The 126054-nt window shown below is 36.5% G+C and overlaps 16 protein-coding genes, 2 long non-coding RNA genes and 2 pseudogenes across 25 annotated transcripts in view; 7 read left to right on the top strand and 13 right to left on the bottom strand.

The window, feature by feature from the left end:
• Positions 1-21593: 21593 nt before the first annotated feature.
• Positions 21594-24828, bottom strand: LOC131009278 (homeobox-DDT domain protein RLT2-like). Of its 3 annotated transcripts, XM_057936567.1 has the most exons (5): positions 24434-24828; positions 23070-24355; positions 22830-22934; positions 22429-22680; positions 21594-22325 (listed from the first exon to the last, which is right to left on the bottom strand). In XM_057936567.1, the coding sequence occupies exons 2-5, from the start codon at positions 23160-23162 to the stop codon at positions 21849-21851; spliced, it is 927 nt and encodes a 308-aa protein (XP_057792550.1). In that variant the 5' UTR covers positions 23163-24355; positions 24434-24828; the 3' UTR covers positions 21594-21848. The 3 variants fall into 3 exon arrangements, with proteins under 3 accessions (XP_057792550.1, XP_057792549.1, XP_057792551.1); XM_057936566.1 differs by having other exon boundaries at positions 23070-24828; XM_057936568.1 differs by having other exon boundaries at positions 22830-22918; positions 23070-24828.
• Positions 24829-25286: 458 nt separating this feature from the next.
• LOC131009345 (uncharacterized) lies at positions 25287-30195 on the bottom strand. Its single transcript, XR_009096436.1, has 2 exons — positions 30016-30195; positions 25287-29292 (listed from the first exon to the last, which is right to left on the bottom strand). It is a non-coding gene; the product is annotated as an uncharacterized LOC131009345 (long non-coding RNA).
• On the top strand, positions 29283-31296 carry LOC131009267 (cytochrome P450 736A117-like; annotated as a pseudogene).
• Positions 31297-34618: 3322 nt separating this feature from the next.
• LOC131009320 (60S ribosomal protein L23a) lies at positions 34619-36941 on the bottom strand. The gene is made up of 4 exons (XM_057936618.1): positions 36630-36941; positions 36208-36257; positions 35188-35554; positions 34619-34832 (listed from the first exon to the last, which is right to left on the bottom strand). The coding sequence occupies exons 2-4, from the start codon at positions 36221-36223 to the stop codon at positions 34748-34750; spliced, it is 468 nt and encodes a 155-aa protein (XP_057792601.1). The 5' UTR covers positions 36224-36257; positions 36630-36941; the 3' UTR covers positions 34619-34747.
• A 2404-nt stretch (positions 36942-39345) lies between these two features.
• Positions 39346-41086, bottom strand: LOC131009315 (60S ribosomal protein L23a-like). Its single transcript, XM_057936614.1, has 3 exons — positions 40978-41086; positions 39990-40356; positions 39346-39636 (listed from the first exon to the last, which is right to left on the bottom strand). Exons 1-3 carry the CDS (start codon positions 41036-41038, stop codon positions 39552-39554), a joined length of 513 nt encoding a protein of 170 aa, XP_057792597.1. The 5' UTR covers positions 41039-41086; the 3' UTR covers positions 39346-39551.
• Positions 41087-42838: 1752 nt separating this feature from the next.
• LOC131009971 (protein FAR1-RELATED SEQUENCE 5-like) lies at positions 42839-45351 on the top strand. Its single transcript, XM_057937367.1, has 4 exons — positions 42839-43113; positions 43210-44365; positions 44793-45186; positions 45257-45351. Exons 1-4 carry the CDS (start codon positions 42839-42841, stop codon positions 45349-45351), a joined length of 1920 nt encoding a protein of 639 aa, XP_057793350.1.
• A 989-nt stretch (positions 45352-46340) lies between these two features.
• On the bottom strand, positions 46341-47776 carry LOC131009344 (uncharacterized). Its single transcript, XR_009096435.1, has 4 exons — positions 47052-47776; positions 46877-46957; positions 46661-46764; positions 46341-46517 (listed from the first exon to the last, which is right to left on the bottom strand). It is a non-coding gene; the product is annotated as an uncharacterized LOC131009344 (long non-coding RNA).
• A 1446-nt stretch (positions 47777-49222) lies between these two features.
• Positions 49223-49975, top strand: LOC131009326 (uncharacterized). The gene is made up of 3 exons (XM_057936625.1): positions 49223-49508; positions 49626-49692; positions 49771-49975. Exons 1-3 carry the CDS (start codon positions 49243-49245, stop codon positions 49849-49851), a joined length of 414 nt encoding a protein of 137 aa, XP_057792608.1. The 5' UTR covers positions 49223-49242; the 3' UTR covers positions 49852-49975.
• A 5164-nt stretch (positions 49976-55139) lies between these two features.
• LOC131009970 (uncharacterized) lies at positions 55140-58002 on the bottom strand. The gene is made up of 2 exons (XM_057937366.1): positions 57967-58002; positions 55140-57233 (listed from the first exon to the last, which is right to left on the bottom strand). The coding sequence occupies exons 1-2, from the start codon at positions 58000-58002 to the stop codon at positions 55140-55142; spliced, it is 2130 nt and encodes a 709-aa protein (XP_057793349.1).
• Positions 58003-58155: 153 nt separating this feature from the next.
• Positions 58156-62366, bottom strand: LOC131009276 (homeobox-DDT domain protein RLT2-like). 3 transcript variants are annotated; one of them, XM_057936562.1, is made up of 5 exons: positions 61019-62366; positions 59656-60940; positions 59416-59520; positions 59015-59266; positions 58156-58911 (listed from the first exon to the last, which is right to left on the bottom strand). In XM_057936562.1, the coding sequence occupies exons 2-5, from the start codon at positions 59746-59748 to the stop codon at positions 58426-58428; spliced, it is 936 nt and encodes a 311-aa protein (XP_057792545.1). In that variant the 5' UTR covers positions 59749-60940; positions 61019-62366; the 3' UTR covers positions 58156-58425. The 3 variants fall into 3 exon arrangements, with proteins under 3 accessions (XP_057792545.1, XP_057792544.1, XP_057792546.1); XM_057936561.1 differs by having other exon boundaries at positions 59656-62366; XM_057936563.1 differs by having other exon boundaries at positions 59416-59504; positions 59656-62366.
• Positions 62367-67915: 5549 nt separating this feature from the next.
• Positions 67916-69461, top strand: LOC131009268 (cytochrome P450 736A117-like; annotated as a pseudogene).
• A 3312-nt stretch (positions 69462-72773) lies between these two features.
• Positions 72774-75194, bottom strand: LOC131009322 (60S ribosomal protein L23a). The gene is made up of 4 exons (XM_057936620.1): positions 74835-75194; positions 74413-74462; positions 73393-73759; positions 72774-73037 (listed from the first exon to the last, which is right to left on the bottom strand). The coding sequence occupies exons 2-4, from the start codon at positions 74426-74428 to the stop codon at positions 72953-72955; spliced, it is 468 nt and encodes a 155-aa protein (XP_057792603.1). The 5' UTR covers positions 74429-74462; positions 74835-75194; the 3' UTR covers positions 72774-72952.
• A 2368-nt stretch (positions 75195-77562) lies between these two features.
• LOC131009321 (60S ribosomal protein L23a-like) lies at positions 77563-79946 on the bottom strand. Its single transcript, XM_057936619.1, has 4 exons — positions 79649-79946; positions 79227-79276; positions 78207-78573; positions 77563-77853 (listed from the first exon to the last, which is right to left on the bottom strand). The coding sequence occupies exons 2-4, from the start codon at positions 79240-79242 to the stop codon at positions 77769-77771; spliced, it is 468 nt and encodes a 155-aa protein (XP_057792602.1). The 5' UTR covers positions 79243-79276; positions 79649-79946; the 3' UTR covers positions 77563-77768.
• A 2428-nt stretch (positions 79947-82374) lies between these two features.
• On the bottom strand, positions 82375-86216 carry LOC131009323 (60S ribosomal protein L23a-like). The gene is made up of 4 exons (XM_057936622.1): positions 86122-86216; positions 85252-85300; positions 83019-83385; positions 82375-82665 (listed from the first exon to the last, which is right to left on the bottom strand). The coding sequence occupies exons 2-4, from the start codon at positions 85265-85267 to the stop codon at positions 82581-82583; spliced, it is 468 nt and encodes a 155-aa protein (XP_057792605.1). The 5' UTR covers positions 85268-85300; positions 86122-86216; the 3' UTR covers positions 82375-82580.
• An 846-nt stretch (positions 86217-87062) lies between these two features.
• Positions 87063-89577, top strand: LOC131009969 (protein FAR1-RELATED SEQUENCE 5-like). Its single transcript, XM_057937365.1, has 4 exons — positions 87063-87337; positions 87434-88868; positions 89019-89412; positions 89483-89577. Exons 1-4 carry the CDS (start codon positions 87063-87065, stop codon positions 89575-89577), a joined length of 2199 nt encoding a protein of 732 aa, XP_057793348.1.
• Positions 89578-90560: 983 nt separating this feature from the next.
• LOC131009304 (uncharacterized) lies at positions 90561-93264 on the bottom strand. Of its 2 annotated transcripts, XR_009096420.1 has the most exons (6): positions 93131-93264; positions 91612-92031; positions 91278-91517; positions 91103-91183; positions 90887-90990; positions 90561-90743 (listed from the first exon to the last, which is right to left on the bottom strand). XR_009096420.1 is itself a non-coding variant. In XM_057936602.1 (3 exons), the coding sequence occupies exons 2-3, from the start codon at positions 92007-92009 to the stop codon at positions 91298-91300; spliced, it is 618 nt and encodes a 205-aa protein (XP_057792585.1). In that variant the 5' UTR covers positions 92010-92031; positions 93131-93264; the 3' UTR covers positions 91198-91297. The 2 variants fall into 2 exon arrangements, 1 of the variants encoding a protein (XP_057792585.1); XM_057936602.1 differs by lacking the exons at positions 90561-90743; positions 90887-90990; positions 91103-91183 and having other exon boundaries at positions 91198-91517.
• Positions 93265-93488: 224 nt separating this feature from the next.
• On the top strand, positions 93489-94290 carry LOC131009325 (uncharacterized). Its single transcript, XM_057936624.1, has 3 exons — positions 93489-93775; positions 93893-93959; positions 94038-94290. Exons 1-3 carry the CDS (start codon positions 93510-93512, stop codon positions 94116-94118), a joined length of 414 nt encoding a protein of 137 aa, XP_057792607.1. The 5' UTR covers positions 93489-93509; the 3' UTR covers positions 94119-94290.
• A 6273-nt stretch (positions 94291-100563) lies between these two features.
• Positions 100564-112767, bottom strand: LOC131009191 (homeobox-DDT domain protein RLT2). 3 transcript variants are annotated; one of them, XM_057936441.1, is made up of 18 exons: positions 111318-112767; positions 110655-111152; positions 108972-109051; positions 107941-108351; positions 107635-107730; positions 107333-107497; positions 107012-107234; positions 106670-106770; positions 105924-106010; positions 105693-105827; positions 105453-105608; positions 104920-105129; positions 104157-104843; positions 103550-104083; positions 102421-103026; positions 102181-102285; positions 101780-102031; positions 100564-101676 (listed from the first exon to the last, which is right to left on the bottom strand). In XM_057936441.1, exons 1-18 carry the CDS (start codon positions 111490-111492, stop codon positions 100834-100836), a joined length of 5364 nt encoding a protein of 1787 aa, XP_057792424.1. In that variant the 5' UTR covers positions 111493-112767; the 3' UTR covers positions 100564-100833. The 3 variants fall into 3 exon arrangements, with proteins under 3 accessions (XP_057792424.1, XP_057792425.1, XP_057792426.1); XM_057936442.1 differs by having other exon boundaries at positions 107635-107724; XM_057936443.1 differs by lacking the exons at positions 108972-109051; positions 111318-112767 and having other exon boundaries at positions 110655-110865.
• A 1975-nt stretch (positions 112768-114742) lies between these two features.
• LOC131009306 (protein DMP7) lies at positions 114743-115595 on the bottom strand. The gene has a single exon (XM_057936604.1). The coding sequence runs from the start codon at positions 115502-115504 to the stop codon at positions 114905-114907; it is 600 nt and encodes a 199-aa protein (XP_057792587.1). The 5' UTR covers positions 115505-115595; the 3' UTR covers positions 114743-114904.
• Positions 115596-122957: 7362 nt separating this feature from the next.
• LOC131009194 (receptor-like protein kinase HSL1) overlaps positions 122958-126054 on the top strand; it is a 3888-nt gene continuing 791 nt past the window's right edge. Inside the window, exons 1-2 of the mRNA XM_057936446.1 lie at positions 122958-123547; positions 124045-126054. The exon at positions 124045-126054 is cut by the window's right edge and continues 170 nt beyond it. Coding sequence (XP_057792429.1) covers positions 123093-123547; positions 124045-126054 — 2465 coding nt within the window. The 5' untranslated portion in view covers positions 122958-123092. The remainder of the gene's footprint in view (positions 123548-124044) is intronic.

The following is a 126054-nucleotide window of genomic DNA, read 5'->3' as shown; positions in this document are numbered from 1 at the left end:
TTAAACAGTTTATAAGCTGATTAAACGAGCTTATAAGCTAAGCCAAACATCCTCCAAGTCAAACGGGAGGGAATAATATTATGTTGTACGTGTGTGTGTGGATGGCCTTTTTTTGAAGTTTCAAAAAATATGTAAGACTGTAAAGTGTTTGCTCGTGAGGAGAGAGAGAGAGAGAGATACTGCTGCTGCTGAATTGAAATTTTATTAAAGAAACCGGAACCTAAAAAAACCCAAAGAGAAGACCAGGGCCGGGCCTCATTAAAACCTCAAAACGAGGATAAAGAGTACCCGTCTAGATACAAAATAACAGTAGGATGGGAAATAACAGTAGGATGGGAAATGGATTTTGATATGTATTAGCTAGTGTATATCTGTTGTACAGTAAAAAGAAGAGGATCTTATCAGCATCTCCAAGTAGTGCTTGTGGTAGACACGGTCACGTAAATTGTATCAACCGTACAAACAATACTACCTACATTTTTTATAAGAAACTTGACAACATTGCATTAATCTTGCACATTGTAATCGTCGTGAAATTAATTACTCATAAAATTTGAATTTAGGCGAATTTGATGTAAATAGCAACCACATCAGCTGACTCGATGGCTTAACTCGAGTCAATTGATGCAGCCCTTGCTGACTCGGGGATTGACTCGTTCTATATAATTCAAGGCTCGTGTACACGCGCTATTATTAATTAAAAATAATAAATAATAAAATTAGAAATTGAAATTGTCGATTTTTATTTTTTTTCCTTTTCTCCTTACATTTAGTAATTTAAATTAATGTAAATTCAATTCAAGGGAATTGTGTTATTTTAATTTATGTTATTTAAATTAGATTAAAACTGTAAAAATTAAAACTGATTCATATGAGTCAACAGGATGAGTCAAACTAATGCAACAGTTGACTCATAAGTGATCTCAAAGCATGGATGAATCAATGCTGGACTCAACTAATGTGGATGCTAGCTCTAATAATCGAAAGACTGAAAATGTGTCTTACGTTTTCGATTTAACTGAAATTTGAGCTCAATCTATTGTCATTTTGATTGAATTTTCATAAATCAATTATAAAAAGAAGATAAATATATGCCAATAATCACTACAAAAAAATGAAAATTACCGGCGGCTTTTTCCCGCCGGTAAATATAGGGCGGCCGCCGGTAATTTTGGCGTCGGTGATCTCCATTCCGGCGGCATATGGCGGCCGCCGGTGATTAGTGGCGGCGCCGACGCCGCCGGTAAAGTCCACCAGACGGCGGCCGCACGCTCGCCGGACTGCCGGAGGGTTACCGGCGGCTTTTTGCCGTCAGTAATATTTTTTAAATTTTTTTATTTATTTAATTTATTTATTTAATTTATTGTATGTCCACAATTTATTTTCGTATTTATACAGTATTGCATAACTTAGACGAACTTCCCACTCGGTCACCCATCTTACTTGTACTCTGAGCCAAGCACGCTTAACCTTTCTTTTCGAGTGGTCACCGGTACAGAACACTCGTATTATTGATATATCTAATGCCTATTAATTCATTTAAACTCTAGTTCAATATACAATATATAATATACATTCATAACCTTAGAATATGTCAAGATGATATCCAAGAGATATTGTTAATTATCGATCGGGCTCGTTTCCGTCCTTATTTTAATGTCGGAAAAATATTTATTTATTATTTTAATTTAATTTAATTTAATTTAATTTTTTTTTATCAATCTAGTAACAATCTTGAATTCTTACTATGAATATATCTTTAATTTCTTACTAAGAATCTTGAATTCTTAGTAATAATCTTGGATTAGTGATGATTGATGAGTGAATCACTAATCAAATTAGCATTCTTAAGTTATAATTATAAGATTTTTACTAAGAATCCAAGATTCTTAGTAATAATCTTGGATTATTGATGATTGATGAGTGAATCACTAATCAAATTAGCATTCTTAAGTTATAATTATAAGATTCTTACTAAGAATCTTGAATTCTTAGTAATAACCTTGAATTAGTGTTGATTGATGAGTGAATCACTAATCAAATTAACATTCTTAAGTTATAATTATAAGATTCTTACTAAGACTCTTGAATTCTTAGTAATAATCTTGGATTAGTGATGATTGATGAGTGAATCACTAATCAAATTAATATTCTTAAGTTATAATTACTCAATGCTGAAAACGAAAAAAATAACAAAAACAAAATGAACAGAAGGAAAAAAAAAAAGAATTTTTTTTAGCAGATTACCGGCGGCACACACCGCCGGTGATTAGCGGCGGCGGTAACGCCGCCGGTAACTGTGGCCGGACGACGGCGTTTCTATTGCCGGACCTCACCGGCGGCATCCGCCGCCGGTGATTAGCGGCGGCCACACGCCGCCGGTAAATAGCGGCGGCATCGCCGCCGGTAACCTGTTTACATATATAAATTAATTCATATTATTGCTACCGGCGGCGGCGGCAGTATTGCCGTCGGTAATGCCGCCGCTATTTCGACAAACACGGGTCGTCCACTCCGCCGTCGGTGAGCCGCCGGTAATCACCGGCGGCGGCGCTGCCGCCGGTAATTTTCGCCGCTAAATCGGCGTTTTTTTGTAGTGAATTTTTATTTTTATTTTTAAAAGGAAAAAAACGAATCGCGTTGATGAAATTTGTCCCAATGTTGTAAAGTGCAAGAGCCTAAAGGGAAGGATTCCTGTAAATGCCACCAACTTTTGCCCATACTTTTATGAGCAAAGTGATTGTATTTCTACAAATTAATCATATTCACATCTTGGAAATAAAATACAATATACTCTAGAAAAATTTGAAGTCGGATGAGCTCCACGTATAGTACGTATAAGTCTACGAATTTCATTTTTTTATTAATAATTTTTTTTATCATATTTTAATGTACCCATGCCATATTTGATTAGTATATATATAGGTTGTGGTACTATTAAAAATTTTATTTTTCATAAAAAATGAGAATAATGAATAAATTAATATAGTTTACGAATAAATTAACTAATAAAGTTGATGAATAGACGTATCTATTTAATATGGTGAAAATCTCGCCTTTTCCATAATTCAAACTCACACCAAAATATTTATTTATAAAAATTATTGACTTATTCGCAAGAGTTCACATGTTCTCAATTCTCAACACAATTAGCATTCTCAACCAAACCTCTCTAGATATATATTATGTAGGATATTGTGTGTGTATTATATAATGGATTAAAAAAGGCACATGATTAATATGAAGAAGAGAACCCAAACAATTTATTCTGAATTTGTATTGTATGACATAATAGTAGTCCACCCGTATAATACATGTAGATGATATATATTCTAAAAAAAAAATATAATAGTAATAATAGAGTGAATAAAACATGACTTACTACCTATAAAGATTAAAAAAATTAATTAAATATATTATCAAATTACAAACATCCCCTTAGAATATAGAGACACACTATGGTGCATCCGCTACATCCTAGTAATTGTGATTAATGAATGTTAATTGATAATTAATTAATTTTAAGTAGGATTAATCAATTCGTTTGAAATTAGTAAACTCTAATTGAATTTAATTAAATTGGATGCATTCTACATCCTGATATATACAATTTTTTGCTTTATATAATAATAAAAAATTTGTCCTTAATATGTTTGTCTTTAAATCGGGTTGTATATTTATTTTGGATAATATTGGGATATGATCGATTGTATATTAATAATTTTTAATGGTCTAATTTATAAGTTCTAGCAAGCAAGAAGCCTCTAATTAGTACGATGCTCTTTACCAAAATTTCTCAACAAATTAAATAAACTCCCACTAAAAATACAACATATATATTTTTAATATAATTAAAAGCGATCGAGCTAGGTGCCCACCAAAGCGAATAATCTTATTTGGTTTTCCGAAAGTTACTCATCTATATCTATATAATACTCCCTCCGTCCCACTAGACTTGGCACACTTGCCTTTTTTGTTTGTCCCACTAGAATTGGCACTTTCCTAAAATAGTATGTGGTCCCTACTTTCTCTACTCACATAAAATAAGTGGACCCTACCTACTTTACACTCTTAACCCTTTATTCTTAATCTCCGTGCCCAACTCAAAAGTGCCAAGTCTAGTGGGACGGAGGGAGTATATAAAAGATGAGTTTCTTTCCTACATTTATTCTCTCTTTCTCTGTCTTTTTTAATCTCTTCTCCCACTAATTTTTCTACTATTTTTTCTTTTACTTTTTTTTATATTTTAATTCCTTTCTAAATATTGTCAATTTTGATTAATGAAAAAAATATTCAATATGCATCTTAAATTTAATATAGTATAAAAAACATCAGAAATAAATTTAAAACGAATAAGTTACAATTTTTTATTCATGTTCGTGTATAAAATTTTATATATTTATTATGACACGTAATTCTCTATAATAATAATATGTCATTTAATTTTGATGTTCGTGCTAGTTATCCCATAATTATTGACTTCAAATAAAGCCATAATAATTAATAATGATGGGCCTCCCTTTTGTTATCTTTTTGGGATATTTGATTGTCCCATTTTTTTTTTCTTTTTTTAAAAATTTCTTCACTGTTGTCACACAAATGTTGTGAAAAAAATCATGAAAAGATTAAATGGTTAATACAATGTGACATGACATAAACCTTATTTGTAATTTGTGAAAATGTGGTTGAAATTAAATCAAATGGAAAAGCAAAAGCGACGTTAATCTTATCCTGTCTACCAAACGGCATTCTGTTACTTGTGACTGCCAAAACTTAGCCACTGCTACTTGAGGCCTACGGTCATAAGCAGACCTATTTTTTTTATTTTTTTCTTCTAAATTTTGGCTTTATTAGAGAAGAATATCTTTGCAATATCCAACCTACTCGTTTGATTATGGTGATACTTTAGATAAATAAATAAAATATAAGTTAATTAGTCGGTTATACTATATATACATTAATAGATTTAATCATTTTGAACTTGTTTCTTGGACAAGGAAGCCCTCAACCTAACTAATGTAACCGTCAAAGAAATCTGAGTTAAGACGATGTTCAGTTAATTTAGGGATTCAGATCGCCAATGAGACCTTGCTCTAGTGACAAAATTGAGACACTCAAAAACTCTTTTTTATTGGAGGTCTTGAGTTTAATCTCACATGCGTGTGATGTTTTTCCATTTTAGGTGGTGTTGCATTTCTGCCTGCGTGCGGTGATGTTTTTCCACCGTTTGGATGGTGATGAGGTGCATGTTTTTCCATTTTAGGTGGTGTTGTATTCCCACTTGCCTGCGGTGATGATTTTCCACCATTTGAGTGGTGATGACTCAGGTCCCGCTGCGTGCGAGTTGCATAATTGATTATATTCAGATATCTCTTGTAATTTCAACAAAAAATTCTGGATTCAGATAATTTCTTCTAAGATTTTTTTATGATAAGGTAACTATTTTAATAATATTTATTACAACGGTTATAATTAACATTTTATTATAAAATTTTGAAGTTAAAAAATAGGAATAACCAATCATGCATAACAAATTGATTCATATTTATTTGTGCTTATTTTTGTAACTTTTTTTATATAAAATAATGTGAATGTTTATTCAAATGATGTTAACAAAAAAATTTAAAATATGTTAAAATATAAAATTACAATAATAATAAAATTTATAATATTCAACAAAATATATTATTATGAATTGAATTAATTACAATAAACTTTATATATTAATAAATAAAAAATAGACCAATTAAAGAAGATAAAATATTACTTCCTTTGTCCCACCGAAAGTGAGTTGTATTTATTTTTGGGTCGTCCCAACGAAAGTGAGTCATTTTCTTTTTTGGTAAAAGTTAGGGAATCTAAGACTCTATTAATAAAATTAATTACACCCTTATTTTTCTTAATCGCCCTGATTAATACTCATTCCTTATTTTTAAAATTATCTTTAATTATTTTTTTAAAAAAAAATCTTTAATTACACATATAATTAAATACATTAAACAATAATTTTTTAAATCCCGTAGCTAAAGGAACTGCTTCACGATCAAAATTAAAATTAAAATTCTACATTAAAATTACTGTATAATAGCATCAAATTATTGTGTAAGTATACCAACCAACAAGATTAGTTTGCCTATGTCACGGGACCACCTTATAAGTATAGTCCCCATCCAATCAGCTTCTCCGGCAGTCTCCAAATTTGTATTTGCTCATTTTATTACACTATATATTGGAAAAACTCAATCACAATATTTTTATCAAAGTAAATATTCAAATTCACGTATACTTTTTATATCGTATCTGCGGCATATGAATTATCCAATACATAAGAAAAAGGTGAATTTTTACGATTTAAGAAAATTTCTACATTTTACATGGCTCACTATTCCATCACTGAATCATATTCTTATCATAATGCATTCTTCAAAATTGAGGAGTTTCGAAGTAAAGACATAAATTGGCGATATTTTTTAAATGTTTAAAGTTGGAAATACAAATTGCGATTAATCCAAAATTGAATTATTGTTGCATTTTGCAAGTCGTTGTGATTTCGAGTCAACTTTCGAAAAATTCAAAATGAAGCATTGACATGTGGTACCTTGACGTTTGAGCAATAAAATTATTTTTGGTCCACCTACACCCAACTTTCAGAACTGGGGTACATTTGTCTTTTCCGTATATGCCCAGTTTAAGAACTGTTCAGTCAGCGCACTCTCTCTCACTAAAAAAAAAAAAGAAAAAAAAAAAACTTCATAATATGTTGGTTTATGTTTTTTTCTTGAGAAATATATAAAGGTTTTAACATTTTGCATGTCAAAATATTAATATTAGATTGAGGTATCTCGATGCTACGCTTTAGAATTCAAAATAATAATTACATGGAGTTAATATATTAATATAATCATTTTCATCATATCGTAAAGATAAAAAATAGTTATAAGGATAAAAAAAATAGCTATATAGTTATAAGGATTAAAAAAAATAGCTATATATATTCTTTAGCTTAAAGTATAGTATTGCCTTTAATTAATAAATTTAAAACTAATTAATCACGAGTTTTGCAGTTGGTGGTTGTGAATTAAAATAAGTTTTAAGATGATTCACGATATATAATAAATTTGAGTGTGAAATGATACCTTGAAGCATTTGATACGTTTTAGTAAATTCTTGCGGTGATTATTATACTCTCCCCGTCCACGAAATGAGTACCCATTTGTGGACGGCACGGGTTTTAAGAAATGTATGAAGTGTAGTGTGAATAGTTTAAGGGTCCCACTTTTTTAGTGTATTAATTAAAGTGATGTGTGGGGTACACTTGCCAAAAAGGGAAATGAGTACTCATTTCGTGGACAGACGAAAAAGGAAATATGGGTACTCATTTCGTGGACGGAGGGAGTATATACTCAATTTTAGCAAAAGTGATACTCCCTCCGTGCCATGAAGCATGACCCAGTTCTTTTCGGCACGAAAATTAAGAAATTGGTATTTCGTGTGTTAAGTGTAGTAGCTGAAAAAGTGAAAAGGTGAATAAATGATAAATTTTTTACCATTTTTAGAAACAGATCAAACTTCGTGGGACAAACCAAAAAGGAAACTGGGTCATGCTTCGTGGGACGGGGGAGTATTTTTATGATATATAAACAATAATTGATATAAATAAAAATGATAATTCTTATTTAAAAATGGTGATAGGTTTTAGGGTTTAATTCTACCCCAAAAAAAGTTATTTTTTCTTAATATTTGTTTTCTTTATCAAGAAGACATGATTTCAATAAAAATAACTATATATTATTCTAAATAAAAATGAATGGGTCGGATTTGAGTCAGATTCGGCTATTTTTTTTTAAAAAAAAATCTAAATAATTGAATGCAAACCATGGTAAAACATTAATTTGGTGTGTGGTCATATCCATTTATGTAATTTGTAAACTATAATTAAATGCAAAGAGTCACAAAGTACTAAACATTAATTACTATATATATATTTTTTTTACTTGAAACATGAATTACTATTTATGCATAATATAACCTCCATTTAAATAGTTCCAACAAAATTGACAACTTAAGAAAGAGAGGCCGTCAAAATCTAAATAAAATCTAAAACATTAAAGAAAAGCCTCTAGCATTTCTATCACGAGTTAGATTTTATTGAAATAATATTTGTCTCATACTCAAACCGACATTTAAGTTTTTCTTTTTGTTTTGTTTCTTTTTTATTTTCCTTTTTCTCAAATCTAATCATTTTGATAAATCAATTTTCAGGAAATTTGGGTCCAGTTTTCTTCAGACGTTTAATTTTTTCATGGTAAGATGTGGAGTATATCATATTGAATTTATTGTACACTATTATTACAACATATATATATTTGTCTCATAGAATGCAGGTTGTTAATTAATTATTTATCTCTTGAAAAAATAAAAAATGAATTTGAGAAAATGTTGAATATTTTATTGAATTAATTTATGTTTAGATTTACTAAAACTAACATTAGAAATGTCATGTACTAAGAAAATATGCCATTTAGAAATGCAGTATTAGAGTTTAAATTTATTTAAGGCCATTATCTTAGGGCTATTTGTAAAAATAGGCCAATTATTTTAGTTTTTGGTATTTTTAGGCGACATGTGTACCCAATCAGATTATTTTGGGCTACATTTTGACCCCCAAAAGTGGCCTATAAAATGCTGAATTGAGCTCAAATATGGCCTAAAAATGCAAAAAACTAAAATAATTGACCTATTTTTGCAAGTCCGAAAAATAGTGGCCTATTTTTGCAAATAGCCCTAAGATAATAGCCTTAAATAATTTTAAACTCTGTAGTATTAATATTACTATAATGATATATGTGATGTTATTTAAACAAGTACTATCCAAATGTAATCACATCTAATGTTATTAAATACAGAATGCACATTGTTAGAAAAGAACACACGCGCAATCACAAAAATGAAAAGAACACACGAGAATTGATTACTCAATTCATTTGCATGAGACTACGTTTGGGGACGATATCAAACCTAAGAATTTTTCACTATGATTTCGAATGTACGGATAGCCCACTAAAATCATCATGATTAGATTCTCGCGTTCAGTACCTTCAAGCTCCGTACTTCAACATATATTTCCGAATCACTTCCATTATCACCATATTGCCATTGTTGGAAGGAGAATGTCACACATTCTTGGCTTTGCTAACAACCAACATCTTCATCGTCTATCATAAAAATCAAGAATATTAAGGAGATAAATGGGATCAGTTTGAAGAAAGAAAAAATTATCAAAATACCCCATAATCAAACTAAAAATATTGCCTAAAAAAGGAAAAGATATCATATATGCATCACTCAATTATTATTTAGAGAGAATAGATCATATAGATCTCCTAGCTTCACGTGGTATCATAAATTTCCTCATCAGTGTATAATGTTAAACACAAAAAATCATAATACTAAAAAAAGTGTATATATGAATTCAAACGCACGTAAAATGAATTAATTAACTCCAAAAGTACATACATAAATTATATAAAAAAAAAAATGATCTACAAACTTTACAAAATTAATTAAACATGATAATATATACTACCCCCTCCATCCCATTTATAATGACACACTTTCTTTTTTAGTTTGTCTCATTTATAATAACACTTTTTTAAAGTAATATGTGGTACGTCTATATATTCTCACTCTACACACATCAAATAAGTGATTCCTACCCTCTTTAGTCTTTATACTCGTAACACCTTATTCTTAATTTTCATGTCCAAAACAAATACCTTTCCGTCCATAATATCGTTGTCACCTTTGTCATTTTGATACGTCCACAACATCCTTGCCGCTTCCATTTATAGCAGTAGGGTCTACAAACTCAACGCACAATGATAGTAGGACCCAAATTTCACTCACAATAAATTAATACTTATTACTATTAACTGATATTCACTATTTTTTTAAAACTCGTATCGTTCACAAAATGACAATGACATTGTGAACAGAATCACGAAAAGAGTATGTCAAATGGGACAGAGGCAGTACAAATTAACAACTCATACGGAGCTAGCTTTTATCAAGATAAGAACATTTGGCCTCTTAATACCTAAATTGACATTTCTGGGCTAAGATTCATAAATTATATAATAATGAAAGAATCAACATCATTTAACTCAAAATCAGAATACATGTATGCTGAGCAAGACAAAAGTATAGTATGAACATAGAATTAAAAGCGAGTATATATAACCATCAGACATAGACTTGTCACCGTATAAAACATTTTTAGCATTGGAATACCAAAAGAAAAAAAAAATATCTTGAAAAGTTATAAATAAATTACAAATTTATTAGCATAAAAAGAAACATTAATTAATGTAGCATATAGATGGCATTATTAACGTAGAAGTAACATGATATAATATGTAAAAAACATTGACATAAAAGAATCAGTGATGTATGTATACAAAATATTACTATAAACATAAAGAAGCATAGTTCATACTGTATGTATGGATGAAGAAGTTTTTGTTGGAGTATATATTTAGGAAATTAAAAATTAGGTTGAAACTTCTCCCTATTTTAACTATAGGAGCAGTAATGCCAAAATACATGAACTTTCAAATATTTATAGTTTTACACATGAACTTAAAATTTTGTCTCTAAATACACGATTTTTTTTTTTGCCTTCTGATTTTGCACACGATCAATATTTTTGACGAATGAAAATTAAGGTAGAAGTCGGAATTGTCTACACAGCTTCCTAAATGAAGTAGTTGGATGTTAGATAAATTCCACTATAAGAATATAAAAATATATTATCGAATCATTCGTCGAAAATATTCATCGTGGATTAATGCTTCTATGAGACAATTCTTCTCTATATATAATACTATATCACAATATTGTCTAATGAACACTAGTAAATCAAACAAGATCAATGATACATTTTAAGTTTTAATTATTGTGAGAAAGAAAAAAGAAGAAAAGAGAAAGAAAGCTACATTCAATCCTCCATCTCTTTCTCTTTATCTCTTTCTCTTTCATCATGACATCAAACTAATTAATGAAGCAAACTAGCAAAGATTGTGCAACCTGAAAAAAAAAAATATAGAGTGCAGTTTTGTTTGTGAAAGGAGTGGTTTTCATGGACCAAGAAGGGGTTTATCTTAGAAAATGGTGGGGTGTGAGGGAGTGTGGATTTTGGGACCATGATTGAGCCATTCTATTTGGACATTTCAAAGTGACACATTTGTTTACATTTTTTTAGAAAAGACACCAATGTCTTAATTGTGGACATGATACTCTGTCAGCAAAAATGGGACCCATTCATAGTAAATTATCGTTGTTGTTTTTCTTGTATTATTAATTCTTTTTTAGTACTCCCAATTTTGTAATTATTTTATTAGGACTTGTTTCAAAGGGGTCCCCCCTATCAAGATTGCTTACTTAGACCCCACTTTTCTTCAATTATTGAATTTCAGACTATAACTATCAACTCACACACACATGTGTGTGTGTGAGTGTATATTTGTATGTGTATATATGAGCATGTTTATATATATATATATGCATCTTACTCAAGGCTACAAATAATTAAAATCCTTTGTGTTAAGAGTCCTAGAGATATACTATGCTTCTTGACAATCAATCACCCTCACAAATCTTCTGTGGGCCTTTAGAATTAAACAATAAAATAAAATTTGGTTTCATTTAGATTAGGGCCATATTGTTATGTCAAGATTATATAGCGAGCTTAGGATTTTTGAGACACTTAGAGAATTGAATAGTACTATTTATTCTTACTAATCGATAGATGATATATTTAGTCTAAGTGAATGCATCGTTATTAGGTGGAATTGAGTTGAATCGGATATTGTCATGCTCAAATTTAATTTGTTTATTGAGACAAGTTTCGAGTTTTATTTAATTACTAAGACTCAGGAGTTTATGCCGATGAGGCTTAGCTTAAATGGCAAAGTTGAGGAATTCAAAGACTCAGGAGTTTATTCAGGCTAGCTCATGAACTTTCAAAATTTTAGAATTACTTAAAATATTAATTATAGAGTTAGTTATGAGGTTTTCGCTTAATATAGAAATATAACTTGCATCTAGTTAATAATAGTAGTATTTTTTATTGTAAATCCCGAGATAAGCTTGGTTGATTTAACTAACGAGCTTAACTAAATGTGCTCGAACAAGTTTTTCACAAGTTAATGTTTAAATAACTCACGAGTAGCTTGGTTCATTTACAATCATAATCATTATCTGTTTGACTAATTAATTATACATAAGGACTCATGTGAGACCATCTTACGAGTTAAAATCTGTAAAATAAGTCAAGATCCGAACACAAGCTCATATCTCTAGATCTTATCCATCTTATAAATTTTAACCCGTTAAACGATACCACACAAGATTCTCCCTTTATACTATTCCGAATTATCTCATAAATTAATGCAAGCAGTTCTTACAAATTTTAACCCATTAAGTCTCCCCATTTATACATATTATTTGTAACAAAAATCTTATTTATAATTAAATAAATGTATGTTAGTATATAAAATTTATTGTTTTTCCTTCTTTATTCTTGTGGCTGCCATTAGTTTGTTTGTATGTATAAGCTTCACATTTCCGTTGGTATTTTGGGGTAATATGGTTTTAACTCTTCAATTGTAAAAATTAAAAAATCATATAGGTGAAAGGGACACATGCAATTTGATATCAAGAATTATGTATATATATATGGTTTTGATATCAAGAAATGTATATATATATGGTTGAGACAAAAAAATTGTTTAACTAATATCGATCGAGAAATGTGATGAGTTTGTCGTCAAGCTGCGAAATCATTTCGTTTATTCTCCACATCTCCAATTTGATTTTTTATTCTTTTTAATAGGAAATCTAACTTACAATACGGCTTTTCGATGTACAATATAATAATATTCAATGATTTACTGTCAATCTCAGCCGCAAATCTTGAAAAATAAATTAATCAAGATAGATCTTATATGGTGTTTATGCATGATACTTTCAATTAAAATCGAAGTAGGATCCATTATTAACCCTGTTGAATATATCATGATTTGACAAATAGTTCCACATACAATTTTTATTTTTATTTTTTTAAAAAAATCAATAATAATTCTCAATTTCCCCCTCTATCTTTATACTCCCTCCGTCCCACGAAGCATGACACAATTTCCTTTTTGGTCTGTCCCACGAAGCATGACACGTTTCTAAAAATGGCAAAAAATTTACACTTTATTCACATTTTCACTTTTTCACCTACCACATTTAACACACAAAATATCAATTTCTTAATTCTCGTGTCGAAAAGAAGTGTGTCATGTTTCATGGGACGAAGGGAGTACTTAAAATAGTGGATGAAAAATCACAATAATTAACTAGCTAAAGTTGAACTAAAATAATGCTCCATTCGTTTTGAATAAGTGTTCTAGGAAACAAAATTTGTCTCCTAACAACTGTCATGTTTTAGAATTTCATAAAAAATTAATGTCAAATTCCTCATTCTAATCTTATCGTCAATGAAAATGATTTGATAATTCGATATTATATGCAATTGTAGAAAACAAAAAGAATAAGTTCACACACTTTCTTAAATATATACGATTTTATACATTTTTTTTTTGAAATTACCAAAGGTATCTGAATACAATCAATTATGCAATTCGCACGCAGGCAGAACTTCAACACCACTCAATGGTGGGAAAACATCACTGCACGCAGGTGAGTCGCATGTAGGCGAGAACGCCCTACATGTGAGACCACATCACCAAATAATATAATACAACAACAATACATCACCATATAAAGTGGGAAAACATTGCCGTCAAGCGGGATTGAATCTAAGAACTCTCACAAAGAAAAGTCTTTGGGTGCCTCAACTTGGCAAAATCAATGACATCATGAGTTTTATTTTACTAAAATTATCCATATTTAAACAAATGGTTGAGAGAGAGAGAAGATTCTATCATCAATGAAAGAGAAAGTATAATATGAAACGTTCACAATTTCACATAAAGCATGCGTGTGACGGACAGACCGCACAGAAGTTTGTCTATTTTCTTTGCCTTTTATTCTTAGAAAAATTTATTGCAATTTGAATCTCAATCTTTACACTAGGTATTGATTATATTCAATTTATAAAATATATCAACAATGTTATAATTTTTAAATTTTTATGTATTTTAACACGAGTTTGGAGTTGAGATTCAAATATTCACCTAATATCGATATTCAAACTTGACGACCACTTATGAAACCACCATCACTGTTAGTCCTCTTTATTGTCAATTTCGTCTCGAATCGAAGACCGACATGCTGGAATTAGAGTTTTCAAACGGTTCAAATTACAATTTTAAAAGTTTGACGATAATATTGAGAATACAGAAAGACAATCTATATAATAAATTTAAAAGTATGGTCTTTAATCAAGTTTATTTTGAGTTCTAATGTCAAAAACGTGTGTCTAAATCTTTGTCGCAAACTCGTACAAAAATGTAGGAAAGATGAATCATTACAAATCAAAATATAGGAATACTACTAAAATATTTTTAAAATTAGACCTAATTTATAGTATCATTTAAATTTAAAAAGTGGAACGAAGATAACAATTTTCTCCAAAAAAGAAAGAAAGCATACGACATGATATATTGATATGTTACTTTCGAGGCATATGTGGCGAATCTTACGAATATGCTTCCAAATGCGCTTGTATTTTGTTTGTTTTACCGTTTATGACTCTTTTCCAAAAATGGTAATTTCTCTCTTCAATAAATTTGCGTCGGTTTGTTAAGTTTACAGTGGTGATGTGACATTATTATTACCTTTTATAGCTTTCATTACAACCGAACAAGTGTAAACCGATATCATTTGTAAAATTATATATAAATTTTTATTAGAATCTGCAATTTTATTAGTACTAGTAGAATTTATGGCAGGAAGATTATTTTTTATATCAATTAAGTGAAATGAATGATTAGCATATTTTTATATGACGATTTTTTGTTTCTTCTAAAATTTACTAGTCATGTTTACAACTCTGCAAGGTTCTTAAAGCAAAAAGTGTGAGAAATAATATCTCAAATAATGTGTTAGAAAATACTACTAAGAGTAAAGAATAACAAGAAAATTAGTATTTCAACTCAAGTGGTTACTTCATACTTCAGTTAAAAAAATAATACAAAATACCAAGTGGTTATTCCATTTTCACCTACCCACTTAACACACAAAATACCAATTTTTTAATTCTCGTGCCGAAAAGAACTGTGTCGTGCTTCATGGAACGGAGGGAGTACAAAAATATCATAAACACAACTCCGATGTTCACTTTATGGCCCATGTTAAAATTTTTGAATAATTGAAAATGACAATCCAAAGCTCGAATGGAAATATTAAATAAACAAAATTATACATATAACAGAATAATCAAATTTTTACATGTCATTTAGTTGACCCTTAATAATCTATATTACACAGTCAACGCACAACATTAAAGTGGACAACATAAATCAACCACATAAATAAAATTAAATCTCACACCCTAAACTTATATTTGAAAGTGAAGTGTCAATATCAATTTAGTGTTTGAGGGTGTTTGGCTGAGTTTATAAACTTTTTAGGGGTTATTGCCCCTAAATACATGAACTATGACTTCTTTCTAGTTTATAACACCACCTTTAGATTTTGCCCCATAATACATCACCTTTCAATTTTTTCTAGAATCTCCCATGGCCAAAGTTTGGAATATTCGAAAATAACCCCATTATAAAATTCTTTGCACTTTGACCCCTAAAACTTTTGGTTTTTGACTTAAAGACAATTTATACCTAAAACATGCATAAGATTGGGCTTAAATGGTATATCGGCTGGAAACTTTCCTCGTGCCCGATAGATTACTTTGTAATCTGGGTCTGGACTGTGAGACAATGCCATGTACTTTTAAGCAAAAAACAATTTAAAAGATCCTTGTTGAAAATGGTATCAGAGCGGGTTTTTATAGAGGAATTATATTATTTTTAATTTATTTTATTATTAACCCATGTGGGAGGAGACTCCATTAAAAAGTTATGGATCCGGACGAATGTCCGAGATGTGTACGATACAGGAATTCTCTCCAAAATTTGGAGGAAGAAACCAGTCACCTAATAGGCGATCTCAAATGGAACAATCGAGCCCTCGTTACCAACTTACGACGAGGATGAGATATCGAGCTTATTCGCGAAATTATCGCGAGTATCCAATTCTATCATGAGAACCTCATGAGATTCGCCGCAACCAGAACGGCGATTGAACAAGCTAGAGACGAGGCCCATCAGTCACACGATTGATGGAACCAAAAGACAAGGCGGGAGTAGCTTTTCCAGGCTACCACAAGATCGAGCCAGACTCTTCCGAAAATGTCAACTTGCGGGAGATCCAGAAGACGGTGGAGTATTACGGCAACAAGCTGTATGAGCTACCGATGGAGATGAGCAAAATATCACTCAAACAAGAGGAAATACTAACCCTCTTGCGTGATATCCAGAAAAGAGTGGAGGAGATCGAAAGGCGAAAACCATGTTCCGGAAAAATTCGGAATCAATGGTCTAAAGACCCGACGTATCTACCACTATTTGATGCAACACCCAAGGAGTTGCAGCCGAAGGACATAATCCGAATCATGAAAGGCAAATATCATGAATAGCCTTGACAGAATCGGATTAGAAGATCTACAAGAGTTAGCAGAATCTTTTGCTAACCTCAAGATGGTTGATCTAAAGATGAACCAAGGAGATGAGGTTCCCAAAACCGAGCCTCAAGAAGGAGAATCGTCAAAGAAAGGGTCAGCTCAAGACGATGCAAGCCAGTTCCAACGAACAAGACGACGGAGGCCTCAGATGCAGGATACTCCTGTAGGAAAGGTCACACTAGAACCAATCCATCCATATGGATTGATTCTCAACCTCGACGAAGCCAGTTTTAAAGAATGGGAAGGTCTCATCGACGAATGGCTTCATCATTAAAAGTCGTGATTGCCACAATAGATTACGACAAAAAAGAATTTGCCAGAGTCTTCGAAGCTAGCTTGGCAGGCATGGCAAAACAATACTGGGAAAAACTTGAAGTTATGACCAGGGAGGAATTGTTTAGTGGCACATCGATGTATGACATCATCAAGGAAACCACTAAACAGATTAAAATCCATTTCTTGGGAATGGGTTTTTTCGAAGGATCCGCAGAGGAGAAGCGCAAGAAATATCAACAGGCACTTTATAATCTAAGATTGATGGTGCTAGAGCCAAAAGCTCTCGATGAATTTCTGCGCTTATACACCCTATATACCCATATGGGGGAGGTTGAAGATCAGAAGGCCATGGACCTCTTTTTCCCAAAATTTCCAAGTCCATGGAGGGAGATGCTCATCAATGAGTATGTATCACCAGGAGGATATCCACTTGATAGTGCTTCAAGGAGGATGTCTTATGTCCACAAGAAGCTGTCCGAATGGTGCCAGAAGGCGGCGGACCAGAGGAATCTCAAAAGATTGAGGAGACTCAACAAGAAATCCCCATTGATGTGCGACGACATTGATCTTCCAACAGAGATTGGTGCTGAGTTGCTGTATCAAAGGAGAAGCAGAAAGAAACATAGGTATCAACCCTATGAAAGAAGGTCTAAGAGAAATTCTTGGAAGCCAAGAACTATGTGGACCAGGCAGAAGGCGCGCTCCTACAAATCAGGCCAGCGGAGCGGACCATCAAGGAACCGATTCTCAGGACAAAAGAGAATCCCGGCGAGAAAAACTTTTAGGCGAACTCAAGCCAAAACAAATGAAAGTTTTAAAGATTGCAACTGCTGGACGTGCGGTGCAAAGGGGCATATTTCCACAAATTGCCCAGACAACGAGAAAAAGATGATAAGAAGATTCGAATCCACATCGGATATCGAAGACGCCATCTACCACCAGGAATTGATACCCGTGTATCAGTTTGAAGATATATCCTCTGATGAGAGTATATACGAGCAGGAAGAAGTCTTTAGTTCTGAAGATTCGGAGATGACCGATGGATCAACCGGAGACGAGTCAGACTAAAGAAGAACACGAGGTCCACCACATCCAGAAGGAAGATCAGAATGGATTCACTAGCCATTTTCTGATTCCACAGGAAGAAGTGGTAAAGAAGCTCGTGAAAAAACTCAAGAAGAAAACCGAAGAGGTACAAACATACCAAGGGTTTTCCAATGGGAGATTGAATCGAGTTTTTCATAGCTTGATTCCAACTAAAAGGAAGCATCATGTCTATTTTGGCGTTACAAGCCAAGAAATGGCGCTTCCAATCAGGGACGGAGCCAGGAATTTAATTCGGGGGGGGCTGAACCTGTACGGGGGTTCGGGGGCGGTAGCCCCCGAGAATTTTTTTTTGGGCATTCAGTATATTTAAGGTATTTTTTTTATTAAAATACGAGCATAATACTAATAATAACGAACAATATTTTCATAGATTATATAGTTTCAATATATCACAAAACTTTTTTTGAAAATTCCGTATATTTAAGACATTTTTTATTAAAAGGCAAGCATAATAATAATAATAACAAACAACATGTCCATAGATTATATATTTTCTATATATTACAAATTAGTTTCAATACATTATAATTTTTTTTTAGCATTTCATACATATTAGACATTTTTTATTAAAAGACAAGTATAATAGTAATAATAAACAATATTTCATAGATCATATAGTTTTTAAAAACAAAATTATCCTTAAATTAAGTATATATGAGAGAATATAATAACCAAATACTCTTTTATAAAACAAAATTATTTTATAATAGGTATAAACATATATCTATATATATTTTAAAATTTAAAAAAAAAAAAAAACTCAAAATTTGGGAGGGGGCTCTAGCCCCCCTAGCCCCCCCTTGGCTCCGTCCCTGCTTCCAATTGAGATCACCAGCAATCAGGTGGAAATCCAACTGGTTCCTGCCGAAGATATTAAGCAGGACCTTAAGAAAATGAAGCCAGAAGTCGCAAATACGATGAAATGGATTCATATTGGAGCTATTCAATTGGTAATCAAATCTCCCCTCTTCCCAGGGACAGACCAACCAATTGACGTTGCACTTTGCGACAAAAGGATCAGAGATGCCAGAAATTCAATTCTTGGAGATGTCTATTTATATGACGATTTTTTGTTTCTTCTAAAATTTACTAGTCATGTTTACAACTCTGCAAGGTTCTTAAAGCAAAAAGTGTGAGAAATAATATCTCAAATAATGTGTTAGAAAATACTACTAAGAGTAAAGAATAACAAGAAAATTAGTATTTCAACTCAAGTGGTTACTTCATACTTCAGTTAAAAAAATAATACAAAATACCAAGTGGTTATTCACATTTTCACCTACCCACTTAACACACAAAATATCAATTTTTTAATTCTCGTGCCGAAAAGAACTGTGTCGTGCTTCATGGAACGGAGGGAGTACAAAAATATCATAAACACAACTCCGATGTTCACTTTATGGCCCATGTTAAAATTTTTGAATAATTGAAAATGACAATCCAAAGCTCGAATGGAAATATTAAATAAACAAAATTATACATATAACAGAATAATCAAATTTTTACATGTCATTTAGTTGACCCTTAATAATCTATATTACACAGTCAACGCACAACATTAAAGTGGACAACATAAATCAACCACATAAATAAAATTAAATCTCACACCCTAAACTTATATTTGAAAGTGAAGTGTCAATATCAATTTAGTGTTTGAGGGTGTTTGGCTGAGTTTATAAACTTTTTAGGGGTTATTGCCCCTAAATACATGAACTATGACTTCTTTCTAGTTTATAACACCACCTTTAGATTTTGCCCCATAATACATCACCTTTCAATTTTTTCTAGAATCTCCCATGGCCAAAGTTTGGAATATTCGAAAATAACCCCATTATAAAATTCTTTGCACTTTGACCCCTAAAACTTTTGGTTTTTGACTTAAAGACAATTTATACCTAAAACATGCATAAGATTGGGCTTAAATGGTATATCGGCTGGAAACTTTCCTCGTGCCCGATAGATTACTTTGTAATCTGGGTCTGGACTGTGAGACAATGCCATGTACTTTTAAGCAAAAAACAATTTAAAAGATCCTTGTTGAAAATGGTATCAGAGCGGGTTTTTATAGAGGAATTATATTATTTTTAATTTATTTTATTATTAACCCATGTGGGAGGAGACTCCATTAAAAAGTTATGGATCCGGACGAATGTCCGAGATGTGTACGATACAGGAATTCTCTCCAAAATTTGGAGGAAGAAACCAGTCGCCTAATAGGCGATCTCAAATGGAACAATCGAGCCCTCGTTACCAACTTACGACGAGGATGAGATATCGAGCTTATTCGCGAAATTATCGCGAGTATCCAATTCTATCATGAGAACCTCATGAGATTCGCCGCAACCAGAACGGCGATTGAACAAGCTAGAGACGAGGCCCATCAGTCACACGATTGATGGAACCAAAAGACAAGGCGGGAGTAGCTTTTCCAAGCTACCACAAGATCGAGCCAGACTCTTCCGAAAATGTCAACTTGCGGGAGATCCAGAAGTCAACTCACAACATTAAAGTGGACAACATAAATCAACCACATAAATAAAATTAAATCTCACACCCTAAACTTATATTTGAAAGTGAAGTGTCAATATCAATTTAGTGTTTGAGGGTGTTTGGCTGAATTTATAAACTTTTTAAAACAACTTATAAATTATTTAAGAGCTCATAAACTCCTTTAACGTGTTTGGTAAAATAAGATCCTAATGTATTTAAAAGTTGTAAATATAAGCTCTAAGAGCTTATAAGCTTTCCTAAAAATAAGTTCATCTATTCCAACTTATTTTCTCATTGTCTTATAATCAACACTTATTTTACAAAAGTAAATTAACTATGATTTTTTATTTTCATTATATATCATTATAATTTCATCTCTTTTTGATTTTCTATCTTTAATAATGATTTTCTCTATCTAGTTTAAGCTAAATTACCAAATACTTTGACAACTTATAAATTTTAAAAGCTTATAAACTCTTTAAAATAATGTGTTCCACGCGCTTGGGTTTTGAACCCTTGCCCTCTATTTGTGGTTTCAAACACCCTATCAATTAAACTAGTAAGCTCAGTTTGTCATTAAAATCTATTCTATTAGGGGACGTTTATTTTGGAGAATTAATCTTGATAGATAAAAATAGTTGGTTAATATCTTGTTTACTTTGATGGATTAATACTTTGGGATATCTCAAGGTCATTGATTATTTTTATCATTTAAATTAGTTTTGTAATTTACGGTATTAAATAAAGAAATTTAAAGACCGCTCCACATGGGACTTGAGCCCAAGATCTTTAGTCTTAGGCATTAATTCCTTATCATTTGACCAACACACATGCATAATTTTGTTTGAGAATTGAAGAATCCTACTCTTAAGAATAAAAATATTATGCCCAATTAATATAATTCGAAAGGCCTAACAAATTCCGTCACTTAAAATACTAAAAAATCAGCCCAAAGACATTGTGAATCATCAAATAATTTCATCTTTGGATCGACACACATTTCACTCATCCATTTAATTAAATATTTGAAACACAGAAAATACACTGGTGAAAATTATCCTTCAACTACGTTTTTCCTATAACAACAAAACGTCGCCGTTTGATGCCTAAAACTATCCAGTTTAAGTTAAAGTCAGCTATGGCTCCAAAAGAAAGATGAGACAGAATTATTGATTACAGCTACACTACTTCAATATAAGTATATCTCCCTTTCTTGAGGTGCCAAACGTTAGTAACTGTACTCGGAGGAAGACGGCGAGTCCCCATCAGAGCTCCCCGCCGCGTTCTGAACTCGCTCTCTGCCTGCGATCGGGTTTCCCTCTTCTTCTTGATAGTCACTGTTGACGTATCCTTCGGCAAAGTAGTCTTCGCGTTCATCCACGCCATCATCGTCTTCCTCATCATTGTATTCGTCGTCGTCATAATCAACATCTTCGCCATGCTCATCGCCTTTCCCGTAATCGACACTCTCGGTAAAATTCCGACTCCCGGCACCGGAAAATCCATCCGCATAAAGGGCGTTGGCCGCCCTACCCTGAAATTTTCCTCCACGAGTGCGGCTCGGACCTTTTGGGCGCCCCCGGCCTCGCTTGAGAACGGAGCGGCCATTACGGAGATCAACCCAGCAGTTATCCAGTCGAGACGATCCAGCTTGTGAAGGATTATCCACCGAACACCCGAATGCAGAATACAACGACGAGAAGTTCTGGACGAGCAGGAGTTCGACAAGAGAGTTCATTTAGCCGGAGGAGAACAGATAAATAACCTACTAAATAATTGGAGGAAATCTATTAAGCAGAAATTCTTACATTGAAATACCCATCTTCGCCGTTTTTCTCACAAGTTTCCTCATGCTCGTACGTATAGTAGATGGATGCATCGAGATCCATGAGCCTTAAAGCCACGGCAGGCGCAGTAAGAGGCATCCATGGAGGTATCGGAACCACTCCAGGTCTCGATGAACATCCTACGACTTTGGAGGAACTCAATATCTCAGAGGAGGTCTCGTAATTCACCGACAAAAATTCCCTCTTGATGCTATCTTCCAGCAACGTCAAGCACTGAACAGCAGCAACACGACATTTAGTAACAAAAAAGTGAAACATACATACCGAATGAATTATGTGGAGACATAGTTCTAGTAGAGTTCGGAACGGGATAACACGTGCAAAAGTGTCGGGTGACAGTAAAGAATCGGAACCGAAGAGACCTGAAGAAGCTCTTTAGCCGTCAATGACATATGCAACTTCCTGCCCCAAGATTTTCTGTATTCGTCTGACCAGAAGGATTCGAGAGCATCTGAGGGAATAGATGCCTGCAAAGGCAGGAACATGTAAGTTGAGAAAGCAGATTTTTACTGAACAATCAGCGATGGAAATGAATGGATGACGAAATGATTTAGCATTAATAATGGATTTCTAGGCTATAAAAGAAAGGGACAACAAACAACCTCAATTGTAGCTAATTGAACTTTCAGCAAAACGATTCTCGGGGGAAGAGAGATGTCAAGTACGATGTCGTCAAACTCTTCACTCTGGTTCATTCTGCATTTAGCAACATGCTCTGCAAAATTCAAAGTTTCCTTGGAAGTGCTGTAAGTTCTATGACAAAAAGGGCAGTGATTTTCCTCCCATGAGAACAAGACCACGCATTATAATTTATACTTTAGCACATATGCGAAATTCACCGCGGAATTCCTAAAACCACACATCCAATTTATACTTTAGCACATATGCGAAAGTTGTGCAGTTTCGTATCAAAAGTGAATTCCCGTTTCAAATCTAAGCACATATGCAGAAGTTGTGCAGCTTCCAAGATAGCATTATAATTTCATAAATCCCATCAAAGATCATATAAATCATGATTTTGCCCAAGTGATAAAATATAACATATCCCGATCATGCTCTTCCCATTGATAGAGTTCAGCGAAGTACCTGAATTACCACTTACTAGTAGGTTACCCTTTTTACATTATGGTATTTACCATATTTGTTCAAATCATTCCCCAAATTTGCTTATCCTGTGCTACAAAAAATCTTAAGCACATATATTAGTAATAATATGAGAGCCTCTTTAAGACAAGGCTGCAAAGAGAATTCGAACCCTAGATTATATAATCCATTGCCATAACTAGATTCCCACATTCATATCTCGATGAATTCATTCAAATTTTCAAATCCCATCAAAGATCATATAAATCGTGATTTTTTCCAAGTGACAAAGAATAATATATCCCAATCAGGTTCACATGTTTTGACAAGATCATGTAATGATAAAGTATAGTTCTGCGAAGTACCTGGATCACCACTAGTTAGTGGGTTACCTCTCTATGTTATGATGTTTATCATATTTGTACAAGTCTTTCCCAAAATCTGTGTTTCCTGTGCTACAAGAATTCTTAAACACGAATATTAGTAAAAACACGGTGAGAGCCCTTTGAGATAGGGTTGTAAACCCGCTAATAAGGAAAATATATATCTCATTTCTTCCTTTAATGGTATGTGAACGATCAAATAAACGTATCATGAAATTAGATTATCGGTATCCAAATGCACTACTTGTAAATATCAACGAATCTATTAATATGCAGAGTTAGCATAATACCAAGAATTGTATTAAATGTCTCATGCAGAACCAAAAATACTCGCTCAGAGCATCCCGATCAGAGCTGGGAAATACCCGTCAGAGCAGCCCGGTCAGAGCTGAGAAATACCCGTCAGAGCAACCCGGTCAGAGCTGAAAAATACCCGGCAGAGCAACCTGTCAGAGCAGAGAAATGCCCTTCAAATCAGCTCGGTCAGAGCAGAGGAATACCCGTCAGAGCAGCCCGATCAAAGCAGAGAAATGCCTGTCAGAGCAGAGAAATGCCCTTTAAATCAGCTCGGTCAGAGCAGCCCGGTCAGAGCTGAGAAATACCCGGCAAAGCAACCCGTCAGAGCAGAGAAATGCCCTTCAAATCAACTCGGTCAGAGTAGAGAAATGCCCGTCAGAGCAGAGAAATACCCGTCAGAGCAGAGAAATACCAGTCACATATTCATCAAAAATCTCGATTCAGCTCGAATTTTCCAAAAATATTGATTCACTTATAGCGACGCAGATAAAGGAATATAGTATGACGAAGGTTGAGTAGTTTGCCATAATCCATGATCCTTAAAGGGAAGCATAATAATTTAAACACAGGAGTTTCATCAGTGGGTGCGTCCCTTTAAATAATACTCCCTCCGTCCCTGAAATGGCTTCCTCTTTGGGGACGGCACGGGTTTTAATAAAAAGTTGTAAAGTGTATTGATAGTGGAGAAAAAGTGATATAATTATTATTGGAAGTTGTGAAAAGTGTTATAATTAGTATTGGGAGTGGTGAAAAGTGAAAAGTAAGAATAAATAAAGTATTATTAGTGGTGGGGTAGGTTTCCAAAAATGGAAAGAAAGAAAGAGGAAGTTATTTGGGGGACGTCCCAAAATAGAAAAAGAGGAAGTTATTTTAGGGACGGAGGGAGTAATTTTGAATATTCTTGTTTAAACATAAAACTGATCATGGCAACAATCCCATGTTCGAAGCGAGAGTTAGACCATTATCCCAATTTATCACCATTTCATCCCACATAAGCTAACACATAAATGTAGCATCATAAACGATGCACAAACTCATCCCAAGGTGAAAAATCAATTGGCAAAGTATCCCATCAGAATATATCATCCCAATAACGTCGGCTCATATACAAAGTAATGAATGAAATTAAATAACGAGAGTTCACAGGCTGCAATCATAATAGGCTTTCCAAGAATAATATCCACTGCTCCGCCCATTTTCCTTCCCTAACCTCATTCATGTCTCCGCATGAATTTAATCAACAATAGTTCAAATCAAATATCCCACATCAAGCAAAGGCAGAGAAAGTTAAAATCACAAGTGCAGTTCTACAACGGGATTTACAACCATAAATATTGTAGAAAATTTCAATCTCAATAAGAGATTTCGAGTCGTTACTCCCTGTTCCAGGTATTTTGGAAAGACGGATGAAGACGGTCATCCCCTAGCTTTCATGGCAGCATAAGAATCGCCAACGAGGATTTTGGATTTGGATCGGAAAAAAGCACTGCTCTCCCGCAGTTGCTACTGTTCTTTGTTAGCTAATTCATCAGCTTCTCTTAGCTCCACTGATTGCCTTGTCTATCTCAATATCCCATGCTATATAAGCTTGTCAAGCTTCCATCCTAGACCCACGTTTGCCAGAGCTGGTTGAAGTTAGGTCACGGCTGGCCGAGCATCCCTGCAATTTGGCGTAAGTATATGCATGTTTTCCCATAGAACCTCAAATTAAATACCAAAGCAAAGCAAAGCAAAAGATGGATATTCAAATTTCATCCTTTCCGAGTTAGTTCAAGACCATATTGACTTGAGAGGGAGAAAACCAAAGATAGCTTAGCTTCTTTTTCTTTATTAATCGAGAGGCAGAGACATTCTTCAGCGATGGGGTTATCCCCATTGGGATTTGGATTGGGAATTCCATTGCGTTCCCTCTTGGGAATTTCTGCAACGTTCGTAGTCGGCTAGAGGCTGGCTGAGGTAGCTGGAAGCGCCTACGGCGGTGGTCGGTTGTGGGTTTCTCAGTCGTAGCTGAGATTAAAGGAACGGTGTTTATTTTCCACATAGCATAGCTATTTTTCCAACCACATTTGCGACTCCTACCCTGTTCCCTTTCAGCATCTCAGACCACACATGCAACTCCTACTTCGAGAGCTCATGGGAAATATCCAGTAAAAGATCAGCCTCAAGATTGCAGCTCAGTTCCTCCCTAAGTCGGGAATAACAAGTAGAAGCAGAACACATAATCAGAGCTCATTTTTACTCACTAAAACTCAATAGAACCAGATTTTGTGGATATCAGATAGAAATTTCAGAGCAATTAACAAACCCTATGTAGCATACTATACATCAAATTAAATCTTAATCATCCAGAAATTTTAGTAGTGCTCCAATTTGCTCAATTTGCAGCTAAATAGCATAAACCCAATTTGCTCAAGTTTTGCAGCTAAAACCAGGTTCAAAGGTAAGTGTTAGTCTTATTGTAAACATGCTTATATGCTTCAAAAGTGGAAATCAGGACCCCAATTTGATGGAGGAAATCGTAAAAATGCACTTAGCCTTGCAAAATTGAGCACAGCTGGGGTTCGCCAGAAATTGCAATTCAGGATTGAGCTCCGCGCGGTTGCGGAGGGACGGCGATTCGCTGGCTGCTGAGGGGTGGCGTTCTCCCGACGGGGGCGGGGCGTCCTTTGGTCAGCGGTGAACCGCTTGAACAGGGAGGAAGCTAGGGTTCGAGCTACGTCGGAAGCAAGGTCGACCTTTTGCCGGTCTTTTTAGCAGGTTAGATTTCGCGGGTACTTGAAGAGGGAAAGCAGACGAGGAGCGTCTGGTGAGCGGTCTTCTGATTTTGAGAGAGAGAGACTAGTCTGACTGGAGAGGGTGAAAGATGGGTTGATTCCAAATGTTTGCGCGGCAGAAGGCTTTGGAGTTCAGGGAAATTTTCAGAGAGAACCACGATGTGGATTTGAGGGGAAATTTTTCTGGTGTTTTACGAGAGAGAGAAATAATGACGATGGTAGGCTGGATTTCATATTTGGGTGCCGGAGAACCTAGTGAGCAGCGATTTAGGCTGGAATAAAGGGAATTTGTGGAGATTGGGGCCTTTTCTTTGAGGATTTCAGATTTTCGCTTCTGGATCGAATTTTTTGGGGGATTTACTGAGGAAATCGAGAAGTGATCAGTTTTTGGGGAACTGAAATAGGTGAACCTCGATTTTTCGAAGGGGGTCATCGGTGATATTGGCAGGATGTTTTCATTTTTTGTGAAGGAGGTTTGCCTCTGTTTCAGTGGCTGATATTGCCGGAAAAGTGACAGAATAGATCGGAGAAGATGAATTGTATTTTTTTCGATGAACAGTAGCCGAAAAACACTCACGCCTTAGCTCAAATTCCCACATACGGCGCCAGTTGGTGAAACAAGAAATCAACACCTAAACTAGAAAGCAATACACGAGACAAGATTTACGTGGTTCGGTCATGAATACCTACGTCAACGGGAGGTTTTTTGTTGGTTTCACTATCTCAAGAGTATTTTACATATTACAAGTGGAGTGGTAGAATGAATTGATTCCCCTCATGCTAATGCTAAACCCTCTATTTATAGATACCTAATTATGCCTAACTTTAAAGCCCACAAAATCGAGAAATGAAGCCCAACTCGATGATAAAGTTAGCTCTGGCAAGGTCGTCTCTGGTAGCTCTGCTCTGGCAACGCACTCTGGCAGCAGCGCGATCCCTCTGCTAGGCTCCGCTGCTCTGCTCTGCTCCGCTACTCTGCTCTGCACATATTACTCCTTATCAGCTACTCCCCCTAGTCTAGTTGAACAGTGTTCTCTTTGCTCAACTAGTGGTGTTGTTGATGTTACTGTGACTTCTCTGATCCTCGTGGCTCTGACTTCTCCTTAGCATGCGTTTCTTCAACTCTTCCCTCATGATGGCTGGAACACTTTGCGCGGAGCATAGCTGGTCATAGGGACCCAACTAACTTCCGCGGCTTACGATTAGCAAAGAACACCCTGCACGGAGCATAGACGGTCAAAGGGGCCCGCTTAAATTTCGTGGCTTATGGTTAAACGAACCCTCTGCGCGGAGCAGGGATGACCCAAGGGGTGCATCCGACTTTTGCGGCTTACGATTAAGAGAACACCCTGCACGAAGCATGGATGATCCGGGGGATGCATCCGACTTTCGTGGCTTACGGTTAAGAGAACACCCTGCACGGAGCATGGATGATCCGGGGGATGCATCCAACTTTCGTGGCTTACGGTTAAGAGAACACCCTGCACGGAGCATGGATGATCCGGGGGATGCATCCAACTTTCGTGGCTTACGGTTAAGAGAACACCCTGCACGGTGCATGGATGATCCGGGGGATGCATCCAACTTTCGTGGCTTACGGTTAAGACGAACCCTCTACTTTTCCCTTTATGTAGATGTTGATCCTGGATATTTGTCTTCCCCTTGACTTGCTAAGCAGCAATTTGGATTGAAATTATGAATTATGGGTATATACCCTACTCCCCCTCTAGTGACATGTGCAATGCTCTGCATGAACATGTTAAGTAAAGTATGCAACGCAAAATGAAATAATTAAAGTGAACGAGACCACACCGCGAAATTCCTAAAATCACGCATCCAATTTATACTTTAGCACATATGCGAAAGTTGTGCAGTTTCGTATCAAAGTGAATTCCCGTTTCAAATCTAAGCACATATGCAGAAGTTGTGCAACTTCCAAGATAGCATTATAATTTCATAAATCCCATCAAAGATCATATAAATCATGATTTTGCCCAAGTGATAAAATATAACAAGTGGAGTGGTAGAATGAATTGATTCCCCTCATGCTAATGTTAAACCCTCTATATATAGATACCTAATTGAGCCTAACTTTAAAGCCCACAAAATAGAGAAATGAAGCCCAACTCGATGATAAAGTTAGCTCTGGCAATGTCGTCTCTGCTCTGGCAACACACTCTGGCAGCAACGCTGTCCCTCTGCTCTGGGCAGCAGCGCGATCCCTCTGCTCTGCTCTGCTAGGCTCCGCTGCTCTGCTCCGCTCCGCTGCTCTGCTCCGCTACTCTGCTCTGCACATATTACTCCTCATCACATTGTTACACACTTTTTCAAAAATCGTGTAATAATCGCAAAAATCGTGTAATAGTGTATTTTACGATGTTACACACTTTTTAACAAAAAGTGTGTAATAACGTTAAAGTGTGTGATTGCGAAAAAGTCGAAAAAATGTGTAATAGTGTATTTTACATTGTTACATACTAAAAAGATATTTTAGTCAAAATGCTATTATTTTTATATTTTTATTTGTATGGTTAAAATTTTATATGACTAAAATATTTTGGCTACACTAGGGTGATGTCTCTTTTGAAACACCGAATATAAAAAGGGGCTCTTAAGTGGGAAATAAACTTAATTATAGAGCTTTCAAATGGGCTCTTGTGGTGCGATTACTCTTAAGTACTAATAGCCCTAAATCCAAATTCCTAATTCGGTCGGTCAGTACTCAGTAGTATATTATATAGCCTCAATTTACTGAACATAAACAATAGAAAACAGAGCACATATAATCATAAACCCTTTCTCCCAAAACATGCTCATCAACTTCTCATGAAACTACGAAATGGATGAAACTCAAATCCAAATCCAACCCTTCATATTTCCATCTCTCATCTCTCTATTCTTGTTATGGATACTCAAGAAACTGTTTCCAAAATCAAACGGAAACAAGAATCCACCACCATCACCACCAAAGCTGCCTGTAATCGGAAATCTCTACCAAGTCGGCTACTTACCTCATCAAAATCTGGGATTGTTGGCCCGATTATGCTGCTCCACTTCGGCAGCGTCCCCGTTCTGGTGGCCTCGTCGGCCGATGCAGCGCGCGAGATCACGACCTCATCTTCGCCAGCCGCCCCCTCACCAAGGTAACCAGGAAGCTCTCCTACGACGGAAGAGATGTAGTTTTCGCACCTTACTGGCGGCGGGCGAAGAGCACGGTTGTGCTCCAGCTGCTGAACAGCAGAAGGGTTCAATCTTTACGATCGATCAGGGACGAAGAAACGGCCCTTCTGGTGAAGAAGATTCTAGAATGTGAATTTGAGTAAGATGTTCTGTGAGTTCACTAATGATGGTATTTGTAGAGCAGCTTTTGGCAGGAAATATAGTGAGTCGGAAAATGGGAAGAAATTCCTTGCTGTAGTGGGAGAGTTGGGGGAGGTGATCGGAGCCGTTCGTGTCGGAGAATTCGTCCCTTGGCTTAGTTGGATCGATCGAGTTAGTGGTTTTGATAAGAAAGTTGATAGGGTTGCTCAAGAACTTCTCGATGGCGTCATGCGCGAGCGTTTGGGAAATAAAGAGGGATTTTTGAAGGGGAAAGATGAAGACAATTTACTTGATATTTTGCTTGGGATTTACAGTGATGGCAGAGATGAAGTCTCCATTGCTTTTGGTAAGTTCTTACTTCTTAGAATTGTTAATAATTAGGTTATTGCAAAACAGAATCTTGTGTTCTTGCAATTGATTTTACCGGATGTATTTGCAGCTGGGACAGATACGACGTCAATACTTCTGGAATGGGCAATGACTGAACTCTTCCGACACCCTACAATTATGCAAAATTTGCAAAAAGAAGTAAGAGAGATAGTTGAAGACAACTCAAATATGAGTTAGAAAGAATGCATTATCTGAAAGAAAGACGTCAATATGAGTAAGAAAGATGTGAAGATCAAAGGGTACGACGTCGTAGCTGGAACCGTGCATGGTGATGATCAACGCGTGGGCTATAGGGAGGGACCTCTACTCATGGGAGAGATTCTTGAATTCTTCAATAGATTATAAGGGCTTGAATTTCGAGTTTCTCCCGTTTGGGGCAGGTAGAAGGGTCTGCCCTGGAGCTGCATTTGCTGTTGCTACGAGTGAGTTGGTGTTAGCAACTCTTGTGCAAAAATTCAACTGGAAATTGCCTGAGCCTCAAGGGGGAAATTTGGATATGCGTGAGAGGCCGGGAATTACAGTCCGTAAAGATATTCCTCTCATTGAGTAAATAAATAACTAGACTTATCACTTATGAGACACTGAGTTTTGATATGTCTGATTGCACTTAGGGCTGTAAATGAACAGAGCTACTCGCGAGCTATTCGAGATTCGGCTCGAAAAAAGCTCGTTCGGAGCTCGATTCGATAATAAACTAGCCGAGCTCGAGCCTTATTTCGAGCTCGAAATTTTTATCGAGCCGAGCTCGAGCCTGACAGTGCTCGGCTCGTTGAGCTCGCGAACATGTTTGAATTCGATTGTTCGTGAACATGTTCGCGAGCCTGTTCACGAACCTTCAGTCGAGCCTTCAATCGAGTTAGTACACGAGCCTTAAACGAGTCGAACTCGAACTCGAATAACATATTAATTAAGAAGATTTTCTTAAATTTATAACAAATTCGAGCTTGAACATCATATATACGAAAATCTAACGAGCCGAGCTCGAGCTCAAGCTCGAATTCGACATTATCGAGCATCACCCGAGCTGAACTCGAACCGAGCTCGAGCTTAGTATGTGGGTGACGAGCCGAGCTCGATCATCAAGATAAAAGCTCGAATCGAGCTCGAGCCGAGCTCGAACACCCGAATATTTAAACGAGCCAAGCTCGAGCTTGCTTGTATTCGGCTCGGCTCGGCTCGTTTACAGCCCTAATTGCACTATGTTTGTAATGTGTTGTTTATGTATGAGAACCATAGGTATGTAATTAGTTACCACTAAATTAATATTTTAGTTTCACAAAAGTATATATATCAACAATAATTGCTTTATTTAATTGTAAAAATATTTTATTAATATATATTTTAGTGTTATATCTTTATATAAAAGTAAAAATATTAATCATCAAGTTATGAAGACTATAAACAGATTTGTTGTAGAACAAAACTTTGCCTTAAATTAAAAAAAAATTAAAGTTATTTCCTAAAATGAAAGTTGAAAATAACTTGAACTATTATTTATTTATTTTTCTAGCTAGCTCAAAATAAATATTAGTGTATTAATTTTCAATAATATCATGTGCCTGCGTGATGATACCACTACGAAAGGATCTAAGTGTTTGAATCGAATTATAATAGAAATTAGCGGGAAATTGATCAAATTAAGAATAGAAGCCAATTATGTCGATTGATGGTGTAAAAAGACTTCCTGATGTTGAATTCCAAAAACTAGTGAGAGGTTCCCCACTCTTTTCTTTGATCCGTCTTAGGAATTGAAGTTATTTGCTAAAATGAAAGTTGAAAATAATTTTAAATAAATATTGGTACATTTATTTTCAAAAATATACTGTGTTTGTCTATTTAATCATTTAAGAGTTACACATTGACAACACGAACTTAATGAAAATTTTAAAAAATGAATGAATGTACGTACTTTTACATGATTAGGGTTATGAAATACATTCTACAAGTAATACAATGCAAATAAAAAAAATATTTTGGTTATAGTATAAATTGCATCATTTAACATGAAACTTGCTATTTTGAGTCACATGATCTTTTAAAATATTTGTTTCTCCTACAAAAAAAAAAAAAATTACTACTCTTATCATCGACGAAAAAATTATCACATTATGGACAACATGAATTTCAATAAAATGATTGGTAGTGTTAGATGGAGTAAAAGTACCACTATAAATGTAAAGTATTAAATTGAGTGATTATAAATTCAATGGTTATATATAAAGTGAAATAAGAGTCACATCAATGACAAATTTTGTAAATAATGAAAAATCGAAGGTTAATAGGACGGTGCGTTGTGTGGACCATATTACTATAAATGGGCGTGACTATTTTTTTTGTGAATGGATCAAAAATAAAATTATGACAAATTTTTCGTGGACGGATAGAGTATTATAAATGATCAAATTATTACAATGATGATGTAAGATTTAATAAATATGAGTCTTTGTTTAAATCAATAGTTATACTATTCACAAAATTTTATGTGTTTATTCATGAGTGTAGAAGATTGGAAGTAGCAAAATTATTTAATTTTTAAGACTTAACATTTTCAATTTATTTTTGTTTTAATCTTCAAGATGTTCAATGTATAGAAGCAGTATAAGACTCTCATGTCATTATAAAAGTAGTATAAGACTCATAAAATAATTATACTCATATAGCTTAATAAATTCAAGTCTTCAAACACAAAAACTTGTGCTAGATCATCTAATAAGTCCAAATTTGTTAGATAGGCCTAGATCCATCACATGACAGATCTAAGTCATTAATAATATCAAAGTGTTGTTATATTTTATATGATCAGACATTGTATTTTCACATTAATTATATATGGAATCAAGGCGATAGTGTATAATGGATCCGAATATATGGGTCATATGTAATAAGGTGGGAAAAACTTTTATTACTCCATCATTTTCACTTTCGTAGTCCTCTGTTCCTTCTTGAGATGTCCCAATATATAGTCCACTTTCTAAATAAAATTTGCCTTAATTTTTTTATTTTTTTTTACTAGAATAACTTTATTTAAAGTTTATAAAATTCACAATTTATAATTTTAATCTTTCAATTAATATAGTCAAACATAGAATAAATAAGGACAAAAGTGAATAATTGCATATAATTTATATTTTTCAAATAATACTAATTATATTTTCTTAATATGTGTGAAAAAGCATAGTAGACTATATGAAGGGAGGGAACATAATTTTAAATTGTACTGACTATATTCACAAATTGTATTGTTGCCAATACTAAACATTTACCATATAAAAACTAGGATTATTGACCGCTAAGTCACAAACATTGGATTTATTTTGATTTTTTTCACGAATTTTGAAGTTGTTAAAAAATACACAAATGTAAGGATTATTGCTGTTTTCCCACAAATAAAAACCAATCAAAATTAAAATTAACGTGGCACCAATCCTATCACAACAAATGTAAAAGATGAGTGATGTTTACTATATAAAGGTAAGCGATGCACATTTTTCGATTGATGAAGAATAGAATGCCCCAAACCGAGTCTGCTTAATCAAGTCGAGCAGTTTAAATGACGCTTTCAAGGTTATCAATGATCCGAACGTGTACACTTACGCCAACTTGAACTGTGGTTACACTCAAAGAAAGGAATTGTCTTAATTTTCACTCATATTCAATAAACAATGGATGTCTGTAATGATGGTAGTTCAGATACTCAAATAATGGATGATCTTTTCACAAATGGATGTATAATTGCAGTAAATTGGTGCTGATTAAACTACAAAACATGTTCAATGATAGGAAAAAGATAAGCAAAGGACCTTCTTTATAGAACTAGAGTGTATCTTGGAGAAGAGATTTAAAAGGATTTTAGAAAGGCAGAAACCATAGAAAAATAAATAAATCTAAATCAAAATCAAAATCTCAATGTAACTTAGGCAGTTTAATGCTCCCAGAGCTAAATCAAAAAGCAACATTGGAGTACAAAATTGAAAGTATTCTGGTCCAATTCCCAAACGAAAGGCTTAGATGCAAAAATTGATCGTCTACAATTTAGATGATTCCTATTTTGTTAGCAACATCCAGAGCATCATAATCAGGTGTCAACCTAACATATGCCTTCTTAGTTCCATCCGGCCTGAAACAGAGCAGATCATAAATCAGTTACCATGAAGCAAAAAATGAATTTGAAACCTTGTTTGTTACACAAAGGAGCATGAATGGATGATAGATAACTTCTAAACAAAGTCATCTTGCATGCTATATGACTGCATTACCCAGCTTCAAGCAATAGTTCAGATGCACACGATATTAAAATTTTCAAGCTAATGTTGTTTATCACTAAAAATTCTAGATGAAACTATTTCAGACAGTAACATTGAAAAACCTAAACATATTATGAGACAAAAGTTAAGACACAATCACAGGCCAACAGTTCAGATGCAATCATGCAACATGTAAATTGCAGAAAGATTGATGGAATCACTGTTCACCTGATAAGGGTGTTCACTTTCTTCGTCTGGATGTCATACATTTTCTTGACAGCGGCTTTGATCTTTTTCTTATCAGCACGAATGTCAACAATGAAAACTAGTGTGTTGTTGTCTTCAATTTTCTTCATTGCAGACTCTGTGGTGAGAGGGTATTTAAGAATCTGGTAGTGGTCAAGTTTGTTGCGAGGAACAGCACTAATGCGAGGATACTTGGGATTCCTCTCCTTTGTCAATGTCTTCGGCCGATAGAAGGTAACTTTAGTGCGTATTTTCTTGGCCTTCTTCTTAAAGGTTGTTGCACCTGCTTTTACAGCCTTGGCCGCCTTTAAGGCTTGAGCCTTGGCATCTGACTTCTTACCTGCATCACCTGTAGATATACAAGCAAAAGTGAAAATTAGCAAACAAACAAAAGAAGGGGCTAGATTTCCATAACAATAAAGCAACCTCGTACCCCAAATCAGAAGTGCCCATCAACAACGGTAAGTAATGGCTAAAACCAATTGGGAAATGAGAATATAATGATTACCAACCCAAATTGAATGAGAGAAAAGTTGGATGAGAGATAGTTACAGTTTTAATATCATGATAATTTCTAGTTTAGCAAGAAACACAATGATAAACCAGAAACAACCACGTAGATGGATACATATATGCCATGTTAAAGTGTGTTTTATATAAATATCATAAATAAATGATAACTCTAACCACTGTAGGACAGGGGTCTCACAATATTGTATCAAGGTTTAATCATGGATGAAAATGCAATTCTAAGTCAACCTCACAATGCAGCCAAACAAAATATTGATTTCGTTCTCACATATTATCGGACAAATTCCTGAAATATCTATTAATCTACTCTTCAAGCAACAGCTCATTCAAATAGCATTCACCCCAAATTTTGATTATTAGAATTGCAGTTTGTAGCTGTTTTCCCGAAATTGTAATAAGCAATTCAGAATTTCTACCACAAAGACAGCAATATTCTGAAAATCTGAAACCTAAATAGAAAAACTATCGTACCTTTAGCTGGAGCCATTTGAGACGGAAGTAACCCTAATGCAACTTTTTACCTGTACAAACATACAAATTAGATAACCCAATAGCTATAACTCAACCCTTTCCGGGGACATTTCACATCTAGGTAAATCCATTGAGCTAAACTCATATTCAAATTCGCAGGTCACAAGTAGAAATTTGTAACAAAGAAATTCACTTTCCCGTTTCAAGCGACTTCAATTGACACAACTTTAACAAAGAAAATCCAAAAGGCCAGCAAGCAGACATACAAGTTTGTGCATTTTCTCCAGAAAAATGGGGGGGAAAACTATTTAATACGATTCAATGACAAATTGAGGATATCGGCATTTAATAAACGGTGAAGAAGAACGCAATAGAGCGATGACTAAACTAAGAAACAACAAAAAAGTGGAGCAAGGGATTACCTTGACGGAGGCGGTTGAGAGATGCAGAGTGAAGAATGGAAAAGACGTTGCTTACTTTCTTCACCGCGGATGAGGGTGACGAGATGGTGTGCGGCGTGGGCTGAATGGGGGGACAAGTAGCTAATTAGGGTTAGAGTTTTCTTTTCCTCTTATATACTATTCACTGCCTGCACAAAGTGAAATCTTAATGAAAGTTGGCATGAATTATAAGTAAAGTTACTTGTTTATGGAGTGAGGAGATCAAAAGTTCCACAAATTAAAACGGATGGAGAAAATTAGGGAGAGAAATGATCCACATCTTTTATGGATTAATGAATTATAATATGTGTAAATATGTTGGAGAAAATTAGGGAGAGAAATGATCCACATCTTTTATGGATTAATGAATTATATAATATGTGTAAATATGTAACAATTTTAAAAGTAATAGTAGTGAGATTATATGCAAAAAAAAAATTATTCTCTCCGTACCACCGAACTTGAATCTTATTCCTATTCGGGTTGTCCCGCCGAACTTGAGTCATTTCCTTTTTTAGCAAAAAATAGGTAATTTAAAAGCATTCACAGCATATCTCTTAAAATTTTACTCCTAAAAATACTTCTAAAGTATTCTCTAAATTATTTTTAACCCCTTTTTTTGTACGGATTAAGAAACTTACTTATGAGGGGGAAAATGATATGGTTCACACCAATTAAGCATGTAATGAATATTGTTAATCTCTCAAAATAGAAAAAACGAGTCTATTCTAGTGGAGCATCCCAAAATAGAAAACGAGTCTATTCTAATAGAACATAAGGAATATTAAATTTAATATTATACATTTCTCTTTTGGCTATAAATTTATCATGAAAAAAAATTCATCCCTTAATTCTCTCATTTGATTTCTTCAATTTCTACCAAAAAAAAATATTAAGTACTATTTTACATTCCTCATTTTCAGTTCAATGAAGGATAATATTATCACATTAAAAAAAATAGTCATATTTTATATATTGTTATAATTGTGACTATTTTAATCTTCCTTGTATCAAAATAGTTGATTCTATATATTAACCCTTCAAAATGTATGGATCCTACACTTTTAAATAAACATTAATAAAGTTGTTTAATTAATGTTTCTTGTTTGTCTAAAATGGTGGCGAAGCGATGAGGGTGGAAGGGGGTGGAACGGGGGCAGCACGCGGAGCAAGAGACCTAGGTGAGGTCGCTGTCAGTCGGCATTAAGGAGGACGAGGTACTGGCCGAAGCCGAATGAGGTAGCTAAACTTGATGCTAATCGGACCAGAATCGATCGATTTTGTTGGTTCGAGGCGGTTTAGGTCCGCTTATTGATCCGATCCGATTCTTTTTTGATGGACCAATAGATTATCGGTACGGTTTCGGTTCTGGGGAGGCCAAACCCGATGAAAACTGAATCGAATATATATATTAAATATATATTTTATATTTTTATTAATATTAATAATATTTTAATTAATTTCTAAAATCAAATATTTTGAATTTTGAATTGAAATATTAATTTCTAAAATCAAATAGACTTGATTATGGACTTTGTAGCTTTTTATTGGAGTTAGTTTATAGATTTTATTTTATGGATTTTTGGTGTATTGAATTATTATTGTTAAATATGTTTAAAAATGTGTTTTTTTTTTTTGTTTTTTCGCAAATTACCAAAAATAGTCGGTTTTGGACCGAACCGGACCGAGATCCGATGGCGGTTTCGGTTCGGTCCTAGTGTTTCAGTTGGTTCGGTCCATAAAATATTGTTTCGTCAATCCTTGATTTCGTCAGTTCGGTCCGGTCCGGACCGACTACTTACCCCTACTTGATGCACCAAGGTCCTCCAAGTGGAAGCCCCTTATTAATGTGAGCAAATTTCAATTTGTTGGGCTTAATACAGCCAAATTCTTTTTATTTCAGATTTGAACCACTTTTATTGAGACGGATGAAATACATATTTTCAATCAACTTCGGCAAAGTCTTTCCAACAATAAATTTTCGATTTTTTTTCAAGCATGCTGCCATTTGTTGCAGCAAAGTTGGACGTCTTTCACCCTTTTTTCTTGGGTATAGTAAATGAAGGAACTTTTAATGAGGTTAATTTGAAGTTCAAAGTCTACCATTTATGCTCATCGGATGCCCCAATTGAAGATCTGGAATCGGGATTAGATTAAAAAATAACAGAAACTAGAACAGGAGTGAAGGAGAAGAAATGAGTGATGTTTACCCAGGAAAGGTAGGAGGTGCACATTTTTTGATTGACGAAGAATAGAATGCCCTAAACCGAGTCTACCTAATAAGTCTAGCAGTTTCAAGAATATCGATGAGCCAAACATTCTCTTATGCCTCGTTGATCCGTGGTTTCAAGGAAGGAAGATTTGATGAAGTTTTACGATCAATGCGCAAGGGAAATGTGGTTTATTGGAACACCATGATAAGCCAAACAGAAAAGAACGAAGAAACTGTGAATCTTTTGAGGGGACGTAGGAGGAGTTGTGGGAGATAGGGTAGAGGAAATGAACTGTAGATTACCAAACAATGAAAATATTCTTAGTAATGGCTAGACATTTGCAGTAAATTTATGTTGATTACACTACCCAACATGTTCTTTTTTTGAAGGGGCACTACCTAACATGTTCGATAATAGGAAAAAGATATGCAAATAATCTTTATAGTAATAGAACTAGTGTATCTTGGAGAGCAGATTTAAAAGGATTTGAAATGGCAGAAAGCCAGAAACCATGGAAAAATAAATAAACTAAGTCAATCTAATCAAAATCTCTACATAACTTGCGCCATTCAGTCTAAAGCTCCAACATCTAAATCAAATAACAAACTTTGGAGTACAAAATTGAATGAAGTTACCATGAAGCCAAATTCCCAAAAGAAAGGCTTAGATGCAAAAATTGATCTTCTACTATTTAGATTATTCCTATTTTGTTAGCAACATCCAGAGCATCATAATCAGGTGTCAACCTAACATATGCCTTCTTAGTTCCATCCGGCCTGAAACGGAGCAGATCATAAATCAGTTACCATGAAGCAAAAAATGAATTTGAAACCTTGTTTGTTACACAAAGTAGCATGAACGGATGATAGATTACTTCTAAACAAAGTCATCTTTCATGCTATGACTGCATTACCCAGCTTCAAGCAATAGTTCAGATGCACACGATATTAAAATTTTCAAGCTAATGTTGTTTATCACTAAAAATTCAAGATGAAACTATTTCAAACAGTAACATTGAAAAACCTAAACATATTATGAGAGTATGAGACAAAAGTTAAGACACAATCACAGGCCAACAGTTCAGATGCAACATGTAAATTGCAGAAAGATTGATGGAATCATTGTTCACCTGATAAGGGTGTTCACTTTCTTCGTCTGGATGTCATACATTTTCTTGACAGCGGCTTTGATCTTTTTCTTATCAGCACGAATGTCAACAATGAAAACTAGTGTGTTGTTGTCTTCAATTTTCTTCATTGCAGACTCTGTGGTGAGAGGGTATTTAAGAATCTGGTAGTGGTCAAGTTTGTTGCGAGGAACAACACTAATGCGAGGATACTTGGGATTCCTTTCCTTTGTCAATGTCTTCGGCCGATAGAAGGTAACTTTAGTGCGTATTTTCTTGGCCTTTTTCTTAAAGGTTGTTGCACCTGCTTTTACAGCCTTGGCCGCCTTTAAGGCTTGAGCCTTGGCGTCTGACTTCTTACCTGCATCACCTGTGGATATTCAAACAAAAGCAAAAATTAGCTAACAAACAAAAGAAGGGGCTAGATTTCCATAACAATAATACAACCATTTACCCCAAATCAGTAGTTCCCATTAAAAGAACGGTAAGTATTGGCTAAACAAAACATTTGTAGTACAACAAGCAACACAATGATAAACAAGCATGTTTATCATAAATATAACAAGAATGAAGAAACACAATGATAAACAAGAAACAACCAGGTAGAAGGATAGATATATGCTATGTTTAAGAGTGTTTTATATAGATATCATAAATGAAAGATAACTTTAATCGCTGCAGTACAGTGATTTCACAATATTGTAGCATCAAGGTTTAAACATGGATGAAAATACAATTCTAAGTCAACCTCACAATGCAGCCAAACAAAATATTGATTTCATTCTCATGTATTGTTAAATTAATTCCTGAAATATCTTATTAATCAACTCTTCAAGCAACAGCTCATTCAAATAACATTCAACCTAAGTTTTGATAATTAGAATTGCAGGTTGTAGCTATTTTCCTGAAATTGTAAGAAGCAATTCAGAATTTATACCACAAAGCCAGCAACATTCTGAAATCGAAAACCAAAATAGAAAATCTATCGTACCTTTAGCTGGAGCCATTTGAAACGGAAGTAGCCCTAATGCAACTTTTACCTGTACAAACATATAAATTAGATAACCCAATAGCTATAACTCAATACAGACATGAGTTATATATCTAACAAAAATCGTTATACCTACCCGTTATTTCAGCATTACAACACTTTCATTGTATACCGAAATAACAGGTATACAAAAAAAGATCCCTTGATTAGAATATACTATAGATATATACATACAATCGAGAAACTCAGTAACAGATTGTATGAGAAGTAAGTTATAATATACTATTTCTTAAACACAAACTTTGGTGCAAAAACTGTGATATAACAAAAATCCGAGTCTACGTGAAAGAAAGAAAGAAAGAAAAAAAAGACCATTTGTAACACAGGGCAGTGAATTAGAACTCCTTTTGGAGCTGACGTAACAAAGTATGCCAGCCTCCCACCGAAACCAACATAAATTCCAACCGAATAAAAAAATATGAAGGCAGTTTCATTATGGTGGTATAACAGCCGCCAGTTCCAACAAAAGCATATAGATCCGTAAACAGTCAGTGACTACATCTGCTCGACCCTTTCTGAAGATATTTCACATCTAGGTAATTGCATCGAGCTAAAATCATGTTCAAATTTGTAGGTCACAAGTAGAAATTTGTAACAAAGAAAATCGTATTCCCGTTTCAAGTGACTTCAATTGACAGAACTTTAACAAAGAACATCCAAAAGGCCAACAGAAATACAAGTTTGTGCATTTTCTGCTCGAACATGGAAAAAGACTATTTAATACCATTCAGTGACAGATTGATGCTATCGGCATTTTAGCGTCAAATAAATGGAAGAGACTAGTTAATACACGGTGAAGAAGAACGCAATAAAGCGATGATTAAACTAAGCAACTACAAAAAAATGGAGCATGGGATTACCTTGATGGAGGCGGCTGTAAGATGCAGAGTGAAGAATGAAAAAAATGTTGCTTACTTTCTTCACCGCGGAAGGAGGCGGCGAGATGGTGTGCGGCGTGGGAAATGTCTAACCTACACATTACGCATTGCACATCGACGGTAAGATCTTGACGCGTGGACTGTACGAAAAGTGCTTCAGTTCCCCCTTAAGTTCGACCGGTCCGGGTTTCTTCAATATAACACCGTCAACAAAAATTGTTGACTGTTTCCTTCCCCCAAAATACCGCTTGCTGCTTAGTAAAATGACACGTTAGCCTATTATTAATCTAGTCATAACTTAGGTTTTTTGAATCTTGGTAGGCCACGTTTCGCAAATCAGTGGAATGGAGAAATAATTTGTTTTTTTATCCACCGTCCGATCATCTTAGTATTTTCCGTTGAATGTAAAAAACTTTAGCAATTTCGTGAAGGCCTTTTTTCATATTTATCAAAACTTTTGATCGGGATTTCATCTTGTTCATCGTCGGGTAATGCTCGCCTGAAGTTAATATCGTGCAGAGTTCTCGTTGAGTTTTGTAAAGGTAAACATTTACTGTTACCCATTTAATTTCTTATTTAGTAGCTTTACATCATATTGAATTAAGCGTCGACGCTAACCCTTTTTGTGTATATCTATGGTGAACTGCATTGTGTCTATGACATTTCCTGAATGCTTTTATCTTTTGGAATGCATTAAAACATTTAAATGGGAAAACCTACGTTGTGAAAACCATTTAACCCGGCTTAGTCACATTTTTTAAGTATTCTCTTTGCTACTGAATTAAATGCATCGTAAATATTTGTATTATTGTGGGTTTTTTTCATCACCAGCATGTTTTATTTTTTTCGTAGTTTTTTTTTGTCTTATAGTTTCCTTAACTTCGCAATCCTAATAAATTTGTTTTTCCTTGTAGTTTGGGCAAATGAGCATAGACTTGAACGTTTCTTGTGGAAATGATGGTGTCGAAGACAGTTATAGCGGCATTGTGGGTGATGATGCATTTCGCAATGATGAAACTGGAAGGAAGGCTGCGGACTTGGAGGAAGACGATATTGAGGTGAGCACCAGTCCCGTCGAAAATGAATCTAGTGGAGATGATGAAGATGTACGAGATTGCGAAGATATGGAAGATTCTAATCGTTTTAATAATTTCGATAATGGTGGAAATGATGAGACAGAAGCAGTTCATTGCTCCGTGCAAGTTTAGAAAAAAATAGTGGAAGATGTGATAAATGTGGGATGTTACGTTGACACTTTGGATGAGGTTCATGTGTTGTATCGTGAATATGGAAGATTGTGTGGTTTCTCTGTTAGAAAAGGAAGTCAATGTTATTTCCTGAACACTGCGGCGGTTCGTGCTAAGATATATCATTGTTCATGTCACGGCTCTCCTGATAATAAGTGCTCTATTGGTAGAGTGTCGGTATGCAAAAGACAGTCATATAGGAGCAATTGCAATGCCAAGCTACGCGTTGCTAGAGAGGATGTTGAATCACCATGGAAAGTTACTATTTTTGACAATGAACACAACCACAAGTTGCTCGACCCAAGTGAGAGTTACCTGCTCCGTTCCGCCCGCAATATGTCTCAATCGAAGAAGATTTTGCTTGTAGCTTTGACGTCTAGTGGCATTGGTGTTAGTCGTGCGTATCGTTTCTTGGAGAATGAAGCAGGAAGCCGTGCAAATATTGGATTTCTGCGCAAGGATGTGTACAACGTGCTCAATAGCGAGCGTAGAGAAATGGCGAAAGTTGCTAATGCGGATGCAAATAAGCTGCTTGAGTATTTCACCGACAAAGGAAAGAGTGACCCATCATTTTATTGGCGGGTGAAGATAGGTGATGACGGACGCCTTAAGAATTTGTTTTTTCGAGATACAAGGTACCTGGTTGACTACCAACATTTCGGAGACGTTGTTTCTGTAGATGCCACGTATAAGACAAACAAGTACGATTTGGCTTGTGTTCCTATCATTGAAATTAACCATCACCGTACGAATGTGATGTTTGCGATGACTTTCTTGTCGAATGAGAAATCGGAATCCTATGAGTGGTTGTTTTCCACTTTTCTTGACGCGATGTATCGTAAGGAGCCGACTATCATTTTCTCCGACCAAGACAAGGCACTAATGAATGCTTTGGATAACACATTTCACGGGGCGTCACACCGGCTATGTCAGTGGCATATAAATAAAAATGCCGGGAAGCAATTTGGTAAGTTGAATTACGAGAAAGATTTTAAGCGTTTGTGGTTCCGTTGTATGAATGGATGTGAAAATGCGGAAGAGTTTGATGCAACTTGGAATAGCATGATGGAGGAGTTCAATTTATCACAAAATAGATGGTTTAAAACCATGTATAACCTTAGGAAGCGATGGCCCTCTGCCTTCACGGTAGAGAAATTTTCGGGTGGATTACATGCAACATCTAGAAGTGAGGTTACGAACAAGGTGATTAAAGAATTATGTAGTAGTACCTCAAGTGTGTACGAATTTATACTTGGCTTTGAGAAGTTGCAGAAAAATTGGCGTACTCGGGAGTTTGAGGAGGACGCATTGTGTAGGGGCATGCCGGGTATGTTCATTCAGAGAAGCGGTATTTTGGTACAACTTGGTGAATTATGTACCCAAAATATTTTCAAGTTGTTTGAGGCTGAAATTTTGAGTTCGTAACTGTGAAAATGACGGAAGAACCACTCGATTTAAATGTTGAGGAGGCGGTGTTCAAGGTTTTTTCGTCAAGCGCTATCAAATGATATAGGGTTGTAAGGATAAATCAGGAAACGAAGATGGGTAATTGTTCTTGTCATATGTGGGAGACGGAAGGGATAATTTGTCGGCATCTTTTTAAAGTCTATTTTCATTTGAATTTGGATAGAATTCCGGAGGATATGTATTGAATCGGTGGCGCCGTGAGTCGAAGGAGCGGATACCGATAGGTGAGCGGGCTATAGATAGTGGCACTTCAAACAATTTTGCCAACATGGTGTTTGTTAATCATAACATGAAGCGTGTCTACGATTTGTTGAGTGAATTCAAGGACAACAAGAGTTGTAGGGATGCAATGAATGAGTATATTGGTAATATGATAGATGGTGTTCATCGCTTGGCGAAGGGCAAGAAGAACGGAAGTAAAGAGTCCTTGCATCGCCCCATAAGAGATCCGCTTGGCAAAAGGAAACGTAAATCTCGGCGGAAGATGTGTAGTAAAATGTGGGAACATGGAGCCCAACGGCAAAACCATGCATCAAGCTTTACTGCTGATATGGAAGGTGATATAAATATGGTTTTTCAGTATACCTTGAAAATTTCCTGTTTAATTCATAATTTTATTTGTTACAGATGAGGAGGAAGATTTAGTGGGCAATACTTTCTGGCCGTCGGACTCCAGAGTGGACGAGCGGGATGCGTCTCTTGATCGGTTTTCCATGGATTAGTTAGTGCGGTTATCAGCTAACCTTTTAATTTCAGTGTGCGGTGTAATGTCGGTTTGGAGTTGAAGTTTTTTAGGGTTTATTTCCTGTATTTGTCTTTCATATATAGGTAAGTGTTTGCGGTATTTAAGTAGTCCGCACTGACTGAATTACTCATTTCCAGTAATTTGCGTTTGATTTTTAATTTTAATGTTCTCTTGGTGGTATGTAGTTCGTATTTTACGTACAATAAGTTATTTCTTATTTAATAATTAATTCTATGTTATGGTTTTTGGTAGGCCCGTTTGCAATTCATTTGCTGAATATAATGGCGCATAATGATATCAAAGGTGTTTTTACGTGTACATGCCATGGATTAAGGCCAAGGCATTTAATGGTCTTTGAGTTGAGTTCATTTAGTTGGGCTGAATTTTGGGCTTGGAAATTTTGAGTTGTTGAAATTTAATTTTGAGTTGAGTTCATTTAGTTGGGCTGAAATTTTGGGCTTGAAAATGTTGAGTTGTTGAAATTTAATTAAGTTGAGTTCATTTAGTGGAATTAAAATTTTGTGAATTTGTAGACACTGACCATGCCCTATAGGTCTTTCAAAGTTCATTTAGTTGGGCTGAAATTTTCAGCTTGGGATGTTTTAAGCAATTACATTGCTTCGTATATTAGCAAATTCCAACAAACTTAATCTCAAACAGAAGGGAAAAAATATTAGTAATTTTTAATTAATTATAATTTGCCCCTTACTTAAAAAAATAATAAAAATAATTATAATTATACTATTATTATTATTATTTTTAAGTAAGGAGCTATAGTGAGAAACTTGGGGGCTGTGTTTAATATTGCCCAAAAATTATATACTCACAAAATTATCGAGTATTAAATTACTGTAGTATACTACTTGGAAAAAATTAGGCAACAATCAATACTACACTACGTTCAACATCAATGATTTCAATTAAAATTTCATAAAATGATAGATTCGTGTTTGCGCTTCATAACATTACAAAATAGTTGTCCATGCTAATATTCCGACAAGGAATTTCAAAAGAAAAAGATTTCCACGAAATCTATGAAACTAACATATGCATTATACGCATAGCAAAAAAGATTTTCTGGGAAATCTAACAGCGAGCATGGATTTGGCATGAGTTACTTCTTCTCCGCAACACGATCAAAAGCTGTGTTTCCAAAACACAAGAATGAAAACAAATGTTAGGTTAGACGGTATATTTTTTGAAACGTAACAAGCAAAATTAGAGAATTTTCTACGTAACTTTTTAGGCTAATGACTAGCCTAAACTCAAAATGTTATGCACCGTACCAAAATATAACCCATTCCACCTAAGGGCCAGGTGACAATATTCCACAACCCATTGCAAGTGCTTCAACATAGTTCTTCACACATTTGAATAGCATGGTGTTCAGCTGTTTTGAAAAAAGAGTTTCATATGAGAATAGACATGTGTAGTTAATAATGTTGTATTAGATTATCCAACAACATTGATATTAAAAATTAAACAAATGAGTATTAACATACCCCGATGAGCGTCACTTTTTCAGCACAGTGTTTCATCTTGAGTTGGTTCACCCCATCTGCCTTTTCCAAAGCATTCTCCAGCTATAAACAATGAATCGGTTAAAATATTGAAGTTAAAAAAAAATTAAACGCTAGGTAGCTTATGTCGTATGCGATGTTATATTGACGTCCTTACCATGTCGGGAATCGCGGATGTTACGAACAGATGGATGAGCATGGAATCTTGCGAAACTTGAGTGCACACTGGACACTACAGCCGACGCAAACATATGCAAAACGTAGATGCATGAAAAAAAAATGAAAAAAATAAACATTCACCCAAAAGAACAAACATGGGCTTACGGTCGACGGCATCTTCGCACCAATCCATGAATCGATGCAGCTCTTCCCAAAGATATGACCACACCTCATGGCACTAAATGACAACATCCACACACATCAAAGATGGAAGCAGATTAAACCAGCAAATAAAAAAATAGAGGTTGGTGATAAATGGTAAAGAAACATACTGGGGATGGTGGGTGCCCCCTTCAGTAGTTGCGGAGAAGCAAATAACACACTTTAGAGGTGTCTCATTCCTGATTTGGTTACTAGCTTCGCCATGAGTCTTTACTTTCTTGCTCTCCATAATGCATATCTTGCAATAGCCCGGACGGGAAGTAGCTTCGTCGGTACCTTCCCCATCACTGGAGTCTTGGACATTAACGACAGGAACGTCGTCAGTGTTCATTTCCATATGGGAATCTAGTGATGGTGGCGGACCATTATCAGACCGATCATCATACCCATCAAGCAAGGCGAAGATGCTTCTTGATCTTTCATTCGGGAAAAGGTTCATGGGACGGCTAGATGAGCCACCGGTGAGCACAGTAGGAATGCGTCTTCTTCTCGGGCGAACGATGGACATCTTTGCTTTTTGAAGGAAAACCCTAGTTGAGATGAAACAATCCATTGAAGTTCTGATATTTATAAAAAAGTAGATCACAAATAAAAATAATTTCAAATAAAAAAGGACACTCTTTACAAAAAAACTTTCGCGGGTTTTTTTATGATAGGGTTTAGACATTTCCTTTATTCTGTCGAAGTAGTGTGTACTGTGAAGTGTAGGAAGAGATGTGCATTATTACCTTCGTATGCCGTGTTGGACAAATCAATTATTTTTTTTTTTCAAATTTCATAACTACATATTAATCTGATTTCCACAAATCAATTGCACTTCAATTGGTGATTTACTAATTCAAGTTGGAACTCTATCAATTCAATTTCCTATATTCAAGTTGGAATTCTATCAATTCAATTGGGGATTCACTAATTCAAGTTAGTGTTCTTGCAATTCAATTGGGGATTAACTAATTGGAGTTAGTGTTTTATCAATTCAATTGGGGATTCACTAATTCAAGTTAGTGTTCTTACAATTCAATTGGGGATTCACTAATTCAAGTTAGTGTTCTTACAATTCAATTGGGGATTCACTAATTGGAGTTAGTGTTTTATCAATTCAATTGTGGATTCACTAATTCAAGTTGGAATTCTTGCAATTCAATTGGGGATTCACTAATTGGAGTTGGAATTCTATCAATTCAATTGGGGATTCACTAATTCAAGTTAGTGTTCTTACAATTCAATTGGGGATTCACTAATTGGAGTTGGAATTCTTTCAATTCAATTGGGGATTCACTAATTGGAGTTGGAATTCTATCAATTCAATTGGGGATTCACTAATTCAAGTTATTGTTCTTACAATTCAATTGGGGATTCACTAATTCAAGTTAGTGTTCTTACAATTCAATTGGGGATTCACTAATTGGAGTTGGAATTCTTTCAATTCAATTGGGTATAAGCAAGAAAAATTCGAAACTCAAAATAAAAATATAAATTACGTGCTTTCAACAAGAAGATTTCATGAAAATATTTATAATTCATTATAAATCGTGCTTTCAACAGGTGCATATATTATTTGTCGCTGACGCGAAAAATAGACACTAACCCTCGTAGGTGGAACTCGCATAAATGCCATGCCAAGCATCGCAGCTACAACTGAGAACGAAACCAAAAACTTGGCTCGCTGATTGTGACGCACTTCGAAATAGAACGCTGCAAGATTCCTTCGTGAAATAATACGACAAGAACGAAAAAGTAACTTCAAAAGTTTGTTCACGTGAAAGTGGCATGCAAACATATTATATGCATGGCTGCATTATTTAATGAAACAACAACCACAACGTTAGGACCACTACAATCAATGCTCATAACTCATGCGCAACTTCTTTCCATGACAACATTCAAATAGGGTTCTATAAATAACCAACATACTATCCAAATTTCATGAGGAGTGCAACCAAACTTTACAACGGCGCCCCGGGAAAATGGACAGACTGAGGAAACATTTTGAAGATTATGACGATTGGTCAGAGTATCGTTACGTTAAAAGCTTAAATCTTATTATGCGATATGTAAGCGTCAATGGATGGTCAATCCCTGAAGAAGCCGAGAGCTCTGTCGAAGGCGAATGGAAAACTGAGAATGAGAGACCACCACCGCATGTCGAGCGGCAACAAAACGTAAGAGATACTAAAATTAAGTGTTTCTTCTGTATGAAATGGACCCAAACCGCCGGGGAGCACCAAATGAGGTTTGTCTACCACTTAATTTTTAGTTTTCATTTTTTGGTTTTTCAAAATGTTTCAACTTCCAACGTCGCTGTTTCATACCGTCTGAATATTACTCTAATCTTCAACAATTGGTGCAGTGTGCTTCCGTGCGGCATCGTATTTGGTTACTCATGCATGAAAGAATCATTGCTTACGAAGAAAGAGGTAAGACACATTATCTAATACAACGTGAACAAGTATTCCATTTTAATTAACTATTCGGGAATTGCAAATTTGATGCAGTCGTGCCCGATGTGTGGGCTGAATCACTCGTCGTGGGAGGCAACACAACTTGACATAACACCGGAGCAAATGCCTGAATAAGTACTCTAAATCAAGGTACATAACAAGACAAAAGTTTGTCGCAAGGTAGATATTGTTATTATGAAAATGCCTCAATGCTATATCTTTTCCTCTTGGCACAGGAACGTAAAAGGCAACGTTTGATTTCAAGGTAGATGTAATAACTTCCGAAAATGCCTCAATGCTATTAGTTATAAAAGAGCCTTGTTTTACAAAATTTGATTTTCCTATTATATCCTTCATATATAATTAATTTAAGGTCATTGTGTAATTTAATATATTATAAATATAATAAATCTAAAAATAAATTATGATTTATAATATTTTATATTTTATAAAAGTGGTATTATCCATTAGAACTCTTGTAATTAAAATATTAATTATGTAAAGATGAAACCTAGAAAATAAACATGAATGGTATATCAAACTTCTTTTTTTGTGATATTTTTTTTAATGATGAAAAATTAGACGATGAATAATTAATTAGAATTATTATTATTTATTAAATTTATAGTATGACTTTTTTCAATTTTAAGAATGTACAATATTATATTTTCAAACGTTATTCAATAAATAATTAGATTTTTACTACAAAATGAAATAAAATATAAATTTACACTCATAAGAAATTAATTGAATACAGAACTGCATTCACAACAGAACTGCATTATAACGTGAATGGGCCCGAAGAAAGAATTTAATTGAATACAGAACTGCATTATAACGCGAATCACTAAATGGCCATCTAATGTTCTTAAGCATTCAATAGTTAACATAATAGAAACGTCATCTCCACATTCACAACAACAAAAGGGATTCGAATTATCTTGCAATTGTAGTAATCAAAGTCTGAACTAAGATTCTACAGAGTTCACCATCAATTCCTTTGAAAGCTCAAAAAGTTGAGCACAATAACAGCGCTGAAATTCTTTGCAACAAATAGGATTAATTTTCGACACCGGAAAATTATGTGCACGACACTCCATATATTTCATCGCCATTATACCACAATCGCTTAGATTTGTCTGCTTTGGTGCACCGGAGTACTTCACAACATTCCAATTAGTCTTCAATGGTTTGCGTACATGAGTAGAAGTCTCCCATAACCCACCCAAGCTGCATATGATTGGTAAGTTTGTACGTATTTCCGCAAAATGTGGCAAAATAGATTCCCAATTTTCCTCCATAGAATTGTAGACAGTGATGACTTGTTCCACCAACGACACATCAAAGAAAACCCAATGACAATTGTTAAGGTTAGCAATACCAAAGAGGTTATCCACTTCACACCACCTCAAACCCCCACTAACCGGACGTTCACCCAGGACATATGGCATCACAACCGGCGTGATATCAACCATACTTGTTATTGTTAGTGCTTGCTACATTGAAAGAAACCAAAATTTGGGGTAGTTTGGACAAATTTAAGAATAAATATAGGATAGAGTAAATAGGGGAAACATTGCTCACCCAACAACAAATCTCCAAGCATACCCAATTACGTCGGACCTGTAGGCTCCTTTGCTTATCAAAATTTATGATAAGCGAATTAATCAATGCATCTAAATGTTGCAATTAAAAATACAAAACGTTGGTCACACCAAAAAAAAATTCTTAAATCATAAAAAAAGTTCCTTAAAATACCATGTTATCAAGCCAACCGTCGTGTCTCCACAAAATGTTTAACCATGCCAAGTCCGCGTATTGAAATATCTCCGTTGGCAACAAAATTAATTTCTCCCTACAACAAATCCCACGAGGTAATCACACAAGTGAAAAACAATACTCAGTAACCAAGTAATGAACATAAATATTAACTCCAATGAATAAGGACGACAAGAATTGTAAAAAACCTCATGGAAATCGTGGGGTCACGGACCCACTCAGCAAAACGCTCCAATTCATCACAGAAAACATTGGTGTCATTGGGATGGAATGAAGACAATTGAACTACATCAGCCGCTCCCACCGCCCCTGATTTGGACTTGAACAAAGCATCCGCAACTTCATTACGATCATCAAAAATTTCACAATCTATGGTCCTCGAAACCCCGGAGTTAAACAAAAGAATGCTTCCTTACTGTTGCTGGCAGACCATCCCATACAATCCCCTCTGAACAATGCACTTTAGAGTCACATGAGCACCCAACAACATGCGTAGACTTGTTGAGCAAAACTTCGAAATGTTTTAACTTCAATTCTATGGATTCCTCCAAACACTTCATTTGCCCCTTCAAGCTCAAGAACATCATCGTAATATCCCGTTTGTGCAAAATGAATTCACATGAAGTTTTGAAGGTATTTAGGTAATATTGTTAAAATAAAAAGAGAACTCACGTTCAGTTTGACATCACCGACGACAGTTGCAGCTTCTGGAGTAAGGAAATTGGTATTCGAATTGCTGTCACTCCGGGGCGTACCTTCACTGACAAAGCATGCACCTTTTTTATTATTCTTTGATCTCGGAATGTGTAGCCCTTCACGTCCTGGGGCTCAAGAAATACACAATCCTCCAAATCAATGGATTTCGCAGAACCACTACGCTTGGGCGAACTACCCAGACGGGAACTTTTTCTCTTTGAACTTTGCTTCTTCGTGTTTGACTTATTACCATCGCAACTGCCGAAGTCTAGTTTCCTCCCAACATTCTTCGTTAAGTCGACTAGTGGAGCTGGCGATGCTACATACATCGATGGGGTAATGCCTAGGTCTCCCAATCTGTTGATTTCACTAGACGATAAAGACACGCGTACCTACAACAGAAATATAAGTTAATCTTTCACTTTACACGACCCCAAAAAATGTAACTAAACAAGAACACTAAAATCTGATAGAAATATATATATATATATATATATACACACACACACACACACACATAATGTACGTACAGGTTCACAACCATGGTTCGCCAAAAAAAACTTCCTCAAACCATCGTCTTTGAAGTTCAAATTTCGACTAACAATCCATTTCAGGATTCGAGGGAAACTACTGAGATGTTGTGTATTCAGTGTGGCACAATAAGTTCCAAGAGCAAGAATCACTTCATAGGCCCAACATTGTAGCGCGTACAAAAAGCCATAAGCTTCCAATGACTTAGCCTGCATATCTTGGCCAACGGAGGACACTGCACGCTTCAACCGATGAGTTGCACCAACAAGATACTGATATGAAACAACAGTCCCAGTGTCTTGATCACTGAAGACCAACAGTCCATAAATGAGTAGTAAATACGCTAACTTCAAACTTCTAACCGACTTTCCGTCGCTAGCATCACACTCCTTCCTAAATTCCTTCTCTATATCAACGAATACCAAATTAGTCCGAGAAAGAAAAACTAGACCATGGAATTTAGAATGTTTCGGAAGTGCAGTTTCACCGCTAAACTTTAACCCTGTCATAACACAAAAATCCGCTCCTCCAAATTGAACTTCATGATCACCAAAGTTAAACGCTAAGGTATTTTTATCAAGGCTAGTAGAATGTAGCCTTTTACACAACAATTTGATTAATTCTCCTTGAAACTGTATCTCATGGATGTCCATTAGATGGCCTAGGCACGACTCACGCAAAGTAGATAGGTTCGCCTCCGACAACAATTCACGTATTTCTCCAATATACCATAGTTGGCATCTGGGTGTCAAAGCAACCACTGTAATAAAGGGAAAAATGATATTACTTATTCATTCTTACGGTTGAACACTACAACAAAAAGATGAACTTGCAAATGTATTATGCTTTAACTAAATTTTTATTCAAGGTAAGTACTTTTATATTAAGGAAGAAGACCAAAATTTTGTGGACTACTGATTTTGCGGTGGGATGAACTATCATTATTAACCGAATAGTCCCAAATTTGTTGTCAACCCTATACGATACATTTATTGCATTTTTGGACAATAATTTGGCCCTTTTTTTTATATACTTCCTCACATTGATTACTTTCCTAAACCAAAACAACACAGATACAGAAAAAATACAAACACAATATACATTATTAAAACTTCATCCTCAACCGAAAAAGGAAAAAATCTACATTCTTGAAAAAAAAAATAAAGAGGAAATACCCGATTCGGCGTTGCTCGTCGTATCCATGGTAAGCCAAATGAGTCGCCAGAATAGTCTCAAATCGCAGACGATTTTTAAAATTTCAGAAACATGAGCCTTCTTACTATAAGGCCTTCACGAAATTGCTAAAGCTTTTTTACATTCAACGGAAAATACTAAGATGATCGGACGGTGAATAAAAAAACAAATTATTTCTCCATTCCACTTATTTGCGAAACGTGGCCTACCAAGATTCAAAAAACCTAAGTTATGACTAGATTAATAATAGGCTAACGTGTCATTTTACTAAGCAGCAAGCGGTATTTTGGGGGAAGAAAACAGTCAACAATTTTTGTTGACGGTGTTATATTGAAGAAACCCGGACCGGTCGAACTTAAGGGGGAACCGAAGCACTTTTCGTACAGTCCACGCGTCAAGATCTTACCGTCGATGTGCAATGCGTAATGTGTAGGTTAGACATTTCCCAAATGCGCATGTATTTTGTATTTTGTTTGTTTTACCGTTTATGACTCTTTTCCCAAAATGGTAATTTCTATCTTCAATAAATTTGCGTCGGTTTGTTAAGTTTACTGTGGTGATGTGACATTATTATTACCTTTTATAGCTTTCACTACAACCGAACAAGTGTAAACCGATATCATTTGTAAAATTATATATAAATTTTTATTAGAATCTGCATTTTTATTAGTAGAATTTATGGCAGGAAGATTATTTGTTATATCAATTAATTAAGTGAAATGACTGATTAGCATATTTTTATATGACGATTTTTTGTTTCTTCTAAAATTTACTAGTCATATTTACAACTCTGCAAGGTTCTTAAGGCAAAGGTGTGAGAAATAATATCTCAAATAATGTGTTAGAAAATACTACTAAGAGTAAAGAATAACAAGAAAATTAGTATTTCAACTCAAGTGGTTACTTCATACTTGAGTTAAAAAAATAATACAAAAATATCATAAACACAACTCCGATGTTCACTTTATGGTCCATGTTAAAAATTTTGAGTAATTGAAAATGACAATCCAAAGCTCGTATGGAAATATTAAATAAAAAAAAATATACATATAACAGAATAATCAATTTTTTACATGTCATTTAGTTGATCCTTAATAATCTATATTACGCACTCAACGCACAACATTAAAGTGGACAACATAAATCAACCACATAAATAAAATTAAATCTCACACCCTAAACTTATATTTTTTTTTTTTTTTTGAGGGCCAAACGAAGATTCATTAGATAGAAACAGCTCCCGAAGGAGAAGAGCGTACAAAGGAAGGGAGAGTAGAGACCAAATCACAAGAAGAACAGTGGTGTAAAGCAAATTTTGCGAGTTGGTCAGCTACAGAGTTTTCACATCTTCTAGTCCAACTGAATTTCACCTTATCAAACTCTTTAGTGAGGGCCTTAATATCATGGATAACTCCACCCGTAATCGAAAGGTCGCTCTCGCTGCAAGAAAGCCGACAGAAGGCAGATTGGCAATCGGTCTTGATGATAATGGCTCTTCCTCGAAGTCGCTTTGCCAACAGGACACCTTCCCTAATAGCGAGACATTCCCCAATTTCAGCATCGACGGAAGAGTGGAGGAATTTGTAGCAACACCCCATGAGGATTCCATTGTCGTCTGTGATAAACACTCCGAGCCCAACTCCAATGTCTGGCTTGAAGGCCGCATCGCACCAAACTCTCCAAAAGCCCGGTACCACATCCAAAGATTGGTCTTGCATCTTAGGCAGACTCCGATGCGGCAAGCTCAAAGGGAGGTGTTTCATACCCAGGTTAAAGCAATCCAAATGTGAGAGTTCCTTATGTTGGAAGATGAGCAAATTGCGAGCATACCAGATAACCCAAAGGAATGTGCAAAAGATGCGGTGGAAGTCGGCATTGTCCACGAGTTGAATCTGGGAAATCCAAGCTAGGAAGCAGAGTTCACGGTCAGCTTGCTCGATGGAAAGTCGAAGAGAAGAAGATCTCCAGAAGAAAGTCGTCCAAGCACAGTCCCGAAAAACATGTTCAATAGTCTCGTCGCTTTCCCCGCACCTAGCACAAGTGGGATCCAAATCCAATCCTCGGCGACGCAGCGCACATCTCAAAGGAAGAGCATCCTCCAAACATTTCCACATAAAGAGTCTAACTTTTGGGGTAATATTAAGCTTCCAGAGCCATTTCCAAATAGGGTGAAGAGGACCCGAGGAAGTGGCCTCTTCGCGAGCCTTTGACAGGGCAGTTGCATATCCCGATTTGACTGTGTAAGTACCGGATTTGGTGTGGGGCCAAAATCTTGAATCTGGAGTTGGTGATAGGCGAATTGGGATAGAAGCAATCTTCTCAACTTCAAAGTTTGAAAAAACTTGCCCAAGTTTGTCCATGTCCCAAGTTCCTCTATCAAAAAGAATAAAATCTGCAGCTTTTGTGTTGGCCGTATCATCATCAAGAGCACGTCCAGGTTTGAAACCCCCTGAACTTGGAATCCATCTGTCCAGACCCACCCGAATAGACAGCCCGTTACCCACTCTCCAGGCCAGCTCATCACGAAGGATATCAAGACCAGTCACCAAGCTTCTCCATGTGTATGACGGATTATAGGCTTTAGTGACTTGGGTAATATCCATACGTGGATAGTACCGTGCTTTCAAAGATTGTGCAAGGGGGGAGTCCGGCTTGCTGATTAATCGCCATGCCTGTTTGGCAAGAAGAGCACGGTTGAAGCACGAAATGTCCCTGAAACCCAAGCCTCCATCCCACTTAGCACGACAAAGAGATTTCCAATTTCGCCAGTGAATACGTCGTTCTTCGTGCCTTTGCCCCCAGAAAAATTGAGCACTAAGTGAGTTGAGGCGTTTACAAACATGCTCCGGGATTAGAAAACAGCTCATTAGGTACACCGGGATTGCTTGCAATATTGTTTTAATGAGAATGCTTTTTCCGGCAGCCGAAAGGAATCTGCGTTTCCAGTCTTTTGATTTTTTTCTAACTCTATCTTCCAACATTTGGAAAATCTCCCTCTTCGATCTTCCAATAGTACTCGGGATGCCCAGGTAGGTTCCATGGGAATCAGCATGTCGCACCCCAAGCCTCGCCGAGAGCTCAAGAGTGACCTCCCTAGGTATTTTCTTGCTGAAGGTGATGCTTGATTTCTCGAGGTTAACTTTTTGACCTGATGCAGCCTCATAGATGGTAAGAATGTGTTTTATCAGATCAACTTCTTGAAAATGTGCTCTTCCAAAAATGATAGAGTCATCGGCGAAGAATAAGTGCGAGACGGAGGGGGCGGTGCTGCATAATCTGGCCCCATGGAGTAACTGTTGAGTAACTGCATAAACACCCTAAACTTATATTTGAAAGTGAAGTGTCAATATCAATTCAGAGTGTTAGAGGGTGTTTGGCTGAGTTTATAAACTTTTTAAAATAACTTATAAATTATTTAAGAGCTTATAAACTTCTTTAACGTGTTTGGTAAAATAAAATCCTAAAGAATTTAAAAGTTGTAAATATATAAATTCTAAGAGCTTATAAGCATTCCAAAAAATAAGTTCATCTATCCCAACTTATTTTCTCATTGTCTTATAATCAACACTTATTTTACAAAAGTAACTTAACTATAATTTTTTATTTTCATCATATATCATTATAATTTCATCTCTTTTTGATTTTCTATCTTTAATAATGATTTTCTCTATCTAGTTTAAGTTAAATTACCAAATACTTTGACAACTTATAAATTTTAAGAGCTTATAAACTCTTTAAAATAATGTGCTCCACGCGCTTGGGTTTTGAACCCTTGCCCTCTATTTGTGGTTTCAAACACCCTATCAATTAAACTAGTAAGCTCAGTTTGTCATTAAAATCTATTCTATTAGGGGGCGTTCATTTTGGAGAATTAATCTTGATAGATAAAAATAGTTGGTTAATATCTAGTTTACTTTGATGGATTAAAACTTTGGGATATCTCAAGGTCCTTGATTATTTTTATCATTTAAATTAGTTTTGTTTGATTCATTTTTATTTTATTTTTATAAATTTACGGTATTAAATAAAGAAATTTAAAGACCGCTCCACATGGGACTTAAACCCAAGATCTTTAGTCTTAGGCATTAATCATTTATCGTTTGACCAACACACATGCATAGTTTGGCTTGAGAATTGGAGAATCCTACTCTTAAATAAAAATACTAAGCCAAATTAATATAATTCGAAAGGCCTAACAAATTCCGTCACTTAAAATACTAAAAAATCAGCCCAAAGAAATTGTGAATCATCAAATAATTTCATCTTTGGATCGACACACATTTCACTCATCCATTTAATTAAATATTTGAAACACAGAAAATACACTGGTGAAAATTATCCTTCAACTACGTTTTTCCTATAACAACAAAACGTCGCCGTTTGATGCCTAAAACTATCCAGTTTAAGTTAAAGTCAGCTATGGCTCCAAAAGAAAGATGAGACAGAATTATTGATTACAGCTACACTACTTCAATATAAGTATATCTCCCTTTCTTGAGGTGCCAAACGTTAGTAACTGTACTCGGAGGAAGACGACGACGACGGTGAGTCCCCATCGGAGCTCCCCGCCGCGTTCTGAACTCGCTCTCTGCCTGCGGTCGGGTTTCCCTCTTCTTCTTGATAGTCACTGTTGACGTATCCTTCGGCAAAGTAGTCTTCGCGTTCATCCACGCCATCATCGTCTTCCTCATCATTGTATTCGTCGTCGTCATAATCAACATCTTCGCCATGCTCATCGCCTTTCCCGTAATCGACACTCTCGGTAAAATTCCGACTCCCGGCACCGGAAAATCCATCCGCATAAAGGGCGTTGGCCGCCCTACCCTGAAATTTTCCTCCACGAGTGCGGCTCGGACCTTTTGGGCGCCCCCGGCCTCGCTTGAGAACGGAGCGGCCATTACGGAGATCAACCCAGCAGTTATCCAGTCGAGACGATCCAGCTTGTGAAGGATTATCCACCGAACACCCGAATGCAGAATACAACGACGAGAAGTTCTGGACGAGCAGGAGTTCGACAAGAGAGTTCATTTAGCCGGAGGAGAACAGATAAATAACCTACTAAATAATTGGAGGAAATCTATTAAGCAGAAATTCTTACATTGAAATACCCATCTTCGCCGTTTTTCTGACAAGTTTCCTCATGCTCGTACGTATAGTAGATGGATGCATCGAGATCCATGAGCCTTAAAGCCACGGCAGGCGCAGTAAGAGGCATCCATGGAGGTATCGGAACCACTCCAGGTCTCGATGAACATCCTACGACTTTGGAGGAACTCAATATCTCAGAGGAGGTCTCGTAATTCACCGACAAAAATTCCCTCTTGATGCTATCTTCCAGCAACGTCAAGCACTAAACAGCAGCAACACGACATTTAGTAACAAAAAAGTGAAACATACATACCGAATGAATTATGTGGAGACATAGTTCTAGTAGAGTTCGGAACGGGATAACAAATGCAAAAGTGTCGGGTGACAGTAAAGAATCGGAACCGAAGAGACCTGAAGAAGCTCTTTAGCCGTCAATGACATATGCAACTTCCTGCCCCAAGATTTTCTGTATTCGTCTGACCAGAAGGATTCGAGAGCATCTGAGGGAATAGATGCCTGCAAAGGCAGGAACATGTAAGTTGAGAAAGCAGATTTTTACTGAACAATCAGCGATGGAAATGAATGGATGACGAAATGATTTAGCATTAATAATGGATTTCTAGGCTATAAAAGAAAGGGACAACAAACAACCTCAATTGTAGCTAATTGAACTTTCAGCAAAACGATTCTCGGGGGAAGAGAGATGTCAAGTACGATGTCGTCAAACTCTTCACTCTGGTTCATTCTGCATTTAGCAACATGCTCTGCAAAATTCAAAGTTTCCTTGGAAGTGCTGTAAGTTCTATGACAAAAAGGGCAGTGATTTTCCTCCCATGAGAACAAGACCACGCATTATAATTTATACTTTAGCACATATGCGAAATTCACCGCGGAATTCCTAAAACCACGCATCCAATTTATACTTTAGCACATATGCGAAAGTTGTGCAGTTTCGTATCAAAGTGAATTCCCGTTTCAAATCTAAGCACATATGCAGAAGTTGTGCAGCTTCCAAGATAGCATTATAATTTAATAAATCCCATCAAAGATCATATAAATCATGATTTTGCCCAAGTGATAAAATATAACATATCCCGATCATGCTCTTCCCATTGATAGAGTTCAGCGAAGTACCTGAATTACCACTTACTAGTGGGTTACCCTTTTTACATTATGGTATTTACCATATTTGTTCAAATCATTCCCCAAATTTGCTTATCCTGTGCTACAAAAAATCTTAAGCACATATATTAGTAATAATATGAGAGCCTCTTTAAGACAAGGCTGCAAAGAGAATTCGAACCCTAGATTATATAATCCATTGCCATAACTAGATTCCCACATTCATATCTCGATGAATTCATTCAAATTTTCAAATCCCATCAAAGATCATATAAATCGTGATTTTTTCCAAGTGACAAAGAATAATATATCCCAATCAGGTTCACATGTTTTGACAAGATCATGTAATGATAAAGTATAGTTCTGCGAAGTACCTGGATCACCACTAGTTAGTGGGTTACCTCTCTATGTTATGATGTTTATCATATTTGTACAAGTCTTTCCCAAAATCTGTGTTTCCTGTGCTACAAGAATTCTTAAACACGAATATTAGTAAAAACACGGTGAGAGCCCTTTGAGATAGGGTTGTAAACCCGCTAATAAGGAAAATATATATCTCATTTCTTCCTTTAATGGTATGTGAACGATCAAATAAACGTATCATGAAATTAGATTATCGGTATCCAAATGCACTACTTGTAAATATCAACGAATCTATTAATATGCAGAGTTAGCATAATACCAAGAATTGTATTAAATGTCTCATGCAGAACCAAAAATACTCGCTCAGAGCATCCCGATCAGAGCTGGGAAATACCCGTCAGAGCAGCCCGGTCAGAGCTGAGAAATACCCGTCAGAGCAACCCGGTCAGAGCTGAAAAATACCCGGCAGAGCAACCTGTCAGAGCAGAGAAATGCCCTTCAAATCAGCTCGGTCAGAGCAGAGGAATACCCGTCAGAGCAGCCCGATCAAAGCAGAGAAATGCCTGTCAGAGCAGAGAAATGCCCTTTAAATCAGCTCGGTCAGAGCAGCCCGGTCAGAGCTGAGAAATACCCGGCAAAGCAACCCGTCAGAGCAGAGAAATGCCCTTCAAATCAACTCGGTCAGAGCAGAGAAATGCCCGTCAGAGCAGAGAAATACCCGTCAGAGCAGAGAAATACCAGTCACATATTCATCAAAAATCTCGATTCAGCTCGAATTTTCCAAAAATATTGATTCACTTATAGCGACGCAGATAAAGGAATATAGTATGACGAAGAGTTTGCCATAATCCATGATCCTTAAAGGGAAGCATAATAATTTAAACACAGGAGTTTCATCAGTGGGTGCGTCCCTTTAAATAATAATTTTGAATATTCTTGTTTAAACATAAAACTGATCATGGCAACAATCCCATGTTCGAAGCGAGAGTTAGACCATTATCCCAATTTATCACCATTTCATCCCACATAAGCTAACACATAAATGTAGCATCATAAACGATGCACAAACTCATCCCAAGGTGAAAAATCAATTGGCAAAGTATCCCATCAGAATATATCATCCCAATAACGTCGGCTCATATACAAAGTGATGAATGAAATTAAATAACGAGAGTTCACAGGCTGCAATCATAATAGGCTTTCCAAGAATAATATCCACTGCTCCGCCCATTTTCCTTCCCTAACCTCATTCATGTCTCCGCATGAATTTAATCAACAATAGTTCAAATCAAATATCCCACATCAAGCAAAGGCAGAGAAAGTTAAAATCACAAGTGCAGTTCTACAACGGGATTTACAACCATAAATATTGTAGAAAATTTCAATCTCAATAAGAGATTTCGAGTCGTTACTCCCTGTTCCAGGTATTTTGGAAAGACGGATGAAGACGGTCATCCCCTAGCTTTCATGGCAGCATAAGAATCGCCAACGAGGATTTTGGATTTGGATCGGAAAAAAGCACTGCTCTCCCGCAGTTGCTACTGTTCTTTGTTAGCTAATTCATCAGCTTCTCTTAGCTCCACTGATTGCCTTGTCTATCTCAATATCCCATGCTATATAAGCTTGTCAAGCTTCCATCCTAGACCCACGTTTGCCAGAGCTGGTTGAAGTTAGGTCACGGCTGGCCGAGCATCCCTGCAATTTGGCGTAAGTAAATGCATGTTTTCCCATAGAACCTCAAATTAAATACCAAAGCAAAGCAAAGCAAAAGATGGATATTCAAATTTCATCCTTTCCGAGTTAGTTCAAGACCATATTGACTTGAGAGGGAGAAAACCAAAGATAGCTTAGCTTCTTTTTCTTTATTAATCGAGAGGCAGTGATAGAGTAAAGATGATTGAAGATGAAGAAAGAAGAAAGGAAATAAAAATACGATATATATAAACTCCTCCTGCGAGGCCCTCAGAGAAAAAATATCTCTGCCCTACAGCTATTGCTGTTCCTAAATAATAATCCCAAGATAATTAACCCTAAGTCGTAAAGAACTATATATAGACCTAATGACTTGAGGCCCAATTAAATAACTTGGAGCCCATGAGTCTGACCTAAATAACTTAACCCTAAATAATTGAACTACTGCGAAAAATAAAAGATAACTATGAAACTAACAAAAACTAATAAAATAAAGATAATCTTAAATCTGCAGACTGCAGCTGATCTAACGCTATCAATTGCTCGCCTGTCGAAACAGCCTTGTCCTCAAGGCGGTTGCTGATTCACATGGCCCCATGGGACTTCCTCCTTCAGCCCGGGATCCTCAGAATTCTCTAGGTCCCTGCCCGGGTCATCTTCCATGTCACCGATTAAAACCTGTAGTGTTTTAGGTGGGCAGCGATGCAATGGCCCATATTTCAGGCCGCAGCGAAAACACGTGCCAGCTGCACGGTGTTTCATGTACTCCTCAGTGGAGATGTTGCGAAAATTGCGGGGAGGGGCAGACGAAGTGAGGGATGCAGCCGGGGAAGCGGACGACGTGTGGGAGACAACCGACGATGCGTTCGTCGCTGGTGGGGCGCTGTGAGGTCTGACCGGGGAAGAATGTCGAATGAACACTGGCCTGGTGGAGTAACTTGCTGCGGTAACTGGCGGTGGGTCTACTTGCCGAACCATTTGGACAGCAGTTGCATAATTTGTGACAGCAGGATGTTGAATTTGTATCCGGATCGATTTTTTTAATCCACCTAAGAACCATCCCAGCATTTGTTCATCGGTGAGATCTGGAAGTTGAGAAATCCTGCTTTCAAATGCTGTGATATATTCCTCTGAGGACCCGGTCTGTTTTATCATACTCAGAGCTTCAAAGCCATTGATGGCAGTACCATCTCCGAAGCGAACTAGCAATTCATTTGAAAATCGAGACCACGCAGGTGTAGGACAGCGACGCAATAACAGTTGAACCCACGACATTGCTGGTCCAGACATAGCAATCAGAGCTATCTTGAATCGCTTTTCCACCGGTATCTCATGTACAAGAAAATATTGTTCTGCTCGCGCCAACCATCCCAAGGCATCGGATCCGTCGAAACTGGGTAGGTCCATCTTCTGGAGGACCTGAAGAGGGCTGGTTTGGTCAACTGTCTCGTGACTGCCTTCTCCTGAATCATCCTCTTGTGGAATTTCGATCAGTAACTTTTTTACCAAGGCATCAAGTTTTGCCTCCATTGATGCGTGTCTGGCGTCCACCGAAGCATTTCGCGATTCCGCTGTTGCTTGGGCCGCTCGCAATTCCTGTACCGCACCAGACAAGTTCTCAACCATCTTCTCTAATCCCTCCAATCGTTGTTCGGTACTCCGAGTGCTCATCACCATCGTTTTGGATCCGGCAGGTCGGACCAATTTGATAGAGTAAAGATGATTGAAGATGAAGAAAGAAGAAAGGAAATAAAAATACGATATATATAAACTCCTCCTGCGAGGCCCTCAGAGAAAAAATATCTCTGCCCTACAGCTATTGCTGTTCCTAAATAATAATCCCAAGATAATTAACCCTAAGTCGTAAAGAACTATATATAGACCTAATGACTTGAGGCCCAATTAAATAACTTGGAGCCCATGAGTCTGACCTAAATAACTTAACCCTAAATAATTGAACTACTGCGAAAAATAAAAGATAACTATGAAACTAACAAAAACTAATAAAATAAAGATAATCTTAAATCTGCAGACTGCAGCTGATCTAACGCTATCAGGCAGAGACATTCTTCAGCGATGGGGTTATCCCCATTGGGATTTGGATTGGGAATTCCATTGCGTTCCCTCTTGGGAATTTCTGCAACGTTCGTAGTCGGCTAGAGGCTGGCTGAGGTAGCTGGAAGCGCCTACGGCGGTGGTCGGTTGTGGGTTTCTCAGTCGTAGCTGAGATTAAAGGAACGGTGTTTATTTTCCACATAGCATAGCTATTTTTCCAACCACATTTGCGACTCCTACCCTGTTCCCTTTCAGCATCTCAGACCACACATGCAACTCCTACTTCGAGAGCTCATGGGAAATATCCAGTAAAAGATCAGCCTCAAGATTGCAGCTCAGTTCCTCCCTAAGTCGGGAATAACAAGTAGAAGCAGAACACATAATCAGAGCTCATTTTTACTCACTAAAACTCAATAGAACCAGATTTTGTGGATATCAGATAGAAATTTCAGAGCAATTAACAAACCCTATGTAGCATACTATACATCAAATTAAATCTTAATCATCCAGAAATTTTAGTAGTGCTCCAATTTGCTCAATTTGCAGCTAAATAGCATAAACCCAATTTACTCAAGTTTTGCAGCTAAAACCAGGTTCAAAGGTAAGTGTTAGTCTTATTGTAAACATGCTTATATGCTTCAAAAGTGGAAATCAGGACCCCAATTTGATGGAGGAAATCGTAAAAATGCACTTAGCCTTGCAAAATTGAGCACAGCTGGGGTTCGCCAGAAATTGCAATTCAGGATTGAGCTCCGCGCGGTTGCGGAGGGACGGCGATTCGCTGGCTGCTGAGGGGTGGCGTTCTCCCGACGGGGGCGGGGCGTCCTTTGGTCAGCGGTGAACCGCTTGAACAGGGAGGAAGCTAGGGTTCGAGCTACGTCGGAAGCAAGGTCGACCTTTTGCCGGTCTTTTTAGCAGGTTAGATTTCGCGGGTACTTGAAGAGGGAAAGCAGACGAGGAGCGTCTGGTGAGCGGTCTTCTGATTTTGAGAGAGAGAGACTAGTCTGACTGGAGAGGGTGAAAGATGGGTTGATTCCAAATGTTTGCGCGGCAGAAGGCTTTGGAGTTCAGGGAAATTTTCAGAGAGAACCACGATGTGGATTTGAGGGGAAATTTTTCTGGTGTTTTACGAGAGAGAGAAATAATGACGATGGTAGGCTGGATTTCATATTTGGGTGCCGGATTTCCGCCGGAGAACCTAGTGAGCAGCGATTTAGGCTGGAATAAAGGGAATTTGTGGAGATTGGGGCCTTTTCTTTGAGGATTTCAGATTTTCGCTTCTGGATCGAATTTTTTGGGGGATTTACTGAGGAAATCGAGAAGTGATCAGTTTTTGGGGAACTGAAATAGGTGAACCTCGATTTTTCGAAGGGGGTCATCGGTGATATTGGCAGGATGTTTTCATTTTTTGTGAAGGAGGTTTGCCTCTGTTTCAGTGGCTGATATCGCCGGAAAAGTGACAGAATAGATAGGAGAAGATGAATTGTATTTTTTTCGATGAACAGTAGCCGAAAAACACTCACGCCTTAACTCAAATTCCCACATACGGCGCCAGTTGGTGAAACAAGAAATCAACACCTAAACTAGAAAGCAATACACGAGACAAGATTTACGTGGTTCGGTCATGAAGACCTACGTCAACGGGAGGTTTTTTGTTGGTTTCACTATCTCAAGAGTATTTTACATATTACAAGTGGAGTGGTAGAATGAATTGATTCCCCTCATGCTAATGCTAAACCCTCTATTTATAGATACCTAATTATGCCTAACTTTAAAGCCCACAAAATCGAGAAATGAAGCCCAACTCGATGATAAAGTTAGCTCTGGCAAGGTCGTCTCTGGTAGCCAACGCACTCTGGCAGCAGCGCGATCCCTCTGCTAGGCTCCGCTGCTCTGCTCTGCTCCGCTACTCTGCTCTGCACATATTACTCCTCATCAGCTACTCCCCCTAGTCTAGTTGAACAGTGTTCTCTTTGCTCAACTAGTGGTGTTGTTGATGTTACTGTGACTTCTCTGATCCTCGTGGCTCTGACTTCTCCTTAGCATGCGTTTCTTCAACTCTTCCCTCATGATGGCTGGAACACTTTGCGCGGAGCATAGCTGGTCATAGGGACCCAACTAACTTCCGCGGCTTACGATTAGCAAAGAACACCCTGCACGGAGCATAGACGGTCAAAGGGGCCCGCTTAAATTTCGTGGCTTATGGTTAAACGAACCCTCTGCGCGGAGCAGGGATGACCCAAGGGGTGCATCCGACTTTTGCGGCTTACGATTAAGAGAATACCCTGCACGAAGCATGGATGATCCGGGGAATGCATCCGACTTTCGTGGCTTACGGTTAAGAGAACACCCTGCACGGAGCATGGATGATCCGGGGGATGCATCCAACTTTCGTGGCTTACGGTTAAGAGAACACCCTGCACGGAGCATGGATGATCCGGGGGATGCATCCAACTTTCGTGGCTTACGGTTAAGAGAACACCCTGCACGGTGCATGGATGATCCGGGGGATGCATCCAACTTTCGTGGCTTACGGTTAAGACGAACCCTCTACTTTTCCCTTTATGTAGATGTTGATCCTGGATATTTGTCTTCCCCTTGACTTGCTAAGCAGCAATTTGGATTGAAATTATGAATTATGGGTATATACCCTACTCCCCCTCTAGTGACATGTGCAATGCTCTGCATGAACATGTTAAGTAAAGTATGCAACGCAAAATGAAATAATTAAAGTGAACGAGACCACACCGCGAAATTCCTAAAATCACGCATCCAATTTATACTTTAGCACATATGCGAAAGTTGTGCAGTTTCGTATCAAAGTGAATTCCCGTTTCAAATCTAAGCACATATGCAGAAGTTGTGCAACTTCCAAGATAGCATTATAGTTTCATAAATCCCATCAAAGATCATATAAATCATGATTTTGCCCAAGTGATAAAATATAACAAGTGGAGTGGTAGAATGAATTGATTCCCCTCATGCTAATGTTAAACCCTCTATATATAGATACCTAATTGAGCCTAACTTTAAAGCCCACAAAATAGAGAAATGAAGCCCAACTCGATGATAAAGTTAGCTCTGGCAATGTCGTCTCTGCTCTGGCAACACACTCTGGCAGCAACGCTGTCCCTCTGCTCTGGGCAGCAGCGCGATCCCTCTGCTCTGCTCTGCTAGGCTCCGCTGCTCTGCTCCGCTCCGCTGCTCTGCTCCGCTACTCTGCTCTGCACATATTACTCCTCATCACATTGTTACACACTTTTTCAAAAATCGTGTAATAATCGCAAAAATCGTGTAATAGTGTATTTTACGATGTTACACACTTTTTAACAAAAAGTGTGTAATAACGTTAAAGTGTGTGATTGCGAAAAAGTCGAAAAAATGTGTAATAGTGTATTTTACATTGTTACATACTAAAAAGATATTTTAGTCAAAATGCTATTATTTTTATATTTTTATTTGTATGGTTAAAATTTTATATGACTAAAATATTTTGGCTACACTAGGGTGATGTCTCTTTTGAAACACCGAATATAAAAAGGGGCTCTTAAGTGGGAAATAAACTTAATTATAGAGCTTTCAAATGGGCTCTTGTGGTGCGATTACTCTTAAGTAATAGCCCTAAATCCAAATTCCTAATTCGGTCGGTCAGTACTCAGTAGTATATTATATAGCCTCAATTTACTGAACATAAACAATAGAAAACAGAGCACATATAATCATAAACCCTTTCTCCCAAAACATGCTCATCAACTTCTCATGAAACTACGAAATGGATGAAACTCAAATCCAAATCCAACCCTTCATATTTCCATCTCTCATCTCTCTATTCTTGTTATGGATACTCAAGAAACTGTTTCCAAAATCAAACGGAAACAAGAATCCACCACCATCACCACCAAAGCTGCCTGTAATCGGAAATCTCTACCAAGTCGGCTACTTACCTCATCAAAATCTGGGATTGTTGGCCCGATTATGCTGCTCCACTTCGGCAGCGTCCCCGTTCTGGTGGCCTCGTCGGCCGATGCAGCGCGCGAGATCACGACCTCATCTTCGCCAGCCGCCCCCTCACCAAGGTAACCAGGAAGCTCTCCTACGACGGAAGAGATGTAGTTTTCGCACCTTACTGGCGGCGGGCGAAGAGCACGGTTGTGCTCCAGCTGCTGAACAGCAGAAGGGTTCAATCTTTACGATCGATCAGGGACGAAGAAACGGCCCTTCTGGTGAAGAAGATTCTAGAATGTGAATTTGAGTAAGATGTTCTGTGAGTTCACTAATGATGGTATTTGTAGAGCAGCTTTTGGCAGGAAATATAGTGAGTCGGAAAATGGGAAGAAATTCCTTGCTGTAGTGGGAGAGTTGGGGGAGGTGATCGGAGCCGTTCGTGTCGGAGAATTCGTCCCTTGGCTTAGTTGGATCGATCGAGTTAGTGGTTTTGATAAGAAAGTTGATAGGGTTGCTCAAGAACTTCTCGATGGCGTCATGCGCGAGCGTTTGGGAAATAAAGAGGGATTTTTGAAGGGGAAAGATGAAGACAATTTACTTGATATTTTGCTTGGGATTTACAGTGATGGCAGAGATGAAGTCTCCATTGCTTTTGGTAAGTTCTTACTTCTTAGAATTGTTAATAATTAGGTTATTGCAAAACAGAATCTTGTGTTCTTGCAATTGATTTTACCGGATGTATTTGCAGCTGGGACAGATACGACGTCAATACTTCTGGAATGGGCAATGACTGAACTCTTCCGACACCCTACAATTATGCAAAATTTGCAAAAAGAAGTAAGAGAGATAGTTGAAGACAACTCAAATATGAGTTAGAAAGAATGCATTATCTGAAAGAAAGACGTCAATATGAGTAAGAAAGATGTGAAGATCAAAGGGTACGACGTCGTAGCTGGAACCGTGCATGGTGATGATCAACGCGTGGGCTATAGGGAGGGACCTCTACTCATGGGAGAGATTCTTGAATTCTTCAATAGATTATAAGGGCTTGAATTTCGAGTTTCTCCCGTTTGGGGCAGGTAGAAGGGTCTGCCCTGGAGCTGCATTTGCTGTTGCTACGAGTGAGTTGGTGTTAGCAACTCTTGTGCAAAAATTCAACTGGAAATTGCCTGAGCCTCAAGGGGGAAATTTGGATATGCGTGAGAGGCCGGGAATTACAGTCCGTAAAGATATTCCTCTCATTGAGTAAATAAATAACTAGACTTATCACTTATGAGACACTGAGTTTTGATATGTCTGATTGCACTTAGGGCTGTAAATGAACAGAGCTACTCGCGAGCTATTCGAGATTCGGCTCGAAAAAAGCTCGTTCGGAGCTCGATTCGATAATAAACTAGCCGAGCTCGAGCCTTATTTCGAGCTCGAAATTTTTATCGAGCCGAGCTCGAGCCTGACAGTGCTCGGCTCGTTGAGCTCGCGAACATGTTTGAATTCGATTGTTCGTGAACATGTTCGCGAGCCTGTTCACGAACCTTCAGTCGAGCCTTCAATCGAGTTAGTACACGAGCCTTAAACGAGTCGAACTCGAACTCGAATAACATATTAATTAAGAAGATTTTCTTAAATTTATAACAAATTCGAGCTTGAACATCATATATACGAACATCTAACGAGCCGAGCTCGAGCTCAAGCTCGAATTCGACATTATCGAGCATCACCCGAGCTGAACTCGAACCGAGCTCGAGCTTAGTATGTGGGTGACGAGCCGAGCTCGATCATCAAGATAAAAGCTCGAATCGAGCTCGAGCCGAGCTCGAACACCCGAATATTTAAACGAGCCAAGCTCGAGCCTGCTTGTATTCGGCTCGGCTCGGCTCGTTTACAGCCCTAATTGCACTATGTTTGTAATGTGTTGTTTATGTATGAGAACCATAGGTATGTAATTAGTTACCACTAAATTAATATTTTAGTTTCACAAAAGTATATATATCAACAATAATTGCTTTATTTAATTGTAAAAATATTTTATTAATATATATTTTAGTGTTATATCTTTATATAAAAGTAAAAATATTAATCATCAAGTTATGAAGACTATAAACAGATTTGTTGTAGAACAAAACTTTGCCTTAAATTAAAAAAAAAATGAAAGTTATTTCCTAAAATGAAAGTTGAAAATAACTTGAACTATTATTTATTTATTTTTCTAGCTAGCTCAAAATAAATATTAGTGTATTAATTTTCAATAATATCATGTGCCTGCGTGTTTATTCAAGTGTTACACAATGACAACCCGGAGAAAGAAGTAAAGATGATACCACTACGAAAGGATCTAAGTGTTTGAATCGAATTATAATAGAAATTAGCGGGAAATTGATCAAATTAAGAATAGAAGCCAATTATGTCGATTGATGGTGTAAAAAGACTTCCTGATGTTGAATTCCAAAAACTAGTGAGAGGTTCCCCACTCTTTTCTTTGATCCGTCTTAGGAATTGAAGTTATTTGCTAAAATGAAAGTTGAAAATAATTTTAAATAAATATTGGTACATTTATTTTCAAAAATATACTGTGTTTGTCTATTTAATCATTTAAGAGTTACACATTGACAACACGAACTTAATGAAAATTTTAAAAAATGAATGAATGTACGTACTTTTACATGATTAGGGTTATGAAATACATTCTACAAGTAATACAATGCAAATAAAAAAATATTTTGGTTATAGTATAAATTGCATCATTTAACATGAAACTTGCTATTTTGAGTCACATGATCTTTTAAAATATTTGTTTCTCCTACAAAAAAAAAAAATTACTACTCTTATCATCGACGAAAAAATTATCACATTATGGACAACATGAATTTCAATAAAATGATTGGTAGTGTTAGATGGAGTAAAAGTACCACTATAAATGTAAAGTATTAAATTGAGTGATTATAAATTCAATGGTTATATATAAAGTGAAATAAGAGTCACATCAATGACAAATTTTGTAAATAATGAAAAATCGAAGGTTAATAGGACGGTGCGTTGTGTGGACCATATTACTATAAATGGGCGTGACTATTTTTTTTGTGAATGGATCAAAAATAAAATTATGACAAATTTTTCGTGGACGGATAGAGTATTATAAATGATCAAATTATTACAATGATGATGTAAGATTTAATAAATATGAGTCTTTGTTTAAATCAATAGTTATACTATTCACAAAATTTTATGTGTTTATTCATGAGTGTAGAAGATTGGAAGTAGCAAAATTATTTAATTTTTAAGACTTAACATTTTCAATTTATTTTTGTTTTAATCTTCAAGATGTTCAATGTATAGAAGCAGTATAAGACTCTCATGTCATTATAAAAGTAGTATAAGACTCATAAAATAATTATACTCATATAGCTTAATAAATTCAAGTCTTCAAACACAAAAACTTGTGCTAGATCATCTAATAAGTCCAAATTTGTTAGATAGGCCTAGATCCATCACATGACAGATCTAAGTCATTAATAATATCAAAGTGTTGTTATATTTTATATGATCAGACATTGTATTTTCACATTAATTATATATGGAATCAAGGCGATAGTGTATAATGGATCCGAATATATGGGTCATATGTAATAAGGTGGGAAAAACTTTTATTACTCCATCATTTTCACTTTCGTAGTCCTCTGTTCCTTCTTGAGATGTCCCAATATATAGTCCACTTTCTAAATAAAATTTGCCTTAATTTTTTTATTTTTTTTACTAGAATAACTTTATTTAAAGTTTATAAAATTCACAATTTATAATTTTAATCTTTCAATTAATATAGTCAAACATAGAATAAATAAGGACAAAAGTGAATAATTGCATATAATTTATATTTTTCAAATAATACTAATTATATTTTCTTAATATGTGTGAAAAAGCATAGTAGACTATATGAAGGGAGGGAACATAATTTTAAATTGTACTGACTATATTCACAAATTGTATTGTTGCCAATACTAAACATTTACCATATAAAAACTAGGATTATTGACCGCTAAGTCACAAACATTGGATTTATTTTGATTTTTTTCACGAATTTTGAAGTTGTTAAAAAATACACAAATGTAAGGATTATTGCTGTTTTCCCACAAATAAAAACCAATCAAAATTAAAATTAACGTGGCACCAATCCTATCACAACAAATGTAAAAGATGAGTGATGTTTACTATATAAAGGTAAGCGATGCACATTTTTCGATTGATGAAGAATAGAATGCCCCAAACCGAGTCTGCTTAATCAAGTCGAGCAGTTTAAATGACGCTTTCAAGGTTATCAATGATCCGAACGTGTACACTTACGCCAACTTGAACTGTGGTTACACTCAAAGAAAGGAATTGTCTTAATTTTCACTCATATTCAATAAACAATGGATGTCTGTAATGATGGTAGTTCAGATACTCAAATAATGGATGATCTTTTCACAAATGGATGTATAATTAATTGCAGTAAATTGGTGCTGATTAAACTACAAAACATGTTCAATGATAGGAAAAAGATAAGCAAAGGACCTTCTTTATAGAACTAGAGTGTATCTTGGAGAAGAGATTTAAAAGGATTTTAGAAAGGCAGAAACCATAGAAAAATAAATAAATCTAAATCAAAATCTCAATGTAACTTAGGCAGTTTAATGCTCCCAGAGCTAAATCAAAAAGCAACATTGGAGTACAAAATTGAAAGTATTCTGGTCCAATTCCCAAACGAAAGGCTTAGATGCAAAAATTGATCGTCTACAATTTAGATGATTCCTATTTTGTTAGCAACATCCAGAGCATCATAATCAGGTGTCAACCTAACATATGCCTTCTTAGTTCCATCCGGCCTGAAACAGAGCAGATCATAAATCAGTTACCATGAAGCAAAAAATGAATTTGAAACCTTGTTTGTTACACAAAGGAGCATGAATGGATGATAGATAACTTCTAAACAAAGTCATCTTGCATGCTATATGACTGCATTACCCAGCTTCAAGCAATAGTTCAGATGCACACGATATTAAAATTTTCAAGCTAATGTTGTTTATCACTAAAAATTCTAGATGAAACTATTTCAGACAGTAACATTGAAAAACCTAAACATATTATGAGACAAAAGTTAAGACACAATCACAGGCCAACAGTTCAGATGCAATCATGCAACATGTAAATTGCAGAAAGATTGATGGAATCACTGTTCACCTGATAAGGGTGTTCACTTTCTTCGTCTGGATGTCATACATTTTCTTGACAGCGGCTTTGATCTTTTTCTTATCAGCACGAATGTCAACAATGAAAACTAGTGTGTTGTTGTCTTCAATTTTCTTCATTGCAGACTCTGTGGTGAGAGGGTATTTAAGAATCTGGTAGTGGTCAAGTTTGTTGCGAGGAACAGCACTAATGCGAGGATACTTGGGATTCCTCTCCTTTGTCAATGTCTTCGGCCGATAGAAGGTAACTTTAGTGCGTATTTTCTTGGCCTTCTTCTTAAAGGTTGTTGCACCTGCTTTTACAGCCTTGGCCGCCTTTAAGGCTTGAGCCTTGGCATCTGACTTCTTACCTGCATCACCTGTAGATATACAAGCAAAAGTGAAAATTAGCAAACAAACAAAAGAAGGGGCTAGATTTCCATAACAATAAAGCAACCTCGTACCCCAAATCAGAAGTGCCCATCAACAACGGTAAGTAATGGCTAAAACCAATTGGGAAATGAGAATATAATGATTACCAACCCAAATTGAATGAGAGAAAAGTTGGATGAGAGATAGTTACAGTTTTAATATCATGATAATTTCTAGTTTAGCAAGAAACACAATGATAAACCAGAAACAACCACGTAGATGGATACATATATGCCATGTTAAAGTGTGTTTTATATAAATATCATAAATAAATGATAACTCTAACCACTGTAGGACAGGGGTCTCACAATATTGTATCAAGGTTTAATCATGGATGAAAATGCAATTCTAAGTCAACCTCACAATGCAGCCAAACAAAATATTGATTTCGTTCTCACATATTATCGGACAAATTCCTGAAATATCTATTAATCTACTCTTCAAGCAACAGCTCATTCAAATAGCATTCACCCCAAATTTTGATTATTAGAATTGCAGTTTGTAGCTGTTTTCCCGAAATTGTAATAAGCAATTCAGAATTTCTACCACAAAGACAGCAATATTCTGAAAATCTGAAACCTAAATAGAAAAACTATCGTACCTTTAGCTGGAGCCATTTGAGACGGAAGTAACCCTAATGCAACTTTTTACCTGTACAAACATACAAATTAGATAACCCAATAGCTATAACTCAACCCTTTCCGGGGACATTTCACATCTAGGTAAATCCATTGAGCTAAACTCATATTCAAATTCGCAGGTCACAAGTAGAAATTTGTAACAAAGAAATTCACTTTCCCGTTTCAAGCGACTTCAATTGACACAACTTTAACAAAGAAAATCCAAAAGGCCAGCAAGCAGACATACAAGTTTGTGCATTTTCTCCAGAAAAATGGGGGGGAAAACTATTTAATACGATTCAATGACAAATTGAGGATATCGGCATTTAATAAACGGTGAAGAAGAACGCAATAGAGCGATGACTAAACTAAGAAACAACAAAAAAGTGGAGCAAGGGATTACCTTGACGGAGGCGGTTGAGAGATGCAGAGTGAAGAATGGAAAAGACGTTGCTTACTTTCTTCACCGCGGATGAGGGTGACGAGATGGTGTGCGGCGTGGGCTGAATGGGGGGACAAGTAGCTAATTAGGGTTAGAGTTTTCTTTTCCTCTTATATACTATTCACTGCCTGCACAAAGTGAAATCTTAATGAAAGTTGGCATGAATTATAAGTAAAGTTACTTGTTTATGGAGTGAGGAGATCAAAAGTTCCACAAATTAAAACGGATGGAGAAAATTAGGGAGAGAAATGATCCACATCTTTTATGGATTAATGAATTATAATATGTGTAAATATGTTGGAGAAAATTAGGGAGAGAAATGATCCACATCTTTTATGGATTAATGAATTATATAATATGTGTAAATATGTAACAATTTTAAAAGTAATAGTAGTGAGATTATATGCAAAAAAAAAAATTATTCTCTCCGTACCACCGAACTTGAATCTTATTCCTATTCGGGTTGTCCCGCCGAACTTGAGTCATTTCTTTTTTTAGCAAAAATTAGGTAATTTAAAAGCATTCACAGCATATCTCTTAAAATTTTACTCCTAAAAATACTCCTAAAGTATTCTCTAAATTATTTTTAACCCCTTTTTTTGTACGGATTAAGAAACTTACTTATGAGGGGGAAAATGATATGGTTCACACCAATTAAGCATGTAATGAATATTGTTAATCTCTCAAAATAGAAAAAACGAGCCTATTCTAGTGGAGCATCCCAAAATAGAAAACGAGTCTATTCTAATAGAACATAAGGAATATTAAATTTAATATTATACATTTCTCTTTTGGCTATAAATTTATCATGAAAAAAAATTCATCCCTTAATTCTCTCATTTGATTTCTTCAATTTCTACCAAAAAAAAATATTAAGTACTATTTTACATTCCTCATTTTCAGTTCAATGAAGGATAATATTATCACATTAAAAAAAATAGTCATATTTTATATATTGTTATAATTGTGACTATTTTAATCTTCCTTGTATCAAAATAGTTGATTCTATATATTAACCCTTCAAAATGTATGGATCCTACACTTTTAAATAAACATTAATAAAGTTGTTTAATTAATGTTTCTTGTTTGTCTAAAATGGTGGCGGAGCGATGAGGGTGGAAGGGGGTGGAACGGGGGCAGCACGCGGAGCAAGAGACCTAGGTGAGGTCGCTGTCAGTCGGCATTAAGGAGGACGAGGTACTGGCCGAAGCCGAAGGAGGTAGCTAAACTTGATGCTAATCGGACCAGAATCGATCGATTTTGTTGGTTCGAGGCGGTTTAGGTCCGCTTATTGATCCGATCCGATTCTTTTTTGATGGACCAATAGATTATCGGTACGGTTTCGGTTCTGGGGAGGCCAAACCCGATGAAAACTGAATCGAATATATATATTGGATATATATTTTATATTTTTATTAATATTAATAATATTTTAATTAATTTCTAAAATCAAATATTTTGAATTTTGAATTGAAATATTAATTTCTAAAATCAAATAGACTTGATTATGGACTTTGTAGCTTTTTATTGGAGTTAGTTTATAGATTTTATTTTATGGATTTTTGGTGTATTGAATTATTATTGTTAAATAAGTTAAAATATGTTTAAAAATGTGTTTTTTTTTTTTGTTTTTTCGCAAATTACCAAAAATAGTCGGTTTTGGACCGAACCGGACCGAGATCCGATGGCGGTTTCGGTTCGGTCCTAGTGTTTCAGTTGGTTCGGTCCATAAAATATTGTTTCGTCAATCCTTGATTTCGTCAGTTCGGTCCGGTCCGGACCGACTACTTACCCCTACTTGATGCACCAAGGTCCTCCAAGTGGAAGCCCCTTATTAATGTGAGCAAATTTCAATTTGTTGGGCTTAATACAGCAAAATTCTTTTTATTTCAGATTTGAACCACTTTTATTGAGACGGATGAAATACATATTTTCAATCAACTTCGGCAAAGTCTTTCCAACAATAAATTTTCGATTTTTTTTCAAGCATGCTGCCATTTGTTGCAGCAAAGTTGGACGTCTTTCACCCTTTTTTTCTTGGGTATAGTAAATGAAGGAACTTTTAATGAGGTTAATTTGAAGTTCAAAGTCTACCATTTATGCTCATCGGATGCCCTAATTGAAGATCTGGAATCGGGATTAGATTAAGAAATAACAGAAACTAGAACAGGAGTGAAGGAGAAGAAATGAGTGATGTTTACCCACGAAAGGTAGGAGGTGCACATTTTTTGATTGACGAAGAATAGAATGCCCTAAACCGAGTCTACCTAATAAGTCTAGCAGTTTCAAGAATATCGATGAGCCAAACATTCTCTTATGCCTCGTTGATCCGTGGTTTCAAGGAAGGAAGATTTGATGAAGTTTTACGATCAATGCGCAAGGGAAATGTGGTTTATTGGAACACCATGATAAGCCAAACAGAAAAGAACGAAGAAACTGTGAATCTTTTGAGGGGACGTAGGAGGAGTTGTGGGAGATAGGGTAGAGGAAATGAACTGTAGATTACCAAACAATGAAAATATTCTTAGTAATGGCTAGACATTTGCAGTAAATTTATGTTGATTACACTACCCAACATGTTCTTTTTTTGAAGGGGCACTACCTAACATGTTCGATAATAGGAAAAAGATATGCAAATAATCTTTATAGTAATAGAACTAGTGTATCTTGGAGAGCAGATTTAAAAGGATTTGAAATGGCAGAAAGCCAGAAACCATGGAAAAATAAATAAACTAAGTCAATCTAATCAAAATCTCTACATAACTTGCGCCATTCAGTCTAAAGCTCCAACATCTAAATCAAATAACAAACTTTGGAGTACAAAATTGAATGAAGTTACCATGAAGCCAAATTCCCAAAAGAAAGGCTTAGATGCAAAAATTGATCTTCTACTATTTAGATTATTCCTATTTTGTTAGCAACATCCAGAGCATCATAATCAGGTGTCAACCTAACATATGCCTTCTTAGTTCCATCCGGCCTGAAACGGAGCAGATCATAAATCAGTTACCATGAAGCAAAAAATGAATTTGAAACCTTGTTTGTTACACAAAGTAGCATGAACGGATGATAGATTACTTCTAAACAAAGTCATCTTTCATGCTATGACTGCATTACCCAGCTTCAAGCAATAGTTCAGATGCACACGATATTAAAATTTTCAAGCTAATGTTGTTTATCACTAAAAATTCAAGATGAAACTATTTCAAACAGTAACATTGAAAAACCTAAACATATTATGAGAGTATGAGACAAAAGTTAAGACACAATCACAGGCCAACAGTTCAGATGCAACATGTAAATTGCAGAAAGATTGATGGAATCATTGTTCACCTGATAAGGGTGTTCACTTTCTTCGTCTGGATGTCATACATTTTCTTGACAGCGGCTTTGATCTTTTTCTTATCAGCACGAATGTCAACAATGAAAACTAGTGTGTTGTTGTCTTCAATTTTCTTCATTGCAGACTCTGTGGTGAGAGGGTATTTAAGAATCTGGTAGTGGTCAAGTTTGTTGCAAGGAACAGCACTAATGCGAGGATACTTGGGATTCCTCTCCTTTGTCAATGTCTTCGGCCGATAGAAGGTAACTTTAGTGCGTATTTTCTTGGCCTTCTTCTTAAAGGTTGTTGCACCTGCTTTTACAGCCTTGGCCGCCTTTAAGGCTTGAGCCTTGGCATCTGACTTCTTACCTGCATCACCTGTAGATATACAAGCAAAAGTGAAAATTAGCAAACAAACAAAAGAAGGGGCTAGATTTCCATAACAATAAAGCAACCTCGTACCCCAAATCAGAAGTGCCCATCAACAACGGTAAGTAATGGCTAAAACCAATTGGGAAATGAGAATATAATGATTACCAACCCAAATTGAATGAGAGAAAAGTTGGATGAGAGATAGTTACAGTTTTAATATCATGATAATTTCTAGTTTAGCAAGAAACACAATGATAAACCAGAAACAACCACGTAGATGGATACATATATGCCATGTTAAAGTGTGTTTTATATAAATATCATAAATAAATGATAACTCTAACCACTGTAGGACAGGGGTCTCACAATATTGTATCAAGGTTTAATCATGGATGAAAATGCAATTCTAAGTCAACCTCACAATGCAGCCAAACAAAATATTGATTTCGTTCTCACATATTATCGGACAAATTCCTGAAATATCTATTAATCTACTCTTCAAGCAACAGCTCATTCAAATAGCATTCACCCCAAATTTTGATTATTAGAATTGCAGTTTGTAGCTGTTTTCCCGAAATTGTAATAAGCAATTCAGAATTTCTACCACAAAGACAGCAATATTCTGAAAATCTGAAACCTAAATAGAAAAACTATCGTACCTTTAGCTGGAGCCATTTGAGACGGAAGTAACCCTAATGCAACTTTTTACCTGTACAAACATACAAATTAGATAACCCAATAGCTATAACTCAACCCTTTCCGGGGACATTTCACATCTAGGTAAATCCATTGAGCTAAACTCATATTCAAATTCGCAGGTCACAAGTAGAAATTTGTAACAAAGAAATTCACTTTCCCGTTTCAAGCGACTTCAATTGACACAACTTTAACAAAGAAAATCCAAAAGGCCAGCAAGCAGACATACAAGTTTGTGCATTTTCTCCAGAAAAATGGGGGGGAAAACTATTTAATACGATTCAATGACAAATTGAGGATATCGGCATTTAATAAACGGTGAAGAAGAACGCAATAGAGCGATGACTAAACTAAGAAACAACAAAAAAGTGGAGCAAGGGATTACCTTGACGGAGGCGGTTGAGAGATGCAGAGTGAAGAATGGAAAAGACGTTGCTTACTTTCTTCACCGCGGATGAGGGTGACGAGATGGTGTGCGGCGTGGGCTGAATGGGGGGACAAGTAGCTAATTAGGGTTAGAGTTTTCTTTTCCTCTTATATACTATTCACTGCCTGCACAAAGTGAAATCTTAATGAAAGTTGGCATGAATTATAAGTAAAGTTACTTGTTTATGGAGTGAGGAGATCAAAAGTTCCACAAATTAAAACGGATGGAGAAAATTAGGGAGAGAAATGATCCACATCTTTTATGGATTAATGAATTATAATATGTGTAAATATGTTGGAGAAAATTAGGGAGAGAAATGATCCACATCTTTTATGGATTAATGAATTATATAATATGTGTAAATATGTAACAATTTTAAAAGTAATAGTAGTGAGATTATATGCAAAAAAAAAAATTATTCTCTCCGTACCACCGAACTTGAATCTTATTCCTATTCGGGTTGTCCCGCCGAACTTGAGTCATTTCCTTTTTTAGCAAAAATTAGGTAATTTAAAAGCATTCACAGCATATCTCTTAAAATTTTACTCCTAAAAATACTCCTAAAGTATTCTCTAAATTATTTTTAACCCCTTTTTTTGTACGGATTAAGAAACTTACTTATGAGGGGGAAAATGATATGGTTCACACCAATTAAGCATGTAATGAATATTGTTAATCTCTCAAAATAGAAAAAACGAGCCTATTCTAGTGGAGCATCCCAAAATAGAAAACGAGTCTATTCTAATAGAACATAAGGAATATTAAATTTAATATTATACATTTCTCTTTTGGCTATAAATTTATCATGAAAAAAAATTCATCCCTTAATTCTCTCATTTGATTTCTTCAATTTCTACCAAAAAAAAATATTAAGTACTATTTTACATTCCTCATTTTCAGTTCAATGAAGGATAATATTATCACATTAAAAAAAATAGTCATATTTTATATATTGTTATAATTGTGACTATTTTAATCTTCCTTGTATCAAAATAGTTGATTCTATATATTAACCCTTCAAAATGTATGGATCCTACACTTTTAAATAAACATTAATAAAGTTGTTTAATTAATGTTTCTTGTTTGTCTAAAATGGTGGCGGAGCGATGAGGGTGGAAGGGGGTGGAACGGGGGCAGCACGCGGAGCAAGAGACCTAGGTGAGGTCGCTGTCAGTCGGCATTAAGGAGGACGAGGTACTGGCCGAAGCCGAAGGAGGTAGCTAAACTTGATGCTAATCGGACCAGAATCGATCGATTTTGTTGGTTCGAGGCGGTTTAGGTCCGCTTATTGATCCGATCCGATTCTTTTTTGATGGACCAATAGATTATCGGTACGGTTTCGGTTCTGGGGAGGCCAAACCCGATGAAAACTGAATCGAATATATATATTGGATATATATTTTATATTTTTATTAATATTAATAATATTTTAATTAATTTCTAAAATCAAATATTTTGAATTTTGAATTGAAATATTAATTTCTAAAATCAAATAGACTTGATTATGGACTTTGTAGCTTTTTATTGGAGTTAGTTTATAGATTTTATTTTATGGATTTTTGGTGTATTGAATTATTATTGTTAAATAAGTTAAAATATGTTTAAAAATGTGTTTTTTTTTTGTTTTTTCGCAAATTACCAAAAATAGTCGGTTTTGGACCGAACCGGACCGAGATCCGATGGCGGTTTCGGTTCGGTCCTAGTGTTTCAGTTGGTTCGGTCCATAAAATATTGTTTCGTCAATCCTTGATTTCGTCAGTTCGGTCCGGTCCGGACCGACTACTTACCCCTACTTGATGCACCAAGGTCCTCCAAGTGGAAGCCCCTTATTAATGTGAGCAAATTTCAATTTGTTGGGCTTAATACAGCAAAATTCTTTTTATTTCAGATTTGAACCACTTTTTTTGAGACGGATGAAATACATATTTTCAATCAACTTCGGCAAAGTCTTTCCAACAATAAATTTTCGATTTTTTTTCAAGCATGCTGCCATTTGTTGCAGCAAAGTTGGACGTCTTTCACCCTTTTTTTCTTGGGTATAGTAAATGAAGGAACTTTTAATGAGGTTAATTTGAAGTTCAAAGTCTACCATTTATGCTCATCGGATGCCCTAATTGAAGATCTGGAATCGGGATTAGATTAAGAAATAACAGAAACTAGAACAGGAGTGAAGGAGAAGAAATGAGTGATGTTTACCCACGAAAGGTAGGAGGTGCACATTTTTTGATTGACGAAGAATAGAATGCCCTAAACCGAGTCTACCTAATAAGTCTAGCAGTTTCAAGAATATCGATGAGCCAAACATTCTCTTATGCCTCGTTGATCCGTGGTTTCAAGGAAGGAAGATTTGATGAAGTTTTACGATCAATGCGCAAGGGAAATGTGGTTTATTGGAACACCATGATAAGCCAAACAGAAAAGAACGAAGAAACTGTGAATCTTTTGAGGGGACGTAGGAGGAGTTGTGGGAGATAGGGTAGAGGAAATGAACTGTAGATTACCAAACAATGAAAATATTCTTAGTAATGGCTAGACATTTGCAGTAAATTTATGTTGATTACACTACCCAACATGTTCTTTTTTTGAAGGGGCACTACCTAACATGTTCGATAATAGGAAAAAGATATGCAAATAATCTTTATAGTAATAGAACTAGTGTATCTTGGAGAGCAGATTTAAAAGGATTTGAAATGGCAGAAAGCCAGAAACCATGGAAAAATAAATAAACTAAGTCAATCTAATCAAAATCTCTACATAACTTGCGCCATTCAGTCTAAAGCTCCAACATCTAAATCAAATAACAAACTTTGGAGTACAAAATTGAATGAAGTTACCATGAAGCCAAATTCCCAAAAGAAAGGCTTAGATGCAAAAATTGATCTTCTACTATTTAGATTATTCCTATTTTGTTAGCAACATCCAGAGCATCATAATCAGGTGTCAACCTAACATATGCCTTCTTAGTTCCATCCGGCCTGAAACGGAGCAGATCATAAATCAGTTACCATGAAGCAAAAAATGAATTTGAAACCTTGTTTGTTACACAAAGTAGCATGAACGGATGATAGATTACTTCTAAACAAAGTCATCTTTCATGCTATGACTGCATTACCCAGCTTCAAGCAATAGTTCAGATGCACACGATATTAAAATTTTCAAGCTAATGTTGTTTATCACTAAAAATTCAAGATGAAACTATTTCAAACAGTAACATTGAAAAACCTAAACATATTATGAGAGTATGAGACAAAAGTTAAGACACAATCACAGGCCAACAGTTCAGATGCAACATGTAAATTGCAGAAAGATTGATGGAATCATTGTTCACCTGATAAGGGTGTTCACTTTCTTCGTCTGGATGTCATACATTTTCTTGACAGCGGCTTTGATCTTTTTCTTATCAGCACGAATGTCAACAATGAAAACTAGTGTGTTGTTGTCTTCAATTTTCTTCATTGCAGACTCTGTGGTGAGAGGGTATTTAAGAATCTGGTAGTGGTCAAGTTTGTTGCGAGGAACAACACTAATGCGAGGATACTTGGGATTCCTTTCCTTTGTCAATGTCTTCGGCCGATAGAAGGTAACTTTAGTGCGTATTTTCTTGGCCTTTTTCTTAAAGGTTGTTGCACCTGCTTTTACAGCCTTGGCCGCCTTTAAGGCTTGAGCCTTGGCGTCTGACTTCTTACCTGCATCACCTGTGGATATTCAAACAAAAGCAAAAATTAGCTAACAAACAAAAGAAGGGGCTAGATTTCCATAACAATAATACAACCATTTACCCCAAATCAGTAGTTCCCATTAAAAGAACGGTAAGTATTGGCTAAACAAAACATCTGTAGTACAACAAGCAACACAATGATAAACAAGCATGTTTATCATAAATATGACAAGAATGAAGAAACACAATGATAAACAAGAAACAACCAGGTAGAAGGATAGATATATGCTATGTTTAAGAGTGTTTTATATAGATATCATATGATGAAATTGCGATCGATATATAAAAGAAAGAGAAAACGTAACCAACCCTTGAGAGCACAAAGAAGCAAACTAAGGGCCGGGCCTCATTAAAACCTTATCAAAGTAAACCCAAAGGGAAAACCTTTGATAAGGAAAAAGAGTGCCCGTTAAAGTAACCACAACAAAAAAGGCCGGAGATCGGGAAGGACACTTCAGAGACGCCGGCCTAACCATTGTCTCTAAGCATCCCGGTCTCTCCCAAGCCCCAAAAAACGAAAGAAGAATGACAACAACTAACCAAAAAAGCGCAACCTCACTGTTCGCAGCACTCTCCCTGCTCATAGCAGCACACAGTCTGCACTCGCACCCAACAAAGCCCTCGAGCAGGCCGGCATGCGCAGCGCCCTGCGCTCTCAGCCTGCATCGACGCGCACTGCTCATATCTCGCACCCAGCACCCAAACCGTATCATACCTAAGCTTACCCAGCTCTCACACCCCCGCACGCTGAGAACCAGAGCAGCACCCTCGCAGCTCCCTGCGCTTACCGCAAAAGCCAAACCATCCCACCCGCCACCAGCTCCGACCAGCCAAAGCCGAGAGGGGGACAGCACATTACCTGATGCGAACATAACTGTGAGAACACATATCTCTAGCAGAAGCATCTTTGATCTCATCAATACCATAGGGCCACCACCCTTCTTCACGACTATTATTCGCCATTATATCCGCCACCGCGTTACCCTCACGGAAAATATGGGTAACTTGCAACTGGAACGAAGAGAGCAAAAGAATCGTACGCTTCCAAAGGGCCACGAAACGCCAAGGAACGTCCTCAGAATTGGTGGTAAGAAGATTCACCACATAAGATGAGTCAGCCTCGATCCAAAGCTTCAACCAACCACGCTCATATGCGATGGAAATTGCCGTGATCACAGCCAGGAGCTCGGCCTCAAACGCAAAACCATGGCCCCCTTTCACATGAAAACAACCCCGAACATGGCTCCAGTTATCCCGATAAACGCCTCCCGCGGCAATTAGACCCGGAGCACCAAGAGCAGATCCATCCGTGTTTACTTTGATCCAATCATTAACAGGTGGCCACCAATAAACATTAACCATCTCCGGAGGCGGAGCAGCACGAGAACGGACGCCAATGGCTCGAGTAATAACATAGTCCCCCCAAGCACTCGAAACATGACCAATCCGGGAGAAGTTTGCTTCCATCTCCTGGAAGTACAGTGATTTCACAATATTGATATCATAAATAAAAGATAACTTTAATCGCTGCAGTACAGTGATTTCACAATATTGTAGCATCAAGGTTTAAACATGGATGAAAATACAATTCTAAGTCAACCTCACAATGCAGCCAAACAAAATATTGATTTCATTCTCATGTATTGTTAAATTAATTCCTGAAATATCTTATTAATCAACTCTTCAAGCAACAGCTCATTCAAATAACATTCAACCTAAGTTTTGGTAATTAGAATTGCAGGTTGTAGCTATTTTCCTGAAATTGTAAGAAGCAATTCAGAATTTATACCACAAAGCCAGCAACATTCTGAAATCGAAAACCAAAATAGAAAATCTATCATACCTTTAGCTGGAGCCATTTGAAACGGAAGTAGCCCTAATGCAACTTTTACCTGTACAAACATATAAATTAGATAACCCAATAGCTATAACTCAATACAGACATGAGTTATATATCTAACAAAAATCGTTATACCTACCCGTTATTTCAGCATTACAACACTTTCATTGTATACCGAAATAACAGGTATACAAAAAAAGATCCCTTGATTAGAATATACTATAGATATATACATACAATCGAGAAACTCAGTAACAGATTGTATGAGAAGTAAGTTATAATATACTATTTCTTAAACACAAACTTTGGTGCAAAAACTGTGATATAACAAAAATCCGAGTCTACGTGAAAGAAAGAAAGAAAGAAAAAAAAAGACCATTTGTAACACAGGGCAGTGAATTAGAACTCCTTTTGGAGCTGACGTAAAAAATATGAAGGCAATTTCATTATGGTGGTATAACAGCCGCCAGTTCCAACAAAAGCATATAGATCCGTAAACAGTCAGCGACTACATCTGCTTGACCCTTTCTGAAGATATTTCACATCTAGGTAATTGCATCGAGCTAAAATCATGTTCAAATTTGTAGGTCACAAGTAGAAATTTGTAACAAAGAAAATCGTATTCCCGTTTCAAGTGACTTCAATTGACAGAACTTTAACAAAGAACATCCAAAAGGCCAACAGAAATACAAGTTTGTGCATTTTCTGCTCGAACATGGAAAAAGACTATTTAATACCATTCAGTGACAGATTGATGCTATCGGCATTTTAGCGTCAAATAAATGGAAGAGACTAGTTAATACACGGTGAAGAAGAACGCAATAAAGCGATGATTAAACTAAGCAACTACAAAAAAATGGAGCATGGGATTACCTTGATGGAGGCGGCTGTAAGATGCAGAGTGAAGAATGAAAAAAATGTTGCTTACTTTCTTCACCGCGGAAGGAGGCGGCGAGATGGTGTGCGGCGTGGGAAATGTCTAACCTACACATTACGCATTGCACATCGACGGTAAGATCTTGACGCGTGGACTGTACGAAAAGTGCTTCAGTTCCCCCTTAAGTTCGACCGGTCCGGGTTTCTTCAATATAACACCGTCAACAAAAATTGTTGACTGTTTCCTTCCCCCAAAATACCGCTTGCTGCTTAGTAAAATGACACGTTAGCCTATTATTAATCTAGTCATAACTTAGGTTTTTTGAATCTTGGTAGGCCACGTTTCGCAAATCAGTGGAATGGAGAAATAATTTGTTTTTTTATCCACCGTCCGATCATCTTAGTATTTTCCGTTGAATGTAAAAAACTTTAGCAATTTCGTGAAGGCCTTTTTTCATATTTATCAAAACTTTTGATCGGGATTTCATCTTGTTCATCGTCGGGTAATGCTCGCCTGAAGTTAATATCGTGTAGAGTTCTCGTTGAGTTTTGTAAAGGTAAACATTTACTGTTACCCATTTAATTTCTTATTTAGTAGCTTTACATCATATTGAATTAAGCGTCGACGCTAACCCTTTTTGTGTATATCTATGGTGAACTGCATTGTGTCTATGACATTTCCTGAATGCTTTTATCTTTTGGAATGCATTAAAACATTTAAATGGGAAAACCTACGTTGTGAAAACCATTTAACCCGGCTTAGTCACATTTTTTAAGTATTCTCTTTGCTACTGAATTAAATGCATCGTAAATATTTGTATTATTGTGGGTTTTTTTCATCACCAGCATGTTTTATTTTTTTCGTAGTTTTTTTTTGTCTTATAGTTTCCTTAACTTCGCAATCCTAATAAATTTGTTTTTCCTTGTAGTTTGGGCAAATGAGCATAGACTTGAACGTTTCTTGTGGAAATGATGGTGTCGAAGACAGTTATAGCGGCATTGTGGGTGATGATGCATTTCGCAATGATGAAACTGGAAGGAAGGCTGCGGACTTGGAGGAAGACGATATTGAGGTGAGCACCAGTCCCGTCGAAAATGAATCTAGTGGAGATGATGAAGATGTACGAGATTGCGAAGATATGGAAGATTCTAATCGTTTTAATAATTTCGATAATGGTGGAAATGATGAGACAGAAGCAGTTCATTGCTCCGTGCAAGTTTAGAAAAAAATAGTGGAAGATGTGATAAATGTGGGATGTTACGTTGACACTTTGGATGAGGTTCATGTGTTGTATCGTGAATATGGAAGATTGTGTGATTTCTCTGTTAGAAAAGGAAGTCAATGTTATTTCCTGAACACTGCGGCGGTTCGTGCTAAGATATATCATTGTTCATGTCACGGCTCTCCTGATAATAAGTGCTCTATTGGTAGAGTGTCGGTATGCAAAAGACAGTCATATAGGAGCAATTGCAATGCCAAGCTACGCGTTGCTAGAGAGGATGTTGAATCACCATGGAAAGTTACTATTTTTGACAATGAACACAACCACAAGTTGCTCAACCCAAGTGAGAGTTACCTGCTCCGTTCCGCCCGCAATATGTCTCAATCGAAGAAGATTTTGCTTGTAGCTTTGACGTCTAGTGGCATTGGTGTTAGTCGTGCGTATCGTTTCTTGGAGAATGAAGCAGGAAGCCGTGCAAATATTGGATTTCTGCGCAAGGATGTGTACAACGTGCTCAATAGCGAGCGTAGAGAAATGGCGAAAGTTGCTAATGCGGATGCAAATAAGCTGCTTGAGTATTTCACCGACAAAGGAAAGAGTGACCCATCATTTTATTGGCGGGTGAAGATAGGTGATGACGGACGCCTTAAGAATTTGTTTTTTCGAGATACAAGGTACCTGGTTGACTACCAACATTTCGGAGACGTTGTTTCTGTAAATGCCACGTATAAGACAAACAAGTACGATTTGGCTTGTGTTCCTATCATTGAAATTAACCATCACCGTACGAATGTGATGTTTGCGATGACTTTCTTGTCGAATGAGAAATCGGAATCCTATGAGTGGTTGTTTTCCACTTTTCTTGACGCGATGTATCGTAAGGAGCCGACTATCATTTTCTCCGACCAAGACAAGGCACTAATGAATGCTTTGGATAACACATTTCACGGGGCGTCACACCGGCTATGTCAGTGGCATATAAATAAAAATGCCGGGAAGCAATTTGGTAAGTTGAATTACGAGAAAGATTTTAAGCGTTTGTGGTTCCGTTGTATGAATGGATGCGAAAATGCGGAAGAGTTTGATGCAACTTGGAATAGCATGATGGAGGAGTTCAATTTATCACAAAATAGATGGTTTAAAACCATGTATAACCTTAGGAAGCGATGGCCCTCTGCCTTCACGGTAGAGAAATTTTCGGGTGGATTACATGCAACATCTAGAAGTGAGGTTACGAACAAGGTGATTAAAGAATTATGTAGTAGTACCTCAAGTGTGTACGAATTTATACTTGGCTTTGAGAAGTTGCAGAAAAATTGGCGTACTCGGGAGTTTGAGGAGGACGCATTGTGTAGGGGCATGCCGGGTATGTTCATTCAGAGAAGCGGTATTTTGGTACAACTTGGTGAATTATGTACCCAAAATATTTTCAAGTTGTTTGAGGCTGAAATTTTGAGTTCGGTAACTGTGAAAATGACGGAAGAACCACTCGATTTAAATGTTGAGGAGGCGGTGTTCAAGGTTTTTTTCGTCAAGCGCTATCAAATGATATAGGGTTGTAAGGATAAATCAGGAAACGAAGATGGGTAATTGTTCTTGTCATATGTGGGAGACGGAAGGGATAATTTGTCGGCATCTTTTTAAAGTCTATTTTCATTTGAATTTGGATAGAATTCCGGAGGATATGTATTGAATCGGTGGCGCCGTGAGTCGAAGGAGCGGATACCGATAGGTGAGCGGGCTATAGATAGTGGCACTTCAAACAATTTTGCCAACATGGTGTTTGTTAATCATAACATGAAGCGTGTCTACGATTTGTTGAGCGAATTCAAGGACAACAAGAGTTGTAGGGATGCAATGAATGAGTATATTGGTAATATGATAGATGGTGTTCATCGCTTGGCGAAGGGCAAGAAGAACGGAAGTAAAGAGTCCTTGCATCGCCCCATAAGAGATCCGCTTGGCAAAAGGAAACGTAAATCTCGGCGGAAGATGTGTAGTAAAATGTGGGAACATGGAGCCCAACGGCAAAACCATGCATCAAGCTTTACTGCTGATATGGAAGGTGATATAAATATGGTTTTTCAGTATACCTTGAAAATTTCCTGTTTAATTCATAATTTTATTTGTTACAGATGAGGAGGAAGATTTAGTGGGCAATACTTTCTGGCCGTCGGACTCCAGAGTGGACGAGCGGGATGCGTCTCTTGATCGGTTTTCCATGGATTAGTTAGTGCGGTTATCAGCTAACCTTTTAATTTCAGTGTGCGGTGTAATGTCGGTTTGGAGTTGAAGTTTTTTAGGGTTTATTTCCTGTATTTGTCTTTCATATACAGGTAAGTGTTTGCGGTATTTAAGTAGTCCGCACTGACTGAATTACTAATTTCCAGTAATTTGCGTTTGATTTTTAATTTTAATGTTCTCTTGGTGGTATGTAGTTCGTATTTTACGTACAATAAGTTATTTCTTATTTAATAATTAATTCTATGTTATGGTTTTTGGTAGGCCCGTTTGCAATTCATTTGCTGAATATAATGGCGCATAATGATATCAAAGGTGTTTTTACGTGTACATGCCATGGATTAAGGCCAAGGCATTTAATGGTCTTTGAGTTGAGTTCATTTAGTTGGGCTGAATTTTGGGCTTGGAAATTTTGAGTTGTTGAAATTTAATTTTGAGTTGAGTTCATTTAGTTGGGCTGAAATTTTGGGCTTGGAAATGTTGAGTTGTTGAAATTTAATTAAGTTGAGTTCATTTAGTGGAATTAAAATTTTGTGAATTTGTAGACACTGACCATGCCCTATAGGTCTTTCGAAGTTCATTTAGTTGGGCTGAAATTTTCAGCTTGGGATGTTTTAAGCAATTACATTGCTTCGTATATTAGCAAATTCCAACAAACTTAATCTCAAACAGAAGGGAAAAAATATTAGTAATTTTTAATTAATTATAATTAGCCCCTTACTTAAAAAAATAATAAAAATAATTATAATTATACTATTATTATTATTATTTTTAAGTAAGGAGCTATAGTGAGAAACTTGGGGGCTGTGTTTAATATTGCCCAAAAATTATATACTCACAAAATTATCGAGTATTAAATTACTGTAGTATACTACTTGGAAAAAATTAGGCAACAATCAATACTACACTGCGTTCAACATCAATGATTTCAATTAAAATTTCATAAAATGATAGATTCGTGTTTGCGCTTCATAACATTACAAAATAGTTGTCCATGCTAATATTCCGACAAGGAATTTCAAAAGAAAAAGATTTCCACGAAATCTATGAAACTAACATATGCATTATACGCATAGCAAAAAAGATTTTCTGGGAAATCTAACAGCGAGCATGGATTTGGCATGAGTTACTTCTTCTCCGCAACACGATCAAAAGCTGTGTTTCCAAAACACAAGAATGAAAACAAATGTTAGGTTAGACGGTATATTTTTTGAAACGTAACAAGCAAAATTAGAGAATTTTCTACGTAACTTTTTAGGCTAATGACTAGCCTAAACTCAAAATGTTATGCACCGTACCAAAATATAACCCATTCCACCTAAGGGCCAGGTGACAATATTCCACAACCCATTGCAAGTGCTTCAACATAGTTCTTCACACATTTGAATAGCATGGTGTTCAGCTGTTTTGAAAAAAGAGTTTCATATGAGAATAGACATGTGTAGTTAATAATGTTGTATTAGATTATCCAACAACATTGATATTAAAAATTAAACAAATGAGTATTAACATACCCCGATGAGCGTCACTTTTTCAGCACAGTGTTTCATCTTGAGTTGGTTCACCCCATCTGCCTTTTCCAAAGCATTCTCCAGCTATAAACAATGAATCGGTTAAAATATTGAAGTTAAAAAAAAATTAAACGCTAGGTAGCTTATGTCGTATGCGATGTTATATTGACGTCCTTACCATGTCGGGAATCGCGGATGTTACGAACAGATGGATGAGCATGGAATCTTGCGAAACTTGAGTGCACACTGGACACTACAGCCGACGCAAACATATGCAAAACGTAGATGCATGAAAAAAAAATGAAAAAAATAAACATTCACCCAAAAGAACAAACATGGGCTTACGGTCGACGGCATCTTCGCACCAATCCATGAATCGATGCAGCTCTTCCCAAAGATATGACCACACCTCATGGCACTAAATGACAACATCCACACACATCAAAGATGGAAGCAGATTAAACCAGCAAATAAAAAAATAGAGGTTGGTGATAAATGGTAAAGAAACATACTGGGGATGGTGGGTGCCCCCTTCAGTAGTTGCGGAGAAGCAAATAACACACTTTAGAGGTGTCTCCTTCCTGATTTGGTTACTAGCTTCGCCATGAGTCTTTACTTTCTTGCTCTCCATAATGCATATCTTGCAATAGCTCGGACGGGAAGTAGCTTCGTCGGTACCTTCCCCATCACTGGAGTCTTGGACATTAACGACAGGAACGTCGTCAGTGTTCATTTCCATATGTGAATCTAGTGATGGTGGCGGACCATTATCAGACCGATCATCATACCCATCAAGCAAGGCGAAGATGCTTCTTGATCTTTCATTCGGGAAAAGGTTCATGGGACGGCTAGATGAGCCACCGGTGAGCACAGTAGGAATGCGTCTTCTTCTCGGGCGAACGATGGACATCTTTGCTTTTTGAAAGAAAACCCTAGTTGAGATGAAACAATCCATTGAAGTTCTGATATTTATAAAAAAGTAGATCACAAATAAAAATAATTTCAAATAAAAAAGGACACTCTTTACAAAAAAACTTTCGCGGGTTTTTTTATGATAGGGTTTAGACATTTCCTTTATTCTGTCGAAGTAGTGTGTACTGTGAAGTGTAGGAAGAAATGTGCATTATTACCTTCGTATGCCGTGTTGGACAAATCAATTAATTTTTTTTTTCAAATTTCATAACTACATATTAATCTGATTTCCACAAATCAATTGCACTTCAATTGGTGATTTACTAATTCAAGTTGGAACTCTATCAATTCAATTTCCTATATTCAAGTAGGAATTCTATCAATTCAATTGGGGATTCACTAATTCAAGTTAGTGTTCTTGCAATTCAATTGGGGATTAACTAATTGGAGTTAGTGTTTTATCAATTCAATTGGGGATTCACTAATTCAAGTTAGTGTTCTTACAATTCAATTGGGGATTCACTAATTCAAGTTAGTGTTCTTACAATTCAATTGGGGATTCACTAATTGGAGTTAGTGTTTTATCAATTCAATTGTGGATTCACTAATTCAAGTTGGAATTCTTGCAATTCAATTGGGGATTAACTAATTGGAGTTAGTGTTTTATCAATTCAATTGGGGATTCACTAATTGGAGTTGGAATTCTATCAATTCAATTGGGGATTCACTAATTCAAGTTAGTGTTCTTACAATTCAATTGGGGATTCACTAATTGGAGTTGGAATTCTTTCAATTCAATTGGGGATTCACTAATTGGAGTTGGAATTCTATCAATTCAATTGGGGATTCACTAATTCAAGTTATTGTTCTTACAATTCAATTGGGGATTCACTAATTCAAGTTAGTGTTCTTACAATTCAATTGGGGATTCACTAATTGGAGTTGGAATTCTTTCAATTCAATTGGGTATAAGCAAGAAAAATTCGAAACTCAAAATAAAAATATAAATTACGTGCTTTCAACAAGAAGATTTCATGAAAATATTTATAATGCATTATAAATTGTGCTTTCAACAGGTGCATATATTATTTGTCGCTGATGCGAAAAATAGACACTAACCCTCGTAGGTGGAACTCGCATAAATGCCATGCCAAGCATCGCAGCTACAACTGAGAACGAAACCAAAAACTTGGCTCGCTGATTGTGACGCACTTCGAAATAGAACGCTGCAAGATTCCTTCGTGAAATAATACGACAAGAACGAAAAAGTAACTTCAAAAGTTTGTTCACGTGAAAGTGGCATGCAAACATATTATATGCATGGCTGCATTATTTAATGAAACAACAACCACAACGTTAGGACCACTACAATCAATGCTCATAACTCATGCGCAACTTCTTTCCATGACAACATTCAAATAGGGTTCTATAAATAACCAACATACTATCCAAATTTCATGAGGAGTGCAACCAAACTTTACAACGGCGCCCCGGGAAAATGGACAGACTGAGGAAACATTTTGAAGATTATGACGATTGGTCAGAGTATCGTTACGTTAAAAGCTTAAATCTTATTATGCGATATGTAAGCGTCAATGGATGGTCAATCCCTGAAGAAGCCGAGAGCTCTGTCGAAGGCGAATGGAAAACTGAGAATGAGAAACCACCACCGCATGTCGAGCGGCAACAAAACGTAAGAGATACTAAAATTAAGTGTTTCTTCTGTATGAAATGGACCCAAACCGCCGGGGAGCACCAAATGAGGTTTGTCTACCACTTAATTTTTAGTTTTCATTTTTTGGTTTTTCAAAATGTTTCAACTTCCAACGTCGCTGTTTCATACCGTCTGAATATTACTCTAATCTTCAACAATTGATGCAGTGTGCTTCCGTGCGGCATCGTATTTGGTTACTCATGCATGAAAGAATCATTGCTTACGAAGAAAGAGGTAAGACACATTATCTAATACAACGTGAACAAGTATTCCATTTTAATTAACTATTCGGGAATTGCAAATTTGATGCAGTCGTGCCCGATGTGTGGGCTGAATCACTCGTCGTGGGAGGCAACACAACTTGACATAACACCGGAGCAAATGCCTGAATAAGTACTCTAAATCAAGGTACATAACAAGACAAAAGTTTGTCGCAAGGTAGATATTGTTATTATGAAAATGCCTCAATGCTATATCTTTTCCTCTTGGCACAGAAACGTAAAAGGCAACGTTTGATTTCAAGGTAGATGTAATAACTTCCGAAAATGCCTCAATGCTATTAGTTATAAAAGAGCCTTGTTTTACAAAATTTGATTTTCCTATTATATCCTTCATATATAATTAATTTAAGGTCATTGTGTAATTTAATATATTATAAATATAATAAATATAATAAAAGAGCCTTTTTTTTAATGATGAAAAACTAGACGATGAATAATTAATTAGAATTATTATTATTTATTAAATTTAGGGTTAATTGCATCAAAATACCTGACTTTTTCCCAAAATTTGGTTTTTTGACAAACTTTTTAATTGTAGCAAAAATTTTAGCTACGTTTCAATTTATTGCAATGTTCGTCCCGCGTATATTTCTGGCCAAATCCATTCATTTCCGGCTAATTTATTTTAGCTACGTTTCAATTTATTGCAATGGATTTGAGACGACAATGTTTCATTACCCGGCACGACATGCCACCTAAGCTTTACGGAGGTCCACCTCAGCATGGATTTGACCAAAAATATACGCGGGACGGACATTGCAATAAATTGAAACGTAGCTAAAATTTTTGCTACAATTAAAAAGTTTGTCAAAAAACCAAATTGTGGGAAAAGGTAAGGTATTTTGATGCAATTAACCCTTAAATTTATAGTATGACTTTTTTCAATTTTAAGAATGTACAATATTATATTTTCAAACGTTATTCAATAAATAATTAGATTTTTACTACAAAATGAAATAAAATATAAATTTACACTCATAAGAAATTAATTGAATACAGAACTGCATTCACAACAGAACTGCATTATAACGCGAATGGGCCCGAAGAAAGAATTTAATTGAATACAGAACTGCATTATAACGCGAATCACTAAATGGCCATCTAATGTTCTTAAGCATTCAATAGTTAACATAATAGAAACGTCATCTCCACATTCACAACAACAAAAGGGATTCGAATTATCTTGCAATTGTAGGAATCAAAGTCTGAACTAAGATTCTACAGAGTTCACCATCAATTCCTTTGAAAGCTCAAAAAGTTGAGCACAATAACAGCGCTGAAATTCTTTGCAACAAATAGGATTAATTTTCGACACCGGAAAATTATGTGCACGACACTCCATATATTTCATCGCCATTATACCACAATCGCTTAGATTTGTCTGCTTTGGTGCACCGGAGTACTTCACAACATTCCAATTAGTCTTCAATGGTTTGCGTACATGAGTAGAAGTCTCCCATAACCCACCCAAGCTGCATATGATTGGTAAGTTTGTACGTATTTCCGCAAAATGTGGCAAAATAGATTCCCAATTTTCCTCCATAGAATTGTAGACAGTGATGACTTGTTCCACCAACGACACATCAAAGAAAACCCAATGACAATTGTTAAGGTTAGCAATACCAAAGAGGTTATCCACTTCACACCACCTCAAACCCCCACTAACCGGACGTTCACCCAGGACATATGGCATCACAACCGGCGTGATATCAACCATACTTGTTATTGTTAGTGCTTGCTACATTGAAAGAAACCAAAATTTGGGGTAGTTTGGACAAATTTAAGAATAAATATAGGATAGAGTAAATAGGGGAAACATTGCTCACCCAACAACAAATCTCCAAGCATACCCAATTACGTCGGACCTGTAGGCTCCTTTGCTTATCAAAATTTATGATAAGCGAATTAATCAATGCATCTAAATGTTGCAATTAAAAATACAAAACGTTGGTCACACCAAAAAAAATTCTTAAATCATAAAAAAAGTTCCTTAAAATACCATGTTATCAAGCCAACCGTCGTGTCTCCACAAAATGTTTAACCATGCCAAGTCCGCGTATTGAAATATCTCCGTTGGCAACAAAATTAATTTCTCCCTACAACAAATCCCACGAGGTAATCACACAAGTGAAAAACAATACTCAGTAACCAAGTAATGAACATAAATATTAACTCCAATGAATAAGGACGACAAGAATTGTAAAAAACCTCATGGAAATCGTGGGGTCACGGACCCACTCAGCAAAACGCTCCAATTCATCACAGAAAACATTGGTGTCATTGGGATGGAATGAAGACAATTGAACTACATCAGCCGCTCCCACCGCCCCTGATTTGGACTTGAACAAAGCATCCGCAACTTCATTACGATCATCAAAAATTTCACAATCTATGGTCCTCGAAACCCCGGAGTTAAACAAAGAATGCTTCCTTACTGTTGCTGGCAGACCATCCCATACAATCCCCTCTGAACAATGCACTTTAGAGTCACATGAGCACCCAACAACATGCGTAGACTTGTTGAGCAAAACTTCGAAATGTTTTAACTTCAATTCTATGGATTCCTCCAAACACTTCATTTGCCCCTTCAAGCTCAAGAACATCATCGTAATATCCTGTTTGTGCAAAATGAATTCACATGAAGTTTTGAAGGTATTTAGGTAATATTGTTAAAATAAAAAGAGAACTCACGTTCAGTTTGACATCACCGACGACAGTTGCAGCTTCTGGAGTAAGGAAATTGGTATTCGAATTGCTGTCACTCCGGGGCGTACCTTCACTGACAAAGCATGCACCTTTTTTATTATTCTTTGATCTTGGAATGTGTAGCCCTTCACGTCCTGGGGCTCAAGAAATACACAATCCTCCAAATCAATGGATTTCGCAGAACCACTACGCTTGGGCGAACTACCCAGACGGGAACTTTTTCTCTTTGAACTTTGCTTCTTCGTGTTTGACTTATTACCATCGCAACTGCCGAAGTCTAGTTTCCTCCCAACATTCTTCGTTAAGTCGACTAGTGGAGCTGGCGATGCTACATGCATCGATGGGGTAATGCCTAGGTCTCCCAATCTGTTGATTTCACTAGACGATAAAGACACGCGTACCTACAACAGAAATATACGTTAATCTTTCACTTTACACGACCCCAAAAAATGTAACTAAACAAGAACACTAAAATCTGATAGAAATATATATATATATATATATATATATATATATACACACACACACACACACACACATAATGTACGTACAGGTTCACAACCATGGTTCGCCAAAAAAAACTTCCTCAAACCATCGTCTTTGAAGTTCAAATTTCGACTAACAATCCATTTCAGGATTCGAGGGAAACTACTGAGATGTTGTGTATTCAGTGTGGCACAATAAGTTCCAAGAGCAAGAATCACTTCATAGGCCCAACATTGTAGCGCGTGCAAAAAGTCATAAGCTTCCAATGACTTAGCCTGCATATCTTGGCCAACGGAGGACACTGCACGCTTCAACCGATGAGTTGCACCAACAAGATACTGATATGAAACAACAGTCCCAGTGTCTTGATCACTGAAGACCAACAGTCCATAAATGAGTAGTAAATACGCTAACTTCAAACTTCTAACCGACTTTCCGTCGCTAGCATCACACTCCTTCCTAAATTCCTTCTCTATATCAGCGAATACCAAATTAGTCCGAGAAAGAAAAACTAGACCATGGAATTTAGAATGTTTCGGAAGTGCAGTTTCACCGCTAAACTTTAACCCTGTCATAACACAAAAATCCGCTCCTCCAAATTGAACTTCATGATCACCAAAGTTAAACGCTAAGGTATTTTTATCAAGGCTAGTAGAATGTAGCCTTTTACACAACAATTTGATTAATTCTCCTTGAAACTGTATCTCATGGATGTCCATTAGATGGCCTAGGCACGACTCACGCAAAGTAGATAGGTTCGCCTCCGACAACAATTCACGTATTTCTCCAATATACCATAGTTGGCATCTGGGTGTCAAAGCAACCACTGTAATAAAGGGAAAAATGATATTACTTATTCATTCTTACGGTTGAACACTACAACAAAAAGATGAACTTGCAAATGTATTATGCTTTAACTAAATTTTTATTCAAGGTAAGTACTTTTATATTAAGGAAGAAGACCAAAATTTTGTGGACTACTGATTTTGCGGTGGGATGAACTATCATTATTAACCGAATAGTCCCAAATTTGTTGTCAACCCTATACGAAACATTTATTGCATTTTTGGACAATAATTTGGCCCTTTTTTTTATATACTTCCTCACATTGATTACTTTCCTAAACCAAAACAACACAGATACAGTAAAAATACAAACACAATATACATTATTAAAACTTCATCCTCAGCCGAAAAAGGGAAAAATCTACATTCTTGAAAAAAAAAATAAAGAGGAAATACCCGATTCGGCGTTGCTCGTCGTATCCATGGTAAGCCAAATGAGTCGCCAGAATAGTCTCAAATCGCAGACGATTTTTAAAATTTCAGAAACATGAGCCTTCTTACTATAAGGCCTTCACGAAATTGCTAAAGCTTTTTTACATTCAACGGAAAATACTAAGATGATCGGACGGTGAATAAAAAAACAAATTATTTCTCCATTCCACTTATTTGCGAAACGTGGCCTACCAAGATTCAAAAAACCTAAGTTATGACTATATTAATAATAGGCTAACGTGTCATTTTACTAAGCAGCAAGCGGTATTTTGGGGGAAGAAAACAGTCAACAATTTTTGTTGACGGTGTTATATTGAAGAAACCCGGACCGGTCGAACTTAAGGGGGAACCGAAGCACTTTTCGTACAGTCCACGCGTCAAGATCTTACCGTCGATGTGCAATGCGTAATGTGTAGGTTAGACATTTCCCAAATGCGCATGTATTTTGTATTTTGTTTGTTTTACCGTTTATGACTCTTTTCCCAAAATGGTAATTTCTATCTTCAATAAATTTGCGTCGGTTTGTTAAGTTTACTGTGGTGATGTGACATTATTATTACCTTTTATAGCTTTCACTACAACCGAACAAGTGTAAACCGATATCATTTGTAAAATTATATATAAATTTTTATTAGAATCTGCATTTTTATTAGTAGAATTTATGGCAGGAAGATTATTTGTTATATCAATTAATTAAGTGAAATGACTGATTAGCATATTTTTATATGACGATTTTTTGTTTCTTCTAAAATTTACTAGTCATATTTACAACTCTGCAAGGTTCTTAAGGCAAAGGTGTGAGAAATAATATCTCAAATAATGTGTTAGAAAATACTACTAAGAGTAAAGAATAACAAGAAAATTAGTATTTCAACTCAAGTGGTTACTTCATACTTGAGTTAAAAAAATAATACAAAAATATCATAAACACAACTCCGATGTTCACTTTATGGTCCATGTTAAAAATTTTGAGTAATTGAAAATGACAATCCAAAGCTCGTATGGAAATATTAAATAAAAAAAAATATACATATAACAGAATAATCAATTTTTTACATGTCATTTAGTTGATCCTTAATAATCTATATTACGCAGTCAACGCACAACATTAAAGTGGACAACATAAATCAACCACATAAATAAAATTAAATCTCACACCCTAAACTTATATTTGAAAGTGAAGTGTCAATATCAATTCAGAGTGTTAGAGGGTGTTTGGCTGAGCTGAGTTTATAAACTTTTTAAAATAACTTATAAATTATTTAAGAGCTTATAAACTTCTTTAACGTGTTTGGTAAAATAAAATCCTAAAGAATTTAAAAGTTGTAAATATATAAATTCTAAGAGCTTATAAGCATTCCAAAAAATAAGTTCATCTATCCCAACTTATTTTCTCATTGTCTTATAATCAACACTTATTTTACAAAAGTAACTTAACTATGATTTTTTATTTTCATCATATATCATTATAATTTCATCTCTTTTTGATTTTCTATCTTTAATAATGATTTTCTCTATCTAGTTTAAGTTAAATTACCAAATACTTTGACAACTTATAAATTTTAAGAGCTTATAAACTCTTTAAAATAATGTGCTCCACGCGCTTGGGTTTTGAACCCTTGCCCTCTATTTGTGGTTTCAAACACCCTATTAATTAAACTAGTAAGCTCAGTTTGTCATTAAAATCTATTCTATTAGGGGGCGTTCATTTTGGAGAATTAATCTTGATAGATAAAAATAGTTGGTTAATATCTTGTTTACTTTGATGGATTAAAACTTTGGGATATCTCAAGGTCCTTGATTATTTTTATCATTTAAATTAGTTTTGTTTGATTCATTTTTATTTTATTTTTATAAATTTACGGTATTAAATAAAGAAATTTAAAGACCGCTCCACATGGGACTTAAACCCAAGATCTTTAGTCTTAGGCATTAATCATTTATCGTTTGACCAACACACATGCATAGTTTGGCTTGAGAATTGGAGAATCCTACTCTTAAGAATAAAAATACTAAGCCAAATTAATATAATTCGAAAGGCCTAACAAATTCCGTCACTTAAAATACTAAAAAATCAGCCCAAAGAAATTGTGAATCATCAAATAATTTCATCTTTGGATCGACACACATTTCACTCATCCATTTAATTAAATATTTGAAACACAGAAAATACACTGGTGAAAATTATCCTTCAACTACGTTTTTCCTATAACAACAAAACGTCGCCGTTTGATGCCTAAAACTATCCAGTTTAAGTTAAAGTCAGCTATGGCTCCAAAAGAAAGATGAGACAGAATTATTGATTACAGCTACACTACTTCAATATAAGTATATCTCCCTTTCTTGAGGTGCCAAACGTTAGTAACTGTACTCGGAGGAAGACGACGACGACGGTGAGTCCCCATCGGAGCTCCCCGCCGCGTTCTGAACTCGCTCTCTGCCTGCGGTCGGGTTTCCCTCTTCTTCTTGATAGTCACTGTTGACGTATCCTTCGGCAAAGTAGTCTTCGCGTTCATCCACGCCATCATCGTCTTCCTCATCATTGTATTCGTCGTCGTCATAATCAACATCATCCGCATCTTCGCCATGCTCATCGCCTTTCCCGTAATCGACACTCTCGGTAAAATTCCGACTCCCGGCACCGGAAAATCCATCCGCATAAAGGTCGTCAAATTCGTCTGCCGATGCTCGACCATTGTCGTTCTCGTTATCATTATCGAACTCCGATCTTTCGGAACTGCTAACGTTTCCGGCACCCTCGATTTCGACCGGCGTCGCTGCCAAATTCCACTCCTCTTGGTGTACCTCTGCGGTATCGTCGTCGTGGACGATGCCCTTGCCGCCTCTTTTGTTGAGAACACTCCCAATCGCTCTCGGAGCAGGCTTTTGCCGGCTTCTAATGGAGCGACGGCCTTTCTTACTGCCTCTACCTCGTGCACGTGTCCGCCCTCTCCAACCCGGCAGCTGAGTAAATTTGTCCTTTCTTGCATTCGCGTTACATGGTTCCTCTCGAGCGTTGACCGCCCTACTCTGAAATTTTCCTCCACGAGTGCGGCTCGGACCTTTTGGGCGCCCCCGGCCTCGCTTGAGGACGGAGCGGCCATTACGGAGATCAACCCAGCAGTTATCCAGTCGAGACGATCCAGCTTGTGAAGGATTATCCACCGAACACCCGAATGCAGAATACGACGACGAGAAGTTCTGGACAAGCAGGAGTTCGACAAGAGAGTTCATTTAGCCGGAGGAGAACAGATAAATAACCTACTAAATAATTGGAGGAAATCTATTAAGCAGAAATTCTTACATTGAAATACCCATCTTCGCCGTTTTTCTGACAAGTTTCCTCATGCTCGTACGTATAGTAGATGGATGCATCGAGATCCATGAGCCTTAAAGCCACGGCAGGCGCAGTAAGAGGCATCCATGGAGGTATCGGAACCACTCCAGGTCTCGATGAACATCCTACGACTTTGGAGGAACTCAATATCTCAGAGGAGGTCTCGTAATTCACCGACAAAAATTCCCTCTTGATGCTATCTTCCAGCAACGTCAAGCACTGAACAGCAGCAACACGACATTTAGTAACAAAAAAGTGAAACATACATACCGAATGAATTATGTGGAGACATAGTTCTAGTAGAGTTCGGAACGGGATAACAAATGCAAAAGTGTCGGGTGACAGTAAAGAATCGGAACCGAAGAGACCTGAAGAAGCTCTTTAGCCATCAATGACATATGCAACTTCCTGCCCCAAGATTTTCTGTATTCGTCTGACCAGAAGGATTCGAGAGCATCTGAGGGAATAGATGCCTGCAAAGGCAGGAACATGTAAGTTGAGAAAGCAGATTTTTACTGAACAATCAGCGATGGAAATGAATGGATGACAAAATGATTAAGCATTAATAATGGATTTCTAGGCTATAAAAGAAAGGGACAACAAACAACCTCAATTGTAGCTAATTGAACTTTCAGCAATACGATTCTCGGGGGAAGAGAGATGTCAAATACGATGTCGTCAAACTCTTCACTCTGGTTCATTCTGCATTTAGCAACATGCTCTGCAAAATTCAAAGTTTCCTTGGAAGTGCTGTAAGTTCTATGACAAAAAGGGCAGTGATTTTCCTCCCATGAGAACAAGACATGGCAGCAATTGCAAATTTCCAGCAGCTGTGGCTGCCGTAGTGAGCCATGCTTCAGTGCTCGGAATACATTCGAAGCAAAGCATTCTTTCCATATCCACTCAAAGTCCTTGTATCTTTGATTTATATCATTCTCCTCGGCTCCATTATTTACAAGATTTGCAGCGAGTGGCATCGATGGTCCTGGTGAACATGATGCATAGGATAATCCCTTCGGACTATATATACGAAAACACGAGTCAAGCTTAACTTCCTTCTTGACGTCAACAAGGTCATGTCCACCAGAAAGTAAACAAGATGATTTTTTCCTAGCAGTTTCTTTAAAAGTTGGCCCAATACTTTGCAATACTGAATGCAAATGAGATTCTCTCGTTCCACGGACATCCAAAGATGATAACAGAGCATCGAACCCCTACATTTCACACAAAAGAATATCTTGTCAACTAAATTGCAATCTTGCAAGATATTCGCACCCCTTGAAAAGATGACATCCTTAAAAAATTTAGACTAGGATAAGAAAATATTAAGACAATCAGAAGTTTATTAATCTAGGGAAAAGAGATGCAATAATAATAGTTTTGAAATTCGTGAAGACTCCAAATTTATTGAACATAAGCATCATTAGTGACAACAATCAGGGACCCATACATGCTTAAATGAAAATAGAAACACTAATAGATACTATTGAACTCTCATTGTTTCCAACTGCTATCATCCTATGCTGGACGAATATGAAAGCCGGAGCCAAATCATTTAGTTACTAGCAGATGTCACATAAGGGAGAAGGGACATGATTCATCATAGAAGTAGAGGAAAAGAAACAACTTGTTCATACACGAAATAATTATCAAATGATGCACCTAAACTGACAAGAGTAATCTCCCAAGTGAGTCATCAACCTAAAAAGAGCAAAAAGCTAAAGAAAAAACATATACCTCTTCGGAATCAATAAGCCTCCAAACACCATTTGGTAACTCGATAAATATTCTACCAGATCCAGGATCATTTCGAGATAGTGATGCAACAAACTGCCAGTATCGATTGCGCCTCCGGTCCTGTCCGAGTGGCAAGGACCTATATACATAGATCTCCTCAGCCCTATGACTAATAAAAGCTTTCAGCTCTGATCGTGACTTTTCAGCAGCATACACAGATTGCTGAAGCATCAAGTTGTCAGGAACTACAGAAAATTCTTCCATTAGAGGATTCTTTTCGGTAGCAATGTTATTAATATAATGTTCTTCGTTCTGTTGATCATTCAAGTCAACCAGCTGGAACTCAGGGTTTGCAGATGAGGACTCTTTTTTCATAGGAACAATATTTAATGGACTTCTCCTGTTCTCAATACCATGAGGAACATGTTCAGCTCTGTGTGATTTAAAAATATGCTCCTCTTTCATTCGACGCTTATCAAGTTGTGCCTCAGCCCACATTTGCTTCTTTAATGCATTTGCAGCTTCCAACCGTTCCTGGAAAGTTCTCAATCAAGTAAGAGAAAGAGAAGCAAAAGAGTACAATAATTTGGTTCGAACTCAAACATACCTCCAAGGCGACACGGATTGCATTTCCTTCATTTGCTACACCAATCAAGGCAACAAGAGCATTTAGACGCTCTTCAGTGCTGAGATCTGCATACTCTCCTTCAGTAAGTCCCTGAACCCATGGTTCTCCAGGACCAGATTCATCAACTACATTGTCTTCAAGATCATAAGCGGACACCTGAGAGTTAGCCCCAGAAGCATCGACACATGAGACAGCCATTGTTCCATTATCTTTCATCTCATTAGCTGATTCAGTCAACATTGAACTGCTTTTCAAGATTGCAGTTCCCAACAACTCACTACAGGAATTGTCGTTGCCATATCCAGAGATATCTTCAAATTTGCTTGTTTCGCTGGAATGAGAAGATTCCTTTAACTTGGCCAAAGCATCCAAGTCATCAACATCAGGATCATCCCCAATATCACTTTCAGAGTCTTGATCTCTTTCAAGATCATCCTTTTCAACATCTGGTTCTTCTTCATCAACATCTCCATTTTGATACACCCGAATTCTCTCCCTAGCTTCAGAGAGAAGCGCCTCTGCATCATCAGGATCCTTCCGATAAGGAGAGCGTACACAATAAGTTGAAGGAGCTGTTCTCTCAAACAGTTTTGTATCCCTTGACAGAGCAGCAGAAATAGATGCTTCTGGAGTTTTACTTGTTGTGAGATCCCTGAGACCAGATCTCTTCACGCAGAATGATATTTCTGGTCAGCAGCATAACAAGACATAATCATACTGGTAAGAAAGCAATGGAGTCTACCTGAATCTTGTCAGCAACTTCCAATATCGAAAGTCCCTTACTTCCCTCCAATGAAAGAATATGAAATGCAGCGAATTTGACTGTTCCGGGAGTCAATCGATGCCGGGATCTTCGAGAATTCGAGAAACCCCTTTCTTGCATAATGGAAACAGCATTCTCAGCAGCTACTCCACTTCGTATATTGGATATTGTATCTGCACCATTATCACCCTGCAATTAACTAAAATAATTAGAACTTCATAAAAATACGTACAAAACCAAACCATTTCTAAGGGATCTTTTTAACTGATATTTTTCCATTCTATTATGCCTCAAATTGACACTCTTAGATCGACCTATTCTAACAAAATAGTGATAAATGCAGATAAATTTTAAATTTTCAAAAGCTTCAATATGACAATATGGAAAAATAAAATATTAAGCAGTTTCTCGAGAGATGTATTATGTATACATATCACACATGCAAAAGCAGGACTAAGGAACAACAAATACAACCCATATGTAGCAAAATGTAGCAAATGAACAGATCATGCCTCACTGTCATTCTGGAAACATGCTGGTTTGATATCTGAATTCCTTAATTTTGGCCCAAAGTCTGCAGAGAGAGCGAACTGCCGCAATACTTCAGGCCAAGTTAACGGATTCAGGTGACGCTGCCAGCTAAGCAAGTCAAAACCCCAAGCATATGCCTGTTATAGATAACCATAACATAACTAAGTTCTGATGCATCACAAATCACAATCAATTAGTATTAGGAAACAAGTAAAACACACCCCTTCAACAATGTGTGGATGTCCCCCGACAGGGATGCCAGCAGAATTTGGATCCGATGCTCTGCCAACATCTCCGATGTCTTTTATAATGGATCTCAGAAGAGCTATATGGATCTCACCCAACAACCTTGGGTCCTACATGCATTGAGGATACCAGTGTTTAAACTAAAAGAGAAAGCCACATCGCACATATCACTTCTTTAGATGTGCAGAACAGATTTCAAAACTTACGGTATCATGCAGCGCTTGAATGAATTCATCCAGAGTGAAAGGCCACAGGCCAAGAACATCAGCAAAAGATATCAAGAATCTCCAAACCTACATAATTTACAGGCAAGGAACCATAAGATATCCTCAACAAATCAGGTTAAATACAATTCCACAGGAAATTAACCTATGAAGCCATGCAACAAAGCAACAACTGGGTTCTTGAAAACCGCATGCTGAGAAAACCCGATAAATATGCTAAGAACCTAAAAAATTACCGATTCTATTCCAATTAATATACTGCTTTGGGCAAGCATCATATGCAACCTCCAGAAAGCAGACAGTTAATAGAGCTTAAAGATCAATGCTAAGCACTCTAAACTTCCAAAGTGCTTTTAACATGTGATGAGATATAAATTTTGGATGTCATTTGTAAAATAAAATGAGCCATCATATTACCATCAACAGTATAGAGCCTTAGTCCTTTATACCACCTTTATAGGTATACATCTCAATTACAGAATTGCAATACCAAACTATTCATGTGCAGTGGAAAAAGTAGAATTTGGGACCTGATCCTAGATATTTAGTCATATTTCATACAATATATCTTTTGTCTTCTTTTCAGAAATCAGCGTCCACTTCATTTTGCAATTGTAATGATAACATCAATAGCAAGAACAATACAAATAATGAAATATAGCAAGAAATGCAGCAGGCATGATCATTGAGAATAATGGACCAACTGGCAAAAGGAAGAGTTAACTCACCATAAGAAGATTCCCAAGGTTCTCCTCCGAGTCACTCCAAGGCTGGACATGGAAAGGCTTCTTCAAGTGCACCGACTTGGGCGGAAATTCTGGGAGCTTATCTAAAGAATGGAAGTTCGCATGGTACTCAAAATAGAATATATAAATTGATGGCAAGAAAGCAAGTACATCAAGAAGATGGCGGCAACTCAAGGAGAACGTACGAAGTTCTTAATATATAAGTTGATATCAGTTATGTAAATCACAGTGGAATCATTAGTGCTTTATTAATAGGTCAATACGATGGCTAAGAAATGAGTCGATAAGATAAGATGAGGATAACATATATATTAAACTTGATACCTTTAAGCAAGTCAAGGTTCTGTAAAGTTTCACTGTCAAGTGCCAAAATTGAGGGTAATCCCCTATTTAAGGCTGCTATTTCCATGAGTTCCAACCTTTCATCTTCAACCAGTTCCATGGATTCCTTGGCTATTCTACGAGCAGCAGCCCTATTATTAGCAGCTTTGAGCCTTGCAGCTTCCTTCTCCCTGCGCATTTCCTCTTTCAGCCTCATCTTTTCTGCCTGGGACAGTGGATAGTACAAATAATTCAGTAGTCTTACTAGCTGACAAATGATTAAGGAAAGAAAATTATAACTGAGCAGAAAGAATTTGAACTAACTTTGATGTACTCCTTCTGTAAAAATTTCTCCCTTCGTTCCATCTCACGCCTTTGCTCCCTCTGGCATCTCTCCTCTTCACGCTGCTTTTCACGCAACAGTCTTTCTTCCTCCTTCCGTCGTTCCCGGTCCTGCCTTTCCATCTCTTTCCTCATTTGTTCTTCTTTCTACAGAATAATATATATACATGTCAGCAAAAGACAATTGCATGTATGAATTTAAAGTAATGAAATTAGTAACACTAGGAATATGTAATATTAAAGTACCACACACAGAAAGCCATAAGAATTAGCTGAAGCAATACCTTTCTCCTTAAAATATCTTGTTTCTCTAACTCCTTACGGATCCTTTTCTCATGAGCTTCAACTTCTTTGGCTATTCTAGCCTCTTCAGCCTGCAACTTATAATGCAAGAACATTGACAAAATTGGAATCCCATCCTTTGGCAATCAAATGACTCAATTCTGAACTGATCGTGTTGAGGCAAAGATGTTACTATTTGTATTGTTAGAAGGAAACACAATTTTGCATCTCCGGCAGAATAGTATAATTACACAACAAAATTATAGAAACCAAACTATTAATAACAATATAAAAGAGCAGTAGAGCACCTTGCGTTTCCTCTCCAACCTCTCAGGGTCGAGTACCGTGCGCCTCTCTGGTGTCGTAATCTGATTATCAAATACACTACCTGGGTGAACGAAAAGCTGAGAATCAACGTTCGTGTTAACCACAGGAGCTGTTAGTGGACCAACATCCACTTCTCCAGGAGCTGGAGATAAGTGTGCTTCCTGCCTGCCCTGCTGAGGCAAAAGACTCAAACTTGGCATTTGACCTTGAAGATATCCAGATGCTCCTTGTTCATTGCTACGTATCACTGGTCTTCCAGTGGGTAATGGGACTCGAGAATTCAGAACATCAGGGGGCGAACCATAATAATGTGGCACTCGTTCATATGGGTCAGTTCTCGTCGACGGCTTTTCTGGGAGAAACTGGTATTCGTGGACAACCCTAGAGGCACCCTGATAAGTTTGACTTTTAGTATCCTCAACTGTTTGCATTTTGGTTGATATCAACAAGATGCAAGTAAAGAAAAAAAATCATCTAGAAAATATTACACTCAAGAACTGATGCTCTGTACTGCAAAAAGAAAAAAGAACTGATAACTCTAATACACAAGGATGATGGTAAGTTACGGAGTACAGGGAATGAAAAGAAAAGTCTCTGATTCTGCAGTAAAATTTTCCCGCCAATTTCATGCAATAGATGTAGGTTTCACATTTAAAAAACAAAGACACGGTGAACCTACTTTAGTTCCTCAAAAATTCCCATATGTATATATGTATTTTTTTGTACATGATTATTCATGAGAAATATCAGCTGCTATATTAGTTAGGAAAAAAGCGAAAATGGATCTATAGAAGATATAGAAAGGAGTATATAGCCAATCAATTTTTGCACTTAATGAAATACTAAAAAGCTTAGGCAGCAATGTTGCACACTTAAAGAACATCATAAACATAAATTGTTGTCAATTGATGGAAAACAGAAGAATCCATCCAAATGAAAAGGACTGAAATACCCATCCAATTTTTTATTACAGGAGGAGTTGTAACCAAACCCTCCAAAAAGGATCCCTGACCTTGATTGGTTTAGCATCCAACCTCTCATATAAGTGGGCATCATAGGATCGCCCAGCTCGTTTCTGTTGGTCTGATGTAACTGTTCCATGAGAAAAATTGTTAGGCTACTCTCTTGAGAAAATTTTCAGGATGTACAATGCTTAATACAGGACGATAGATGTTTTAACTTAAAAAGTATAAAGAGCAAAATCTGCACCAAGGGTAGAATAAAACTTGTCGTATAGCCACCAGAGCCTGGTCCACTTAATCCCCTAATATCCATGAGCATCACTTCATTCTCACAAAATCAATATCTAATAAGTTTTTTACCCCACCCTTTTCAATGATTTCACTTAGTACGCCCAGTCTTGTAGCTTAATAAAATGTATTGTCACTATTGCAAGAGATTAGTGGGTATGGAATTACTTTAATGGTTCGGAGATTATATAAAAAATGACTTATTTTTATTTGCAATATTTTCTTCATTAATCACTCCAGATTCTTTCATTTGATCATTTCCATTGATCCTTATAAGATCATATTGATTATCCAACGGCATATCCAGCTTGCTAGGTCCTGCCATCGGCATCCCACTCCCTTGCTGTTAAGGTACCAACTTCGGGCATACCAGCTCCCATCTTTTTCTACGGGGATCGTGATGTCCTTCTTCAGTATTGCAGGCCTTATTATTTTTTTTAAAGATTAACAGTATTAAATAAAGAAATTTACAGGCCGCGCCACGATGGACTCGAACCCAAGACCTTTGGCCTTAGGCATTAACCACTCTACCGCTTGGCCAAAACACGCACACTGCAGGTCTAATTATTAGTTCCAGCACATGTGGACAACCTTATCCAGTTCAGAATCCATGTTGATGCACCTCTGTGATTAGGTGGGTGCGATACTCATTAACATTCTACTTCAGTTTATTCATTCAATGTATTTGTGAGAATCACAAATCCGTATCAACCACTCTGTACTCCAAAAAAGGGGCTGTATTATGCCTATGCAAGTTGACTAATGGTATTAGAGTGCGATTTCAACTTGCTAATTTGCTATGCAAAAGCTATAGTGCCTGAACTTATTACTAGGGCAAGGCTCCAGAAACATCACATATTACTAGGAACATTTTAGATATATCTTGTTAACATACCAATGAGCCTATATTCAGAGTAGCAAGAGATACCAACAAATGCAGCTCATATCAATATCCATTTATCATATTAGGTAAAACAATAGTAATATTCCCAAGCACTTGCTTATACTGAAAATGGCAGAATATATCTGTCTCTATCATTAATTAGGGAGCGTCCTCAAGCAAAAATTATTACTCAACAGGGAAATACTTGCAAATAGCTCCTTAAAAATGACTTTCTCTGGTTCTCACATCCTATAGTTATGTGCTTTCACCATAGAAAGTTCTCTAGTCATTTGGTCATTGGGTGTAAATCTAACAGAAAATGCTATCAAAAGTGTGTAAGGATGATAAGAACTACAGAAATAACTAAAGTATTGAGTTTTGACACTGGTGAAACAACCATGCACAGGTTATCAATCAAAGCAGACATGGCAATAAAATATCAAACTTCCTTAACATATACCAAATATGTGAATGTTGAAGTATATTCAAGTCACCAAACGAGCATGCCATAATTTGGAAAACTAACTATCACTGAGCAGGATATGTAGCTAGAGATATATACCGATAGGAGCACCAAAGGCACCAGGCGGCAATGGATCAAACTCCATTCCAAGAATGGGCCCATCGTCCCTAAGCGGTTCCCCTAACTGTGCTTCTACAAACTTAATTGCTCTCTGTTCGGAGATAGCCAGAGGTGGTTCATAGTATCTCCTCATGGATGGCAATTCTGTTGATATCCTCGGGACAGCAGTTCCAGCCTTATGAGCTACTCGTTGTTGCTGTTGCTGCTGCTGCTGCTGCTGCTCCATATTCCCAAAGAGGTTCAAACCCGAACGAGAGTCATTTGCCACATCAGAGCTGCTAACTACCTTTTCAGGTACAGTCCCACTAGAGAATTCCGCAACTGCAGATGTTATGGTGCTCTTTTTCTGCCTCTTCTCCGCAGATGGCTTCCGGTCTTTTAACCTCCGATGGCAGAACCACATTTGCAGCTGCCGATCAGTCAGCCCTAATTTAACAGAGAGCTCTGCTCGCAATGCTTCTGAAGGATATGTCTCAACTAGACACACAAATTACAAAGCCATTTCAATCAATTTGTACACAGACATAATTACACACATAAAGCAGCTTAAACTACGAATAATAACTATAGTTATAATTATAATTACAACAAAGGCTCGAATTGTATATATACAGAGAGAGAGAGAAACAAAATGAAACTCACTAGCATATGTTTTTTCAAGAACTTCCAACTGAGAAGGAGTCTTCATTTTGCGCTTCACCTTTGCCTCTCCCTCCGCCGAGTTCTTCTTCGCTGTCCCCACACTTTCACCAACACCAACACCACCACCACCTCCTTCTCCTCCTCCGCCGCTGCTGCTCCCTTCATCAACCTCCATTCCACCAGACAGCTCTCCAACAACAAGCAAATCCAACCAAAATCAGAGCTCAAACAAGATCAGCAACTAGCAAATTCTCCTCCATTACTCAACAACGAATTTGGACAAAAACCCATCCCAAAAATTTAGGGCTTTCAAAAATCGGAAACCTTCTGTTCAGAAAAGGGACATTTCCTCCACCCCTTTATTCGACAGAAACACAAAAAAAGATAAAAATAGCACTGAAAAGAAGTGTGTGAAAATTGGAATTGCCCCAATTTCTTTTCTCTCTCTAGACAACCTATTGATTGTTGGTAGACAGCAGAAAAAACTCGAGTTTGACAAAGATGTGCGGTGACGATTTGGAGAATACCGATTAATAAAATACAATTAATTACTGCTGCTACTCCACACTAATACTACACTCAGCAACAAAGACAAAAACAAAAACAAAAACAAAAAACCTATAATAATTATTGCTCTTATTAAAGTTGCGATTTTTCTTGTTTGCTTTGGTCGTGGTGTAGGGATAAAGGAACAAAAAGAGTACAAGTAGAGAATTCAAAGTGAAAAAATATACAGCTGAAATAATAAACCCACGAACAATAATTCCCTTTCTCTTTCTAATCCCACCCATCACCTCTTTCTCTCTCTATCTTTCTTTATTTCTGTTTGTTTTTTGTTTCGCAAAAAAATTTCAGGTGCCTTGTGATTTTATCGACCGTGATGCTGTAAAAAAAAAATCAAAAAGCAAAGCAGTTGATATATATACACACACATACAATAATATGTTTAGAGAGAGAAAGAGTAATAAAGAATGTGGAATAAATAGTGGAAGTCAGAGAAATGGGTTTTCTTTTCCGCTTTGAAAATTGGAAGCTTTGATTCACAAATGAATTCTCGGATTTGTGGTTTCGTGGTTTTCTTCCCCTCTCTCTCTCTAGACTTTCTCTCTCTTCAGTACGGGCAACCGTTTGGTACGATGATTCGGGTCGGGTCGGAAAAACGTTGCTGTTTGGACCAGCGATGACGCGACGCGGTTTTCCGGAGTTTGTCTACACGCGCGGGGGGTTTCCGCCGCTGCGTGGGGAGCACGCGCTAGGCGGGGCGGTGGGGAAGATTCTGATTCGAATGTACTTTCACGGGACGTTAATTATCAGATGGTGGGACCAGCACCCACATTGAAGGAGACATTTGTGCTTCAAATCGGAGTGAAACATGGCTTTAATCTCTTATTGGGTTTTCATTTATTTTTTGTGGATATTCTAAAGATTACTTGGCTTATCCATAATTTGTGGCTTCATTTTATATTAGTAATCTTTTTTTCTAAATTTTGAAATTAAAGAGTTTGTTTGACTCATCAAAATTAGTTAAACCACGAATGGGTAAATATCATGAAAATCCCTGAATTATATCCACTTTATAAAAAATACTTTAAAATTTTCGAAATGTTCTATAAACCTTCAAACTATCAAGTTTTTATCAAATATCTATTGCATCTATTTTTCGGTTACCAGAAATGTGATGTGGCTCGCCGGATGGCATAATGTAATTTATATTCTATTTATTTTAAAAATGACATGGAAAAAACGACTTCGTTTCATACCATTTTCTATCGTGTGTATCTCTAATTCTAGGTTATTAGCGTGAATTTCAAACATGATAGGAGTGAATTTTAAATTTCAGAGTGAATTTTTTTAATGATATGGTACGAAACGATGTCGATTTTGCCATTGCATTTTTAAACAAATAGAATATATATAAATTATATTGTGGCATCCGGCGAGCCACATTACGTTTTTGGTGACCGAAAAATAGATGCGGGATATATTTGATAAAAACCTGATAGTTTGAGGGTTTAGAGATCATTTTAAATTTAAAGTTTCAGGGTATTTTTGATAAAGCAAGTATATATACTTCAGGGATTTTCATGATATTTATCCTAAACAAATCATAATTTAGAATTTAGATCAATATTAATTATCATCGTAAATATATATAAGTCAATATAAATTTAGATTCGAATAAGAATATCATTGAAACTTATATATGTATATTTTTCATGTGGCAATTTTTTTGGTAGTGATATGTTCATTTTGCAAATTCTACATGTGTGGCCTTTAAAAAAATAACGCACGAATAATTATTCGATTATAATTAACACAAAATCCCTCATTATATATACCTATTCTCAGTCTAAATAAATATTTTTAATATATATAATGTTCAATTCAATAATAGTACTGTGCAACATGCTGCATGCAAATGTTACTATCTGCCATTATTCACATAAAATATTAATAGCCGACAAAGTGTGCCTTAACTTTTTTTTGTTTTCCTCTTTCTAATTTAGTTGTAGAATTCTAGAGAAAGATATGTCGATGATATAGTATTTCTACTAGTATATTTTGTGTTACGTCGATTATTTATTATTATTAATGATTAATGATATCGTGCATGTGATGTAAATGTAAATTGGGTGCACCCATATATAAATAAATGCATAAAGGCAATTATCAAGGCGTTTGCAAGTTGAGTTTCGGTGCAAACTTATTTAAAGCAAAAATTAAAATTTTGTACTTAATTTATAAATTAATTGTACTTAATGTATAAATGAACTATACTTTTATAGTAATAAATTACCCTATAATATAATTATGCTTTTCTTGGCATTCGAACCCAAAATCACAAAGTGCAGATAATTTAAGGTCAAGTGCAAATACTTTATAGATAAATGCAGGAGGTTTGTAATTTTTACATTAAGAAAGATTTTTATTTAATCCCGTCTCTATAGAGAGAGAGAGAAAAAAAAGTTACTGACTTTGGTTCCACAATGCTATTAATCAATCCAAGGCATATATATATAAGCAAAATTTTGCCATGCAGACAAATTTCATGCATGATTTCATTCATGGGGCTGCATGAAAGTACTTATAGTCCCTTATTTTAAATAATAAAATTAATAATATATGTACAATAATGGCCCCCAATTTAAAATACTAGGACAAATGAGAATCCTTATATAAACTGTAGATGTGAAAATCATTTTTTTTCTATGGCGCAATGGTGGTGTTGCTTTAATGAATGAATGCAGTACATAAATTCATATCTTATAAATGATGCAACTAATTTCACGACGAGTATAATATTCGTCGAACGATAGGTTATAGTGAATAAAAGTGAAGCTAGGTAAAAAATCTTCAAATCTCACAATTAACTAATTAATTGCACATACCAAAACCTAAATTTCATGCAAGCACGTATGTATGTATATAGTCAAATGAAACCCCATCTCTTTCATTCTCATTTGAAACCCCATTTCCATAACAAAAACAACACATCCACCTTCAAAGATTAAAATTAATCAAAATCAAATGCACAAACCCCAATCAATTTCCCCGATTAATTCAACAGGAAATTTTCATCTCCACCATCACCGCCGCGAGAGAGGAAACCCTACGCCGTGCCGCCTCGTCGGAAACATCACAAAGAAGAGCCCGCACACCACCCCCACCGTCACCGGCAGCGCCGTGAGGATCTCGAGCGCCTCCTCCGACGGCGAGGGCCAGAAGCAGCCGACCACGTTCTTGTCGAACATCGCCACCGCCGCGAAGATCGCGATCGACAGGAAGGCGTGCACGAAATCGACGAGCCTCACTCGGTAATCGGCCGCCTCCTCCGGCGTGAGGCCGCCGGAGCCGTCGACCACCCACAGGCCGCGGAAGGTGGCGACGCCGTACCTCACCTTGCCCCTCTCGTCCCTGAAGCTGTCGGTGAAGCTCATCGCGAAGCACGTGGCGGCGCAGAACGCCAGCACGGCGGCGGTGGCGCCCTGGCTCACGATCGAGCGGCATTTCCCGTCGTGCGTGACGATCGGCGACAGGAACTGGAACGTGAGGACGGATCCGGTGGGGAGGAGTTTGGAGAGGTGCGCCGTCCCCTTGAACGCCTTCCGCACCACCTTCTGCCGCGGCGTCTTCGGCGGCTTCGCCGGCGGTTGGTTTTCGAGGAATGGGGCTTGTGAATTTTCCATTTTTTTATTTTTTTATTTTTTTTTATTTTTGGATTTAGATGTGGTTTTTTTTTTTGGGAGGGATTTGATTAATTAATCCCTAGGAAAGGATTTGATGGTTAAATTCTAGGATTAATTAGTGGGAGGAAAATGGGTTTTGAATGTGTATATATAGGTTTCGGGATAGTTAATTTTGAAGGAGCGTTTAATTAGGGAGTTTTGAGATTTGCTTACGTGGAATTGTTTTATTAATGCGTTTTCAACCGTCAATAAATTACACGGACCAAATTGTGGTTACAACTTACTCGATTCTTTTTTTACATGAATTATTGTCACATTTTATTGTCTTATTTTCAAATTTTATAATTTATAGCCATTTTTTAATTTTAATTTCATAATTTTAAGGTAATTAACTTGAATGTACTAATCTAATTAGATTTTATAATCATTCTTGCATATTAATTTTTCAAAGTATTAATTAAAATTTGATTATTATTCTTAATTAATTCATCACAAAACGTGTGTGCATCATGTGGCGATCCGAATTGAGGCTATGTGTTTCAGCCTAACCCGACCCGCCACGTCCCATTCAATAAGTAATTACTTTCTTCGTTTTAAAAGAGTGTGCATGATAGTTGGCGGCACGAGTTTTAATAAATGTAATGTGAATTTCCTTACTTATTCAATTTCTAATGAATCAAGATAACGGTTTGTTCCGGTATAAGATCAGCATCCCCATTGGAGACCCGATAGGGGGGACTCGAGTCACCCCTGAGATCGGGTCTCCCACTGCAGTCGCAAGGGACACGAGGCTGCCCCGATCTATCAAGCTTGCCCTGATTTCCGAATTTTCGCTCGCGTGTGTTACACGCGCTATTAAAAAAATAAAAATCTAAACATACCTGTTGCGGCGCAGGAACAGAGGGAGAAATGATGAAGATGGAACGCAGGAACAGAGGGTAGGTTTAGGTTATATTTTAGTTTAGTGTTTTAAAGTTATAACTTATAATTGGGCTAAAAATGTAGGCTTCTATTTTAAATGAATAGCAAAAGAAAAACTGAAAATGTTATGTGATTTAAATTAGTGCTATTTTTATTTTAAATAATTATGTTATTTTAATTAAGTATTTTTAAATTATGTCTCTAGGTGTTTTTTAATATAATTTTTAGGATTTTAAAATTAATGAATTTAATTTTAATTAGTAAATTGTGTTATTTAAATTTGTGCAATTAAATTTAAATAGAAAATACAATAACCAAAACTAAAATAATTAGGTTAGCTATCATGTCATCCCACTGCAGTCTCAATGACTCAATATGGTCCTCCCTCTATCAGGTTAGCTATCAGGTCATCCCCACTGCTAATGCTCTAAATAATGTTATTAGACTCACGTTTATGAAAGAATGGTTCAAAAAGAAAAAATGTACACTTTTGTGGGACGTATCAAAATGACAAACAATGCACACTCACATGTGACTGTGGGAGTATTAATTAATTATAGGAAAGGATTTATGGTTAATCCTAAGATTAATTAATGGGAGAAGAATGAGTTTTGTTTTGGTGAATGGGTTTTAAACGGATATATAGGTTTCGAGAGAGTCAATTTAAAGGAGAGTTTAATTAGGGAGTTTTGAAGATTTGCTTACGCGGAATTGTTTTTTAATACGTTTTCAACCATCAACAAATTACATGGACTGAATTGTGTATAGTTTTTTTTATATAGTTTTTAATTTTATTTTTTTCATTTTTAATTTATATTGTTTAAGTATAATTTTAATATGATTAATTAGGACTAGCTAATTCAGTTAGCATTTACATTAATAAATTTACAGTAATTAATTCCTTTAGGGGCATTTTTTTAATATTAGTTTAAATAGACAAATATGATAAGATTAATTTCTAATTTATTAGTAAAATAATTGAAACTTTTAGATAATCAAAGCCCTTTATAATTTAGTATATCATTTGATATTACGTGGACATTTGCCCCCAAGTTTTGGTCACTAAGGGCGTGTTTGATATTGGCTAATACACTGTATTAGCTAATTTAGTACATATCAGTCTAGTCTTTAGTATTATTTAGTAATAATGCAGATGACCTGGTTTAATCCCACGACCCAGTATTATTAATCCAGATTTCTTAGGATTAATAATATTACCTCCCCTTAGGATTAACTTAAACCAGGATATTTTGTATTTAGCCATGATAGCAAACACCAACTCAGTATTAATAATTTGTCATTATCCACGCTAAATATCCTGATTACAAATTATCCTATATAATTTTTTACTGAAAACCAAACGAGCCCTAAATTTATAGCCAAACATGTTTTATTTCCCCAATTGGTTAGTGTTAATGAAACAAGAACTAAGGAGCCCTTATACTATATATATATGATTGATGGACTTTAAACAGGTGACATGATATAGATAAATGAAAATTGAACAACTTCAAAAAAAAAAAAAAAATTGAACAACTATTATAAATTTATAGTGCATGCCTTTTGCCCATGCCAATGTAAGCTTTAGCCCAATATTCCATCCAATCTATATATATACACAATTAATTTTAGAGCTTATTCAGTCACATGCTTTGGGCTTTTCTGTATGAGTCATAATATAATTTGAAGGCCCAAATGATTCATAAAATTCATTGGTCCATATCATTTATAAGCAAGCCCTTGATTTAATGAAGAATGAAGATAGTGAGATTCAAGAAAATGATTGGTTCAATTTGAATATTATTTTTTTCACTATATTAATAGACAATATAAAATATCAAATCTATATCCCACTTAGTAATTATAGGATTTTTCTTTTCTGTTTTGGCGTTCTTTTGCCCTGAGTCTCTCGGGTTTTTCCTTTTCTGCCTCGTCTCGTTTGGCCTTTTGGCTAGATGAGACTTTGCTGTTGTTTTTGTTTTGGTACTTCTGGTACCTTGTTTTTGAGTAATTCATAACCTCTTTTTCTGATAAAAAAAAATATGTGAATGGTCTGCATCTTAGGTACACAGTAAATATTTATTATAATACGTGAATGATTTGCACTGTACAAACGTCCACAAATAAAAATATGTGTAAGAAGTGAAAGTTGTCGACTGATCGACACTCTAAATAGTGACATGAATATATGTTTTTTCTTTCTTTCTTTCTAATTTGACCAATCAATCAATCAATGTGTAAATGAAAGAAAAAAAGAGAGGAAGAAAAGATTTGACATTGGTTTTAATTTCTGCGCATTGCTTTATTAGGTGCAGTCAAATATGAATAGTTCAATTTGAAGACTTTCTAGGCCATTCTTATCGTCAATTATTAATACTTTGAAATTAAGGACTAATTGAGATTCTATTCAACACTTATTGGTTAATTTGGCAATGTTCATCATTATCAATTAGCATGCAGTCCTTGGAGGAAAAATTAATACGACCAAACAAAATACATCGTTTAGATTTATTATGATTAATTTTCTATAATAAAATACATTAATTATAATAATTCTCACAGAAAATGTAATTCTAACTATAAATCACACCCCACCAATATGCCCTTAGTCTCATCGCCTATTTTCACAAAAGTTACAGTAACATATAAATTTGTGTTATTGGTTCTTTTTTTTTTTTTTAATTGCAATAACTAATTTGTGCCTACAAATAATTAATTTGTTATTTTATTAGTGTATTCCATTTTATATTGATAGAAAGGCTCACCAAACTTTTACCAAACTACAAGGTTAAATTCCTCGAATGTTCTCTCTGGAAAAAAAAAAATACTACAAAAACAAAAAAACAAAACAAAAAATATCCCATATTTTATCGCGTGTTGGACTTTAGGAAGTTCAATAAACTTTTCACTGAAAAAAGGAAAAGAGGAAGCCAACAATGATCCCAGTTTCTAGTTTCTAAATTGCCACATCATTGTCACATCAGCTTTAAAAACTCATCTACTTTTTTCTCTCACATCTCCTCCAACAATAAACCAGTTTCTTACTTTTTAGGGTCCCACCATAATACACAATCCCTCTATATATCTATATATATATATTCCAATTAATTTTATTTGCATTATTATTTATATATTTTAATTTTATTTTTAAATTAAAATTCTATATTTTAATTATCTAATTTAATAAAATAAATTAAATTTAAAATTAAATAATAATTAAAAGTACATTAATAAAATTAAAATTACATTACTAAAATTTAGTCGTTTAACATATTGCAATTGAATCAATTAATACAATTGAAATTAGCCATTTATTCTTTAATTACAAAGCAAAACAATAAATAAATAGAAAAAGAAAAGAAAAAAAAAGACAAAACAATGAGGCGAAAGCATTAAACAAATGAAAAGGAAAAACAATTAAATGATGAAAAGCTAGTACTCCTTCCGTCCACGAAATAAAGGCCTACTTGCCTTTTTGGGATGTCCACAAAAACAAGGCCTACCTATTTTTGGTAAGTTTTTATTCATATTTTAATTGGTGAGTCCCAATAATCAATACACTTTTTCTCCACTCAACTAATAAATAATACACTTTGTGGGTCCCTTTCTCCACTCAATCAATAAACAATACATTTTGTGGGACCCTTTCTCCACTCAACTAATAAAAATACACTTTTTCTTAAAACCCGTGTTTTGGCATGTAGGCCTTTATTTCGTGGACGGAGGGAGTATCATTTAGCCGCAAAAAAGAAAAGGAAAAATAAAATAAAATGGTAAAAGGTAAAAGAGGGGCCCGCATGTATCAGTTTGAAGCTGGGTGCAAATTTGCACCTAGTTTCCTCGGTTTCCGTGTTGAAACTGGTTCTCATTTTCTCCAATGGTAGTTCCAAGTTTAAGAAACTAGAAAAAACACCATTGGAGGCACCCTGAAATGAAGAAGCTCATTTTTAAAATGTTTTTTTTTAAATTAGAATTACAAGAATTACTTAAATATAATCAAATAAGCCATCTACACGCAGGCGGGACCTCTACACCACACAAAGATGAAAAAATAACTATGGGCGGAATCTATACACCACACAAAGGTGGAAAAATAATCGCACATAAGTGAGACCACTACCCATACATAGGGGTGGTAATCAGTCTGATTCGGTTATAACCGAACCGATTTTTCAGTTAATCGAAATCGATTAACCATGAAATAGCTAATCGGAAATCAAACCGATTAACCGGTCCAACCGAATTAACCGGTTTAGAGTTTCATCTTTAGTCTCTCTCCTTTCCTCTTCTTTAAAGAAGCAGCAGCACGCCATATTTTTGAAGAAGCAGTTGTGGAGGTCATGTGCAATTTGTAAATTCGATGATAGTTTGTATATTTTTCGTCTATTAATCCTAATTTAATTTATACGCAATAATGAGACGTAATTTAAATTTTAATGAGGCACCGATTTTTTTGATTAAAAAACACAACCACAATTATAGCAGTTATTAGGCGAATTTTATCATTAAATTCCGTCAAGCCCACAAGTCTGATCAAAATTAAAGTTATTGGGCCACCAACTAAAACATTACTTTCATCTTTAATTTATACTGTATTTATAAGTTGATCAATATTTTTTTTGGCGGTTTCAATTAAATTGATCAATTTATTTATGTGAAATAAATATAAGTAAAAAATATTTAATCACTTATTCTTTATATTATCAAACACATTTAAAATATTAATTTCTTAAATTATATATAAAAAAATATTGATCAATTTAGCCGGGAAAAGTATATACTAATAAAATTTAAAATACTATATAAAATTTTCAATTGAATAGTGGGGAGTTAGGTCGTTCAGTTTACCTCAACATAATTTCTATTATTAAATTGGATTTATATGTCAGATAATTGAAACAGCCATATTTTCTATTTTTTTTTTATTTTTTTTCTGCTTTGACTGGAAAGTGCCCAATTTCGATCAATTTGTATTCTGGTCGAGTTTGAAAATTAAATGGTGCAATTACCTTTTTAATTCGGAATTAATTAATTTTAAAAAAAATATTATGGAACTAATATTATGCAACCTAGAATATGCAGGAAAGCCGCCTACAAATGTGGCTACAACTGTAACTATTTTTTTGTGAATGATTTTGAAATAAATTTTAAGTTGATACAAGACTTCACAGATTGTATCAACTAACAACTGTGATTTAATTTAAAATTTCAGTACCTAAATATTGAGGTGAACTAGGGTAGTAATATTGAATTTAAGTTGCATTACTTGGTAGTAATATTTTGTATAATGCATACATTCATAATTTACTTTTTAGGTTTAATTATTTTATATTTTAGCTATTATTATTATTATTATTATTGAATTCATCATAATTTGTGTCCCTAACTTTACATATTTTCGAAAAATATACTCAATTATCGTTATCCTTTTAAAAGTGGTAAGTGTAAGAAAATTGATCCAAATCCGATACACTATTATAATGGAAACCATTTCCACTTAAACTATATAACTATCAATTAAATCAAATTAAAAACAACACTTAATTTGCAGCAGAATCTATATACCTAGTAGAGCCAGACTCAGACCTGTCCGATTTAATTACATTCATCTCATTTAAAAACTTAAATAAAATACCCAAATACAATCATATATACCATTCTTGGTTGTTGTCTTTATTATGCCACTAAATTCAAACAAACTTTTACTAGATTTGCTTTCTCATACTCAAAAGTCCCCATAATAAAATTGCTGGATCCCACTCCTTGGAAAATGCTCACTCACACTTATTATCACATCACCCTTTCAAATTCTCTTTTCTTTTCCCATAAATAAATTCGTCACATTTATCACCACCCCAAACCCCAGCCAATCAGACTACACTCACTTAACAAAAAGTTTCAACTCTAATATCAAGGGATAATGTCTTTTAAATTATTAAAAAATTAAAAATTACTCGATAATTTTAAGTTCCAATTTTATCTGATTTTGCAAATGAATTCGGAACACATCCTGACCTATTTGCCAAAATAAAAGTTAAATATGAGTAATTTATCAACAACGCCTTGATAAATAAAAATAATGTTTGTTATATTTATCGATTGATTTAGTTACACTGAATTTTCAAAATGATCGTATTAAACATTACATCATGTCAAAATCAACTCGTTAGGAAAATTAGTTAAATTTCCACATGCCATTATTTATTTAATGTTATTAATTTTTCTTTTTTTGAAATTGAAGGTGACATCTGAATATAATCAATTATGCAACCTGCATGCAGGCGGAACCTCACCACCACCCCAGTGGTGAAAAAACATCATCGCACATAGACGAGAAATGCCTTATGTGTGGGACCTCAACGTCTAACAATACAACTTCTAAAATAAAAAAATATCATCACACGCAAACGAAATTGAACCCAAGATCTTCTTCCACAGATGACATTAAATTGGTAATACACAAATATATCTACTCACTAATATACATATACAAACAAAATATCTATAATACTCCACTTAAATACTAAATTACAATCCCAAAACAAACACTTTCCTCATTTAATTCACCACCACCACCAAGATTCCAAACCCACAAATTTTCCCTCCATCATCAATTCACACACACACACACTCAACTGAAGCAAGAACCTTCTGTTCATCTTCTTGCATGAATCATCACCACCCCCACTGCTTCTCAGCCATGCAGCCGCCGACATCTTCTCTCTCTCCATTCTCGCTCCTCCTCCTCCTCCTCCTCCTCTCCTCAATCCTCCACCCCTCTCTCGCTCTAAACCAAGAGGGCCAAATCCTGCTGGCGGCCAAGCTCCCCCTCCCCGGCTGGTCCGCCGCCGCCGCCACCCCCTGCAACTGGACCGGCGTCGCCTGCGACTCCCGCGGCTCCGTCGCCTCGCTCGCCCTCGACGGCGCCTCCCTCGCCGGTTCCTTTCCCATCTCCCTCTGCAGCCTCCCTTCTCTCTCTAACCTCTCTCTCTCCAACAACTACCTCAACTCGTCGCTCCCCGCCGCCATCTCCGCCTGCCGGAATCTCGCCACCCTCGACCTCTCCCAGAATCTGCTCGTGGGCCCCCTCCCGCCCTCCCTCTCCGACCTCCCTTTTCTCAGGTTCGTAAAAAGTTTCGATCTTTATGCAAATTTCACTTCCCCATTTGTAGTTAGAAAAGAATTTAAGGTAAAGATGGTTTCTTTGCAATCAGCTTTTCTGCAGATATCTCAGATGTCGTAAAGTTTCAATCTTTATGTAAATTTTACTTCCTCATTTATGGTTAAAAAAGAAATGAAAAATGAAAGAAAAGAAAAGAATTTAAGGTAAAGATGATTCCTTTACAATCTGCAAATTAGCTCAAGTAAAAAAATGGAGTCAGAATTTGGAGATGTCGTGAAGTTTACGCAAAGAAGAATGTTTTGGGCTTATCTGAATTTCGCATCATTAACTGCCAATTTAATTTCTGGAACTATCTTCTCCATCAGCAGCATTTATGATGGTGAGATTGAAATGCCCCTTCATTTGATGTGGATTTCTTTAAAATCCAAGTTGCATTTCTGATTTTCCCAATTCCACTGTTATAAACTTACAATCAAGGGCAAAAATTTCACTTCAGGTACCTTAATCTCGAGGGAAACAGTTTCTCCGGCGAGATTCCGCCGTCTTTCGGCGGTTTCCGGCGGCTCGAAACCCTAATTCTCACCGAGAATCTCCTCAGCGGCGCCATTCCGGCGGCTCTCGGCAACATCACCACTCTCAAAAAGCTAGTCCTTGCCTACAATCCATTCTTCCAAAGCCCAATTCCACCGGAGCTAGGCAACCTCACTAACTTGGAGGAGCTCTGGCTGAGCGACTGCAGCCTCACGGGCTCGATCCCCTCGAGCTTCGGCCGGCTGCAGCGCCTCCGGAACCTGGACCTCTCCGATAACGTGCTGTCCGGGCCGATACCGAGCCACATTGTGGAGCTCATTAGCATAGAGCAAATGGAGCTCTACAACAACTCATTTAGTGGCCCATTGCCTCATCTAGGATGGTCTAATCTGACTAAATTAAGAAGATTCGATGCATCGATGAATCATTTGAGTGGGATCATCCCATTTGAGCTCTGCGGCTTGCCCCTCGAGTCGCTCAACTTGTTCCAGAACGAGCTCGAGGGGATGATCCCCGAGAGCATCACCAGATCGAAGAACTTGTACGAGCTGAAGCTGTTTGGGAATCCCCTCACTGGCTTGCTGCCGAGGGAGCTTGGCAAGAACTCGGCCTTGCAGATTATAGACGTGTCGTACTGCAATCTCACCGGTGGGATCCCGGAGTTCCTGTGCTGGAATGGTGCTCTTGAGGAGCTGGTCTTGATATACAACGCGTTCTCGGGGAGTATCCCTGCGAGTCTTGGAAAATGCAGGACCCTGCAGAGGGTTAGGTTTCGTGGGAACGGGTTCTCCGGGGAGGTTCCGGGTGAGTTTTGGGGGCTGCCTGATGTCTACCTGCTCGACCTCGATGGGAACTCGTTCTCAGGAGGCGTGTCCCCGTTGATTGCAGGGGCGAGGAACCTGTCCACGCTGTCAATCTCGAGCAACAGATTCTCCGGGAGCTTACCGCGTGAGATTGGATCTTTGGATGCCTTGATTCAGCTCTCTGCGCGTAACAACGAGCTCAGTGGCGAAATCCCGAACTCCATTGTGAATTTGAGGCAGCTTGGGAGTCTTGATCTAAGCAACAATGGTATTTCTGGTGGAATACCTAATGGAATTCACCATCTAAAGCAGTTGAATGAGCTTAACTTGGCTCAAAATAGGCTATCTGGTCCCATCCCTGATGAAATTGGGAGCTTACCTGTGCTGAACTATCTTGATCTTTCGCGTAACGGATTATCCGGGGTGATCCCGTTGTCGTTGCAGAATTTGAAGCTCAATAAGCTGAATTTGTCGAGCAATCTGCTCACGGGGAACGTGCCTCCTCTCTTTGCTAGTGAGGTTTACCGCGATAGCTTTCTTGGGAACCCGGGGCTCTGCAGCGACGCCTCTGGTGCGTGCAGTGTGGGTGTGAGTGAGCACGTTCGGGTCTTCTCGTGGATGCTGAGGTCCATCTTTGCTGCAGCTGCGTTTGTCCTCCTTGTTGGCGTGGTTTGGTTCGTGTTCAAGTACAGGAGGCTGGAGAGGATGAGGAACGGAGCTGATTTAACCAAGTGGACGTCGTTCCACAAGCTGGGGTTCAGCGAGTTTGAGATCACGGATTGCTTGAAGGAGGCGAACGTGATTGGGAGAGGCGCCTCGGGGAAGGTCTACAAGGTGGTGCTGAGCAACGGGGAGGCCGTTGCTGTGAAGAAGCTGCACGAGAGGGACGGGGGCAGCTTCATGAGCAGCAACGACAACAGCAGCAGCCTTGATTCGGATAGTGATGGGTTTGAGGCGGAGGTGGAGACGTTGGGGAGGATACGGCACAAGAACATAGTCCGGCTGTGGTGCTGCTGCAGCGCGAGGAGGTGCAAGCTCTTGGTTTACGAGTACCTCCCCAACGGGAGCCTAGGCGACCTACTGCACAAGGGCACGAAGAAGTTGTTGGGCTGGCCAACGAGGTTCAAGATCGCGTTGGATGCTGCCGAGGGGCTCTCGTACCTGCACCACGA

Source organism: Salvia miltiorrhiza, chromosome 2 (genome assembly GCF_028751815.1).
Source record: "Salvia miltiorrhiza cultivar Shanhuang (shh) chromosome 2, IMPLAD_Smil_shh, whole genome shotgun sequence".
In the NCBI taxonomy this organism is placed as follows: domain Eukaryota; kingdom Viridiplantae; phylum Streptophyta; class Magnoliopsida; order Lamiales; family Lamiaceae; genus Salvia; species Salvia miltiorrhiza.
The sequence above is the reverse complement of the archived record's forward strand: the minus strand, read 5'-3'. Positions and strand labels throughout refer to the sequence as shown.

Bases quoted from the DNA above. Each gene is read 5' to 3' on its own strand.
- LOC131009278 (XM_057936566.1), bottom strand. From the start codon at position 23,162: ATGAACCAGAGTGAAGAGTTTGACGACATCGTACTTGACATCTCTCTT. The intron at 22,935-23,069 runs GTTGTTTGTTGT...CTGCCTTTGCAG, and splicing joins TTCAATTAGCTACAATTGAG to GCATCTATTCCCTCAGATGC. The intron at 22,681-22,829 runs GTCTCTTCGGTT...GCTGCTGTTCAG, and splicing joins CGGCTAAAGAGCTTCTTCAG to TGCTTGACGTTGCTGGAAGA.
- LOC131009320 (XM_057936618.1), bottom strand. The intron at 34,833-35,187 runs GTGAACAGTGAT...GCTCTGTTTCAG, and splicing joins AAAGTGAACACCCTTATCAG to GCCGGATGGAACTAAGAAGG.
- LOC131009315 (XM_057936614.1), bottom strand. From the start codon at position 41,038: ATGTTTGTACAGGTAAAAGTTGCATTAGGGCTACTTCCGTTTCAAATG. The intron at 40,357-40,977 runs GTACGATAGATT...GAATATCCACAG, and splicing joins TCAAATGGCTCCAGCTAAAG to GTGATGCAGGTAAGAAGTCA. The intron at 39,637-39,989 runs GTGAACAATGAT...GCTCCGTTTCAG, and splicing joins AAAGTGAACACCCTTATCAG to GCCGGATGGAACTAAGAAGG.
- LOC131009971 (XM_057937367.1), top strand. From the start codon at position 42,839: ATGAGCATAGACTTGAACGTTTCTTGTGGAAATGATGGTGTCGAAGAC. The intron at 43,114-43,209 runs GCAAGTTTAGAA...TGAATATGGAAG, and splicing joins GAAGCAGTTCATTGCTCCGT to ATTGTGTGGTTTCTCTGTTA. The intron at 44,366-44,792 runs GTGATTAAAGAA...GAATTTGGATAG, and splicing joins GAAGTGAGGTTACGAACAAG to AATTCCGGAGGATATGTATT.
- LOC131009326 (XM_057936625.1), top strand. From the start codon at position 49,243: ATGGACAGACTGAGGAAACATTTTGAAGATTATGACGATTGGTCAGAG. The intron at 49,509-49,625 runs GTTTGTCTACCA...CAATTGGTGCAG, and splicing joins GCCGGGGAGCACCAAATGAG to TGTGCTTCCGTGCGGCATCG. The intron at 49,693-49,770 runs GTAAGACACATT...AATTTGATGCAG, and splicing joins CATTGCTTACGAAGAAAGAG to TCGTGCCCGATGTGTGGGCT.
- LOC131009970 (XM_057937366.1), bottom strand. From the start codon at position 58,002: ATGCCTAAGACTAAAGATCTTGGGTTTAAGTCCCAT. The intron at 57,234-57,966 runs GTGGAGCGGTCT...ATATAAGTTTAG, and splicing joins ATCTTGGGTTTAAGTCCCAT to GGTGTTTATGCAGTTACTCA.
- LOC131009276 (XM_057936561.1), bottom strand. From the start codon at position 59,748: ATGAACCAGAGTGAAGAGTTTGACGACATCGTACTTGACATCTCTCTT. The intron at 59,521-59,655 runs GTTGTTTGTTGT...CTGCCTTTGCAG, and splicing joins TTCAATTAGCTACAATTGAG to GCATCTATTCCCTCAGATGC. The intron at 58,912-59,014 runs GTAAGAATTTCT...CTGCTCGTCCAG, and splicing joins GCGAAGATGGGTATTTCAAT to AACTTCTCGTCGTTGTATTC.
- LOC131009322 (XM_057936620.1), bottom strand. The intron at 73,038-73,392 runs GTGAACAGTGAT...GCTCTGTTTCAG, and splicing joins AAAGTGAACACCCTTATCAG to GCCGGATGGAACTAAGAAGG.
- LOC131009321 (XM_057936619.1), bottom strand. The intron at 77,854-78,206 runs GTGAACAATGAT...GCTCCGTTTCAG, and splicing joins AAAGTGAACACCCTTATCAG to GCCGGATGGAACTAAGAAGG.
- LOC131009323 (XM_057936622.1), bottom strand. The intron at 82,666-83,018 runs GTGAACAATGAT...GCTCCGTTTCAG, and splicing joins AAAGTGAACACCCTTATCAG to GCCGGATGGAACTAAGAAGG.
- LOC131009969 (XM_057937365.1), top strand. From the start codon at position 87,063: ATGAGCATAGACTTGAACGTTTCTTGTGGAAATGATGGTGTCGAAGAC. The intron at 87,338-87,433 runs GCAAGTTTAGAA...TGAATATGGAAG, and splicing joins GAAGCAGTTCATTGCTCCGT to ATTGTGTGATTTCTCTGTTA. The intron at 89,413-89,482 runs GTGATATAAATA...TATTTGTTACAG, and splicing joins CTTTACTGCTGATATGGAAG to ATGAGGAGGAAGATTTAGTG.
- LOC131009304 (XM_057936602.1), bottom strand. From the start codon at position 92,009: ATGTCCATCGTTCGCCCGAGAAGAAGACGCATTCCTACTGTGCTCACC. The intron at 91,518-91,611 runs GTATGTTTCTTT...GTTGTCATTTAG, and splicing joins GGGGGCACCCACCATCCCCA to TGCCATGAGGTGTGGTCATA.
- LOC131009325 (XM_057936624.1), top strand. From the start codon at position 93,510: ATGGACAGACTGAGGAAACATTTTGAAGATTATGACGATTGGTCAGAG. The intron at 93,776-93,892 runs GTTTGTCTACCA...CAATTGATGCAG, and splicing joins GCCGGGGAGCACCAAATGAG to TGTGCTTCCGTGCGGCATCG. The intron at 93,960-94,037 runs GTAAGACACATT...AATTTGATGCAG, and splicing joins CATTGCTTACGAAGAAAGAG to TCGTGCCCGATGTGTGGGCT.
- LOC131009191 (XM_057936441.1), bottom strand. From the start codon at position 111,492: ATGGAGGTTGATGAAGGGAGCAGCAGCGGCGGAGGAGGAGAAGGAGGT. The intron at 102,286-102,420 runs GTTGTTTGTTGT...CTGCCTTTGCAG, and splicing joins TTCAATTAGCTACAATTGAG to GCATCTATTCCCTCAGATGC. The intron at 101,677-101,779 runs GTAAGAATTTCT...CTGCTTGTCCAG, and splicing joins GCGAAGATGGGTATTTCAAT to AACTTCTCGTCGTCGTATTC.
- LOC131009306 (XM_057936604.1), bottom strand. From the start codon at position 115,504: ATGGAAAATTCACAAGCCCCATTCCTCGAAAACCAACCGCCGGCGAAG.